Genomic DNA, 144,179 nt, shown 5'->3' with positions numbered 1-144,179 from the left:
CTGCTCCATTGGTTTTAGCAGGCGCAGCGGAAGCCGAATGCACAATTGGGCCAGCCCCTTTCTTCTGAGAGATCTTTTGAGCAGGGCTCGGCGCAAGTGCCGTCGCTGCTGTGGGGGGAGTGCCGTGCACCTGAACTACGTGAGTGGAATCACTCGGCATTGCCTGCTTCGCACTGGCTAGAGGGGCTGGGGTAGGAGCTTTCCCTGTAGCCAGTGTTTTGGCCGGCAGTGACGACTGGGCTCTGGTTGTTTGGCTTACTGGGACCTCTTTAGCAACATTCCTATCTGGGTTGATCTCACTAGGCTTAGGATGCACTTTCAGCAGGGTTTTCAGGGAGAAAAAGTTGTCCCTAGTGGCCTGTTCAAAATTGTCCAGTCTGACCCCCAGGCTCTTAACTTGGTCGAGTAGTGGATTAAACAGAGACTTTACCAGTTTCTCGAGAGACTCGAGAGAGGTACCCTGTTTTGTTAGGGCCGGTGTTGCTGGAGGCAGGGGGGACGGTGTCTGGGACTCAGCTGCGTGCTGGGGGGAGCTAGAAATCCTGAGGAGTTCCAGCTCTCCAGCGTCTGGGTATGAGGTGCCCCTATGGAGCTGTGTCCTAGAGCGCTTGTAGAGCATGGAGTAATTTCCCCTCCGAATGTTAATCCCCCTTTTCCTTTTCCTGTGTACCCGTGAAGGTCTAGTCTGGGGAAATGGTTGTGGGTCAGGTGAGGGGACTTATTTGGATATGATCCTGAATGCACATTTACAAGCTATTTGGCAAAATTGATTTACATTCTAATGGCCTTTGCTAGATCTTTATTGCTTCAGAATTGGTTTTCAACAAATGTTCAGACGTTTCAAGAATGGTTTGAAAAAATGAAAAGGGTTAGGAAAAGTGAACAATTATATGCTAAAAGAATCAGGGGTACAAAAAAATTCGATCAAATTTGGGGATGTTATTTTGAGTAAATTGCTACATACTGTGTTAAATTGAAAATGAATGTAATTATAAGCTTTTGTGAAATTTTTACTTTGTGATATATACTGTATAATACTGAATACACAAATAAAAAAAGCTTTAGAAAAAAAGTATAAAATGCTTATCGTCAATGGTCACAGTACACCGGGACCTGGGCGTATTTGAGCCCAATTCTTTGCTGGCAGAAGTACAAGAGCAAATCCAAATGGGCATCTAGAGGCATCAGGGAGAGGGAAAAGCAACTTCTAGGTTTTCCTTAATACTTGTCAATAATTTGACCTCACCATTGAATTGGACTTTTAATACCTGTTAAAACAATGGTTTTTATTTCTTCAAGTATTTTCTAACCAGAATTTGTTACGTTATGCAGATTTGTAGAGTGCACTATAACCCGGGAGGGTATCCTGGTGCAGAGCAGTTGAGACTAAGTTTTCCAAGTAGTCCCAGTAGGCCCTAGTAATGCTTAGTGTTCAGCTTCTTCGCAATTGAATGAGAGAAGGAGGCTCTTATGTGTAGCAGCAGCCGGCTGTTCTAAGCTTTTAAATTAATGTATGAGAAAGCTAGACTTCCAGATCTGGATTTCCGTATGCATAGGAACTGTGAAAGTAGGAGTCTGGCTGAGTCGAGGAGTCTGGAAGCTTTGTGAAACCAGATGCAACTGTGGACCTATGCTGGATCAGAGCTATTTAGTTGCCTTGTACGTGTGGGTGAAGAGTCTGAATTGTGCTAGTTAGTGAATGGGGAGCCAGTAGAGCTTCTTCAGATGTGGTGTGATGCAAGTGTGCTGTGGGAGGTTGAGAGTGGTTCTGGCCACTGAGTTCTAAATGGTCTTAAGCCTTCTGGAAAGCGTTTTTGCTGATCATAACATAGGGTAGTCCAGCTTGATTGTGACCATGGCATGAATGGTTTGCCATGTGCTGAATGGGAGTAATTCGAAAATCTAATTCTGCATATTCAGGGTGTAGAAACATGAGGCTTGTACTCGGCCAGTCATGTCAAGTTTACGGTCGATGATTGTCTCAAGCTTTTTGATGTGGTTTGTGGTGGGGTGGGGGTTGGAGTCAGTCCTAGCTCTGATGGCCACCAGATGGAGTCCCACGGGGACTTGCTTTTCCCAAAATCACAATTTCAGTCTTCAGCTTTAGACAGTTGGTCTTCAACCCGTAAGTGATTTTAGCCTTGCGGACACTGAAATTGATCCGGGTACTGGGCGTCTTGTGAGGGAAAGAATGAGTTGTGTGTCATTTTAAAGTATCTGTGGCAAGATGACTCTCTGCTGCCAGGTAGGGAACTTGATGGAGCTTGGGGTCTAGGCCAGTTTTTGACCCCCCTTGCTGAAGCGGTTTTGAGATAACTGTCTCAGGGCTGCGCTCAGTAGCAGGCTTGGCAGGTTTCAAAGACTGTAAGGAGTTTTGAGCATTATGTGAGCTGCCCAGTAGGCAATCCTGCAGCTCCTGCGCTCGCTCATTCCCATTGTGCCTTTTTTGAGCGTCATGAGAACCACTGCCATGTTCTGCATCTTTGCCTGACCCGTTAGTATCGTCAACTTTTAACATTACTTTGAAGTTTTGTCAAGTAGCAGTAGAGTCTGTGCTGTTATTTCCGCTGATATTGTTGCAGAGTTTTCCATTTGAGTGGATTAGTGAGTTAGTTGGTTTAGTTGGGGGCTGTAAGATTAGATTAAATCTCCCTGGTTGAAGTGGAGTTTGCAGCCCTTTTATAGTTCCGCTTTTAGAAAATATTGCTGTTCCGGGGTTTTTCAAGAAGGAACATTTTGTGTACATTTTGGACTGAAAGGAGCTTGGATTTCTCCTTGGGATGACCCCAAATATTTATTAGGTCTTGTCCTTCTAAGCCCGGCTTCGAGTGAGCTACAGATCCAACTGCTGTTTCTGTTGGTGTTTTTGTCCCCCAGGCATGGTGCTCCATTATGAATTGTGCCATTGAGAGGCACACTGCTGGAGGGGTAAGAGGTCTTGTTGACCATCAGTATGTTGCTCATTCTTTTGAGTTTCTCACGTTTTTTTAGGTGAATATCCGGGTCAAGGCCAGGAGGGCTGTTACCCCTGCTCTCACTCATTTTTAGGTCTCACGCGCTGCATAGGAGGGCCTTCAGCCGTCGCTCTGCTCATTTTCAAGTACTGCACTTGTGCTTGTGGCGGCATCCACCTGGCGGGAGCGAGCAGCGGTGCACCACAAGCACGAGTGGAGTGCTTGAAAAGTAAGGACTGCCCTCCCGAGCGCGCGCGCGCACCACTCCTGGGTTTGTTGTAGTCCAGGAAGTTTGCATCGTTGCGATGCTCTGGCCAGCTCATATCCGCTCTATATGTGTGTGCAGGCAGTTGTAATGAATATTCACGTTACCCCTGCAGCTGTTTGTTCTTTGCTGAATGCATGTTGTTTATTGCTTCCTGAGTTTGATGGTCTGCTTTTACGTGTATTCCGCCTTTGCAGTCCCATGCAGGGAGTGGATTTCCTTCCACTGCTTGTGAGAATGGAGACTGGTCCGATCCTAATCCTAGAAGGGTTGGTTTTTTTACAGCGCGGTTTGGTGAAGCTAGTAACCAATTTCCATTAATACCTTTTTGTGAACCAGTCCCTGCTACTCGCTCATATCTGCATTCTTAGAGGTCTTTCACCCATCTTCTTTGTCTCCACCTCGATCTTCTACACCTCCTTCTCCAGAAGTCAATGTCCACCCTCCTCCTTCACGTATAGCCCCTACCCCGCCAGCATCATCCCGAGACCTAGCGGCACAGATGCCGCTAGGAAGTACCGACGGACAGAGCGGTGCTTCACCAGTCCTGAGCCGCAGCCAGGCGGGGTGAGGTGTATACTTCTTACTAATCAGCCCACCGCTGAGTGTATGAAGAGATCTGGAACAGACACAACCTGGAGGTTCAGGTGACTTTTCTGTGTCGTTCCTACACTACATTTTACTGTTTACTTATCTATCACGTTGGGTTTCTTTGTTTGCAGTAGCTGTATTTAATAGGTCCTGAAGAAAGCAAGGCTAGTGGCCAGTTTTGCTGAAACATGTCGACCACGTTACACCACTAGACAGGTTATAAATTCGCCCTTTCTGAGCTATTTTTTAATATTGGTGCTAGGAGTTATACCTCATTAAATTAATTTTTGCTCCTTAAACCAATTTTATTCACCCTTATATTTCTCCTGGTTTTTTCTTGCACTGCACACTACACCTTTTTCCAACCCTGTCAGTTACTTCACCAACACATATGGTCTCAACCATAACACCAACACTTACTGACTAACAGGAAGATCACCCCTTTCTGTTAATATACCAAGATCTGGTACAGTGTTGGTCCTCGGAGCCCCAAATGATGAAGGGCGGTTCCGAGTGGTGACTGATGGGAGCCAGAGACCAGATACTGATCTTGATCTGGCATATTTTATAGCCTTTGCCCCTTAATCATATGGCTAGTGGGAGCGCTACACCTGTTCTGTCTTTTACAACTAGCCTGTCTCACTTTTGACCCTCTGATACTCTCTTGTGATTAATGTCCACCCTCCTCCTTCACGTATAGCCCCTACCCCGCCAGCATCATCCCGAGAGTCTTGCTGACATACCCTGAAATTATAACAGGGCACTGTACTGAAGTATTGTGTAACAATCAAGGCACTAAATATGCTCGGGACAAACATCTCACAAACCATTTTGGCGATCACAGACACGCCAGCCGTGCTGTCTGCGTCTATTTGATAGCAAAGACACTTCTTAAGATAGAGCTGCGGTCGTTCAGCTCTAGTTCAAGCCCTCGTAAATGTTATTTTTCAATGCAATATATCTGTTCCAAAACAAGCAGGGCCCTCTGCCTATCCTTGCTGCTGCACACAGGCCCACTTGTGCCAGCCGCAGTGAATCGCTCTTCCTGCATGCTGCTGAGACAGGCCCCCTCTCCTGGGGTTGGCGGGCGGCCAGGGCGGGCTGCAACTGGGCCCTTACTGTCTGTTTTTCATGCCTGGGGGGCAGGATGGGTTGGCAGGGTGTGTCCGCGTGCACTTGCTATTATGGATGTTGCCTGTGCCCAATTTTCTCTTGTTCCACGCCTGTACCCTGACCCCATCTTCTGCCTCTGGAGCTCTTCTCTCCGTTTCCACCTCGCCCCCCCCACCCCCCCCCCCCCACCCACCTCCAGCAGCGGCCTCATTTAGTACCCCCTCCAACCATACACCCTTTTCACTTCATGTCCAATGAACTGTGTTTCCGACGCTGCTCTCTCTCCCGGCCAATTTCGCCTTTCTCCCCCAATACCCACTGTCTCTGGCCCTTCTCCAATGGCTGTCTCTTCTTCTCTCCTGTCACCTCTGCAAGCGTCTCCTTTTTTTCATGCCAGGCCCGGTTCTAGAGGGTGGGCCGGGTGGGCCGGGCCCACCCAAACTTTGGCCTGGCCCACCCAAACATAACCCTTGGCCCTGGCAGTGACGTCAGCAAGGCCAGCAGAATATAGCCACTGCAAGTTAAAACGTTCTTCGAACGTTATCTTTCTTTAGGAGTTGCGTGATTGGGCCTGGGCTCGCACCCCCAATCACGCATCTCCTATTAGGCAGGTGGGCTGTGTCCCCGCCGACTCGTGCAGGCACATTGGGGGCACTGCGAAGGGGACAAAGCCTTTCGTTGGAACTGGATTTGTGGATAATCAATTCTTTTCTGCTGGTAAAGAGAAGTTTGTTTTGCCGTTTCGTTTTCCTGACCTTCCTGACCCCTTGAGCTGTTTGTTTACCCGATCCGGCTGTGACAGAGTTCATAAGGAGCAGGTAAGAGAATGTGTGGCTATTGTGTTTTTTAAATCTGTGAGAAAGACATACTTAGAACGCCGGGTTTATTTCATTTTCATTTACATCGTGTGTTTAAATCGTTGGTATCATTCATGAGTGTTTCTGCAAGGATGCACGACAACTAAATGTCCAAATAACCTTGGGGATTGTTGATCTTGCTGGAGAGCGTTCTTTTTTTTGGTTTGTAGTATTTAAATGCAATAGAACTGTAGTTAACGTGAATAGCTCAGTGGGTTACTGCCTTTGTCAAAGAGATCCTTTGATACATAGGACAGTGTGATCAAAGACGTGTATGCAAACCAGTATGGTATAATTAGATTTTTTTTTTGTATTGCTAGTTCGTTCAAATTTTCCCAGTATTTCATTATTCTAATGTTGCAATACAGAGTTTGGGCAGATATAATTTCTAATCAGTACAGCCAACCACTGGGGTATGCTTTAAATCCTGTGTTTGTGGTTCTCCAGACCCAACCCTCTTAATACATATTGCCACCAGCAGCATGGATGAGATGTGATTCCTACACCTGGTAATCTTCATTAGTTTATGTGACATTCCCTATAGGCTGATTTGGATACTTTTATGGATCATTGTATCTGCATAATGTGTGTGTGATGTACAGTACTGTGATACCCTACACTACGAGTAGCGCTATACAAGAAATAAAATGCATATGAGAGAGGGGCTATGGAGTGATGATGGGCTCTGTTGGAGGGTGGCAATGAGGGAATCCGAGGGGGCATCATGAGGGGTGGAGATACGGAGAGATGGAAGGCACTGGTGGAGGTTGTTTGTGAGGGAGTCTGAAGAGGAGGTCATGGGGGAGGGGCTTTGGAGTGATGAGAGGCACTGGTGGAGGGTGGTAGGAAGGGATTCTGAGGAGGAGGTCATAAGGGGGAGTTGCTTTGGAGTGATGAGGGGCACTGGTGGAGGGGTAGGAAGGGAGTCTGGGGAGGAGATCATGAGGGGGTGTTGCTTGGAGTGATGATGGGCACTGGTGGAGGGTGGTAGGGAGGGACTCTGAGGAGGCGGTCATGAGGGGGGGTTGCTTTTGAGGGATGGGCACTGGTGGAGGGTGGTAGGGAGGGAGTCTGAGGAGGAGGGCATGAGGGGCACTGGTGGAGGGTGGTAGTGGGGGAGTCTGAGGAGGCGGTCATGAGGGGATTGCTTTGGAGTGATGGGCACTGGTGGAGGGTGGTAGGAAGGGATTCTGAGGAGGAGGTCATAAGGGGGAGTTGCTTTGGAGTGATGAGGGGCACTGGTGGAGGGGTAGGAAGAGAGTCTGAGGAGGCGGTCATGAGGGGGGGTTGCTTTTGAGGGATGGGCACTGGTGGTAGGGAGGGAGTCTGAGGAGGAGGGCATGAGGGGCACTGGTGGAGGGTGGTAGTGGGGGAGTCTGAGGAGGCGGTCATGAGGGGATTGCTTTGGAGTGATGGGCACTGGTGGAGGGTGGTAGCTAGGGAGTCTGAGGAAGAGGTCATGAGGCAGAGGGGCTTTGGAGTGATGAGGGGCACTGGTGAAGGGTGGTAGGGAGGGAGTCTGAGGAGGAGGTAATGGAGAGGGGCTATGGAGCGCTGAGGGGCACTGGTGGAGGGTAGTAGGGAGGGAGTCTGAGGAGGAGGTCATGAGGGGAAGAGGCTACGGAGAGATGAAGGCCAGTGTTGGAGGATGGCAATGAGGGAATCCGAGGAGGGGGAGGTCATGGGGAGGAGCTACGGAGTGATGAGGGGCACTGGTGGAGGGTGGTAGTGGGGGAGTCTGGGAGGAGGTCATGAGGGGCACTGGTGGAGGGTGGTAGGGAGGGAGTCTGAGGAGGCGGTCATGAGGGGGGTTGCTTTGGAGTGATGGGCACTGGTGGATGGTGGTAGGGAGGGAGTCTTAGGAGGAGGTCATGAGGCAGAGGAGCTTTGGAGTGATGAGGGGCACTGGTGGAGGCAGGTAGTGGGGGAGTCTGGGAGGAGGGTGGCAATGAGGGAATCCGATGAGGTCATGGGGGAGGTGCTTTGGAGCAATGAGGGACACTGGTGGAGGGTGGCAGTGAGGGACTCAGGAGGAGGTCAATGGGGGAGGGGTTATGGAGCGATGAGGGGCACTGGTGGAGGGTATTTGTGTGGGAGTCTGAGGAGGTGGTCATGGGGAGGGGCTTTGGAGTGATGAGGGACACTGGTGGGGGGCAGGTAGGGAGGGAGTCTGATGAGGAGGTCATGACTGAAAGGGGCTAAGGAGAGATGAAGTGCACTGTTGGAGGGTGGTAGTAAAGTTGTCTATCGAGTAAGAGGTCAGTGGAGGGACACCAATAAATACTTTTGCACCGGCGGTATAATAGACCCTGTAATGTTTTTGCTTATTTAATTAGCAATTGGGTCATTAGGGCCACTGTGTAACATATTTCAAAGTGTGTGCTAATTATATTTACTCTTATATTCAGGGTTTTCAGTTTGAAGGTGATTTTACAAATCTTTTTAGTGGGATTATGGAGAATGAAACCAGGTGGTGCCTGATATGGGGCTGGGGATCAAGGTTAGCTGTGAGTTAAGGTGCACGGTAGAGAGATTGTAGAAAATTGATGATCAGGCCTGGAAGGGAGTGTACTGCAGAGTCTGGGGTCAGATGGAGGTAATAATGAAGAGAGATTCTCTCTGAAGGCTGGCAACGAGGCAGGCTGAGTAGTGTTACTTGCCTGATACTCCCACCTCAGAAACCTCCTCTGCCCATCAAAAGGACCTTACATGGGATCAAAACACTTTTTGAGAGTGTTAACGATTAGAAAGAGATTTGGAAAATAATGGAGGGCCCTGAATCTCCTGTTATCCCCTTCTATCACACGCAGGAGTACCGTTTTTTTTATTTGTAGGCTACCTCCAGAAGCGACACATTGAGCCCGCAGTGGCCCACCCAAATGCGCCCTTGGCCCACCCAAACAAAAATTCCTGGAGCCGGGCCTGTTTCATGCCCTCCCATCCTTTGCTGACAGTGTCACTCTCTGCTATCCTGAACTGTCTGTAATCGCGGCCGTTTCTCCCTCCTATCACGTCTCTCTCCCCTTCCCTCGCTCTCTGAAGCGTCACTGCTTCTGCTGCCCCTGCCAGCCGGCAGCTCCTCCCACTCTCTCGCTGTTCGTCTGACAACCTCTCTCCTTTCCTGCCATCTCTCTCTCGCTCTCTCCCATCCTGCCATCTCCCTCACGCTCTCTCCCATCCTGCCATCTCCCTCACGCTCTCTCCCATCCTACCATCTCCCTCACGCTCTCTCCCATCCTACCATCTTCCTCACGCTCTCTCCAATCCTGCCATCTCCCTCATGCTCACGCCCATCCTGCCATCTCCCTTATGCTCTCTCCCATCCTGCCATTTGCCTCACTCTCTCTCACATCCTCCCATCTCTCTCCCATCCTGCCATCTCTCACCTCTCCTATCCTGCCATCTCTCACGCTCTCTCCCATCCTGCCACCTCTCATTCTCTCTCCCATCCTGCTATTTCTCTAACATCCTGCCATCTCCCTCATCCTCACGCACCCTCTCGCCTGAAGTGTCTGTAATCGCGGACGTTTCTCCCTCCCATCACGTCTCTCTCTCCTTCCCTCGCTCTCTAAAGCGTCACTGCTTCTCCCGCTCCTGCCCGTCAGCGGCTCCTCCCACTCTCTCCCTGTTCATCTGACAACCTCTCTCCTATCCTGCCATCTCGCTCGCTCTCTCCCATCCTGCCATCTCCCTCACGCTCTCTCCCATCCTGCCATCTCCCTCACACTCTCTTCCATCCTGCCATTTACCTCACGCTCTCTCCCATCCTGCCATTTCCCTCACGCTCTCTCCCATCCTGCCATTTCCCTCACGCTCTCCCATCCTGCCATTTCTCTCACCCTCTCTCCCATCCTGCCATCTCTCACGCTCTCTCTCATCCTGCCACCTCTCTCATTCTCTCTTCCATCCTGCTATTTCTCTAATATCCTGCCATTTCTCACCAATCCTGCCATCTCCCTCATCCTCTCTCCCATCCTCACGCGCCCTCTCGCCTGAAGTGTCTGTAATCGCGGCCGTTTCTCCCTCCCATCACGTCTCTCCCTCCTTCGCTCGCACTCTAAAGCGTCACTGCTTCTCCCACTCCTGCGGCTCCTCCCACCTTTTCGCTGTTCGTTTGACAACCTCTCTCCTATCCTGCTATCTCTCTCGCTCTCTCCCATCTCCCTTACGCTCTCTCCCATCCTGCCATCTCTCACGCTCTCTCTGTTCCTGCCATCTCCCTCATCCTCTCTCCGATCCAGCCATCTCCCTCATCTTCTCTCCGATCCTGCCATCTCTCACGTTATTTCCCATCCTGCCATTTCACTTACCCTATCTGCCATCTCTCACATTATCTGCCATCTCTCACATTCTCTGCCATCCTGCCATCTCTCACATGCTCTCCCTGTAGGAAGGTGGATATCTGACTATATGGTTACCCCACCTTTTTGCCTAGTGTTTAGCTGGTTTTCGACTTAGTTGGCCTGGGATCCTGCTAATCAGGGCCCCAGGCTATCTGCTCTCACTGTAAAATGGACTCCATGTACTTTAGGTGCATCTCCAATTGGGTGTTGGGTCACCTTTGTGAGCCCCTGTATAGTGTACCTTAGGTAGCCAGGGCATAGGTGCACCCAAGGCCTACCAGAGGCTGCAGCATGTTTTATGCCACCCCTGGCTGGCCATCCACATTGACACAACTGGCTGATCACTCAGCTGAGGCAAGGTCGTGTAATCACCCCTTGCTTAGATATAGTATTCCTATATCTAACCTTATATATAGACACATATGCACCTATAAGTCACTCCTATGGCAGGCCTTAACAATCCTGAAGGCAGAGTGCTTGTTTTTATGTGAGATGAGGCTCTAGCATGAACTGAGTCTGTCTGCAGCTTTCGGGTAACTATTGATAAGATCACTGACTTTGATTCCAAACTTAAGCCACAAATCTATATTATTTTCCAATATGTTCATTGATTTAAAGCCTATTGTCCCTAGCCTCTCTCACTGTAAATGTTCATCAAGGTGAAGTCTTTTTCATGGGCGAGATAGATTGACTTCAGAGTGTTATGATTGTTGGTGACTAGCCCATCCATAGATTCTCATTTGTTTGCCCCCTTTGCTCCAACCAAGGACCAAACCCCTGCTATTATCCCCACCATGGATAGTGTGCTGGGGAGTAGCCCACATATTTCAATGGGCAATCTGGCACCATTGAGATTCTGTGGTGTTATGTCCATCGCGGACCCGTAGGACCACTTGCCCAATGCTGGCTTCTCAGTAGTGAAACCCACATACTTTGACCCTCTCACCACCACCAATGTATTCCTGAGGCACCAACCATGATTTCAGTATTCTCATGGAATCTGGCTGGGGTGAAGTTTAAACTATCGCTGCCACACTGGAACGACTTCATAGAAATCTTCGTATTCTGCATTGTGTAGCAAACCTTGTGTGTCGATCCAGTCTACTGCTCTGGGTATTTAAGCTTCCAGCTTCCCTCTACTAGTAATAAACCAGGTCGTCCTGCCGGGGACTTGTTGATCCGGGTCAGGCTTGCTCTTCATTGTTCAGTATCCCAGCTGAACATTGACAGCTGGGATATTCTGGGAATTCGAGTTAAGGGGTAAATATGCCCTACTATTGACATTTACAATGTCTGTGACAGAGAAACCTTGGGGTGGTGTTCCAGAGGGACCAGGAGTGGTAGGTCATCTGATACCCTGCTAAAGCTTGAGGTGCTTTTGGAAGAAAGATACCCTAACCTTTGATTCTAGCTGGAGACTTTAACATCACCTTTTGATAGGGACGATGTGTAGGAAGTAGTAGCTCCTCCCTTGTCTAGTGTGTACCTAATTTCATCTGCTGCTTTGATAAGCGCTGTTTCGGTTCCATGTGTACTCCTGAAGCCGAATTGGGTGTCATCCAATAGGTTATGAGTATCAACAAAATCGGAAAGTTGTTGATTCATAAGGCTTTCAAAAATTTTGGATGGAAAAGGTAACCATGCAATTGGTCTGAAACTAGCAGGGTCTGTAGGATCAAGGGAGGGTAGGTCTTTCTTGTATGAATAATGAAAAATGTTCTTTGAATCAAGATGTTCTTTTGATTATAATGTATTATGTAAAGAAATGAACTGTTTTTAATTACTGGGAAAAAAAGGGTATGAAAACAACCATCCTATATTTAAAAAAAGAGGGAAAAAACTTTCAATAAAAAAGAAATGAGAAAGTCAAATGGACGTATGATTATTGGTTGGTTATGCCCATGTAATTGAAGGTAAATCTCGTGAAAATAATAAGAGGTCATGGGGGAGTTGTTTTTTGTATGTTGGGCCGTCACCCCAATGCTCCACCACTCACTTCAGGTCCGCTGAAAGATGGGGGCAAATCAATACCGGTCGGGCAGACAGGCAGCCCGGCCGCGAAGCACCAAACCAGCCACAACCCACAGCTCCGAAATCCTGCCGCAGAAACCGGGACAGCAGCGGAGCAGGCAGCGGGACAAGAGTCAGGCACCACCGCTGTGGGCAGTGGCTCGGCAAGTCTCCAGGCGCTGGCAATCACTGCGACCAATGCAGTCCATCCGTGGGGGCAGCCACAGTCAGTCCGCCTCTTCTTACTCAGCTTTGCTCCAGTCCCCGTCACCACAGCGGGACCGGAGATATTGACCCCCAGTCTGGGCGCGACCATCGGGCAGTGGTCCTCTGGGTGTCCAAAAGTCCTTTATCGCCACTCGCGGGCCGGCCTGGGCACTTCCGGTCGCCGGTGCAGCTGTTGTCTCACTGGACACCCGCACCTGTGGCACTCGAGTCTCGGGGCTTATCAGCCCGGCAGGCCGCAACTTACAGCACCAGCCCCCGGCACCCCTGCGGGACCGGAGAAGCAGTCGGGGGGTCAGCGGCACCCTCCAGAATCAGGATAGCTATCAGGATCTGTGAGCTGGGGGTTTGCAACGCGGAGATGAGGTCCTAAGCGGCCATCATGCTCAACAAGTAGCTTCTCCTTCCTCGGCAGCCTTTTTAAAGATAGAAGTAAGTAGTCTTTTGCTCTTTGAAGTACCGGGTTTTTAAGAACCCAGCGGTGCCAGGGAGAACACCTGAAAACTTCGAGTCCTTCCTGTTTCAGACTACAGAAACACAGAGTCTTCTTGGTGAAGTCAAAGATCGTATTTACTGGCTGCAACCAGTAACCGGTATCCTAGAAGTACAACAGCATGTATGTTCTCAGGAGACTGCTCCAACTTACAAAATCAGCTTTCTCTTTTATACACGATATCGCGCTTCAGGCAAACATTCCGTCTTTTACAGTTGACCATTCACATATTTTCAATACAAAGAGAAAGCAGAGTCATGATGACAAGCCCACATTTCAGTTCGTCCAGCCCGTAATAAAATACCCGGCAAGGCCCAGTATTTTCATCAGATATCGACGGACTCCCAATAAAATCGGGCACCTCCTCCTCATAAAACAAGTCATAAAGAAGGGAACAAAGACAGGTGTGTGTGTAAGATCTAAACATGGTATGTGTGCGATGGAAGGTCTCTGATTGTTGTGCCTTGATACTGATCTCGCTCGGCCACTGGGAAAGGAACTGGCCGGACAGGTTTTGGCTTCAGGCAGAGGAGTCAGCTTGCCCAGGTCATGGCGGAGTCAGCAAAGGTGTACATGTCCATCGGACTCGTCCTGGCTTTAGTCATTACCTTATGTGAGGGCAATCACAAAATGGATGTTGTTCACAAAATGGAACCCGAGGGTTCGGGACGGGAATGCTGGTTTCAGGGTGATTTTGTCGCTCGGTCATGACGAAAATGCTTGTGTGTACCGCACTCGCCATTTGCGGTTCGCTGATACCAAAATTGTCATGAATCGACGATGTTTATAACTCGGGTCCAGAATTTTCAGTACCACAGACCCTCCTTTTGCCCTTACATAGGCAATAACCTATACTCAATTTAATCTGAGTCCAGGTCTATATTCACAAAGTCATTGAGATGTTGCTGTAGCATCATCCTATTACTTAGCTCGTTTCTCGATACAGGTTTCCATACACACGATGTAGCACAGACGCCACATATTGCAGGAGCACACTGTACACATAAACAGAACAGGAAAAGAATGGCTAAGACCATCCCCAGGCGGATATCAGTCCCCAGAACCACCCTATCATTGACCAATCTTCTTTATCCGTGTGGATAGATTCGGAGATTTTATGCAGTTTGGAGATGGCCTGGTAGACTGTCGGGGCGTTATCTGGGATGAAGATGCAGCAACTTGATTGGATCACTTTACATACCCCACCTCGGTCTGCAAGTATGACGTCAAGTGCGACCCTGTTTTGAAGAATCATAAGGCGATCCGACTGGAGCTCGGCAGTCAAATTGCTAAGGGCAACGGCTGTTTCAATGACAGTGGATTCAACCACCCTTGTCAATTGCCTTATGTTCCTGCTGTTCACCATAGGCCCCCAAAAAGGCAGAAAACCCCTTAAGAAATCTCCAAATTCTTGTCCGGCAGTGTCATCTTTACTCATGACACCTCTAACTATCCTAGTCCTATGGTAATCTGCCGCGGCCGTGTAGGTGGGAGGCAACAGGAACAAAACAAAACATGTGCCAGAGAAGTCAGGGGGGCAACCATGTATAGGCTCTAAGATGGCAGATGAAATAGGTACCCTTAGCTGCCAGGAACGAAGGGGAAGTCTGAGATGCAAAAACATACGTCTCAGTGCAGACACTTCTCCCTAACTGAGCTCTGGGATTTTTACCATTACCTTGCAGACACAGGCGACCCTGATGGGGTACTATCCATATTGGGGGGATCTCTTTGCTCGCTGGTTCTCACCCAAAGTGACTCTATACCCGGTTATGTTCCATCTATCATAAGCCTGCAACTCATCTCTCGGAATCATTGTATACGAATCAATGTTCCTGCTCATGTTAGTTATTCCCACTACCAATGCTTTGTTGCTCAGGTTACTTCTCGTGGAACGTGTGGGATACGGTTTGATGGCGTATATGAACATTGTTTGAAATGCCCACAAAGAACCATTGTAGCTAAATGGTAAGACCAAGTACGGGATACCCTTATCTGTCGTATGTGGCATAAGACCACACACCCAACAATTAGTTGTGTTAACTACTAGCTGGTGTTGGTGCAGGAGCTGAACAAAGGAATTATTGATAAATTCGGATCTCCTAGCGGACTCGTGTTCAGGCAGAGGGTGAAAAGAATGCGAGGAGGCAGTAGAAGGAGGTGTAGGTTGCACAGTAGGCATAAACGTTACTTGAAAAGAGAATGTCACATAACCAATTAAAAACATCATTAGGCTCAATAGCAAAAACAAGCATATTATTAAAAAACGTTTCGTCGTAGTTAATTTACATAATTTCTGTCTGAAGGTCATTGTCCGTGCAGGTCTCTCCAACTCAAGGAAATCCATCCTCTCTGATTGCTGCCCGCGGTGGTAGGCTGATTCTGCTAAAGAATGCTTCTGTCAGTCCAGGGCAACTCCCTTAGACCAACCAGAACCGTCGACCTTATGTCTCAGGCTGCACTCAAAAGACTTTAAGCAACCGCAGCCTTAGCAGCTGAACCTGGATGGTGGTTCAAAAAACAAAAATGAGTAGATCCTCGGTGAAGAGTTAACCTGCAAGCTGAAAAATCAAAAACTGTATATATATTTATATTTTATTAGTCCATGACTCTCGGTCGTAGATTATAACGGCTCTTTCCTGGTACTGTCTGGTTATGAAACAAGAGTTCAGGCTCTGCAGTGTTCAATCGACTTGACGGCGGCACAGCTTCTTGTAAAACATTATCGTTTTTCAGTTCAGAAGTTGTTCCTTTGACACGTGCGTCGCTGAAGGGTAGGAAACGTGACACAGTCTCTGCTTCAGAGTCAGCAATCCCCTCCTGGGCCCACCGGTCGTACGGCAGGGGCAACGGGACCCGTTTGCAATGGTTCCCGTGCACCCAATTCTTCTTGCCCTGCACACATACAGCAGAGCGGGTAGCCAGCAACACTAGGAAAGGTCCGGTCCAGCGGGGTTGCTCGTTCTTGGTTCGCTGGAAGTTGCGCACCAGGACCCAGGTGCCAGGTTCAATAGAGTGGCCTGGATCGTCAGAAGCTGGCGGTAAGGAGCCGTGGACCTGTTGGTGTAAAACACGCAATTTAGCCGTCAATTCGTACAAATAATCAAGCAGTACAGGGTGTTCTACCTCGCTAAACTTGGTGGGCCTTGGTACTCCCCAAATGTTGGCCGGACGGCCGAACACTCTCATATACGGACTAAGTCCCAGTCTCGAATGCGCAGTCATTCTTGTTGATAGGAGTGCTAAGGGCAGGGCGTCAGGCCATTTAAGACCAGAGCTTGATTGAATCTTGGCCAATTTCAGTTTTAATGTGCCATTATAGCATTCTACTAATCCAGCTGATGGGGGTGATTTGCAGCGTGGAACTTCTGATGGATGCCTAGCCCTTCACATACCCTCTTCATCACTCGACCCACAAATTCACTTCCGTTATCACTCCAGACCATTCTCTGCATTCCAAATCTAGGGAAGAACTCTTTGACAAGGGCTTTAGCTGTGGACAAGGCAGTATTGTCCTTTAAGAGATATGCTTCTACCCATCTTGAAAAGGGACAAACAACAACGAGTACGTATTTCAAATTGTTGCACCTTTCCATGTGGATGAAATCTAGGTGCAAAACCTCGAACGGATACGTTGGAGGTGCAAAATGACCAGCTGGAGTCGGGGTTCCCCTACCAGGATGTTTTATCAAACACCATGCAATTCTTGATCACATTCTCCGCACATTTAGGTATGCCAGCATTTTGCCATACTGGAGCCAACAACTTACAAATCCCTTTCACACTGATATGAGCCATACCATGGGCCATTGTCACCACTGCAAGCACATACGCATCGGGTAACAACCATCACTGATGTTCTGACAATTCGATCCAACAACCATTCGCATTCAATCTACCCTTGCTTTCTCTCCATTCATTCAACTCTTTCTCTGAAGCTTCAGCTTGAAAGGACTTCACACTCTCAACCGTATCTTCACACATTCCAACATAGCCAATCCATCTTGCAGGACCTGCAACATACATTGAACTCATCATATTTCTTGCAGTTTCTTTCGCGACTTCGTCGGCAAATGCATTACCACGACCAACATCATCCGTGACCTTTTTGCGTGCACTGCACTTCACAATCGCAACTTGTAACGGCAAGGTCAGTGACTCAAGGAGCTCATTCACCAACTGACCATGCTGGATCTTAGCACCATGTGAAGTTAGGAAACCACGTTCACGCCACAAACGTCCAAAACAATGAGCCACTCCAAACGCATACTGACTGTCAGTGTACACATTCACTCGTTTTCCTTTCGCCAACACACATGCTCTCGTAAGCGCAATTAACTCTGCAGCTTGCGCTGAGTCATGTGGGATTCGTGCAGCTTCGACAATCGTATGCAAAGTCGTGACAGCATATGCCGCAGTCGTATCACCATTCGGAAGCTTAAAGCACGAACCATCAACCCACAAAGTACCATCACATTCAGTAAGAGGAGTGTCCCTAAGATCTACTCTCCCTTTAGTTTCTTCTTCTGTCCTAAAGAAACAGTTGTGCTGCTTTTCAGCATTCTCTGTCTCAACTGGAAGCGGCAACAACGTGGCTGGGTTTAATGCGTTGCATCTTTTAATGTGGACATGGCTTGCTAACAAGGTTAACTCATAACCTGACAATCGAGCACTAGTTAAGTGCTGTGTCTTGGTTCTATTTAACAAAGTGTCCACCGCATGTGGAACCATCACAATCAATATGTTATTCATCACTAACCCAGCGGACTGTCGAATAGAAACAGCTGCTGTGGCCCTCAAACAACTCGGCAACGCTCTAGCTACCGGATCTAAAGTCGACGAGAAATACGCGCATGGATGTTGCTTGTCCCCAAAAGGCTGTGTCAACACTGACAATGCGCATCCTTCCTTCTCATGGACATACAGTGTAAAGGGCTTACTGTAGTCAGGAGAACCCAACACAGGAGCCAAACATAATGCATCACGCAATTCGGAAAAACTTTTCTGACACTCTTCAGACCAAGGAATGGGATTCGGTGTATCCTTACACATTAATGCCACCAAAGGTTTGGCCAACAGGGAACAATTCGGTATCCATTGCCTACAATATGATGTGATACCCAAGAAAGCACGCACTTCTCTCTGTGTCCTTGGCACACTCAATTTTGAAATTGCCTGAATTCTTTCTGGGGTCAGTTTCCTTCCCTCCTTCGATAAGAGGTGACCTAAGTAGGTCACTTCTTGTCGACAATATAGTAATTTCGATAGAGACACTTTGTGATGCAAATCAGACAAATGACGTAACAACGACAAGGTGGCTTCCTTACAAATCTCCTCTGTATCTGCAGCGACTAGTAAATCGTCGACGTACTGCATAAGCGTAGCGCCATCAGGTAAAACAATCGTGTCAAGCTGTGTTTTCAAAGCCTGACTGTATATCGATGGACTTTCACAGTAGCCATGAGGAGCGCGCTTAAAGCGGAAACTTCGCCCTCCTAAACTGAAGCCGAAAATATCCCTGCTCTCCTCGGCAATCGGGATGCTGAAGAAAGCATTCTTCAAGTCAATCACCGAAAACCAAGTTGCGGAAGCTGGAATCATAGTCAATAGGTCAGTAATATCAGGGACAACCGGAAACTGTGGCACAACTACCTTATTCACCTCTCTAAGATCAATCACAAACCTGTAAACAGGTGGTTGGGAAGGATCAGTACGCTTCAAAACAGGCAGAACAGGACTATTACAAACATTGCCTCTCGTCTCTTCAATCACATCCTTTTCGATCAAATCCTAAATGATCGCTAACAACGCCTTTTCACCTTCGCTAGAGATCTTGTATTGGGGAATGCGCTGCATTCTAACATTGGCTTTCAATGTCACAACATATGGCGGTATTTCCAAAAGACCCACATCATTAGGACCTTTAGCCCAAAGAATATCCGGGAGAGAAGACAATTCTGTCGGGAACGTATCTTTCGACAAATACATCGGAGAAACTACTTTCTTTCCTAGTGTAAGTCATACTCCCGAAGGAGAACAGTACAAAGTCGCATACAATCTTTTCAATAGGTCCAATCCTAACAAGTTTTCGCCGCAACCTGTTGTAAGAATAAGGGGTGCTTCGAGTTCACAAGGTCCAACAGAAAGAGACATAGGACTAGAAATCAGGTTCCAAACCGGGGCGCCAGAAAAACCTACTGAAACATTCATTTCGCCAGACAAAGGTGCGCCAGGGAGTTTTGAGTGCATAATAGAACTCTTTGTAGCACCAGTATCCAACAGAAAAGGTTCTGACACACCTGATGTAATTACCTCAACATAGGGTCCACTCTGATCTACTGGAACTGAAACAACTCCCTCTCTTTGTCCATGGCTGTCCTAGCAATCACTACCGTTCATATTCTCATCTTCTGCGTAGTAGTCGTCGGCATAGTACTGAGCCGTCCTAGCAGATGCGTTATTCTGCTGATCAAAACTATTCATTGAATTCTGAGGCGGAAAAGAACGTGCATTTTGCGGGAACGAACCGCGTCCCCTTCCTCTAGGAGCCTGTTGAATACCTCGACCTCTTGCACCAGGAGCACCGTTCGTACGTTGTAATAAAACCGGACAACTACTCTTAAAGTGACCTTCTTCCTTGCAATACGCGCACTGATTGGGTCCATACTGTAAACGTTGTTGAGGAAACTCGTTTCTTTGAGAGTTCCTCGAATACTGCTGAGTTTGTTTATAATCGCGCTGATTATTAGTACGGGGTGGATAAGCTTGCTGTAGGAGAACCTTAGTTTTTAATTCTTTGGTCTTCTTATCCGCTTTCTCTAACTCATCTTTGCATCTATTTTCATAGTACTGAGCCGTAGCTAAAATCTTTTTTTTTTTTTTTTTTTTAACCTTTTTATTAGTGGCATTCAACATAGAGTCATGACAGTCACAGCATCAATAATCCAATACAATAACATTCATGGTACATACAGTGGATAAAGATAATCTTCTCAAGGACTGGTACAATGCATATACTACATTTAACGTCCCGGAATGAGAGGCATCATCCCATGAAGCCCCCCCCCCCCCATCAGGGGCAGAGGTAGCGGAGACAATATCCCACTCTCATATATAGGCATCCCGGCAGGCAGGGTGGGGAATCATCGCCGGTCACATCAACCCATGTTCGTCTTGGTATGAATTAGTCAGCTAGCTACATCACCCTGTACAGTAGTGTGTCATATGTGCATCAAGTGAGCGTGGTTCCGTCAAGTACCCCGAAGGTAGTCAGCGTGAGAGCAATCAGAATAGAGTGTAGCTTAAATCAGTGCGCAGCGCTCATCAGCACAGAAGCCATCTTTAACGACTTGCGTCTGCAGGGTCCAGCGCATCTGACCGTTCTCATTGGCCCATTACGTCAGAGTATCAGAAGGTGGAGAAAGTCCTGTCTTCTAAGCGATGCTATGTGAACCGCACACATTCCGGACCTCCCATCGCCACCCCAGCGACAATCGTCCCATCCTTCCCCGGACAGGGCAGGTCAAGACCCATTCTAACGTGTGATATATAGTGTGGTGGGTGTGGTGTGAGGCATCTATACACGCTCATGGGTCCGGCACCGACTCGTCATCTCCAGAGGAGTCGCTGTGAGTCGCCTGAGACATCCAGTATACCTGTAAGGGGGACGAAAAGTCGCTGGGTCTACAGCGGGCAGGTAACAGTTCTGCATAAACGCCATGCTGATCCTGGCAATACGTGAGATCGTCCAACCATTCCTTAAATTTCGGCGCTCTTCCCCATCCCCACCTGCAAGCAATCCTTCTCTTTGCAAGTAGCAACGCAACATCAACATATCGACGGTCAGACTTGGGCACATTCCTGGTGTAACCCAGTAGCATCACCACCGGGTCCATGGGAAGAGGGCCAGCAATCATAACTTGGAGCGCAGCATGTACCTGCTCCCAGTATGCCTGAATCGCTCCACACTCCCAGGCCAAGTGGAGGAAATCCGCGCCTTCCGCCCGGCATCTAGCACATCTATCGTCCTCCGATAGGTGAAATCGCAGCTTCCTAACTGGAGTATAGTAATATCTCTGTACGAACTTGTAGTGAATAATTTTTAGTCTGCAGCTGGAGGAGATTTTGGCCGTGACTGAGCAGCAATACTTCCACTGTTCGTCGGTGAGTGCAGTAGGGAGGTCTGAGTCCCAGGCAGCTCGCGCCTTGGCCAGAACCAGAGGGCGTTGCTCCCGAATGGCAGCATACAGTTTCGACACCAAATGTCTGCCGTCCGACACAAGCAAGATGTGCAATGGCAGAACTGTGCCCGGTTCCTCCGGAAAGCTGGGGAGTATATCCCTCATACCCTGACTAAGCCGAATATAGTAGAACACCTCCATTGGCGTTGGCGGAGCGTTCAGGAATATCTGGTCCTTGGTACGGAACCGTCCATCCTGAAATAAATCGCCCCAGGTGTTAAGATGTACGCGGGTGCACATGGATCGGAATCCACGTTCCGTTAAAAGCGATAGCTTTGGGTGGTATGCAAGGGGCATTGCCGGTGAATAGAGCATAGGGGCTCCAAGTAGTTTCGTCACTCTCCGCCACGAGTCTATGGTGCAGGTGACAGTGGTAGCCGGTGTCTCGATATCTCCAACCAAACCCATCAGCATGCCCTTGAGTGGCAGTGGGTGCACGATCCAGTCCTCAGCAGCAACTTGGGGCATAAAGGGAGCGGGGCTAACCCAGTGGTAAGCATGCTGAGCCTGAGCACTGAGGTAGTACACCTCCAGGTCAGGTATGTCAAATCCTCCCCTGTTATATGGCTGCGTTAGGACACTCCAACTGAGGCGCGGCTGCTTACCTCCCCAGAATAGTCGCAGCAACTCAGATCGGAGCCGTTTAAAAAAGTAGGCACCCGGGTAGTAGGGTATGTTCTGGAAGAGGTATAGGAACCGTGGGAGAACAACCATTTTTATCAGGGAGGCTCTACCTGCCATCGACAGCGGGAGGGCCATCCAGCGAGTCACATTGTCGGTCAATTGTGAAATGGCCACCCCATAGTTCAATCGGATTGTGTCTTCCCTGTTGAGCGACACTTCGATGCCTAAGTATTTTAAGTCAGAGTCGCACCACTCCAAGGGGTAATCTAGCGGGAAGCGGGTTACGGATGCTGTGAGGGGGAAGAATTGTGACTTTTTCCAATTGATGTGCACTCCAGAAATGCCACCGAACAGCACAAATTCTCTCAGCAGTGGGTTGAGATGGTCCTGTGGGTGTCACACATACAAAGTGACGTCATCCGCATAGAGGGATATGCCAATCTGCCGTTGATTACAATTAAAGGCGCTGGCCTTATGTAGTTGCCGGATCCTGCAGGCTAGCGGCTCGATTGACAGGGCAAAGAGCAGGGGTGACAGGGGGCATCCCTGCCTAGTTCCCCTCGTGATCGGCATCTGTGCCGACAGCACACCGTTCACGACAACCCTGGCGACTGGAGAAGTGTAGAGTAGCGTTACCCAGGCGATGAATATCCGGGGGAACCCCATTCTGCCCAGTATGGCCAAGAGATATCCCCACTCCACCGAGTCGAACGCCTTGGTGGCGTCTAAAAACACAGCAGCGACCGGAAGCTCGGGCGATATGGTGGGTACGAGGGAGAACAGTGTGCGGAGGTTATGGGATGTAGCTCTCCCTGGGATGAATCCAGATTGATCTGGCAGAACCAGGGTATTCATAAGAAGGGATAGCCTAGTCGCAAGTACTTTCGCTAAGATCTTCGCATCACAGTTTAGCAAGGACAGGGGTCTATAGGCATCGGTGTCCACTGGATTCTTCCCTGGTTTCAGCAGCGAGGTGATCGCCACCTCCCTCATAGAGCCCGGCAGTATACCCTCCTCTAGCGACTCTTCGAATACCTCCTTCAGTACTGGTGCCATGATGTCGATATAGCATTTATAAAATTCGGCCGGAAGGCCGTCAAGCCCTGCAGCTTTGCCATTACTGAGTGACATGATCGCTTCCCGGATTTCGTCCAGCTCAAAGGGGTATCCCAAGAACGCCCTGTCGCCATCACTTAGCCAGCAGAGTGCTATATCATCTAGGAAATTTCCAAACTCCACCTCACCTGTCTGGTGAGTGGAGTATAGCCGTTTGTAATGCTGTAGGAAGGTGTCTTGTATCCCTTTAGTATCCCGGTAGGACCTACCCTCTCCATCAGAGATTTCCAAGATATGCGTGGCGAACCGTTGATGCCTCGTGAGTGCTGCTAGAACTTTTCCCGGTCGATCTCCCTCGCAATACCGCCTGGCTGTCCAATATTTGCCACGGAAGTTCACTTCTCTGGCAGCTTCTTCTTCGTAAGACGACAGTTTGGCTCTAAACGCCATCTCTAAGTCAGGGCAAGGATTCCCGACCATCTCCGCCTCTAGTGTCTTAAGTTCCGCTTCGAGAGTAGTCAATGTGCGCACGATTTCCCTTAGCACGCCACAGCTCTTGGAGATTGTGACGCCTCTCACGGTAACTTTAAAAGCCTCCCATATCGTTTCGACCTTGTCAACAGACCCCTTGTTCCTAGGAAAGAAGGCTTCAATTTCCTCGCCGAGTTCCTGTTTAAAGACAGGATCAAGCAGGGCCGAAGGGAAGAGCCTCCACGGGGGCCGCATTCTTGCATAGCCAGGCATCTCCACAACAGTCAGTACAGGGCAATGGTCCGAGTATGTACGAGGCAGATGTTTTACCTGGACGACTCCCCCAGCTAGGCCCCGTGAGATAAAGCAGTAGTCGATCCTTGCCCACGAGCGTGCGTGTGTAGTAAAGTGGGTACCTTCCCTAGTTACCGGGTGTAAGTGTCTCCAGCTATCCAGTAAACCCACCTCTGTCAGTATCCCTTACTTTCGTGTTATATTGTCCACTACCGTCCGATCTATCCATCCCCGGATGCAGTGAAAGGTTGAAATCCCCTCCCCAGACTATGCGTGTGGCTTCGACCTCCAGCACATGACCCCAAAGCGTCAAGAAAAATCCAGGTGTGTCGATATTAGGTGCATAGCAATTTACAAGCATTATCACATCGGTGCCCAGCCGCCCCCACAGAATCACATACCTCCCCTAATTATCTGCCCGAACCCCCAACTTCTGGAACATCAACCGTGTATTGATCAGAATGACCGCTCCCCTGGAGTAGGTGGAATAGGAAGAAAACTCTCACATTTGCCCATCTGCTTGCGAACCGGGGGATGCAGCGTGGGCTCAGGTGGGTTTCCTGGAGCATCGCTATCTGCACCTGGTGCCTATCTAGATATGCAATTACATTTCTACATTTCCGGGGGTTATTAAGACCTCGAACATTCCAGGACAATATGGAAACAGTAGTCAAAGCTTGATCACCCGCGCTTGTCACCACAATCATGAAACATGCAAATTTTCAACTCTCCAACCCTCCGTAGGAGTGTAACAAGTACCAGCCTCTCTGTCGTCAAGAACAGTCGTTGTGCTCGATCATCCACACTGACACATTCCGCATCTCCAGCCCTAGCACACATGCCTTGTACTTCGTCCTCAAGAACTCTGCTACTCTCAACAACACCCATCCCAACAGTCAAACTCCCCCCCCCTCCACGCACACCCCCACAACTCCCGTATCTCTATTCCTCCCCCAACCCACTGAAGCAACCAAAACTTGCCAGTACCAGGAACCCTCCCTCCACCCCAATCCCCATGCTCAAGAACCATAGCCAAACCATGTGGGGAATCCCCTCCTGGGGGCATTAGAGGTACGCACCCATACACCCCTACACTCCCCTCCCGCCCCGCATACGCCATACGGGGAAGACAGAGAAGAAGGGGTGGTGCCTGGCATACATAACCCCTGTAGGTTTAAGCCTATATATCACACCATCATATCTCGTCATCGCCTCCCATTAGGCTAAGTCACCAATGGGGACAGGGGGGATCAGCCATAGTTCAGCCGACGCCCCCCCTGTCTCCTGTATTGCCACCAGCTTACGCAATCCACGAGCCCTCCCAGCAGCTCATATTGGACAAACTCAGTCATCTCTCAGCAGCGAGACTATATGGCAAGCGAGCAGCCACTCATGTCGCCACTGGTAGGTAGGGCTGCCCCATCGAAAGCAGGGCATATGCTCCAAAATAAGCTCTATTAGTTCAACAGTGGGCCAGTAAGCAAGCGGTCGTGAGGGCTTCATCCCTCCGACGCCCCTCCCAGCAGATAATGTACTGTGCAATGTAAACAGGCCGCCCAAATATCCTCCGCTGCCCATACTTTCTTCCGCTACGCCATAAATCTGCGAGATCTCAGCACCATACCAGCAGCGGGACATAATGCTCAAAACCAGTTATTGTTCAGCAGCTTGTCTAAAATGCAAGGAAGCAGCTATCCATGACTCCGCAGGTAGTGCAGGGCCGCTCTAGAATCCAAAGGATATAGTCTCCGAAGCAAGCACCAGTAGTTCCACAAGCAGCCAGCGATCAAACTAACATTAGCACACTATCATGACTCATCTTGCTCGGCTGGATGTCCTCCTGCCTCGTCCTCCTCATCATTACGCCTGTCCCTCCGAGTAGCGCAGAATTTTTTAACGTAGTCCTCAGCTTGCTGCGGGTTCGTAAAGAAATGTTGTTTGCCCTGATGGGTCACCCTGAGGCGTGCCGGGTACAGAAGAGCATAGTCCACCTGCATGTCCCTCAGTTTCTTTTTCACGTCCAAGAATTTTCTCCGCTGGTCCTGTACCATGGGCGTGAAATCTGGGTATAGGGAGAACTGTACACCATCGCAGGCCAGGTTTCGGCATGTACGGGCTGCTCGTAACGCCACATCCCGATCGCGGTAGTTGAGCAACCGGGCGATAATGGGACGCGGTTGCGCCCCCGGCTTGGGGACCGGGCCCAGAGAGCGGTGCGCCCGTTCAACAATAAACTGATTAGAGAAGGCCTCTTTACCTACTGCGGTGATTAGTATGCGTTCTACGTAGTCCTCCATCCGTCCGGTGTTGGTGGATTCCGGAACCCCCGTGACGCGGATGTTATTGCGTCTACTCCTCGCCTCCAACTCCTCAATCTTAGCTGCGATCACTCTGAGGATATTATCCATACGGGTTAGGCGTGTTTCGTGAGTAGTGGAGGTGTCCTCTGCAGTGGAGATGCGCCGTTCCGCCTCCGTGAGCCGCTCCTCGTGGACCTCTATCTTTTGCGCAATGCCATCCATCCTGGAAGACAGGCGGTCAACCTTATCCACGATTGTGGCGAAGCCCTGTCGCATCTCGTCGATAAGCAATCTCAGTTCTGGAGCCACAGGTGCAGGGGATGATTCGGTGTTCGACGGTCCTGGGGCACCTCCGGTCCCCGTGGTGCCTCGCGATGGTTTTTTGGCGGTTGTGGGTTCGAAGGAAAGTTTGGGCTGTTTGGCGTCGTTCTTGCCCATAGTGCCTAGTCCGTTGGCACCGATCGCGACCGGTGAGTGGCGAGCAGTCGCAAGTTTTCCCTCCACCAGGCTAGAGCGCTCGAGCCGATAGTCCCCAACGTGGTGATCACTCCCGAAGCAGTATCAGCAGAGTGGGCAAGCTGATCGGCAATTCCCAATGATCCTCTCTCCCCCTTCGCACCACAATTCCAATGACCAGGGCGCCTCGGGAGCACACGTGTTGGCAGGCGGGCCGCAGATCGTCGGGGTGTTACCAAGCAAGCCTCGGCGACGGGAGCACCCAGGAGGTGGAGGGCAGTGGGGCAAGGGAGGCCCAGCGCGCCCCTATAAAGTTCGCAAATCTGACCTCTCAAATGGTCCAAAGCGGCCGTCCGCCGTCACTCCAGCCGCTATGTCCGGTGGCAGCAGTGTCACTCATGTATCCCAGGGGGGTCGGCAGGGAGGCGTGCAGCAGGGCTGGGTGTTCGGCTATCTCCTTCAGCAGGCCCAGGCGGAGTAAGCCGTTTCTATCGGTAGCGCCAGTCGGACCTAGGCGCAGTGTTCCGGCTCTCCCCTCGCTGCAGCGCCCTCAGAGGGGGCGAGACTCACCTCCGCTTGCCTCCGGTGATCTGTCCGCTGGCCGCCCGCCCATCAGGCCGTCCGCTGCGTCTTCGAGGCCTAGCCGCCTCGTGGAAAGCCGCGGCCTCGCGTAGGTCAGCGTCCAGTGCGCCGCAGTAGCTCTCCGTAGTGCCTTCTCCCGGGGGAAGTTCACAGCGCCGTATCTTAGGCGCCGGATCTCGGATCTTCGTCAAACTTGGGCAGGCACTGCAGCATAGGTAGGTCCACCCTCGGTGTGAATTTCAGGCGTCCACCCGCAGGTTAAGCATATAAATGTAGGATGTTTCTGGCCAGGCAGCCAGAGCCTCACAGAAGTGCGGCCATTAGCTCGTGCGCCCTCTAGCGCCCCCAACCAGCCGTAGCTAAAATCTGTGCTGACGTGGAAACAGCCCAATCACTCTCAGAATCCTTCAACTTATTGCACAATTCAGGAAGTAAATTATGTACAAATTTGTCGACGAACAATCTCTGGCCACCCTCGGTAGCCATATCCTGACAACTATGATCTGCAAAAGTCTCTTCAAACCGCGTGAAAAAAGTCAGACACATTCTCGTCGTTCTTCTGCTTACATGCAGACAACTTGTCCCAGTTAACGCGCAATTCTGGCATTAGAGTTTTCATATAAGTAATAATTTTACCAGGGAGTTCAGCAATTAAAGGCTCGGGTTTAGCACCACCAACTTGTCTGTTATCTACAGCCGCAATATTAACCCATGTATCACCTAACTCCTGATCGTGATCCGTATGACGAATCTTTCCCCATAAAGGCTGTGGGACAACATTTCCAAACAACATGTCTATATCAGCTAAATTCATAATGCATGAGCTTACAGTTTGCGACAACTCCTTATAATACCCTGCTGGATTTTTACGCGGGTCAGGTAATGTCTGTTTGAGAGCCAAAACTTCAGATCTCTTCCAAGGGACATGTACCCGTACACGCTGAAAATGTGGCGGAATAGCTGGATTACCATTTGCATCCCCTTCCCTCCAAACCGGGGGGGGGACCTATCTCATGGGGTACTGTCGCGCCTTTTTCCCACCGGGGGAGTCATGCTCAGATGATGACCGGGAAGTGCCTCCCTTACTCCGATACGACAACAGTATCGCAACCGCTCTCTCAACATCAGTGCCTACGGTCATGCCCTCCGAGAACTCGAACCGCACACGCCACAATTCAGGCAGGTCGTGTTCCGGATCATTTCCCTCCAAATCTTCAAAAAGAAATACACACATTTGTTCAAAAACATATCTCTGCTTCGACACTTCCCATTGATGGAAGACTTCCATGATAGACTGTACATCATATCTCGCAGTATCGACAACCCATTTACGCGCTAACCTATTCAGTAATTCTCTCTCTTGATAGTCGGGCAGTTGGCTCCGCAACTGTCTTCGTTCTGCGATAAGGGTCGTATTAGGCGACCCAAAGAAAGGCGAGAAAAGACCACTAACAGTGTTGGCCATTCTCTGCCGAACAGAAGGAGAAACTGACGGAAGGACAGAAACACCAGGAAAGATATGCAGAGGTAAAGCAGAGGTGGGGGCAATAGCAGAGGGAGTATTAGGATGAACAGTCGGAGCAGTAGGCAAAGTATTAGGGAACACAGATGGAGTAGGTAGCAAAAGCGGCGGCCCTTGAGGGGGCTGCGCCGGAGTGGGAACCAGCTGAAGAGGAGCTGGTGGTTGCGGTAGAACCTGTGGCCCAACGATCGGAGGTTGCACAACCAAAGGTTGCTGAGGTGCAGTAGCACTCTGCGCATAAGGAGGTAGTGAACTCAATAAATGAGACATTAAAGGATCTTTATCAAGTTAACCTTTTGATTCTTGTACTTTACGCGGCAAAACTGGGTAGCATTTATCTACCACTAATTTTCTAATTCTATGCATTTATTCGCTCTCTTGTTCTTCCTCATTATCCCTAAACGCAACAGCGGCTTGTACCATTGACATACCACTTTTATTTTTCTTTGCTAGTTTAATTTCTATTTGTTTGGCTTCCTTGCGCCATAGGCGAAAGGAGTTAAACATTGCCAGCCGGGCTTTCTTCTTAAGTTTAACCTCGAGATTATCTAAAATCTCTGTGTCAAAACTACCATATTGGAGCCATTTTAAAACACCATCTTTTGTGGTGTATCGGATCCAAGCTTCATTATATATGATCGGGCCTACGCCATGCTTCACATAGAGTTCATATGTTGGAATTCCAATCGGAGGAACCGGACACGAGTCCTCCAATCGGGAATCCCTATTACAACCAAGACAAACAAATGTCCAAGTCTGCTAAGACCAGGCATCTTCACTCTCTAGTCTAGCTTCAAACTTCAAAGGATTATCGAATACGATATTCTCGTGAAAACACGAGTCCTTCGGTTTTAGCACTTGCGAGTTCCAAACAAAAACCCAAAAACTAAGAATCAAACTAAGGACTGTGAGACGCTCCACTTATACTTAACTGAGGTATCGATGATCAATGACGTCACCAGAAGACTCGTCTATCGTTTCGCTCTACCAAGGATCAAGGGTCCAAAACAGGGCGATAGTCAGGGCAGCAGTCCTTCGTAGCCGTCGGGACGCGGGGAACCTCGCAGCAAAGACTTTCGGACCACGTCGACATACAGGGGTCGATGAAGTGGATGGCCTTCCTCCAGAATTTTCACACTAAGCTCCTCACGAACCTCTGGCTTGGACCGGTACAGCCGATACCGCCCCACGTTGGACGCCAATTTAAGTACCGGGTTTTTAAGAACCCAGCGGTGCCAGGGAGAACACCTGAAAACTTCGAGTCCTTCCTGTTTCAGACTACAGAAACACAGAGTTTTCTTGGTTAAGTCAAAGATCGTATTTATTGGCTGCAACCAGTAACAGGTATCCTAGAAGTACAACAGCATGTATGTTCTCAGGAGACTGCTCCAACTTACAAAATCAGCTTTCTCTTTTATACACGATATCGCGCTTCAGGCAAACATTACTTCTTTTACAGTTGACCATTCACATATTTTCAATACAAAGAGAAAGCAGAGTCATGATGACAAGCCCACATTTCAGTTCGTCCAGCCCGTAATAAAATACCCGGCAAGGCCCAGTATTTTCATCAGATATCGACGGACCCCCAATAGAATCGGGCACCTCCTCCTCGTAAAACAAGTCATAAAGAAGGGAACAAAGACAGGTGTATGCAAGATCTAAACATGGTATGTGTGCGATGGAAGGTCTCTGATTGTTGTGCCTTGATACTGATCTCGCTCAGCCACTGGGAAAGGAACTGGCCGGACAGGTTTTGGCTTCAGGCAGAAGAGTCCGCTTGCCCAGGTCATGGCGGAGTCAGCAAAGGTGTACGTGTCCTTCAGACTCGTCCTGGCTTTAGTCATTGCCTTATGTGAGGGCAATCACAAAATGGATGCCGTTCACAAAACGGAACCCGAGGGTTCGGGACGGGAAGGCTGGTTTCAGGGTGATTTCGTCGCTCGGTCATGACAAAAATGCTTGTGTGTACCGCACTCGCCATTTGCGGTTCGCTGATACCAAAATCGTCATGAATCGACGATGTTTATAACTCGGGTCCAGAATATTCAGTACCACATCTTTAACAGCTTTCCCCTCTGCTTGAGCCCTAAACTTTGTGTCACAGCGCCTAAAGACTGCCCTTTTCTGTGAGGGGACCTAGAAATCCTGACAAGAAGCCTAGTGTTAGAGCCCTGTCCAAGTCTGACAAGCATCTCAATTCTCTCCCTATGATTAACAAGGCACTCACAGGACTTTGCTTCTTTCAATCCAGTATCCATTTCCTGCACTTGTCCCTTGAGGTCTTGCACCTTTTCCTCCAGTTCTCTCCGCTTTTTGTTGCACTGGCAGGGACTTCAAAGTAACATTGTCTAACTTCTTTTGCACACTTTTAATTGCTACTTTTCTGTACTAGTCTCTCTCACTTCACTGCACTGTGCATTAATAGAGCTCACCTCAACACAGTCCTTTCACCCTGTGGCAGGCCCCCACTTCAGGTGGCTGAGGGACCAGGAAGGGGACAGGAGTGAAAATTATTTTCTGTTGGTTTTCAAAGGCACCCCTTGCATAACAAAAATAAGCCTTACTTACCCTTGAGCAACTGCTGGCCACAACAGTATGCCTCTACAAGGGTTTACTTGTTAGGGTGATTCCCAGGTGCATAACGAGGTAAAAACTGCAGCCCCACTAGAAGGTGGTTCTCAGCCACTAGTGGAGGAATTTGCCAAATTCTTCAGACTCCCCGCAGAGCCCCTGCCCAGAGACTCTTCCTAATTACATCAAAGAAATAAGTGGCGAGACATGCCGGATTTCAAGTCAGACATCCACAGAGTCACCCCTTCCTTTTCACCTAGGAAATGGGTGCACATGGGAACAGCACCATTCAGACCTCTGACATCTACCCAAGTAAGCTACAAATGGCATTCAAGGAGGAGCATAACTGGCATCAGAATAACCCCCTCTCCCCCAACCACAGTCAGACTCCCAGTACGACTAAAGTAGGAGTAATGTTATGCTACAGCTGCGCACTGGCAGTTGTGGCTTCAAGGCCCTGGTGTTGCCAGGCTGAGAAAAAAAAAAGCATGGCAGAAGCGTTATTTCAAGGGATAAGTTATAAAAGTGACAAGAAACTGATCATTAAAATGACTGACTTCTGGCGGATGGTTGCTTTCGCAACCTAGGTAAAAAATGTGAACATGTAAAAGATGTGATCCAGGAGCTAAAATGGTTACATAATGTAAACACACAAGGAAAGAACCACTCACCCACCTCAAGAAAAATCACAACTTACGTCATCAGATGACACTCCAGATGTTCCTGTGCATAGCTGCCATCTTCCAATTTTATTTTACTTATTTTTGGATTTCTTCCTGGTCGTTCTGTCCTTCCTGTTCCCTCCTGGCTGCATCATCTCCCATTTCTTTGGAGGTTGGTGGGTAGCACGTGAATCCATGAACCTACAAGCTGCAAAACTACGCCTAATGGTAAGTAACCATATTCTTTAGCAGCATGAATCCTTTTTCTGGATTCACATCCTGTGCATTAGATTATGTAGCAGTATCGCTTCCTTAGGGTAGGGTGGGATAAAATTAGTAAGTTTGCAAATGAGTGCTGTAGTTCTTTATGTACCACCTGTACTTCCTTGTTCATTTGAACGTCCAGAGTAATGTTTTGCAAATGTGTGTGGGGATGCCCAATTTACTGCTGCGCAGACTGAGTAAGTTTGTTCGTAATGCCAGGGTAGCACCCTTCTTGCTCAGAGGGCTTTAGGATATGCAGGTAGTGTCATTCCTGTTCCTGGGTAGCAAGTCTGTATTGTTTCTACAATACATCTTAACAGTGTTCCCTTTCTTACTTTAGACCCCTTGCTCGCGTTAGGGAAGGAGACAAAACAGAGTTCCCTTATGAAACTCTTGTTTCTTGTAAATCGTGTATTAGAGCTCCCCCTACATCAGACGTAAGTAGGGATCTTTCAATTTGTGTTTGTGGTTCCTTGAAGAATACTAGTAGCTGTATGCTTTGATTGATGTGAAAGTTGCTCACTACCTTAGGTAGGAACTGTGGGTTGGTACTGCGAACAACCGTGTCCTTGTGAATTTGCAGATATGGTTCCTGAAGTTCACGCACTCTCTGCAGTGAAGTGATCGCAATCAGGAATGCTGTTTTGAGTGCGGGTGATTTGAGATCTCCTTTGAGCAAACGCTCAAATGGTTTCGTCATTAATTGTGTTAACACGGTCTTTAAGTTCCACATTGGTGCTGGGACAGATCTTGGAGATGCAATTCTTTTTGATCCCTTTAAGAATCTCTTCACCACTAGTGAAGTGAAGAAACAGACACACGAATTGCCCCTGTGTTAGGCTACTATAACTGCCAGGAGTACCTTTAATAATGAGTAGGTTAGCCCGCTATCCAACAGGTGAGTGAGGTATGCTGGAAAAATTTGCTGTCCTGTTCTGGTCTCCATTCTCTTGATATGTGTGCACCAGTGGCTGCATCGTCTCCACTTTGCAGCATAGCATTTCCTTGTGGCAAGTTTTATTGCCTCCTTAAAGATTTCCATTGTTCTGGGCAGGAGTTGCAAATCCACAAACTATGTATTCAGGAGCCAGGCTGCTAGGCGGACTGTTGCTAGCTTAGAGTTGTACACTTCCCCCTACAGCAGTGTTAGCAAGTCCAGTTCTGCCTTGACCAGGATTTGTCTCCTGGACATCTCTAGTAGGTTCGAGTACCGGATCTGTCTGGCCTATTAGGGGATATAAGGAGGAGGTTAGTCCCTGGGTGTCTGGCTTTCTCCAGCACCTTGGGTATGAAGAGAATCAGTGGAACAGTGTAAGCAAATCTCCCTGACCAGTTTAGTAACTGGGAATTCCTTTTGGACGAGTGGTATACAAACCTTGAGGCGAAGTGTTGGGATGGAAAATGCTACTTACCAGTATGCATCTGTTTTTGGCATGTAGAGCTGCAGAATCCTGTGAGCAGATCTACTGTCTGACCTCCTGAGGCCTGAAAGATAGTCTCCAATGTTTAAGGTCTCATTTGTGGGAGTTGCTTTCTTGTCTGCTTAGTCAGTCCACCTCAGTGTTTTCTTTCCCTGGTAGGTGGATAGTTGGCAGAATTATATTTTTTGTTATTGCCCACTGCCATATTTTCTGGGCTTGTATGCTCAAGGTAAACATGGTTGTTGTGTTTTCTTATTGTATTACTACAGTACTTGCTGTGATGGGTGCACCTGGAAAGCTTTTAGGGCTAGGAACACTGTCTTGATGTCCAGGAAGTTTGTGCTTCCGTGCATCTTTTGATCCATTGTCCCCTTACTTTCAAGTTGCCTGTGTGCGCTCCCCAACTCTTGAGAGATGCATCCGTTCTGATGGTCACTTTTGGAATTGGAGTCTTGAATGGTGTCCCTAGGGTCACGTGTTTGGTTTCCCACCATTATATCTCCCTTTTTACCCTTGTTGTGAAAACCACTAGATCCTCCCAACTCTGTGGCTTGTGACCATTTGTTGCAGATCCACTCCTGGAAAGGTTGTATGTGCAGTCTTGCACGTGGTATGCATGACATCATGCCCATTAGTTTCCTGACTAACCTCACTGTTAGAGACTGCCTCTTCTAGTCTCAGTGAACCTCCTTTGTCATCGCCTTTACCCTCTTTGGGACAGAGTAAGTTTTTCTTGTGGTGGCAATTTCCTGGGTTTTAATGGAAAAACCCAGATGCTCAGTAGTTGCGATTACTGTTTGAATGTCCCTTTGGCATTTCTGTTTTGATTTCACATTTACTAGTCAGCTGTCTAGGTATACATGTCCTCCCTTCCTTCTTATGTATGCTGCAACTGCAGCAAGGCACTTTGTAGACATGTGGTGCTAATTTTATGCCACATGGTAGTACTGTGAACTGGTAATGCACTCTGTCTAGTACAGAGCTATCTTGTGTCTTTGAATCATAGGGATGTGTAGGTAGGCGTCCTTTAGATAAAAGGTAGGCATATAATCTCCTTGTCTTCAGAGTGGGATAACTCCTTGGAGTGATATTCTTTAATGTTGGGTACAAGTGAATTTAAGGTCTAGGACTGTCATCAGAGTTAGATCCAGTTTTAGGGCCAGGACACAAGGAGAATAGTTTCCCTTGTTGGTATCCTTTCGATGGCTTTCTTTTGTAAGAGTTGTTGCACTTCTTTTCTTAGATACATCATCTCCGCCCTTAAATATCCTTTTGATTTTGGGGGTAATTGGGGTCGTTCTATGGTTAGTTCTATGCAGTATCCATGACGCATCACATTTAAAATCTATTTGTCCGATGTGATTATTCCAACTCTTTTGGGAAATGTCCTTTTCGGACTCCCACTAGTGTTATGTGGGGGCCTGGGTTGTTGGGCAAGTCACTTGCCTACCGCTCGTGGTGGTTTAACTCTTCCCCTTCCTCCTGCCCGAAAGCTCTGCCTGGTAGGGTGTTGCCAATGCACTTTGATTGTTGTATGGCTTGTCGCGAACTGCCATGTGGCTGTTGCTGCCCTGGTGTGAAAGGCGCTCTGCCTGTGAGCCTTTAGGTTGTGTTTCCTCCCCTTCTAAATGAGCCTCTGAATTGTACAGACCCCACCGTTCATTGTCCTTTATTTGTTGTAATGATTTGTCTACTGCCTGGACAAAAAGGGCATCCCTGATGTTGATTATGGAAGCTTGAACCTCTGGCTTAAAATCAGACACTTTTAACCAGGTATGTTTCCTAAGTGTCATGCCGGTGCACATCTGCCTGCTGCCAGTGTCCACAGCATCCAAGGCTGATTTCAGGCATGTGCTGGCTATGTTACACCCCTTCTGCATGACTGCTTTGGCCCTCTTTGTACTTCTCTGGGAGGTGCAGCATGAGTGACTCCATCTCGACCCATTGTTGATGGCTGGATCTGTTCAACAGTGCGTTTGAGTTGGCGATTTGCCACTGTTTTGCAGCCTTCCCCTCTACCTTCCTTCCCACCATGCTGAGCCTTGTGCTCTCCTTTTCAGGTGGTGGACCTGCGGAGGTGTGGACTTTGTTGCACCTTTTTGCTCAGGCTATAACAATTCAGTCAGCTGGTATAATTCCGGGTATATACTTCGGTCTTGAGTTGCAGGTTCATACTTTTTTCCAACTCTTGGCATTACTGCCTTTGCAGTGGCAGGATCTCAAAACTCCTCCTTCCCTTGGTCCAATATGCTGAGCAGCACCGATAGTTTCAGGTTACCCATATTGGCTGGAATTTGTGTTTCCGGGAGGAAACCAGAGTCTCCCTTTCCTTCCTCCAGCTGTACTTCATAGGTTTCAGAAGCCCTCTTGAGGTTGTTGTACATGGAGATGTAATCTGGTGGTGATGACCTTGAAGGGAAGTGGATCAATCCTTCGGGCAAATTTGGTGTCTAGAACATTCCATGACTAACACTGTTGCCCCTATGACCTCCTCTGCTTCGTGAGACTCCTAGAGTTCTTCTTGGGGCGCTGCTGTTGCTGAAGCCTCCAAGGCAGACTGGTCGTCTTCCTTGTCGAAGGCAATCGAAAGTTCCGCTGGGATGCAAAATTCCCATGAGTCAAACTCTTTACTTTGCAGGAGTGATACCATTTCAGCCTGGAACCTTCTCTTCTTTTCAACCTGTTGCGCCTTCTTTTCGGTGTCAAGTGCCAGTGAAGGTCTTTTCTTGGGTGTTGACGGTTCTGCCATCGTCGTTAGCTGCATTTTTTCTTTCGCTCCCTCTCAAGTGGATTGGATAGTTAAGGGCTTATACAGTGTTTGCATGCATCAGTATCCCCCCGGTCTGGATCCAAGGGCCACTTTGGATTTCAGCTGATCTTTGGTCGACATTTGCCACGGTGCCAAGGCTGCCTTCTGCAACTTTGTCAGAGGGTTTAGGCTTAGAGCCTTTTAACTGCATGATTACCTTATGGGTGTTCTTCGACATCTTTTGCAGACTTCTTCGCCACCAGTTCTCTCTTCATTAGTTTTGTATGTTTTGACATCCGACTCTGCGCCATGGACTATTTCAGCAGCCGCAACATCCGTTGTCGCTGGACAGGCAGAGTTGCTTCTATGATACCTGTGATCTCTGGATGACCATGGTGTAGTGCTCTAGCTTCCGTCTTTGGCATACCCTTAAGGTCTTTGGTACAAACGCGGTGCAGGCCTCGCATAGGTCTAGATGGTCCTTCAGGAGACAGAGGTCTCTCTGCACAAACTTGTGGTGGCAGAATTTAAAGGTGGTATTTTCCATATCCCCTACCTGCCTTCATTCTTCGACCAGTGATTGTTTCCAGCATGATCCAGAGTCGGGGGAAAGAGAAGGGCCCCTTTCCCTCGCTTGTCATCCATTTATCGTGGTCTTAGGCGATTCAGTTGGTTTTCTTAAAATCCAAGTTTTTTTCCCAAAAATTTCAGAGTTCTTCTGTTACATCCAGACCAACAAAGGAAAAAAGAACCTGAAGAAGACTAGGCAAAGGAACATTCGGGGCACTGTCTCATGTCGTACAAGGTTCAGGCATACCACTAAATAATGGTAGACTACCATGGCGGGGGGTGGAGACAATTCGGACGTATGCACTAGATGGCAGAATAATGCGTAGCATCTGATTCCATAAAGGGATTCACGCTGCAAAATGTATTATATAAGCCAGAGTTCAATCCCCTGGTAGTTAGGGCACAGCGAAGACAGGCTTCACTTAGAGGCAATGTATAAAGTGCTTAGGCAGTACCAAAACAGCGATAAAGCTGAAATACAAAACAAATAACCCAAACCAAACTCAAAAATTGTTAAATTTAATTAACAAAACAGCAATATGGGGAACGAGAGATTCATTTTCTTTTTTTTTTTTTTTTTGAGTTTTCAAGCAAGAAAAGCACCAAGTATAAAATGCCTAGCCAGCTATGGTGGAGTTCCACGCCTCCTCCTAGCACCTGTGCTCCCCTCACCTGACCCACCGGATCCATGCCCCTCCCATCCTGAGAGCGAGAGCCATGGCGGAATACGAGCGGCGTGTGGAAGGCGTCTTTGGATTTCCAGGCTGATGCGGGCTCCGGCGTTTTTCCGCTTGACAGACTGTGATTAGGGACTTGGGGCAGTGGTTGTGCGGCGGCAGGGCACTGAGGAGGACGGTCATTTCCGCTTGTTTGGCAGACCCTGAACAGCGGCGGGGACGAGTGCGGGAGCTGGTGCAAGCATTCCGAGTACAGAGCACGGTGAGCGTTTGTTCCCTGCGCTGCATGATAAAAACAGAAACTCTTTCTACAGAGACTTCAGCATTGTATCATTGGGCTCTGTGCTACTCCCTGGAATTTTCGGCTAAGATGGACTGAAAGGAGGTGGAGGTGTGTACTCGGCAACTAGTTAGTGGTGCGCTAATTGCTCGGCACTGGAGCTTGTGTGTAATTACGTGCTGTAAACTGACACTGTTACATATATCCTCTTATAGGTGGCTCCTTCTGGGAAAGTAAAGATTCCAAGTTTGCGCGGCACAGCGATAGAGGCGTTGCTGTTAGAAATGTGAAGACTCCGCACCAAAAAAAAAAATAGAAAATCGACCAAAAGCTGGGGAAATAAAGTAGATTATATTTCCTATTTCCCACCGACATTTCTTCTTTTTTTTGGGGAATACGTAACTGAATAGAATAGCACCGCCTTAATGGGCAAACTTACTGGAGTTCGAGCCAGAGCCAGTCGCCTCCAAGCGAAAGAAGCAGCAGCAGCAGCCAGATTAGCGGCTGAAGAAGGCAAGGAGGAGGATTCCTTCGTGACCTCTGAGGAAGAGACATTTGGGAACACTAGTACCCTGGAAGTACACCAAGAGACTTCGGAAGCTAATCTACATCTAAGAAGTACAATGACTACCAATAAGCCATTGAAACAGTTTCCTCTTTTTGATGCCAAGCTCAACTCATTAGCTGCTAATAACTCTGCTATAACTATTTCTGATCCAGACCCCGGCCCTGGCCTAGCAATTGCAGTCTCAGATACAGAGCCCTCACAGACTGATGTTTTATCTCTTAATGCCGATGCACCACCGTCTTATCCTTCAAATCTAAGGGCAGTACCTTCTCTTACAGGGGTGGTAACCCCTTCAATGCATAATACAGATAATCCAGCAGGCTCAGCCGTTACTTATACGACAACCTGCTCAACTGAAGGGGCGGGAGTACTAAGCCCTATTCTAGACATGGATTCAGAAACCACCCAGACGGTCGGGTCACTGCAACTATCAGTTAAAGACATGCTAAATATGATATTAGATGAGATACGCGAAGTCAAGCAATTTCAAAGGGCTGAATTGGTTGGGATCCAGAATCGTTTGGATAAAATTGAGGACCTTGTATCCACTCTTCCCCACCGCCTTCAGGAAACCGAAGCTAGGATTTCAGTCCTAGAGGATGAGATGTCTCAGGTTAAAAAGGATGGTCAAAGTACTTCTAAATCCTCTAAAGCCTTAGAAGTCAAGCTTGATGAACTTGAAAACTTTAATCGTCAATCAAACCTCAGAATAGTCGGGGTTCCCGAGAAAATTGAGGGGACTGATATGGTCAAATGGGTGTCCTCTTTTTTGCTACATGAAGTCATACCGGAGTTCAAAGGTCACCTGACGATTACCCGAGCTCATCGGGTACCTGCCCAACCTTTTCCCAATTCTGCTCTCCCTCGTACGATCCTGCTGAATTTTGCGGATATCCTAATAAAAGAGACCATTCTATCAAGGGCCATTAAACAAGGTCAATTCGTAGTCAGTGCTACAGCAAAATGCAGGATATTTTCAGACATGTCTGCGGCTACGGCTCGCCGCAGAAAAGAGTTCGTTAAACTACTTAATTTGTTCAAGGCTAAGGGAGCTCAGGCCGCAATTGCACAACAGTCTAAACTTAGGGTGTTGATCAAAGGCAAATTTCATTTATTAACTGATGTTGCAGAGGCTCAAGAGCTGCTTAGTAAAATGTCGCCTGGTTAAAGATAACTGACGGAATTTTGGAGGGCACGGTTGGGTGGTCAGGGAGGGGATGCTGGGAGGCTATGGGGTGTTATACCAAGACACCTCTAGGATAGGGGAAAAGCACCGGTGGCCAGCGTGGGAGAGTACAGGAAGAAGACCACAGGTGAAGGCGGGGTGGGGATTGGGACTATGGGGGGAAAATTTGGAAAAATTGAGGTTGATTGCAGTAGAACAATTTTTTGTAAAAATTCACTTGCTAGGCACTTTGGTGAAATAAGGTATTCTGTGATTACATTTTTGTATTATTTTCTGCAGTAAATCATGTATCATGCCGCTCAATAAGGGGTTGAAATTGGTATCATTTAATGTGAATGGTTTGAATAACGGTAGAAAAATGCAAGCAATAGAATCTTGGATTAGGACTGAAAATCCCGCAGTGGTAATGTTATAGGAGACTCCTATTACTGCTTCTAAAAAAAGAGGATTTTAATATGTTTAAAACCTGGGCTATGTTCCGGGGTTTCTCATGTGCAATGGGTTCACAACGTGGAGTTGCTCTTTTTTTTAATAAAAATTTAGAGACAGATTGTCCAGACAGAAAGCGATCCTCTTGGTCGCTGGTGCTGGGCTTCATGTAAATTCAAATCTCATCGTACTCAATTACTTTTGTTTGATTTTACGCCTCTATAGAGGACAGTCCCCAGATATATGAAACTCTGTTTCAATCTCTGTTATTGGTAGGTGGAGACATTATAGGTGGTAATTTTAATATACTTATGAACTCTAATTTAGATTCCACTTCATCCCTTAAAAGACAGTCTGAGCCTAGATCTTTTAGGACTATGCTAAATTACATATCTATATTAGGATTGTGTGACCCGTGGCGCCTGAGAAATCCACGGAAAATGGAGTTTACCTGCTGGTCTGGTAGGTTTAAATCCTCATCCCGCATAGATTTTTTTATGGCCTCCATACAGCTCAAATTTCGTTCTCAGAAATTCTACTACAATGGTTTTTCAGATCATGACATGCTGGTGATCAATTTTGACTATGAAGAGAACATTAAAGCTGCGAAAAGATGGATGTTTAACAAAATGTATTTAAAGGATTTGAATTGGGTATCTGCGTTAAAGTTAGAGATTGTAGAATATATTGATCGAAATACAGGTACAGCCCCTCTTCATATAATCTGGGGTTCTTTAAAGGCCTTTATACGGGGTATACTTATTAGCAAAGATGCGGCTGAGTGGTCTGCTGTGAAAATCTCTAGGAATTCTCTACTACAAAAGATGCAGGAGCTCACATTATGTCAACATAGCAAACCAAATTGTGATGTTTTAAATCAACTGAGAGAAGCCAAACATGAGCTTAGTGCCCATTACTATGAACAAAGCAAAAAGGTCTTCCGAAAACAATCACAAAAAGTATACAAAGAGAGTAACTTTACAGGAAAATTTCTAGCCTGGCAAGTAAAAGAGCAGGCGGCCTCCAATATGATTAATTCCTTAAAAGATCCTGTTACTCACATTGAAACATTCGTTCAGTCCGAAATAAATTCTATTATGCTTCAACACTGACAGAATTTATACAATAAATCACATTATTGATCACCAAAAGCTATCTGATGTCTTAGGGCGACATGAAATTCCAAGTTTATCCCTAAAAGATCAAATACATATGCAAAAACCATTTTCTAAAGCAGAATTGGAAGCAGTGGTAAAAGACCTTCCATTAGGTAAAGCTTGCGGCCCCGACGGCCTCCCTTGAGAGTCTTTTAATGTTTTCCTTAGCTCCTTTAGTGATTTATGTCTGCTATTAAACTCAATGCTTGAAGGAGGGCAAATTCCTGAATCCTTCCATGAAGGTACAGTCATTAGTTTTTTGAAAAAGTGGAAGGAACCCAAAGATCCGAACTCATATAGGCCAATTACCCACCTAAACTCAGATTATAAAATAACCACCAAATTGCTTTCACTTTGTTTCAATAATTTTACGGTGGAGTTGATCCATCCCGATCAAAACGGTTTTATCACAGGCAGACAATTATTTACAAACCTACATTTTTTAGTTGAGGCATTAGACTACTTTGATTCACGGGGGATCAAGGCCGTGGTTCTTTTGTTGGACGCAGAGAAAGCTTTTGATTTGGTGGTTTGGGACACTTCTTTATTTTAAGAAAGTTTGCTATTTCACAACATATATCACAATTTAATACAGAATCTGTACACAGGTGCTAGAGCAAACATAATTATAAATAAATCATCAGCAGGCTCAATAGCAGTACAACGTGGCACCAGGCAAGGCTGCCCCTTGTCACCTATTCTTTTTGCTTTTTTTATCGAACCACTAGCAGTTGCAATTAGGAATGGTCTTCAGATCACTCCAGCAGTCACTGCCATGGCCAAGATCAAACTCTACGCAGATGATATCATGTTACTAATTAAACCCGATCTTACATCACAGACTCATTCTCAAAATTTTTGAAGAGTTTGAATTCCCTAGGAGGCTATCGAATTAATTAAAAAAAAAAAACAAATATTGGTTTGTGGGGGGACAGACCCAGTCCTCCGCATAGATTTACAAGGCTGCATTAATATCCTCGACTTATATTCACTCAATTTTGTTCCCTTAATTAAAAAAGTTCAATTAACGTTTGCCCGTTGGGACCCTTTGATGTTATCTATTCTTGGCCGTACTGCTTTGCTTAAAATGTCAATCCTTCCACTTTTTAATTTTTTATTTTCATCAATTCCAGTTTATTTGCCTGGGACATTTTTTTTCGAAAATAGATCTATGTTTTCCAGATTTATTTGGGCAAATAAAAACGCCTAGAATAGACTTACGGACTTTAACTGCAGAAACTGAATATGGAGGTCTTTCTTTACCAAATTTGAAAGATTATTATTACGCATACTTTGAGCAGTACCTAGAGAGATTCAAAAACAAACCCAGGTACCGGGTTTTTTATAAAAAAAAATTGGGATTTAATATGTTTAGAAATTCAAATTCCATTCCCTTTGCTTGTGCCGAAATCACCCAAATTTGTTCGTTACAAGACCCTAAATTGGTTCTTTAGAAGGCGCGATGCTATGCATAAGAGATATTCGCTTCCTCCTATTCATTTAACAACTCCTTTAATCTGCGCCTTTTCTTTTTTAAGAATCAAAATTGATCCTATTGTTATAGAAAACTGTGGGCAGGCAGGGTTTAAAACATTACCTGATTTCTTGGGGAATGGGACCTGGCTCTCTGTCAACGATATATGTCTGATTTCCAGTAATTTTTTGTTAATCGGGTCCTACACTAACTTGATCTACCCTACTTTGATGCAGTTAGACCCCAGTATTATTACTAATAATTCCTCTCCATTAGCTTTAGAACTTTTTGTTAACGATCAGGTGAAGAAACCTGGGGCAGTGAAACAATGCCCGCTACAGGGTCGGGAGGATGAGTTAACTTTTAAAGTTATCCATAAATGGCTTACACAGGAAAACCTAGTATTATCAACTGAAGTATGGAAAACTATTAATCAATTTAATTTCTATGTCTTGCCCGGCGCCAATTGGCGTCAAATTCTTTATTTTAGCAAATGGCTATTATACCGCACACCAGTAATCATTGCCAAAATGTATAACAATGCATCTGCCAGTTGTTTTAGACATTGTAATTGCGTGAAGGCCACTTGGTCTCATATTATGGTGTATTGTTCCAAAATTATTTTTTTTCTGGGAAGAAATCTTTGCTTTTCTAAAAACTTATATGTTATTAATTCCATGTAATGCAAAAAATCTTATTTGGATATGATCCTGAATGCACATTTACAAGCTATTTGGCAAAATTTATTTACATTCTAATGGCCTTTGCTAGATCTTTATTGCTTCAGAATTGGTTTTCAACAAATGTTCAGACGTTTCAAGAATGGTTTGAAAAAATGAAAAGGGTTAGGAAAAGTGAACAATTATATGCTAAAAGAATCAGGGGTACAAAAAAATTCGATCAAATTTGGGGATGTTATTTTGAGTAAATTGCTACATACTGCGTTAAATTGAAAATGAATGTAATTATAAGCTTTTGAGACATTTTTACTTTGTGATATATACTGTATAATACTGAATACACAAATAAAAAAAGCTTTAAAAAAAAAAAAGTATAAAATGCTTATCGTCAATGGTCACAGTACACCGGGACCTAGGCGTATTTGAGCCCAATTCTTTGCTGGCAGAAGTGCAAGAGCAAATCCAAATGGGCATCTAGAGGCATCAGGGAGAGGGAAAAGCAACTTCTAAGTTTTCCTTAATACTTGTCAATAATTTGACCTCACTATTGAATTGGACTTTTAATACCTGTTAAAACAATGGTTTTTATTTCTTCAAGTATTTTCTAACCAAAATTTGTTACGTTATGCAGATTTGTAGAGTGCACTATAACCCGGGAGGGTATCCTGGTGCAGAGCAGTTGAGACTAGGTTTTCCAAGTAGTCCCAGTAGGCCCTAGTAATGCTTAGTGTTCAGCTTCTTCGCAATTGAATGAGAGAAGGAGGCTCTTATGTGTAGCAGCAGCCGGCTGTTTTAAGCTTTTAAATTAATGTATGAGAAAGCTAGACTTCCAGATCTGGATTTCCGTATGCATAGGAACTGTGAAAGTAGGAGTCTGGCTGAGTGGAGGAGTCTGGAAGCTTTGTGAAACCAGATGCAACTGTGGAGCTATGCTGGACCAGAGCTATTTAGTTGCCTTGTACGTGTGGGTGAAGAGTCTGAATTGTGCTAGTTAGTGAATGGGGAGCCAGTAGAGCTTCTTCAGATGTGGTGTGATGCAAGTGTGCTGTGGGAGGTTGAGAGTGGTTCTGGCCACTGAGTTCTAAATGATCTTAAGCCTTCTGGAAAGCGTTTTTGCTGATCATAACATAGGGTAGTCCAGCTTGATTGTGACCATGGCATGAATGGTTTGCAACGGGAGTAATTCGAAAATCTAATTCTGCATATTCAGGGTGTAGAAACATGAGGCTTGTACTCGGCCAGTCATATAGAGTTTACGGTCGATGATTGTCTCAAGCTTTTTGATGTGGTTTGTGGTGGGGTGGGGGTTGGAGTCAGTCCTAGCTCTGATGGCCACCAGATGGAGTCCCATGGGGACTTGCTTTTCCCAAAATCACAATTTCAGTCTTCAGCTTTAGACAGTTGGTCTTCAACCCGTGAGTGATTTTAGCCTTGCGGACACTGAAATTGATCCGGGTACTGGGCGTCTTGTGAGGGAAAGAATGAGTTGTGTGTCATTTTAAAGTATCTGTGGCAAGATGACTCTCTGCTGCCAGGTAGGGAACTTGATGGAGCTTGGGGTCTAGGCCAGTTTTTGACCCCCCTTGCTGAAGCGGTTTTGAGATAACTGTCTCAGGGCTGCGCTCAGTAGCAGGCTTGGCAGGTTTCAAAGACTGTAAGGAGTTTTGAGCATTATGTGAGCTGCCCAGTAGGCAATCCTGCAGCTCCTGCGCTCGCTCATTCCCATTGTGCCTTTTTTGAGCGTCATGAGAACCACTGCCATGTTCTGCATCTTTGCCTGACCCGTTAGTATCGTCAACTTTTAACATTACTTTGAAGTTTTGTCAAGTAGCAGTAGAGTCTGTGCTGTTATTTCCGCTGATATTGTTGCAGAGTTTTCCATTTGAGTGGATTAGTGAGTTAGTTGGTTTAGTTGGGGGCTGTAAGATTAGATTAAATCTCCCTGGTTGAAGTGGAGTTTGCAGCCCTTTTATAGTTCCGCTTTTAGAAAATATTGCTGTTCCGGGGTTTTTCAAGAAGGAACATTGTGTACATTTTGGACTGAAAGGAGCTTGGATTTCTCCTTGGGGTGACCCCAAATATTTATTAGGTCTTGTCCTTCTAAGCCCGGCTTCGAGTGAGCTACAGATCCAACTGCTGTTTCTGTTGGTGTTTTTGTCCCCCAGGCATGGTGCTCCATTATGAATTGTGCCATTGAGAGGCACACTGCTGGAGGGGTAAGAGGTCTTGTTGACCATCAGTATGTTGCTCATTCTTTTGAGTTTCTCACGTTTTTTTTAGGTGAATATCCGGGTCAAGGCCAGGAGGGCTGTTACCCCTGCTCTCACTCATTTTTAGGTCTCATGCGCTGCATAGGAGGGCCTTCAGCCGTCGCTCTGCTCATTTTCAAGTACTGCACTTGTGCTTGTGGCGGCATCCACCTGGCGGGAGCGAGCAGCGGCGCACCACAAGCACGAGTGGAGTGCTTGAAAAGTAAGGACTGCCCTCCCAAGCGCGCGCGCGCACCACTCCTGGGTTTGTTGTAGTCCAGGAAGTTTGGATCGTTGCGATGCTCTGGCCAGCTCATATCCGCTCTATATGTGTGTGCAGGCAGTTGTAATGAATATTCATGTTACCCCTGCAGCTGTTTGTTCTTTGCTGAATGCATGTTGTTTATTGCTTCCTGAGTTTGATGGTCTGCTTTTACGTGTATTCCGCCTTTGCAGCCCCATGCAGGGAGTGGATTTCCTTCCACTGCTTGTGAGAATGGAGACTGGTCCGATCCTAATCCTAGAAGGGTTGGTTTTATTACAGCGCGGTTTGGTGAAGCTAGTAACCAATTTCCATTAATACCTTTTTGTGAACCAGTCCCGGCTACTCGCTCATATCTGCATTCTTAGAGGTCTTTCACCCATCTTCTTTGTCTCCACCTCGATCTTCTACACCTCCTTCTCCAGCAGTCAATGTCCACCCTCCTCCTTCACGTATAGCCCCTACCCCGCCAGCATCATCCCGAGAGTCTTGCTGACATACCCTGAAATTATAACAGGGCACTGTACTGAAGTATTGTGTAACAATCAAGGCACTAAATATGCTCGGGACAAACATCTCACAAACCATTTTGGCGATCACAGACACGCCAGCCGTGCTGTCTGCGTCTATTTGATAGCAAAGACACTTCTTAAGATAGAGCTGCTGTCGTTCAGCTCTAGTTCAAGCCCTCGTAAATGTTATTTTTCAATGCAATACATCTGTTCCAAAATAAGCAGGGCCCTCTGCCTATCCTTGCTGCTGCACACAGGCCCACTTGTTCCAGCCGCAGTGAATCGCTCTTCCTGCATGCTGCTGAGACAGGCCCCCTCTCCTGGGGTTGGCGGGCGGCCAGGGCGGGCTGCAACTGGGCCCTTACTGTCTGTTTTTCATGCCTGGGGGGCAGGATGGGTTGGCAGGGTTTGTCCGCGTGCACTTGCTATTATGGATGTTGCCTGTGCCCAATTTCCTCTTGTTCCACGCCTGTACCCTGACCCCATCTTCTGCCTCTGGAGCTTTTCTCTCCGTTTCCACCTCGCCCACCCCCACCTCCAGCAGCGGCCGCCTTTAGTACCCCCTCCAACCATACACCCTTTTCACTTCATGTCCAATTAACTGTGTTTCCGACGCTGCTCTCTCTCCCGGCCAATTTCGCCTTTCTCCCCCAATACCCACTGTCTCTGGCCCTTCTCCAATGGCTGTCTCTTCTTCTCTCCCGTCACCTCTGCAAGCGTCTCCTTTTTTTTCATGCCCTACAATCCTTTGCTGACAGTGTCACTCTCTGCTATCCTCACGCCTGAACTGTCTGTAATTGCGGCCGTTTCTCCCTCCCATCACGTCTCTCTCCCCTTCCGTCGCTCTCTGAAGAGTCACTGCTTCTGCTGCCCCTGCCCGCCGGCAGCTCCTCCCACTCTCTCGCTGTTCGCCTGACAACCTCTCTCCTTTCCTGCCATCTCTCTCTCGCTCTCTCCCATCCTGCCATCTCCCTCACGCTCTCTCCCATCCTACCATCTCCCTCACGCTCTCTCCCATCCTGCCATTTGCCTCACGCTCTCTCCCATCCTGCCATCTCTCACCTCTCCTATCCTGCCATCTCTCACGCTCTCTCCCATCCTGCCACCTCTCATTCTCTCTCCCATCCTGCTATTTCTCTAACATCCTGCCATCTCCCTCATCCTCTCTCCCATCCTCACGCACCCTCTCGCCTGAAGTGTCTGTAATCACGGACGTTTCTCCCTCCCATCACGTCTCTCTCTCCTTCCCTCGCTCTCTAAAGCGTCACTGCTTCTCCCGCTCCTGCCAGTCAGCGGCTCCTCCCACTCTCTCCCGGTTCATCTGACAACCTCTCTCCTATCCTGCCATCTTGCTCGCTCTCTCCCTTCCTGCCATCTCCCTCACACTCTCTCCCATCCTGCCATCTCCCTCACGCTCTCTTCCATTCTGCCATTTACCTCACGCTCTCCCATCCTGCCATTTACCTCACGCTCTCTCCCATCCTTCCATTTCCCTCACGCTCTCTCCCATCCTTCCATTTCCCTCACGCTCTCTCCCATCCTGCCATTTCCCTCACGCTCTCTCCCATCCTGCCATTTCTCTCACCCTCTCTCCCATCCTGCCATCTCTCACGCTCTCTCCCATCCTGCCACCTCTCTCATTCTCTCTTCCATCCTGCTATTTCTCTAATATCCTGCCATCTCTCGCCAATCCTGCCATCTCCCTCATCCTCTCTCCCATCCTCACGCGCCCTCTCGCCTGAAGTGTCTGTAATCGCAGCCGTTTCTCCCTCCCATCACGTCTCTCCCTCCTTCGCTCGCACTCTAAAGCGTCACTGCTTCTCCCACTCCTGCGGCTCCTCCCACTCTCTCGCTGTTCGTTTGACAACCTCTCTCCTATCCTGCCATCTCTCTCGCTCTCCCATCTCCCTTACGCTCTCTCCCATCCTGCCATCTCTCACACTCTCTCTGTTCCTGCCATCTCCCTCATCCTCTCTCCGATCCAGCCATCTCCCTCATCCTCTCTCCGATCCTGCCATCTCTCTCACGTTATTTCCCATCCTGCCATTTCACTTACCCTATCTGCCATCTCTCACATTATCTGCCATCTCTCACATTATCTGCCATCTCTCACATTATCTGCCATCTCTCACATTATCTGCCATCTCTCACATTATCTGCCATCTCTCACATTATCTGCCATCTCTCACATTATCTGCCATCTCTCACATTATCTGCCATCTCTCACATGCTCTCCCTGTAGGAAGGTGGATATCTGACTATATGGTTACCCCAACTTTTTGCCTAGTGTTTAGCTGGTTTTCGACTTAGTTGGCCTGGGATCCTGCTAATCAGGGCCCCAGGCTATCTGCTCTCACTGTAAAATGGATTCCATGTACTTTAGGTACATCTCCAATTGGGTGTTGGGTCACCTTTGTGAGCCCCTGTATAGTGTACCTTAGGTAGCCAGGGCATAGGTGCACCCAAGGCCTACCAGAGGCTGCAGCATGTTTTATGCCAACCATGACTGGCCATCCACATTGACACAACTGGCTGATCACTCAGCTGAGGCAAGGTCGTGTAATCACCCCTTGCTTAGATATAGTATTCCTATATCTAACCTTATATATAGACACATATGCACCTATAAGTCACTCCTATGGCAGGCCTTAACAATCCTGAAGGCAGAGTGCTTGGTTTTATGTGAGATGAGGCTCTAGCATGAGCTGAGTGTCTGCAGCTTTCGGATAACTATTGATAAGATCACTGACTTTGATTCCAAACTTAAGCCACAAATCTATATTATTTTCCAATATGTTCATTGATTTAAAGCCTATTGTCCCTGGCCTCTCTCACTGTAAATGTTCATCAAGGTGAAGTCTTTTTCATGGGCGAGATAGATTGACTTCAGAGTGTTATGATTGTTGGTGACTAGCCCATCCATAGATTCTCATTTGTTTGCCCCCTTTGCTCCAACCAAGGACCAAACCCCTGCTATTATCCCCACCATGGATAGTGTGCTGGGGAGTAGCCCACATGCTTCAATGGGCAATCTGGCACCATTGGGATTCTGTGGTGTGAAACCCACATACTTTGACCCTCTCAACACCACCAATGTATTCCTGAGGCACCACCCATGATTTCAGTATTCTCATGGAATCTGGCTGGGGTGAAGTCTAAACTGTCGCTGCCACACTGGAACGACTTCATAGAAATCTTTGTATTCTGCATTGTGTAGCAAACCTGGTGTGTCGATCCAGTCTACTGCTCTGGGTATTTAAGCTTCCAGCTTCCCTCTACTAGTAATAAACCAGGTCGTCCTGCCGGGGACTTGTTGATCCGGGTCAGGCTTGCTCTTCATTGTTCAGTATCCCAGCTGAACATTGACAGCTGGGATATTCTGGGAATTCGAGTTAAGGGGTAAATATGCCCTACTATTGACATTTACGATGTCTGTGACAGAGAAACCTTGGTGTGGTGTTCCAGAGGGACCAGGAGTGGTAGGTCATCTGATACCCTGCTAAAGCTTGAGGTGCTTTTGGAAGAAAGATACCCTAACCTTTGATTCTAGCTGGAGACTTTAACATCACCTTTTGATAGGGACGATGTGTGGGAAGTAGTAGTAGAAGAAGAACCTTGGTCAATCCCCTGTCTGGACCTACCCCCATCAAAAATGGTCTCGGGTAGTACTTCAACTAAGGCCCTCACTCTAGAATTCGGATTGAGGCCAGCAAACTGTGGAGCTAAATTGGACAGAAAGAGAGCAGATGCGTTCAATAACTTCAATCATGTGAGTCGTATTGACTACATCCTGATAGACCCGAGTGGTTGGCACATTGTTGCTAATATGGTTGTGTGGGCAAGATTAGAAAGTGATCATAACCCACTTTGCCTCAGCTTGTTGTCACCATGGAGTGGGTTGCACAGCTTGTCCAGAGTATGCCATGCAACCCAGGATGTGATAACATCTAATTTTAAGAGCTGCATGGAGTGACACAAACTTGCTCCTAACAAAGAAAAGCTCCAGTTCATTAACCAGGACCTCCTATCATGTATGTTAGAGACAGCTGCTCTGAACATGGATCCAGGAGGGTTGAATACATTTTCAGATGCACAGTCCTACTTTTTTGCAGTGTTTAAACAATTGGCTTCTAAATTTACAGTGTCTGTGGTTAACCATTAAAAGGGAATACAACTCTTGGTTCAAGCAGGAGTGCAGACAGCTAAAAACTCAAGTAAACTGGGCTATTCAATCTAGAACTATGGCGCTCATAAGAACTCATAGGAGCTCTTATAAGCACGCCCAGGTAAAGTCAAAATGGCAATGGTGTAGGTGGCAGCTAATTAAGGAAGCTTGTGACTTCATAGGCTGTGGTTTTCGCTTTGATGCTTGCAGTGAGTGAGCAGGGCGTTGCCGATACGGCTGCGATTGAGCTCGTGACTCACGGCTCTAGCCTCCGTTTTGTCATCTGGGCCCAGCATTGGGATCCCTTACCGGGGTGGCCGACTGATCACAGTTTACAGTTCTACTTGGCTCCGTTTTGGCCTCGGCCCTCCCTGAAGCCCTCACCTGAAACCTTCGCCTCCTTGAAGCTCTTCCGGCTCTAACGGCAATGGCCTTCCCCCCGCAAGGGGACGTGCAGCATCCCTCCATCATCTGTGCGACCACCTGTGGCAGACAGGAGCCAAGGCAGGACTGAGCCCCTTCTACAAACAGTATGCAGTGAGCAATTACCATTTAGTCAGCCAGCCAGCCTCAGGGACACAGGTGAGCGTGTTTATGCGAGCAAGTGTGAGTGCAGACTTTCACTAGGGAGGCTGCCAAGTGTGCGCTCAGTGATCCCCCGGAGGTTACCCGACTAGGTCTGGGTGAGGCTTGCGGATTGCTCCATAGCCCGCTCTACTTCTCGCGCCTCTCACGGTTTCCCTACTTCCAACTCACAACAACTTTTAATTGCAGTTTTCAACTTTATGGCTTGTCGGCACCCACTAGTGTAATTATATCTTCACTTGCGATATTTCACAAAACATGCAATTCGGTTCTTAAAATAGCATGATGGTGGAATCGTACTTCTAGCTTTAAAATTTCAAAACAAAGTTAGAGTGCAATTTATATGGACAGAACCGGTTTTACACTCCTCAATATTTTGCCTTCCCATAAAATTAGTTGTAGCCACTATTTCGTGTAGTTTTATTGCATCAAATATCAATTCCAATAACATTAAGAGCAAACATCTTAAATGACAGAAGACCCATTTTCAAAAGTAAATTTTCAATGTTCATTTAATGTCGTAGAAATGCTGTCAATTCACAAAATAAATCAGATTTATGAATTCAGCTATAAACTGATGGATGACTAGACACTGCAAATAAACCATATTGCAATTAAAGATGTTAACCATTCAGAGGAGCCGCAGATGAAAAAGAGGTAGTGTTTCATTTCAATATGGTGTCTTCATTGGCTGTAAAGATAAAACAATACATGCTTTAATACACAAAAAGCACATTTAACAACTAAAGAAAAACACTTTCAGAAAATATTTAAACCCGAATATAAAATAAATATGCAGCAATAAAACATGCATTTGCATAAAAGGAAGACTTGATAGTGTCTATGGGAAAACAATTCACACAGAAAATGGAAAGGGGAACTAGGTCAAACATATATGTAAACAATATGGACATATACACTTCCCTGTAATTAATAGTATACAGGTTAAAAATAAGACTTTAATATTCTAGGGATCTCAAAGCTCTGCATCACGATGTTAAAAGGCAAAGGAAAAATACACTAAATACTCGTAAGCAGTTTAATAACAAATGTAACGTTGCAAACGTCGTATCAAATTTCTAACCAAGACAGAAATAATCAAAGAATAGCAGGCCAATTTTCATTTATAATATTTGTAAAGCGCACACACAGCCACAAGGGGATATCCCAGCGCAAGACCAAGTACTGACTCAGGACAAGGGCAAGGCAAGAGAAGGCATAGCACCCTTTCAAAACAACAATTATACAGTCAACAACCGGGTTATCAATCATTTCCAAAATGCTGCTAAATCAGAGGGTCGGCGAGGTTTAAGCAAGAGATCATTTCAATGAGTAACCAGCAAGTAGGTAAAGGTGCATCCACCCATACGAAATCTGGTGATGTGTCCCAAAAGAATGATTGTCTGGTTTGATGATTTAAGAGCTCTAGAGGGTGTGTAAATTTGGATTCTCAGAGCCACAGGTCAATAAACAAGCATTGGCATAGCCAAAAGGTCTTGCCTTTGGGACCTTTCAAGTGTTTAGTTATCCAACACAATATCCTTGGTGCAACAACATCAACTGTTGCATGGCTAAACACTTATAAGGTCTTAAAGACGAGACCTATTGGCTATGCCATTGCTGGTCTTTCTTTGGGCCTCAGTGACCGGAAGTGGCCCCTTGGGAGACCAGAACCTCTGTACTCACACAATGGTAAGGATAGCACATGACACATTCATTTTTATCCAATATTATATAATATTATATAAACTATGACCATTATTTTTAATCACATACCTTATATCCTGACCACCTCACGACTTCTCTATGCCATCCACTGCACATACTATAACATTATGCCCCAAGTATACACATTTCAAAATAGCCAGATAAGCTGTACATTGTCAGCTTTCCCACTGGTGATCAGGTCAATGGCAGTTAGAATTGTGCCATCTCCTGGATTAGAACACCCCCCCCCCCCCCCCCCCCCCCCACCAGGAGTGCATAACGTGGCGACGACTATGGAAATTATGTTCTCCACTCGTTAGCTACCCAACTGCAAGGAGGAGGAAAATCAAAGTAATTTGCTTTATCCATCCACCAATAGATTGGCTTCAAACTCCCTCTTGGAACTTATTTTAGCTATGGTCTGATAAAAATTACAATAATTAGTAGCCATTTTGCATAATTTGCACACCTTGCTCAAGTCACACTTTGGACCTTTTGCCCATGCCAACCTATATTTGTGTTATTGATGGGTCTGCCATTGCAGGAAACAAACTTTCAAAAGCAGGTGTAACATATGGAGAGGATGTGCCTCCAAGCAGAAGGGCCTATTTTGGCTACACCTAGTTGTGAAATAAAGAAGGCTGCAAATGAGCAGATGTAGGACTGGGTGGTGCACTGGTAATCCACCACCGATTAAGTGAAAAAGGTTTAAAATGAGCTATACTGCACCGCCCATAAGGATGTGAAGCCTTCTTCCAAGTAGAGTCCGAAGGTACATGTGAGCCCATCCTGTCAGTGCACACTCGGCTGCACTGATGGTATTCGTGCAGGGCACTTTCTAATTTGACGCTTATAAATTGGTCTGGGGACTCCAATGACGGTGAGGGCAACTGGTGGTTGCAGGAGGTTTCAGGCACCTTTAAGATGTTGTGGAACAAACAGAATGCAACTGTGGGCCGTAATTAGCTGCGTGGAGTTGGTATGCAGCCCCGCTGGCCTGTGCACGTGCAGCGCGAACTGGCACCTTGTGTGGGCCACGAGAACAGGAGTATAATTTCTCAGTACCTTAGGCACTCTTGTAAATACAGTAATTAAATATTAGCACAGTCTTAAAAATGTTTGAAAATATTAATGTGGCTCGAGACGCTTTTCCATCCACATGACTACAGCTCTTACAATATAAGGCGGGCGGCCAGCGCGAAATTACAGGCCCCCAAAATTGAGAGTCCTGATGAAGTTTTACTGATAATGTAGGTTAAAGACTTGAATGTGTTGCCTAATGCAGCAACAGAAATGTGTATACTGTGCTACACTCTGCTTCCAGTACTAGGGGAGGGCGTGGGGTGGGGAATGTTGAGGTTCCAGGCCAATTTCTTTTAATCACAAATTGATTATTTTCTTAGATAATCAATTAGTTTGTTTTAAGAATTGATTGCTTTTGTAACATATGGATTTTTTTAAGAACCAGTTCATTATGTAATAAAAAAGATTTATGTTTGACATTTTAAAGGTGTTTTTTGGAACAAAATTAGCCTCTTAGATAAAATAGATTGGCCAAAATATACCCGATTTGCTTTTGGGCAGTTTAATTCGTTGAGCTCTGCCTCGTTATTCGGTGGCATTTTGCAAAAAGCAATCCCCTCTTCCAGTCCAGGACTTTAGTTAAAATAAGTTTTATTTTAACTAATTTTAACTAAAATCTGCACCTTTAACAATATTCTTGTTGCCATCATTCTCGGGATCTCCACGGAAATCCCAAGGCGGGTGTAGGAGGTATCATTTTGCGTTCCACCACTGCCTGTATTTGCTCTAGGTCTAGCACCTTTAGTCGTAGAGTTATAGTGAAATGTGCAAAACCACAAGTACCAAACTGCTAAGAAAATACTTACACCGCGATGAGCTACTGAACTTGACAGGAGGGCTGTGTGGCCTTCATCTGTTATGTTTGTAGCCCACGGATCTACCCAGATCAATTCAACGCAGTAGACCTTAAGAAATGGCCTTCAAATGAAAGTGTCACTTGCAGCTTCTACATCCAAGTTCTTGACGTCGTGTTTTGCAAGCGAACCACTTGTCCCCTTAAATAACAGTACTGACAAAGAATCCATCACCGCACGCGTTGCCCCCTCGCCTGCCCGTGTTGGGGGGCCTTCGCCACACACAGGAGCTATTGTTATTATACTGTATTAAACATGCCGCATCACAAGCCGCTTCCAGGGCAGCGTTGAATGGTGGCTGTGGTGTAACCACATTAAGCCAGATGTGCTACAATAGGAGCCAAGCACCCCTAAAGCATCCCGGGCGCTCCATATGTACATCGGGCGCCGTGCCTCCCCGTGCACCGCGTGCCCCTAGAAAAGACCTAATTTGAATGCTCACCTAGGAGGAAAGGAGCCCATTCCAAAGCATTATTCAAACTTCATGTTTTGTATGTTTGCAAGCAGTAGGGGCCTGCGTCTGCGTGCCCGGGCATACCTGCACTAAGCTCCTAATTGTGTATGATAGTCCACTCGGGCTTTAATGGCGTTGTAATTACATTAACACCGATTATATACCCACAGATCCTGAATAGATTAAAGATCTGATTAGGGACTAATGACGGTAAACATCCCCACCTTTGACAAGTCCTCTCACTCCCTCTTGTAGGAAATATGCCTTTGAATGAAAGGGGGCAATCAATAGCAATATGGTTAATGATGCAGTTAATGAGGCGTCCAGGGGAGGAGGAAGGGTGTAAGCTCTACTGCTAGTTGAGACATATGGGCGGTGTCCTGAGGTGCGTGTAAACTCCCAGGGGGGGCAGCTTTCACCATTTTCACAGTAACTGTGAGTGGTCCCTGGGAGGGAGGCACAGTACCCCCTCCCCCCCGCACCCCTGGCCAGTGGAAGATGGTGGATGAGTAACTGGCGGGTGTGTGCTGTGTTTTTATTGATATCCCTACCAGAAACAGGATCCAGTCAGGAAGCGTGCAGACCATCTGCCGCCATTCCGCCCTCATCTGCGCGCCACAATTACAACAATCACAAGGACAGTGAGGAGACGGTGGGCCGTGCCCCGAACAGACCATCAAAGAACGGCTTGCTCCTTCAGCAGCAGAAAATTCGAAAACTGAGGTACAAAATTAGGGTCTCTGATTCAGTTCTGCATATTCCTAAAAGATGTAAATATGGTGACTTTAGTGCAGTAAAACGTTTGTGGATGTCATTCTTGGGAAGCAAAACAAACTTATGTAAAGCACTATTTCCCTATTTGTTTTTTTTAAACTCAAGATTTGATATATTTTGCCTATTTTCTTGGTCCCCTCCGGGGGAACCCACACAGCCTAGGTACCTTTCAAATCATAGTTTTTTTTTTGCGGGGGAGATAAGGACACATATTTGGGGTGAATACCTTTTGTGGAAAAAAAATAAAGTAATGAGCCATAATCACAAAATACCCCAAATAGCCGGCTCATCAGCGGAACACATACAGGGGGGGGGGGGGTCTGCACCAGTTAAGGTGTTGACAGTACCACTGGCGGCTTTGCTGTATGCAGTTAATGCGTTATTGAAATCATGAACACTTAATGCCTTTCACTCGATAGTCAATGCATTCGTAGAATATATGTCCAGTTAAGATCTCATGACGAATTTTGATAAGTCACACAATCAGGTTTGCGGCCCCGAACATCAGAGTCCCAGCTATTAGTTATGGAGGCAGCCGTTAAACTTTTGTCAATATTATTTCATATCTAGGCATTGGTTTTGGCTCATGGGCTACTCATGTTACTAACGCTCAGCTTAGGTTCACTAGATCTATATGCATGTAAGGATAAGTTACTTACCTGTAATCCTAGTTCTCTTCCAGGGGTATACTCAAAGACCTAAGCACTGAATTATCTCTGCCCATAAGCGGGAACCCAGAACATATAGCCTAATACATATATAGGTGTAAAATATGTAGAGTGCATAGTACTAAGAAATTATACACATATACATGTATAACAAATAATATGCAGCCCTAAACATAACCAATAGGATAAGCAAGCCACAATTACATGCCTTTCTGTAGTATGAAAATAACTCAAAATATACAGTGCGAAAAACACATGAACATTAGTTACATTCTGCAGAAGGAAAATGCTACTAACCATCATCATCATCATCATAATAAAAACTTTATTGCTGCCATTTATAGCCATAACAGCACATTTAAAATGGACATCATTTATAAATCCAAGCTGAATTATGGTTAATAAATCAGATCATACATCCACGTCTAGGCAATAATGAAGAGTAATACATTTTCGTAAAAATATAAAATTATGGGAATTTCAGAATTTAAAACAGACCATAACAATATAAATTAGAGATGAAATAATCATAAAATTCAAAATCCAGTCCCAAGGTCAACATCCAAACCCAGATAATACTGCTGAATCCCAAACAACTATCCCCCAAACCACCTCAAGCTAAAAGTAAGAGTTCCTGGGTTGATCATAAAACCATAGAGAAAGGGGTGTTATAAATTGCTTGTAGTCTGCTCCACTTTTAACAAGTTCCCTCGTATTGACCACATAGCAAAGAAAAATTAAGATATTACAACCACATGAACCGGGTCGGTGTCTGATTTTAGGATCCTAAAACAGTCAAGGTAACTCCTAATACCCAGGTTCCTGCAAAGTTGAATAATCCACTTCTGCCTGGGTTGTTTATATGCCCTGCAGAAGAGCATTACGTGGACCATAGTTCCTTCCTCCACATGGCAGCCAGGACAGGGGCGACTAGATACTCCCGCCCACTTATTTGTAATAGAAAATAGCAGTAGGGTTCTGTATCTAAATCGTAGAAACAACTTCTTTGCTAGTGTCGGTTGGATAGAATCCAACGCCGGCTCAAACTCATAATGGCACTTAAAATCCAGGAACACAAGATAAACTCGCGGATTTTGCTGTCCGCATAATTTTGGTCAGTTTAGACTCTTTTAGTGCACTAGCCAAGGTTTTCTTAGAAATAGCAGGGCAGGAGACTTCTGAATGCAACCAAAGATTCTCCTTACCAATTGCCCTAATGGAGTCCCTTATAAATGAAAGCCAAGGTATACTAGCAGCACCTAGTGCTGACATAACTGCTTTTAATTCTTCCCTATAGCATTCCAACTCCATAGTACTCCACAGCCGCCGCCAATATTGCAACGGGCGTGATTCTATAAGATTCGCGATGGGAAGGATATTCAAGTCCATCCTCAGAGGGACTAATGGTGTCCTTTTTGGTAGAGTCAGAATTTGTCTGATGAAATTATTTTTGTTTTTTGTGAGGGGATTGGAGGGCCTATGCCCCCACAATTCCGCCTCATATAGGGAAGATGACCTAACTTAAACCTTATAAATTTCAAGAGGTGGGCTTATAGTCTTTAAAACACAATTTTTCTGGACTTTTAAAATCTCCCCAGCAGCCTGTATCAATTTTAAATTAGCCTTATCGATTTGTGGGTCCCACCCCATTTTATCATTCAGAGTTAACCTAAATAATCAAATGTGGGTACCCTTTCAAGGGGTCTACCCTCCATTACAGGGTGCGGGCAGTTAGTAGAATTGGCATTAAAAACCATATACTTGGTTTTACTAATATGGACCACAAGATTCCGCTTTTTGCAGAACTCACTAAAAACATTTAGCACACGCTGCATACCCATTGCAGACTTTGAAAGCAGCAGGGTATTGTCCGCAAACATCAGTGCAGGAAATCTACGGAGGGCCAATTTCGGGGAGTCTATATCCTTAGTGGCAGATGACTCCTGAATTAGGCAGTTTAGGAAGAGGGTCGGCGCAAGCACGCATCCCTGTCTCACCCCCTTACCCACGGGAAATGGAGCCGTCAGTTGGCCATTCTTACCATTCCGGATTCTAGCAAAAGTCTCTTTGTGGAGTTGTTTAAACTGATAGCATAGATATGGATGAGCTCCCATAGCCAACAGAATACTCCATAATTGGTTGCGATCCACCATATCAAATACAGATTTCAGATCCACGAAGGTAAGGTATAAACTCCCTCCATCCAATACTACATGCTTCCAGTGAATAAGCTGGAGCCTAAATAGCTGATCTATAGTGGAAGTTTTGGCCCCAACCCCTGCTTGCAATGGGGTCAAAATATCGTGGTCCCGAATCCATTCCTGCAATCTTTCTAACAGCACCCTTGCATATATTTTTTGAGATACGTCGATTAGGCTAATAGGCCTATAGTTGGCTGGCTCCATGGGAGATCCCTTTTTATGAATTGGAATTATCTCGGCCCCTGCCCATGTGCTAGGGGCCTGAAGGCCTTGAAGAATTGCATTAAAAAGTAATTGAAGATAAGATACCCACATTAGCTGTTCATTTTTATAAAAGGTCTCCCGGTATCCTGACAAGTCCTGGAGCTTTATTCCATTGAAGCTTATCCAGAGCTAGTTTAACCTCGGCTTGGGTGCAAGGTGGTTCCCACGATAGATCAGAAGTTTGGAGGCAGACCGGCGTCTCACTTACTTCAATTGCCGTAATTGAATATAATTCCTTAAAATAGAGGCGCCAGGCTTTCTCAGCAATATTTGGTTCGATAGAAATCTTGCCCTCAGGCTTCTCTGTATGAACCAAATTCCAAAAGGACCGTGGATCTTTTGCATCTAGGGCGGTCTTAATTGACTGCCATCTATCTGCTTCCCATTCTGATTTACTATTAAAAACAATTTTCTTAAAATTTAGCCTAGCATCCTTTATACGTAGTCGATCACCCCCCTTTAGGGCGGATAGAAGGGTTAGCTTTGACAGTCTATGAGTAATTAAATGAGAGAGACCCCGTACCGGCCAAGGGATTAGGGTAATAGTAAGTAGAAGAGAGAAAGGGATCCCTTGGTGAATCTAATTAGCACAACCCGATAGTATGTGGTTGTCTGTGTTCTAGCCCATATATTAGAAGTGAATGTCACAAACAAATCAGATTCTAAAATTCTTCTTTTATTTTTAGTTATAGAAAAGGATTTTTATATATTTTGCAAAGAAATTTTAAAAACAATACATAATCATTACATTCAAATATACAAAAAAAAATTGCACCTCATGATTAAAAAAGGTTGACATTAAAACAAAATTATGTTGAAAAGAAGGGGTTGCTACACCACTTCTGTTCATAAAGGAGTGAAAGACAAAGGAGAACAAATAACAGACAATCCTATTTGTCATATTAATACATATCAGGGAACTCAAATGTAAGAGACTGATCCAGGACACGTTCTACTTATGATGTCTATGGAAATGGCTCTATCCCTTGATTATGTAATTCCAGGTGTCGACGCGTTTCGATGGTTAGTTTTAAATTTTGACCATCTTTTTCAAGACAAAAGTGGATATGTCTCTATGGCAATGGCACTGGTTGGTTGCCAAATTCAAAGGAATCCTTATATCATGTTCGCCTCAGTATTTGTCCAACTACCAGTTTTTATTTTGCAATTCATAGGAAAAATAAATTGTATATTTGAATGTAATGATTATGTATTGTTTTTAAAATTTCTTTGCAAAATATAGAAAAATCTTTTTCTATAACTAAAAATAAAAGAAGAATTTTTGAATCTACTGATTTGTTTGTGACATTCACTTCTAATATATTGGCTAGAACACAGACAACCACATACTATCGGGTTGTGCTAATTAGATTCACCAAGGGATCCCTTTCTCTCTACTAATTAGCTTTGACAGTCTCCAGCCCTTACTAAACCAGGGTTTTTTTCCCCGATACTGTTTGTGTTTTGTTTAGGAAAAAAAGTACTCAGCCAGGGTTACAACCAATTCCTGGTGTATTGTACCTAGGACATCATGGTGGCCAGTATTAGTGAGTTTTCCAGAAACAATCCTTGCCCTTTCTAAAATGGGAATAATACTATTATACATACTTTTTATTGTCTCCGGAGTTTTAATAATTGTGGCCCAACGGATGCGCCTCCCTCCCTCCACTATTCTAAAATTGCTACTAAGGGCGGTTACGATTCCTTGATCTGCTTCCATCATACCAAGATACAGTAAAATGACCAAAGGATTATGGTCGCTTTCAGTGCGCTGTTCGACACTAAAGTCAACTACTTTGTGCCAAATTTGAAGACTTATTAAAAAGTAATTTGACAGAAGCCTGGCCTACCCTCTCAAAGGTTGGATGCCCAGGGTTATCACTCGGGAATCGCCCATTACAGGCTCTGAGGGAAAAGCTAAGTGTAAGCGTGGTCATTTGGAGAACTAATGGAGTCCACATATTTATCGGATATGTATTTGGGGGTGGAATTAATCAGAGTTCATCCTCGTCACTTGTGATAGAATTTGTGAGGCCACTCAGGGGTTCATAATGGCAGTTAAAGTCCCCACCAATCAAGTAGGTTACATCGCCTTGGAGAGAATTTAGAATGTTCACCAGGGAGTCTGAAGTCGGAGATATCCCACCATACTGAACTGGCCAGGAATAGATATTAATAAGTGCCAGTTTTTTTACTTTTCTGAGGATTATGAGGATACAGATTATATTAGGAGAGTGAGTATCCACTCTTCTCACCTCGCACCCAAGGTGAGACCTCACCCATATACATAGACCCCCTGATGGTCTGCCTCTGGGGCCCTTCACTGCCAGCTCGCAATAGGACACAAACCCAACTCTATGAATAGGGCTTAAGGCCCAAGTCTCTTGAAAGAGGCAAATCCCATGCAAATCTATAAAATCTCCCCAACTTGGCTGGTCAAGTTTAGCTGCAATGTTCCATGATAACATTTTTGTGCCGCCTTTGGAACCTTCCACATTGCTCCAAACATTTCCCACCGGGCTTGGGCTATGTAATGCATCAGACAGAATAATATGCATGCCCGGGGTAGATACAACTTCAATCGATGGCAGGGATTCACTGGGCAAAATATATGCATCCATCATTATAGTCTGCTTCCCATCTATCAAATCTGAGGCGACTGATTACTTGGTTAGTGTCGCCAGGTCATGATACCTCCCCAGTCAAAGAAACCCAATTGTACCCAATAGGGGTCCCTCCTATATTTATTGCCCTATTCCTCTTCAATGGTCTATCTGTAGGTGTGATAGTAGATGGTGGTCAATCAACCAGATGAAGTATACTGAATCTATTGCTCGCTGAAAGATCTAAGAATTGCTGATTTCCTCCCACTACCTCACCAAGACTCGAGGTAGCAAATTGAGCTCGCCACCCTCTTTTAATTCCATAGTGATCTTGATTAGTACTATAATTAGGTGGAGGATAAAAGTAACTTAAATCAAAGGATTGAATTGATGTTTGTACGTTTTGCGGAGGCCCCCTACAGACATATTCAACCACTCTACTGTCCTTAAAATTGATAACAATGCAGTCCCCCTCCTTTTTGTAATCCTCACTGATGGCTCAATTGGGGCAGAGTGACTCTAGATCATATTTAAATTAAGCAATGTCTTCCAATGCATTATTAGGTGACCAACCTACATACTTGTTCAAAATCTGTATTAGACGTTCAACGTTCCACCAATTATTGGCATCACACACAAGTATAAAACACAAGGTCAGACTGATACATATGGTTTTAAAAAAAGCAGCACACTTGAAGCGGACGTTTCTGATTCACAGTCATCCCTACAATTCAATATTGTACCCATGGAACTTGGGTCCTTTCACATCTTTAACAAGCACTGGCAAAGCCAATAGGACTGGATTTTATATAGTGCCAATACTTAGAAAAAAGGGATTGTGTTATGTACAGTATGCATGAGAGATTTAATTACATTGAAATAAGTTTATTTTTCAGATGTAAATAAATCTCCCCTGCATTTTGAAGTACTGGGTTTCTTCAGAACCCAGCGGTGCCAGGGACACACCCTATGACCTCGAGTCCTTCCTGTTTTAGACTACAGAAACACAGAGTCTTCTAGGTGAAGCCGAATTTATTGGCTGCAGCCAGTAACAGGTATCCTAGAAGTACAACACGGTGTATATTCTCAGGAGACTGCTCGATCTTACAAAGCCAGCCTTCTCTTTTTATACAAAATATTATGCTTTAGGCAAACATTCCTTATTTTACAGTTGACCATTCACATATTTTCACTACAAAGGAAAAGCAGAGTCATGGTGACAAACCCATATTTCAGTTTGTCCAGCCCACAATCAATTACCCAGTATTTTCATCAGATATCGACAGACCCCCAATAAAAACGGGCACCCCTCCTCGTAAAGCTAGTCATAAAGAAAAAAAACAGGTACAGGTGTGTGTAAGATTAGGCATGGTTTGTGTGCGATGATAGGTTTATGATATGTTGTGCCTTGATACTAATCTCATTCGGACACTGGGAAAGGAACTGGCCGAACAGGTTTGGCTTCAGGCGGTGGAGTCAGCAAAGGTGTATGTGTCCTTCCGACTCATTTTTGGCCTTAGTCATTGGCCTGTGTGAGGGCAATCACAAAATGGCTGCCGTTCACAAAATGGAACCCGAGGGTTCAGGAGGAAATGCTGATTTCAGGGTGATTTCGTCACTCGAATATGACGAAAATGCTTGTGCATAGTATTCTAATCATTCTCGGTCTGCTGATACAAAAATCGTCATGATACGACGATGTTTATAACATGGGTCCAGAATTTTCAGTACCACAATTTCAGTTAAGCACTTCCAGATGTCAAAATGATACACCCAAACGTCAAATCGCATTAGGGATGTGGAATTCCTATAGCCGGACACCCAGGACATATTGCTTGTAGTCAAGGGCAACATTTTTCAGGTGTATTTTGTCCTTGGGACAAGTAGGCCCAACACCTAGCTGCCAGTTTACAGTATTACATTATGGAGCAGGGAAAGCCATTGCCTGCAGTTAAGGTAGTATTTGTGTCCCTGTTGTAATGTTGTTAAAGCTTGTATTTATGGTTCATTAAAGCGCAGCCTTTTTTATTATTAGGGTGAGCGCTCTAAGTGAATGTTGTAAGCTCAGACTGCACTGCTGACAGTGGTTCCAGTATGAAAATGTGTGCACACGTTTTCAATGTTTAGCAATATGAGGCTATGTACACTGCTCCCAGAATGCCGTCTAATTGGTTGCAAAATATTTGCAGAAGCTTGAAAGTAAGATTGAGGATTCCTTGCTTTCAAAATAAAATGTTCACAAAAAAATGCAAAAACATTTTGTTAAACTGCTGTAAAATGTTTGGTACCATTTCTTTGCAACATCATTTAGTAAAATGTGTTGACGTATGCTAGTATTTTCCCAAAATATTCATAATGGAAAGTCAGTGTGACCAGTTTATAATAAGATTATGGGAAACAAAAATGAACAAGCATTGGCAAAAACAGTAGGTCTGAAATTGTTGGTCAGTCTGTTTTGTAAAACCTTACTGGTGTGGGAGCTGCTGGGCCCTCTACATTATAACAAACATTGGCAAAAGCGAGAATTGTGTTGGTCTCAAAAACACACATTGCCACAGTACTTCCTGGCAGTGAAAACAAGCATTTGCAATGCAGTATGTCTCACATTAGGAACGTTTGAGCTATTGGTATTGTAAACGACAATTTTTTTATTTATATGTTGGTTTTGAAAATAGCGAAATAGCTTTGTCATTTACAATGCCAATACTTTTAACTTTCGCAAATGTGACACCTATAGCATTTGTAATGCAATGTGTTGTATTTACGTGACTTAGATGTATTGATATTACAAATAACAATTGCTTTTAAATTAATAATTAAAGTTATTGTACTGTATAATGACAATAGCTTAAATCTTTGTAAATAAGTTTGTGAAGATTATGTTCAGTGTATTTTATTGTGACTAAAATCCAAGAACAGAAGTGAAATAACATCTTTTTTGTGACATTTGTAATAAAGCTTGAAACATTGAGAGAACATATTTGAACCAGTTGTTGTTGAATGATTGAACAGATTGATGCTGTGGTGGTGCGGAGTGATGTGTGGCGTTCAGTGATGCTGTGGTAGCACATAGTGATGTTGTGGTGCCCCTGAGTGATGCTGTGGTGGTGCTGAGTGATGCTGTGGTAGTGCGATAGATAGAGTGTAATTATGTGGAGTCTAATTATGTAGCACTGAGTGGTATGTGGAGTGTATGTTGCGTTGAGCGCAGTCTAAATATGTAGCATATACTTATGTGGCACAGAGTGGTATTTGGAGTGTATGTTGCGTTGAGAGCAGTATAAATACGTAGCATATACTTATGTGGCACGGAGTGGTATTTGGAGTGTATGTTGCATTGAGTGCAGGGTAATTATGTGGCGTGTAATTATGTGGCACTGAGTGGTATTGTTTGGAGTGTATGTTGTATTCAGTAGAGTTTAATTGTGTGTGAGGGCGCAGAGTGTGCGAGGGCGCAGAGTGTGCGAGGGCGCAGAGTGTGCGAGGGCGCAGAGTGTGCGAGGGCGCAGAGTGTGCGAGGGCGCAGAGTGTGCGAGGGCGCAGAGTGTGCGAGGGCGCAGAGTGTGCGAGGCCTAAGGTAGTGTGAGGACGCAGTGTGTGTGGGCTAAAGTAGTGTGAGGGGGCAGTGTGGGTGGGCTAAAGTAGTGTGAGGGCGCAGTGCGTTACCTAAAGTAGTGTGAGGGCGCATGTAGGAAGGTGGATGCCTGACTATGGTTACCCCAGATTTTTTGCCTAGTGTTTAGCTGGTTTTCGACTTTGTTGGCCTGGGATCCTGCTAATCAGGGCCCCAGGCTACCTGCTCTCACCGTAAAATAGACTCCATGTACTTTAGGTACATCTCCAATTGGATGTTGGGTCACCTTACGAGCCCCTGTACAGTGTACTATAGGTACCCAGGACATAGGTGCACCCAAGGCCTAACAGGGGCTGCAGCATGTATTATGCCACCCCTGGCTGGCCATCCAAATTGACACAACTGGCTGATCACTCAGCTGGGGCAAGTTGGTGTAATCACCCTTTGCTTTAGATATAGTATACCTATATCTAACCTTATAGACACATATACACCTATAAGTCACTTCTATGGCAGGCCTTAACAATCCTGGAGGCAAAGTGCTTGGTTTTATGTGAGATGAGGCTCTAGCATGAGCTGAGCATGTCTGCAGCTTTCGGAACCAAGTCCTTATAGCTGTTCTATGATATAGCCATACCATATACTCTTACGTGCATTATCATCCTCGTGGTTGAATGCTAACTTTGGTTTGGCTTTATCAAAACATGTCGTGTAAGGTGTCATACGCTTTGGAATACTACCCCCTTGCCAGTTCTGGCGACGGGGGTAGCATTCCACCCTTCTAGAGGGAGAAGACATGTTGTTCCTGTTAATCTCGGTTAAAGTTAACCAGAGCCTCAGCATCACAAAATGGATGCTGCTGCCACAGACACAAGTCTGACCACCTACTGCTGAGAGTCCTTTCCGCGAAGGAGACTTGGACAATATGTTTCCTGTCTTGGGAGTTGCTAGCACCACCCCAGACAGGCCATAGTGTATTGGGGCAGGGAGGGCTGAATGAAATGAGACACTGCCTGGAGCACACAAGGTGCTCCATGCATAGTCTGGTTGAAACCAGTTGCTGGGGCACTCCAGCCCCAGCTCTGGCGCGACACCGCACAAAGGGGAAAAAGGTGTAACCACCCCCTTTCCTGGTACCACCCATAGGAGGAACCGAGCAGGTAATCCAGCCCCTCAGATTAGTATATAGGTAGGAGCTGAGTCAAGAGACTTTAAATTAATCCTGAACTGAAACTTGAAACGAAACTCTGACCTTCGACATTCTACTGCAACTAGAAGACTGATCTCCCTTGTGGTCAAGGAGTGACCACCCTGTGCAAACAGGCACCATCCAGCGATCTGCAGTTTGCTTTGTCGACGCACCCGCCGGAGCCAGAGCCTGACAAGAACCAGACTTCCAGACTTCCTTGAGCGCGATCCACAGCCACAGCAAAGCCGAGACCCGTGGGGGCGAGGAGAGACGTGGGACCAGCCATCTTGAAAAACCTGCACCTTGCTACTTGTGCAGCTTCCGAGGCTACTTGTGCAGCTTCCGAGGCACCCTCGAAGTTGTGCATTGGGGATTGAGAAGCCCGAGCACCTTCTACACCGACGCACAGCCCTCCACACTCCTGCTAGTGTTTTTGTGCTCGATGAGTCTGTCCGGTCACTTGCCCGTTGGCTAGTGGCCTCTGACGACGAACTTTTGAATGTACACCGCTGGCCTGGTTGCTCCAGGCTGGCCCCTGCTTCCCTGAAAAGGAGAAGCCCCTCAGACCTTGCTGGTCTGCAACAGAAGCCATCTTCAATTCCTGCATGGGTTGCCTTTGCCAAGGCTTGTTGACTCCAATCCGGAAGCCAACACCGCCGACAGCGAGATCCTTCGTGGGACAGTCTGTGTCCAGCTCCTGGTCGTCGTCGACACCTCCTGGTCCACGTGGCTGCCGAGACAAGCTTCACAACATCACCGGATTGTTTCACGACATCGCCCGGTTCCTTCCTGGTCACTGGCTAGTGACCCAGACTCTGTCCCCTCTACTTTCAGGTACTCTTCATCTTCGATCCGCCCTTGGATCCAACCGGACACTTCTCTGCTTGTCGCCTGCAGCATCTTTTCACAGGTCTCCATAGGATTCAGCGACGAAACCCGACACACTTTGACACCTATGCACCCGGCTCCTGTGAGTGAGGTAACGAGAGTACTCCGGTGCTCCTGTGGGTATTGACTATCCTAGTGTCCTAGTTTTCAGTAGCTTTTTCCTAGTCCATCCGAAGTGTCCTAAAAGAACTAGTTTCCAATTCTTTCGTTCCCATTGTATCCCCAAGGTAACTCGTGTGTGTGTTTAGACACTGCATACGCCTCCCGTGGGCCTCCTGCTTCCTAACCTTTGGTAGTACAGCGTAGCCCCAGCGATTCCCAAGGCCTATTCCTTGTTCGTGACGTGGTTCTTATACCACTATTTTAGTATATGGTTTCCCGTGCCCCTGGGGCCCTACTGTATATTGTGCAACTTATTGTATGATAATTAGGTATCTTGTTATGTGCTTGTGCCTCTGACCTCATGAAGAGTTCAGAGGGGTTGTGTTAGTAATAAATACATATATATTTTATATATAACCTGTGTGGTGTCCTTTCATTTGGGATTAAAGGGGTTACATATGGTAAAACAGCTGGCTTCATATGCTCTCTGAAGTTTTAGCCTAAGACGACTTTGTCAATGCTACCACTAGGATAGCTGGTCTAGAAGGTTGACTTTACAACCATCACCATAATGGTTGTTTGGACCGATACAGGGTGCCCACTAGAATAGTGGACATCACATATCAGGCCAACTTCTCACAGTGCAGTGTGTGTGGACTAAAGTAGTGTCACGCATACACACATTCAAATACACATACACTTGTGAAGGCTCGCAGACACACAAACAATATGTACATGCTCTCAGACATGCACATCAGGTGAAACTTCCCCAAGGCAGTCCTTGACATGCCCTTGTATGTGAGGTTTTGTTGGTGTTTGGTTGCGCCTAGTTCTGTGAGGTAGTTGTAGGAGAACAGAAAACAGAATAGGGGCGCTGGGGCAGAATGAAGAGGCAGGACAAAATGGACGGGGTGAAAGTGAAGAGAGGGCAAAGAAGGGAGAATGGATTGAGATGCAAATAGAGTGCAGAATAAGGAGGGGAAAAGGAGTGAAGTAATCTGAATAGGTAGAGGGGAAGAATAAGAGAAAGAGATAGGATGTGTGGAGGAGATTCAATAGAAAACCCGGGAGAACAAAGAGGGCAGAGTTAGGGGAGAAGGCAACAATGAAACAGGAAGCGTAACCGAATGGGAGAAGAATTAAGGTTACTAAACTAAAATTATTCCCATTGCGATTTCCAAGATATCTTTCCATCTTCTTTTTATTAGAATAATAAAAAAAGACTGCAGTTCACTTGGGAATCTTGATTTTCTTGGAAGCCAGTCGAGCGGCTGGAACGCGACAAAAAAAATTGTAGGAAAAGAGTAGTGGGGGAGAGGTGTTGTGGCTGCCTGCTGTCCATATGGCATCGCTGGTATTTCCTGTGATGCTTTGTGACAACTACTTGTTAATTTATGTTAGTAGGAGCGCCAGAGCGGATTCCTTTGAAGTGTTTGAAGTCTGATGCTGGCTGCAAGCAAACCAAATGGTGTGCGATGTGCACGAGCCCACACACATGCAATGTAAGCAATTCACCTTTGGGAGCATTTCTGAGACCCCTACTTAATATCTCGGCCAAAGCATTGCTAAAGCAATGCCTTAGACGAGACCTAAAAAAGACTGTCTATATACTCCTTGTGAAAGAACAAAATGCTGTCACTCACAGTGAAGCTAGCCCATAGAGAGAGAGAGACAATCCTATACATAAAAGGTCATGGTTAACACCAAACCTAATTAGGGGGCCAATTATTAAAAAAGCACCCTAAGTGCACCCATGTCCTTGTATTAGGTGAAGATGTACGACTTTTGTGAATACACAAGACTTTAGAAAAGTAAGCCAAGAAATAGTATGACTAAAAAATATTTGAGAACTGCATTTTAGCCTATCCTCAGACTCAAGGGGCAAGATGGCCGCAGACGGATTGTGCTGAGAGGTCGCATTCAGACCTCTCTCCCTTCATCACAAGATGATTGCTTTGTGATCGGTGAAATGACTCCCCAAGGCTTCTGAATGCTGGTGGCAAGCACGTTTTACACCTTTTGTCGGTGTAGCCTTAAGAAACAACTATCAGCGGAGCTGCTCTGGCTAAAAAGAAGGCTTTGTGATATTATGAGCTCCCTCGGCTCTAAAAGAATGCAGCAACAGCCGGCTAAAATGCCCCCGCGCTCTGCAAAAAACGATAAAGGTAAAGAAAAAGAGAAGTCAAAAGAGCAAGCAGACACAGGGGGGAAAAAAGTCTCTTCTGAACAGGCTACGCTCCCAGCAAAGAATCCAGGGGCAATAAAGAAAACGGTGGCCCCGCAGCAGAAAAAGAAGACAGAGCTACGGGGGAAGCCCAGCGCGGTCTCCGGCGCCGATACGAGCAGCCCTGCTGAGACGCATTCTGCGCTTCCGGGGAAATTTGCCGAAAGGTCAGAAAAGAGTAAAGTAAAAGAAACCTCTTTCAGGCAGCCTACCTTATCGGAGGTTTTTACCACCGCACGATCAGCAGGGCAAAACAACGGAACTTCAAACAAGCTCAGTCCTGGAGGATGCAGCGATGGTGGAAACGCCTTCGAGGACGCTGTGGACATACAGAACGCTTCCCCAATCGTTGCTAGGCAACTGCCTAGCCAGAGCGCTGCTGCTGGTCATGGAAGCGTGGTTTCTGGCCCCAGGAGGCAGAAAGACAGCAACAGCACAAGGACGTAGCCGTAGATTCATCTTTGGGAGACGCGATGCCGGAGATGGCAGGGAGCGCGTTCAAAGGAGAGACTGGGAGTGCTGACATGAGGAGTGCGATTAGGTCATTAGAGGAAGAGCTGTGTGCCTCAAAGAATGCTAAGGCCACATGGGGGAGCTCAGTTAGTCTTCTCAATAAAGAACTGTACTCCGCTGGGAGCTCTGGAACTCAGGAATCTTACACAAAAAAAGGCGATATGGGCTCAGTGGAAGGGGAGCATTTGTATTCTTTAAATGAAGATTCTGACTCAGCCCAGCCCAGTGAGGAGACTTCAGAAGAAGAGGGCGAAGCAGACGAGGATTTATTGTCAGGCTCTAGTTCTTCGGGGACTGACATGGGTAATGATACTACTAAAAAAAAACCGACATTTAAATCCGAGTAGATGGTTGGCAGCTTCCCCAGGGGGTACGGAGAAACGGCTTCTGTGGGATTTCTCAGCAACCTCCCAAACCTATCAGGAAGAGGAGCCAGCTGGGTCTTCAAAGCACAGCGCCCCGTTCGATCTCCTGTTCAACATGTTAAAGCAAATGCAAGCCGAGGCTAGATCAGGGAGCCTGAAAGCAAGGCAGGATTCTAAAAAAATTCAATTGACTCTGAAGAACACGAATAAACTTTATGATGATCTTGTCGGTAGAGTTACGGAGGTGGAAGAACGAACGGGCAAGCTTGAAGATGATCTTGGAAATTGGCAATCTTTTAAAACAACACAGGAAAGGATGTCTGAAGACCTCCAGAGGAAAATGGAGGATTTTGAAAATAGACATAGACGTAACAACATTAGACTCTTGGGAGTGGCAGAGGGGCTGGAAGGGCAGGATACCAGGCGCTATGTGATTAACTTACTTGAAGGTGCTTTCCCAGAGTCCCAGTGGCAGTGGGACAGGGAGATTTAGAGGGCCCATAGGTTTCCTTTCACTCAGAAGAAAACGCACGGCGCAGAAGGAGGAGGCCAGTCGCCCTTCCCAAGAGCTATCTTAGTTTACGTAGGGAACTTTTTGTTACGGCAAGAAATTGAAAAGGCGAGACCTGATAAGAGATCTTTTGAGGGTACCACATTCTTTGTCATGTGACGGTTGAAAGAAGGTGGAGGCGGAGGCAGATTTCACAATTTCAGGCTCTGGGTTCAGAGGCATATCTGCTGTTTCCTGCCAAGTTGAAAGTTGTCAAGAATGGGTCAGAATGTTTCTATCAGAAAATAAAGTTCAGCAGTACATGGATGAGCTGAAAAAATAAGAGGCATAAGGAATAAAATGTATCAAATTGAATGATGGTTGGGTAGTTAAGTAGAAACACTAAGTTTAAAAAGAGCATAGGGATACGAGGGGTGTTTTCTTTTTGTGGGGGCTGTCAGCAAGAGTGGTGTTGGGGGAGGGGTGCGCCTGACGCAATCCAAAAACGGTCACGTATAGGTCATACATGACTTATTTGCCTGTAGCAGGGGGGGGGGGGGGGGTTAGCAGGGGAGGGAAGGCAAGGGAGGGGGCTGGGGGGGTTTAAAAACGGTTAGAATTACTGGTTTTTCTGGTGCAATAACACATTTTGATTGGGTGTCAGGTACAGTACAGGCAGTACAGACAGCACATAAAGATTGTAAGATGTTTTCATAGATTTGCTTCATTTTTTCCTGCAGCAGGACAGTTTATGAGCAGAGACTTGTTTGATTTCTTTTAATGTCTTGTAAGATTGTCTCAATTAATGTATGTGGCCTCAACGATTCCAATAAGAGATTGAAAGTAGCAGTTTTACTGAGAGCTCTTCATCTAGACTTGGTATGTCTTCAGGAGACCCATATAGAAGCAACGCAAGTATATCTATAGGGCCAGTTGGGGTTCGCAGTATTAGCAGCTACGAACCAAGGAACCAGGACTAGAGGGGTGGCAATTCTGGGGAGGAATAGGGATGTGGTGGTTCGTAGGAAAAAGGAAGATCAATGGGGTAGGTGGGTTATAGTGGAAATAGTCTTTAAAGGAGTAAGCTTTACTCTGGTCACAATATATGGCTCCACTGATGATCCTGATGTCTGGCAGTTTATGGATACAGAGCTTGCCTTGTGGTTAGAGCCCATTGTATGTTGAGGGGACTTCGGGACTTCAACATCCATGACCCAGAAAGCTCGTTTACAGAACCGGGCGGGAGTTATGCAGGGAGAAAGAAAAAGACATACAGTGCATTAGCCAATATGGCTCAGCATAACTCTTTAGTTGACCCATGGGTGAAGCGACATCCTTTTCTGGATGGTAGTACTTCCCCCCCCCTCCCCCCGCCCCCCACCCCCCACAGAATTCTGGTCAGACTGGACTACTTTTTAATCTCTAAATCCTTAATCCCTGGTGTCCAAGTGGAAAAACAACCTAGGATTATTTCAGATCACAGCCCCCTGGTGTTAACATTTAATATACCTATGGTCCAGAGCAGGAATACGCAGTGGACTTTCGAACGTATTCTATTAAAGGATGGGGCTTATCAGAAACATATGGAAGCCTGGATAAAATACTTTTGGGATATTAATAGAGCTTCAGCATCCCCAGGGGTAGTTTGGGATTGTTTTAAAGCTGGCATTAGAGGGGAGACGATGAGCTATGTGTTGGCAAGACGAAAAAGGGAAAGAACTAAAATAGAAGAAATTCGCCAAAGATTAATTCTAGAAGAAGAAAATCTTGCTACAGCTATAAGACAGAATATCTCACTGGAGCCCTTTTTGCTTAAAATTATAACACTCAAAGGAGAGGCTACAGAAGGTCTTAGCAGGAAAGCAACTGAGAACTATTTGGTTAAAAAACAGGATGCGTACGAACTGAGTGAGAGAGTTGGACATATTCTAGCTGTCCGAACCAGGCAACGCACTGCTGCAGCCGATATTAGGGAGATTCTGGACTCACAGGGAGCCTCAGTTACAGATCCAGACTTGATGAGAAGTTTTTAGGAATTTCTATGCTGAATTATATGCCCTGGGTGATATAAGGAGCCAGGATGAGATGGATAGTTACCTTAGCGATATTCCTTCCCCTTCTTTGTCTCTTGAGGAGAAGGAGATATTAGATGCTCCACTGGGTTTGGATGAGCTTATTGGGGCCTTGGGTAGTCTTCCCTCCGGGAAAGCGGCTGGGCCAGACCAAATTCCTGTTGAATTTTATAAAGTATTCCAGAACGGGTTGTTGGTTGACATGTTTGATATTATGTTACACACACAACGTGGTGATTCACCCCCGGAGTCCTGGGGAGGAGCGGATATTGTTGTTATCGCAAAAAAAGGGAAGCCTCCAACACTCCCTGGCTCCTATAGACCATTCAGACGTTAAAGTGTACTCAAAAATGTGGGCAAAAAGGCTCGCAGGGAGTATTGAAAAACTGGTAAGCACATCACAACATGGCTTCATACCTGGTAAGAGCACGACTCAGCATGTTAGAACAGTAATTACTATGTTTGATGCTGCAGGGGTCTAGGGCGATCCTATTGCCGTACTTCTTTGGATGCCGAGAAGGCATTTGATAGGGTCGCCTGGGAATTCCTATGGGCAGTAATGAAGTGGAGTGGAATAGGTAAAGGTTTTATAACAGCCATACAAGCCTTGTATAAGAATCCATCTACAAAGATTAGAGTAAATAGGGGGCATTCAGAGGCAGTTAATATTTTAGGGGGCACGAGGCAAGGGTGTACATCTTCCCCGCTCCTTTTTGCATTATTTTTTGAGCTACTATTACGTAGATTAGAAAGAAACGAAGGGATTCCAACCAATGAAATTGAATGGCTGTACAGTTAAATCTTTAGCTTATGCTGACGATGTGGCTATTTTAACTCCAGACCCATATGCAGCTATCAGGTGGGTGGAAACAGAGGCTCATATGTTTGGCCATCTGTCGGTCTATAGTTTAAATAAGTCTAAGACGCAAATAGTTAGGAACCAATTCACTAGATGTATTGACACTAGGGCGGTCAGCTCAGCAACATATCTGGGGATTGTAATATCTGCGAACCTGGATACTATGGTTGAGATCAACATGGATCCGCTACTGACTAAGGTTAAAAAAGACTTCGAGAGGATGAATAATTTGCATCTTTCTTTGGTTGGGTGCACTAATGTAGTGAAAATGGTCATCCTACCTAAATTTTTGTATTTAGATCGATTCCCCCTTTTTTTTAAATTCAAATGGTTTAATACGCTGGAAGGCATTTTAAATAGGTTTATATGGGCCCACGGAAAAACCCGGAGGGCATATAGATTTATGTCTTTGCCAAGAGAAAGAGGAGGTTGGGGCGCGCCAGATTTTAGGTTGTACTATATGGCGGCTGCTCTACAATATATGCAGGGATTGATTGGAGGGGGTGGTATTCTGCAGAAAATAACTATGTCCACAGAAGTATATGCAGCAGTATTAGGGCCAGAGGCAGAAAATTGTTTCCTGTACCATGCTGACTTAGGATACTTTAGAAGGAAACCGGCTAAAACTATTGGTGCAGCCTTTAAAATATGGACCACCTTCCTGAAAAAGTCTGGTCTGGGTAGATATAACAGATATGTTAAATTGTATAACAATAAATCCTTTCCTCCAGAAATTTTTTCTGACTCAGTGATGTCTGTTTGGGAGGATAAAGGCATCATGCAGATTGGTGATTTAAGGAATCCTGAGGGAGTAGCACAGTTCGAGGACTTAGTAAGAAGATATAATATAGACAGAAGAGATTTCTTTAAGTATCTACAGGTGAGGAGCTTCCTGAGTAGTAAACAAGGGGGACCAGCAGGATACAATTGCAATGAGCTTATGGAGAATATAATTACCGGTGGAGAGACCACGATTAGATCAGCTTATGCGTTCTTAGTAAGGGGTAAACTGGATGACATAGATAAATACAGGAGTAAGTGGGTAGAGAAACTAGGGATTGAACCTGAAGCTTTCCAAGACTCATTGGATCTGGGTCGCACTATCCTGTGTTCAGCTCCCCTTCAATCTCAGCACTATAAGACCTTATACTCACTCTACCATACGCCAGCTAGGATTGCTAAATGGGGGGGCTCTGAGGGGACAACCTGTTCAAGATGTAACTTCCCTGAGGCAGATATTGTCCATATGTTTGCTACCTGTCCCCAACTACATACTCTAATTAAAGATATCGAGGGCTTCTTGGATAGGTCATTAGGGATACAGATAACTTTAACCCCCAGTTGGATTTTGTTGGGAATTGGAACAGAGGGAAATAACGTTCTTCAGTCTGATTTTATGTTTTTGGCAATGGCAGTCTTTAGACTAACCTTAGCAAGGGCTTGGTTAGATACGACGTCCCCGCATATGCAAATTTGGTTGGCAAACTTAATAGCTGCATATAATTTGGAAAAACCTATATATGCTAGGAAGGGAAGGGTAGAAAGAGCTTGGGGTGTAAGAATATGGGAACCCTTAGCTAAATGGAGGTATGGGATAGAGTAATGTGATTATGACTATGATTTCGTTCAAATTTGTTACTTTTATGTTCTTATATAGGGGGATGTCTGAATAATCAAAGTATAATGTTGTGGCTGTAATTTTTTGAAAATGTGACTGTTCTGTAAGATCATAATGATTTAGGTTTGTGAAGAAAACAAACTGCCGAATGTATAATGTATAATGTGTGTGATGAAAAGTATAATAAAAACAAGGTTTTTTTTTAAAAAAAAGAGAGAACTGCATTTCAGCATGGGCAAATCTGCAAGTGTAGATTTGCAGGTTCACTTTTTCTCCTACCATTTTCTTCCCAACCCTGGAAGAAGTTTTATGTCAGCTATTGTCAGGAGTACATTTTCAACCGCTCTCAGTATGGGAAAGCAGGAGTTGGGAACACCCTTAAAGCAAGCAAGTTAGTAGGTTTGCACAGACACATAAGGGCATTCAAACTCTGAAACTGTAGCTCATTGTTATCTTCAGCCCCAGTATGCAAATCTGTGGAAATGTGGCAACAAAGGAATTGCTAGTCCAAACCCTACTATAGTATGAGCCCCGGCATAATCAGAGAGGTTATAGCCAAGCTCTTTTATAATGAGCTTGCTGCCATAATTTGTCGCTGCAATACATGGCACCAAAGGGACAAGTGCATTTTGTTGCAGGACAAATAGATTTATGAAGCAACCTGCCCGATGCACAAGCAGATATTTTATTAAATTCCACACCCCTGTAGCAGGATGAGAAAGAAATACTCATGCATATAGCAAAAGTGCACTCTAGTAGGCAATTGAAAAAATAAAAATGGTAACTGACACCCACACTCAAGCCAGACCTAAAAATTGCAGGTTTTTTGAATCGCCTACATACTTTTTATTTTATTGTAAGCTATATTCCAAAAGAACGGCTTGCTAAGGAAATGTACAAATAAAAATAAAGAAGTTTATATTTTTAGAAAAGTTTCAGAATGCGCTTTGGAAAGTTTTTGTTAAGGTTACGGAAATTCAAGCTAAACCTGTAATTCACATGACAATATAAATTAAAAAGTTCAATAATGATACTGTTTTTCTAATGGTAATGATACTCTTTCTAATGGTTGTTCAAAGCATTTGGCCGGTAACCTGTTTGACAAAAAAGAAATACAGAGGTAGGAAATTTCATTCCTTCCTACTGGTCTTGGATGCTATAAATAATGGGGAGAATTTACCAATATTTCATTCAATGCAACTTGCTGTGTAGCGTTACAGTGAGAGCAGAAATCTACCATATCTACTAAGATATTGCGCAGGGTTAAGCTGCAAGGGTTTCTGCATTACAGACAGGATTGTTTTTGTGCAGGAAGAGGCCATATCCATGTTCTACATGTGATGCCAAATGCATTACACACAGAGGCTGCAACAACGAAATTAAGATATTTCACCTAGTTATGCCTGCGATAGGCGCACCTTTTGGCGCTATACCAGGTTTGCTGCCTTGAAATCTGGAATTGCATGAAATTCCATGGGTGTTTGCCTGAGATCGCCAATGCTCTACCTCTAGCATGCTCACCACAGAGAAATGTACCTTAACACCAAGCAAGCTGATGCACTGTGTTTCATTTCTTTACAAAGGCACACAAGGCAGAGAAAATAGTCCCTTGTGTGGCTTTGTAAATTCTATTTTAGGACTTGCGTTGTATTGAGATTACTTAAGTCATGCAAAGACAACATAAAACCTTAGCAAATCCACCCTCAAATATTTAACTTGGGTCCCAAATCCCACTGTTCATTCAAAATATTTCATTGAACATAGGCCTTCCCAGTTGACATCAATTACCAGCTGCAATTTCTTTTGCAATTCGCTCTGCCTCCTCATGCTTTGCTTTCTCCTCCGCTTCTATTCTTTTTTCCTCTGCTGCAATAGGCTGAAGATAATCTGATGAAGAAAAGAAGAGCAACATGATTTTTTTAAAAACACTACAATAGTAAAGCAATACATCTTAGAACTTAAATACAAAGCATTGTGATCATTTACAAGGACGATTTTATGGCAAGTTGTTGGAAATGGCCATATTTGACATTCCCCGAAATGTTTGCCTTCTGTAGTAACCCAATTTTGTTGCCATGAAGACACTGCACTTTCACCAGAAAAGAGTAGTAAATTGTCTGCGTCTCTTTCAAACCTTTGTTAAATGGGTATTCCAGGAACTGGCACATTACATTTACGTCTGCAACTGAAAAGTGACCAGTTAACCATGGCAAATCGCCTGCCACCGTGCGCATCAGGTGTGGCTGCAGATTTGCATTCTTCATGTATTCTGAATAAATGGTGGTACTGCATTAAAAAAAAAGTAAACCATAAGGGATTTTCACCCCTGGTCATATGAATCCTGGTGCTGAATAGACACAGAAAACATGCAGATGAAAGCATCTGGAAATTACTGTAGTAAGGTAGCCATGGTTATCTTGCTCATTCCATTTACAGACTCTACTTTGCCAATAGAAATTGGAAAAAAGTCAGGCTGACCAGTGAAATACTTCTGAAAGACGTTCTTAATTAGATGAATTGGTGTAGGTCTTCCTCTTGCCCTCAAGGAGAAGATTAGAAAAACATTTTCAAGTCACTTTCAAACTGTGGTAAATTGTAAAACTGAGCCAAATCGTCTCAATAAACCACAGTCTCCAAGCGTTTTTAAACATTCCGGTGGGGTGTGAAATCTAAATCAATCTATTTTTCAAAATGCGTCAGGTAATGAAAGTATATTTTTTTATGCTTTGGTTCACAGCAAACAGCAACAATAAACATTCAAAAAAACTTACCCTGCTCTCTACCAGGCTGTCGATTGGACCTGGAGGGTCATCAAGACAAAACAAGCATTGGCGTTGCCAATAGGTCTCGCAGTAGGAAAGTTGGAGCTATTGGTTTTGTAAATGACAAAGCCCTTTGTGTTTTTAAAATGAAAACAAAAATAAAAGGCATTGTTATTTGCAATTGTAATAGCTCCAACTTTCCTACTGCAAGACCTATTGGCAACGCCAGTGCTTGTTCTAGTAGAATGGGCTTGCGCCCCCTCTGATAGTTCTTGCCCTGCCTGCTTGTGGCAGAATTGTATCGTTAGAGCGATCCATAGTGCGATGGTGTCCTTTGTTACTGGTCTACCCAGGAAACTGGTTGCGAAGGACACAAAGAACTGCTTTGTTCTCCTGTGCTCCATTGTTCTTTCAATGTACTGCATCACTGCCCTTCTAGCGTCTAGAGAGTGCACTGCCCTCTCTGCGCTTGTGGATGGTTTCTGAAAAAAGCTTGGTATTTGTATGGTTTGGTTCATGTGGAACCTTGACACCACCTTAGGCATGAAATGTGGGACCCTTCTCATTACCACCCTCTCGTGTATTTGGATGTAAGGCTCTTGCAGCGTTAGAGCTTGCAGCTCGCTTACCCTGTGCAGCGGGGTGATGGTGCAATCTTTTTTGCCCCTTCCAGGAATCTCTTTACTACTTGTGATGTAAAGAAGCTCTTTCCTGTCTCTCCTCTTGTGTAGGCTACTATCGCTGCTAGGTGTACCCTCAGCGAGGATGAGCTTAGTTTTGCTTTCAGCAGGTGTGCGAGGTATCTCAGCACTGTTGATTCCCTGGTCATCTTTTTGTTCAGTTTTTTCTTGCTGCACCATTGTGTGAACCTTTTCCATTTTGCCACATAGCATTTACGTGTGGTAGGTTTCCTTGGCTTTCGTAGCAGGGAGTCTTAGATGTGCAAACTATGTCCTCAGGAGCCGTGCCGCTAGGTTGAAGCTCTCCGGCTCTGGGTGCAGTACCTCTGTTTTGCATGGAGAGTAAATCTTTCCTTTTCCCGAACTTGTGGGGTGGTCCCTGTACCATTTCCATTATTTGTGAGTACCAGGTCTGCCTTGCCCACTGTGGTGCACCAGGACCAGTGCCATGTTAGTGGTCCTGTACTTGTTGAGTACCCTGGGTATCAAAGGTATCGGGGGGGGGGGGGGGGGAGGGGGGGGAAGGGTAAGCAAATGTTTTCGACCAGCTTATCCATAGGGCATATCCCTGGGATCGTCCCGCTGGTTGCGAAGTCTCGGCATTTTGCATTCTGGTGCGTTGCAAATAGGTCTATCGTCTGTGTTCTCCACCTCCTGAATAGCCTTTGTGTTTCCTGTGCGTCGAGTTCCCACTCGTGGGATGCTGATGTCTGTCTGCTGAGCCGGTCCGCTTCCACATTGTCCATGCTTGGTAGGTGTATGGATAGCGGGTTTATTTTGAGCGGGATGGCCCATCTTTATTTCTCCTGTGCTAGGTTGGATAGTGGGGCTGACTGTGTTCCTCACTGCTTGTTGATGTAGAACATTGTTGTGTTGTCTGTTTGTACAATCAGAGAGTGTTGATACAGTCTTTTATGGAAGGCCTTCAGGGCGAACAACACAGTCTTCAGTTCCAGGTAGTTGATGAATCTGACCGCATCTGCTGGAGTCCATAGACCCCTCACCCTGAGCTTGCTCATATATGCTCCCCATCCCATCTGGGATGCGTCTGAGGTGATGGTCACCCTTAGGGTTTGAGGAAATATAAATTTTATGGTCAAGAAATGTTCCCTAACGTGTACCCCACCGTCTCCATGTACAAGCTTAAAGTGCATGTAACTTCCCTCCTGTGCCAGCTATGAAGATGCAAATACATTTGCGTCCAACGTTAACATGTCCTCTTTCAGATCCACCCTGAATGGGTTGAATATTCCGTTTCTAAGTATGCCTTGCCAACGTCTTTATGTGGTGTACCTTACACGTTTTCCAGCCCAGGCGAAGTAGGCCCTGAATTCTGCCATCGAGCCTTTTCCTGCCTTCCTGCCTTCTGACTCTGAATGCCTCAGCCTGGGCCTGCCTCTGTATCTGTGACCTCTACCTTACTCCCTGCGCGGCTAACGGCGCTTAGCTCAGCCTGTTGCCTGCCAAGACTGTATTCAACCTTCGAATTATCTGCTCCGCTCCTCAAAAATACATTCCTGCCTACTAGTTCAAGTAAACATCCTTCCAGCTGCAGAGCAAAGGGCCCGGCCTCACTGTCTCCATGCAAGTAATTCATAGCTCCTGTTACCATGGTAGGCCCATGCCCCCTCGCATCTCATGCAGACACGTAGACGCTTATACACGCACTCACAGTCAGTATAGAATAGCCTCTGCCCAAGAGACCTTTCCCTCTAGATAATATGGTTCCCAAACATCAGATATCAGATATGATATAGGAACGAGTTGATCTGACATGCCAGACTTCTGTCTCTTTCCTCTAGTGTAAATGTCAAGTCCCCTGCACCCTCTAGCTTCACGTCAATCACACGTCATGCAGCTGCGCGCGCATCCAAATCTCAGATTTCTGCTGACATTGCAAGATTCTGCTATGTACCCACCTACTTGTGACACTTTCATGTGACGTTTCTAGCACACACCCCTATGTTCACGCCTAGTTCACGCCTTTTGATTACGTATTGCTAACACGTGTATGCTTTTATCTTGTTTCTCTCAGCTGTTACGCCTACTGTATTGGTTTCCATATGATTTAAGTATAAAAGTTATGTCTTGTCAATAAAGTATGCTCTATCCCTTCCTGAACCCCAGTGGTGTCAGGAACCCGATATCCGGTTCAAGAACCATTCCTTTTTAAGGAATAAAACCCCTAAGAACTCTAACACCACGGACTCTGCGTCTTTCTTTCCAATTGAGTTATTCTATCTTTAGTACTTACCTGCATAGAAATTAAGACGGTAATTAAATATTTACCACAGGTTGCTGGTGTTAAAGGCTTCCCCTTTGTGATGTTCTCCTTGTTCAACCATGTTATCTCCTCCTGCACTGCGTGTGTTACAACCACTAGATCTTCCCAGCTTACTGTAGCTTGTGACCATTATTGTTGCAGCCATTCCTGGAATGGTCTCATGTGGAGCCGTATATTGGGGACCAGGTGTATGCAGGGCGCCATCATCCCCATGATCTTGCTCTCTGTACTCACCGTCAGAGCTCGCCCCTTCTAGTAGAGGTGTGTCTCCATCAGCAGGGCCAGTGTTCCCTTTTCACTGGGGAACACTGTGCTCTCTATGGTGTTGATCTGTGCCCCCAGGAAGATCTTCACTTGCTCTGGTACCATTGAGGATTTTCCCCAGTCTATGGAGAATCCTAGATCCATTAGCGTTTTTGTGACCCGCTGTGCGTGCTCTTTGCAGGTCTTGTGGGAGCTTGCTTTTAGGAGCCAGTCGTCGAGGTAAGGGTATACATAAATCCCTTCCCTCCGCAGGTACGCCACCACGGCTGCGAGGCATTTGGTGAAGACCCTTGGTGAGGATTTTAATCTGAAGGCCAGGGCTGTGAACTGGTAGTGTTCTTTGTTGATGGTAAATCTTAGTAGATGCTGGTGTTGCCTGTTCATGGGAATGTGCAGGTAGGCATCTTTGAGGTCTATGGTGGACATGAAGTCTCTGTCCCTTATCTGAGGAATGACCTCCTGTAGGGACATCATTTTGAATTTTTGCGTCCTTATGTACTTGTTCAGGAACCTTAGGTCCAGGATGGGTCTTAGCGTTTCGTCCACTTTTGGTACCAGGAAATAGTTGGAGTATACTCCCTTGTTCCCTTCTCTGAATGGGACAGGTTTGATGGCCTCCTTTTGGAGGAGTTCTTGTGCTTCTTCTAGAAGTAGAGCTCGCTCTTTTCCTGAGTGCGCCCTTCTTTTTGGTTTCCCGTTCAGCGGTCTCTTTTCCAACTCTATGCAGTATCCAAACTGTATGATGTTGAGTATCCATTTGTCTGTAGTTATTTTCTTCCACTCCTGGAAGAAATGTTTTAGCCTGCCTCCTACTGGTGTTACATGTTCGTTGACGTTTGGCTTGTGTAACCCTCTCCTTTTGGTCTTGTGGTGCACCACCCTCTGAGGAGTTACGTGGGTGGACACGCTTCGCGTAGCGGAGTCACTTTGAGGTGGGTTGTTGGCCCCCTCTTCTCGTCTGTCCAAGTCCATTCGCCCTCCCGCAAAAGGACTGTCTCAAGGCTGGTACTGTCAATTCTGTTTTTGCGGTCCTTGCTGGGCTTGACTGTCGCCGTAGTGGGTTTGCTGGAATGTCTGGTGTGACGTTCCGGGCTGGTTTCCCCCTCGTCCGTTCGGTCTCCATGTCTGGGTACCCCTTCTCATCCCTCTGAATTGCAAGGCCTCCATGGACCTTGCAGTTTCGTTTCCTTTCTTGAGCTGGGTGAGTTTTTCATCCACCGGCGCCCCAAACAATGTCTCTCCATTGAAGGGAGTGCTCAGAATGTTGTTCTGTACTTCTGAGTTGAAGCCTGAGATCCTGAGCCAGGCATTCCTTCTCTCTGTGACTCCTATCATCATCAGCCTGCTGGATGTGTCAGCCCCATTCAAGGCAAGAATTTGCAAATTTCTTTCCTTCCTCCACCAGGTGTGAAGCTCTTTGCTGATATTGCTCGGGGAGGAGCTTGAGCAGCTGTCCGACCTCGTCCCAGTGTTGGTACTGGTGCCTGTTCAGTAGGGCATTTGAGTTCGCCATGCACCAGTGTACCGCTGCGTTCCTCTCCATCTTTCTCCCAGTTAGCTCCATCCTCCTGCTTTCTTTGTCTGGTGGTGGACCTGATGTTGGGACGTTTGCCCTCTTCTTGGCCGTTGCCGCAATAATGGAGTCCGCTGTGACGGATCTGAGTGCTTATACTTCTTCTCCGTCCTAGGTGGGACTGACCTGCATGTCACTGGGTCTTTGTACGCCTCCCTCCCTTGGTCCATGACACTCTGAAGCATGGGGAGGAACTGGCTCCTTGTTCGAGTGGGGAGCAGGGACTCCAAGAGGAAGTCAGCCTTTGGTTTTTCCTCATCCAGCTCGACTCCAAAAGCTGTTGTCTCGTTCCTGATGACCATGTTATAGGCCCCAATGCCATCCAGTGGCGAAGGCCACGAAGGATACGCCTCCACAGGCTCTTCCGGGTTTTCGGCGTCGAGGTCCTGCCACTCCAGGTCCTGTGTCATCGAGGATGCCGAGCCGAAGCTCGTTCCCTTGTCATCGTCGCCCTCTTCCTCATAGTAGAGGCCCTCTTCCTCTGGTTGTTCCTGGGGTTCGGGTGTTTTCGGCAGCTCTTCGGCATCAAACTCCTCTTCTCCCTTTATTTCAACGACGGCCGTTGGCGGCTTCGACGAATCGTGAATCTTTTCATTTTCTCGTCCAACTCTCTTTTGCAGGATGTTCTCCATTTCGGCCTTGAGCCTTCTCTTCTTTCTCTCCAGCTCGGCGTCGAGCGTTTCGGCCGATCTCTTAGACGTAGTCGTCGAAGCCACCTTCGAATCTCTATTTCGAAGTCGAGTGGTCCTTTCCGGGGACGTGCTTCGACGACCTTGCCTTTTCGCCGATCTTCGCCGCCTGGGAGTCCTTTTTGAAGGATCCGCTGGGCTCCTTGTCCTTGGATGCAGCTGCGGCCACCGGAATTTTCGGTGCCTGTGCTCCCTTCGAGGACTTAGACTCTGTTTTTTGAGAGTCTTGTTCAGGCCCTCTTTAGACGTTTTCTTATCGGTCTCTACGACCGTGTAGTCATCTGGTCCCTTGGCGAGGTTGTCCTCGGAGCGACGGAGGTTGACCCTTGCCTTGCATGTTGTAGTTGGCTCTCCTCTGTCTCTCTCTAACCCGGAGTGTTTTCGTGGTGAAGGCGGAGCAGGCGTTGCAATCCTTCCTCTCATGGAAGACCAGCAGGCAGAGGTTGCAGACCGGGTGTTTGTCCTTCTGCGCGTATTTGTGGTGGCAGTTACAGCAGAATTTAAAAAGGTGTCTTGTCCATTCCTGCGCTCAGGGAGCCCCCTGCGTGCGCATTCTCTGTCGGACGTCGAAGATATCTAGGTTCTCGGGCGGAAAAAAGAATGTGAAGATGGCGCCCAAAGGTGGGAGATTCCGCAGGAAGCATGCCAACGTCACAGGAAGTACACCAACAGGTGGGACATCGACGCCCATCCGGGCTACGAAAAAAAAAAAAAGGCTATGTTTCCGGACCCAACCACTAGACCGCGGAAAAATGCACAGCATAGTGACTCCAGAAAGATTCACGCTGCAAAACTTCAGCTTGGGAGCAGACCGAAATACTGCCCCCACTCATTTCAACTGTATTTCGAAATCCTCTTTAAATAACAAAGTAAAATTTTAAAATTGCTGGTCTGACTTTATCACTTCTTGAAAGTTGGCATTTTTCTGCCTACACCAAATGTGCCTTTTCCTTCATGTTGTAGGATTTAGAATGGCTCTCCTGTGGTGTGATGTGTTCAGAAAGGAGAAAAAGGGCCCTGGACGGGCGGGGTTGCTCTCCTGAGCAGGATGGGGGAGACAGGGGTTGTACTCCGCCCTTCCAGAGCTTTAACAGGTAGCTCAAGGGCTGTGACCTCTCTCTCTCACTTCTGAAGCTTCCCACCCTGTCACTAGCAAATGCAAAGCAAACACAAGGAGATGATGAGCTGAGCGCCCAAACTTTTCATACACCCACCCCCCGTCACAGCTCTGGGTTCAATCCACCATAGTTCTTTAGCTCACTTTGCCACCCAAGTTCAGACCCAGTCATATTCTTCTTCTTCTCCAACCTGTTTAACTAGACTCTGAAAATACAGGTTTTTAAAAGCTGCACCCTGCTGTTGAATGCGTGTTCAAGAGCCATACAGGCAGAGAAAAGCTTTGCAATCAGATGTGACCCGCCTGGGTTCACTAAGAGTGAGGAAGAAAGTCCTACGGTACAAGGGGGTAGGAGGGAATGTGGGAACGTAACGTCGTGTGAAATCTACGAAAAATAATCATGCCCATATAAGTGGTATCGGTATCAATAGAGTGAGATCTCGCATGTCCATCTGAAAACAAATTACCAAGTCTATGAAGGTTATGTCTAGTCAAGGTACGATGTTCACGTTTTTCAATCCCCAGCCCCGGGGGTGTTGGTCCCCGGGGCGGAGATTTGAGATGTCATTAGTGATGTCATCAGTGATGTCACTGACCATGTCATGAATGATGTAATGTGACATCACCAGTGGATTGCGAGCGCGAGAATTACAGTTAGTACAACTAACTATAACAGAGGAATTTCAATGGTTTTTTTATGAGAGAAATGTCCAGCTACCTAAAACACCCCTGAAACCTATGGTTTTTTCATTATAACCTGCTTGAAACCTATGTTTTTTTCAGTGAACTTCAAAGGTTTTATAAATGACAATTCCTAATTATAATGTGGACTACTTCCCCATATCTTCAACAAGAAACCAAATCTGCAATGCTACCTAAAAAAAACAGGCAATAGTTCCACTTACCACTAACAAATTAACTTTAACATTTAACTAGTGTAAGGACTTCAACGATGTACTGCCTGAATTACATCCAACTCACACCCATATTTAAAGAGCAATATGTTGTAGAGGTACTAATTATACACTTCATACACCCAACAAATTCACAATACCCAGCGCCACCACCACTACAACCACCCCTCCTGATCCCTCCCCCTCTACTACCTCAGAGGCAGCGCAAAACAGGACAACGGACCTTCCCAAAACAATATATCCCCTCAACAGCACACTAGCTCAATGTTCAGAGATGTGGAAACCAACTATGTATAAGGGAAGGAACTCGCACATCAAAAATTTAAACACTGCCAAGACTACCGGTGAAATGCTATACACAAATCACTATAGAAACCAAAAACTTTTCCGTGTGTAGATATACCATTGATATGTATGTACTGCACAGTGGAAGCAACCATATTATCTCAGACTCTGGGGAATATCTTCGTCATGTTGCTGTGTGGTCTGCCCCCTTGAAGCAGAACTGAAGTGGCTGATCCAAAGTACGCAACTCCAGCGTAAGACTATAAATAATTAGCCTACGCCTTGGGCGTGGTTCACTTCAGCAAAGAGAAAAGACTTTGCCACAGCGAAGGTCCTCACCCTGCCATGTGGCTGCCGCCATTACCACGTGCCTCCTCGATACAGGCCCATTGCGAACTCAGCGCCACAGTACCGCAGACATTTCTGTATCAACTACTGCCTTTGATGTACACTGCGGACAGCAGGGTTCACAACTTTAATTCAGCTATGGATCTACACTACACACAGCATTGAAGTTAGCCTTCATATGTAAGACACAGACAATTCTACTCTATGTCCTCAGACTTTGTTAAAAGGGATACAAATTATTTGTCGATATCTGTGCTGACTATTGCCTTCGATCTACAGTGCGGTCAGTAGTCTACAACTTGGTACCAGTGGCGCATCAGCACTATAGAGAACATTGAATTCAGTCTTGATTTATTTATAGCAGACAATTATACTATGTCCTCAGATTTTGTTAAAGTAGGAAATTCAGCCTTCATTAATTTAATGCAGATACATTTCTACCACATGTCTTCAGCTTTTGTTTAAATAAGTGACAAAAAGCATTCCTCCATGTCTGTGTCAACTACTGCCTTCGATCTACACTGCGGACAGCAGGGTTCACAACTTCAATTCACCTTTCCATCTACACTACGAACAGCATTCAAGTTAGCCTTCATTTATGTAAGGAAGAGACAAGTTTGTTAAATGATGCGACAAAAAACAATCCTCAATGTCTGTAGGGAGTACTGCCTTCAAATGTACTCTGCGATCAACACAGTTCACTACTTGATACCAGAAGCGCATCAGCTCTACAGACAATATTAAATTAATTCTCGATTTATTTAAGGCAGAGACAATTGTACTGTGTCCTCAGATTTTGTTAACTGTGACAAAAAAACATTCATGGATGTTTGTGTCGACTACTGCCTTCGATGTACGCTGCGGACAGCAGGGTTCACAACTTGAATTCAACTTTGCATCTACACTAAGGACAGTAGGGAATTCACCCTTCATTTAATTCAGAGACAATTGTGCTGTATGTGTTCAGCTTTTGTTAAAATAAGTGACAGAAATCATCCGTCGATATCTCTGCTGACTACTGCCATCAATCTATAGTGCAGCCAACAGGGTTCACATCTTGAATTCAGCTTTGAATCTATACTACGAACAGCGTTGAAGTTGGCCTTGATTTATGCAAGGCAGAGGTAATTCTACTCAATGTCCTCAGACTTTTTTAAAATAAGTGCCAAAAATTCTTTGTCGATATCTGTGGTCACTACTGCCTTCGATTATATCTGTACTTGGTACCAGTGGCACATCAGCACTGCAGACAACATTGAATTCAGTCTCGATTTATTTAAGGCAGAGAAAATTGTACTGTGTCCTGAGATTTTGTTAACTGTGACAAAAAAGCATTCCTTGATGTCTGTGTCAACTACTGCCTTCGATGTACACTGCGGACAGAAGGGTTCACAACTTGAATACAGCTTTGCATCTACACTACAGACAGTAGGAAAATCAGCGTTGATTTATTTAAGGCAGAGACAATTGTACTGTATGTATTTAGATTGTTAAAATAAGGGACAATCATTCGTCGATATCTGTGCGCACTACTGCTTTCCATCTACAGTGCGAACAGCAGGGTTCACAACTTGAATTCAGCTTTGACCGTACACTACGGACAGTAGGTAATTCAACCTTGATTTCTTCAATGCAGAGACAATTGTACTGTATGTGTTCTGATTTTGTTAAAATAAGTGACAAAAATAATTTGTCGATCTCTCTGCTGACTACTGCCTTCGATCTACAATGCGGACAGCAGGATTCACAACTTCAATTCAGCTTTGAATCTATACTACGGACAGCATGAAATTTACCCTTGATTTTTTTACGGTAGAGATAATTGTACTATGTCCTTAGATTTTGTTAAAGGATACGACAAAAATAATTTATTGAGGTTTGTGATGACTACTGCTTCCGATCTACATTGTGAGGGCTCACGATTCAGGAGGAATGGCGATAGCACATGATGCATTCCAGTAGGCAAGAGACATTGTACCACTGCGATCCGCCCGAACCACAAATCATCGGAGGGTGCACACACGCAGAGTTCTTCAGGTACCACTAACTCACTGCACCACAAGTCCTCTCCCTGTGGCCTTATTAAGGCAGAATTCACTAGACAAAAAACATTGCCCCCAGTGTGGCCTGCCCGTACCATCCATCATCGCAGGTTACGTACAAGCTCAATACCAAAGGTACTACTTACTCAGTGCACCATAATTCATCGCCACATGGCAGTATTCAGGCATATTTCAAAAGACATTGGTCCAAATGCGTCCCCCCCTGCACCACACATTATCGCAGGATATGTACAAGCTCAGCGCCAAAGATACTATCTCAATGCACCATAAATCATCGCAAAGAAGAGTGAACAGTTTTATGTTACAGTGAGACATACTGTTCCTTTTAAATGGAATTCATACACAATTCAATGGACAAAAGACATTACTCCAATTACTGTGCCCCCCCCCCCACCCGACCACACATCATCACAGGATACGTACACACTAAGGGCCAAAGGTACTAGTAACTCAGTGCACCAAAAAATCATCATCACGTGGCGTTACTAAGGCAGAATTCACAAGATAAAAAACATAATTATCAGTACGGCCTGCCCGGACCACGCATCATCGCAGGCTCCACAGAACCTTGTTGTTTCAGGTGCCACTAACTCAGTGCAAACTAAACTAAGTATAACACCAATCAAACCTATACCATATCCCTTTAGTATGCTTTCTTCAAAAACTTGTTATATCACTTATAGATTTTTTTTAATAATAAAATTCACGCTGCAAGTGCAAAGACACACTTAATGTTAGTCTACACTGCGGACAGCACAGGACACAATTTGAACTATAATGTCCCTGAAACAAATATTTCGACAATGTATTCCATACATGTTCTATGTTTCATTTCAATCGTGATTACAGATAATGCAGTCCAGCCTAAGATCTACACTGTGAACAGCAGGGTTTACAACTTTAATTCAGCTTTGCATCTACACTATAGACAGTAAGGAATTCAGCCTTGATTTACTTAATGCAGAGACAATTATACTGTATGTATTCAGATTTTGTTAAAATAAGTGAAAAAAGCATTCTTCTACAACTGTGCTGACTACTGCCTTCGATGTACACTGCAGACAATAGGGTTCATAACTTGAATTCAGCTTTGGATCTACACTACAGACAGCATTAAATTCAGCCTCGATTTATTTACGGCAGAGACCAAAAAATACTGCTGTGGCACTGCTAGTATGCGCAAAGACCTTCAATCCCTGCATCTTGTGAACTATGCTCACAAAGAATGTAGAAGACTGCGCCAAAATGTACCTCTACCACTGGCAATACCAAGTACCTCTGGGGCATCACCTTCAACATCGCCACCAGATATACGCCCCCCAATATGGGAATGTTCGAATGCACTGCGTGAAGTGCAATTGTTTAATTTGTTATTGGGAGCAATCAGTAGACCTAGTTTGCACAGCAATTAATAACCATCGATGCTAGTTTATTTTTTTCCCCTCAAAGTTCATGCAGTCCAGTACGCAACAGTCAATGCTTTGAGTACAGCCCGTTCAGACCACGCATCATCGCAGGGTGAGCACACGCTAAACACCAGATGTACCACTAACTCAGTACACCATAAATAATCGTCACATGCCCTTAAGGCAAATTCAATTGTCAAAACACATTTTTACCAGTGCGGTCTGCCTGAACCACGCATCATCGCAGGCTCCACACAAACCGCCCCTACCTCAGTGCAGCACAACTCATGAACCCTTTACGATAGAATCTTCTGTGTATTATAGTGCTCCTACCTTTGTACAGCAGAAGTCCTAAACCGTTTACGATTGAATATCTGTGTATGATATCATGATTACTATTCTACTTATTACCAATAGCAACGTAATAAAATAGAGTCGAGCACACATGCCCGTACCCACTTCAACTATCTGTGTGTATTTATTATGTTTGTAAAATGCTGCTCCTGTGCCCTACCACATTATATTGTGCTATAAATAGCGTATGCAACCATCTTACCTCTGCCAGTAACAAAAACTTTGATTATATAACTTTTTCTCGCTCATTCTACAAATACAAACTTACAAACTGGATCATTACAATACTGCAAACAAAGTGTATAGTAAATTTATACGTGTGGGCTATTCGTTTTTTAAATTTATTTTTTTAGCATATTTATATAGCGCAAAGTAAATCCAAAACTATATTAGCAATTTACATGAGCACCGTATTGACTGTACATTTTCAGGCACGCGTAGATTACGTCATTTCTCTACAAAAAACACTTATTTCAAGCGCCAAGTTAGACAGTATACCCGAATAACCATATAAGTATACATATTAGCTGCCCTTCATGTGCCAAAAACTACATCCTAAACCCTTTCAAAGCCCTCTATTACTACAGTTACAACACTCCACTGAATGTACAACAAACATTCATGTTCGCAGAAATGCGTCATGTCCACCATCTTTTATGTGTGCAACTATGAATGAATATAGGGTCGGTGATATTTATTTATTTATTTATTTGGCACATTTGTAGAGCGCTCTGTTAACCGGAGGTGTCCTGGCGCTGGTAGGATAGACTGGTGTGAGGGAGCGTGCTTACTGAGTGAAGAGCCATGTTTTGAGTCCTCTTCTGAAGGCCATCAGACCCTGAGTTTGTCTGAGCACAAGTGGGAGTTTGTTCCAGGCCTCAGCCGCCCCAAGAGAAAAGCTCCTGCCTCCCCAGCGAGCTCTTTTGGTTCTGGGGACCATGACCAGGGCCAGTTGTCCTGACCTCAGGGTTCTTGCTGGTTTATGCCAGCAGAAAAGTGATTTCAATTGCCTAGGGCCAGTATCATGAAGGGCTTTGAAGACCATGCATAGTGCCTTGAAAGTAATTCTCTTACGGATAGGTAGCCAGTGTAACGTCACCAGATCCTGAGATACCGAGGCAAATTTGGGCGTGTCAGTGATTAGGCGGGCGGCTGCATTTTGAAGAAGTTGAAGTTTATTGAGTACACTCTGTTGGGCGTTTAGCATCAGGCTGTTGCAGTAGTCTAGGCGTGAGAGCACTAGACCAGTGACAATCGTTTTCCTGTGTTTCTTCTCCAGATACAGAAGGATTTTTCTGATGGTTTTGAGTGTGAAATGGAGAGAGGAAGAGATAGCGTTCACCTGGGATTTGAAGGTCAGGGTGGTATCCACCAGTATACCGAGATTTTTCACTTTGTCAACCGGCACGGGGAGAGGTCCCATTTCGTCTGGCCACCATCTCGGGGACCAGAAGTTGTCTCTGGCACCAAAGAGCAGAACCTCTGTCTTCGAGGAGTTTAGTTTAAGGCAGCTTTGTGCCATCCAGCAGCCTACTTCGAGCATACAGTTTCTGAATCTGTCAGCGGTGTTTTCAGTGTTGCCGGGAAGGAGGGACACCACAATCTGTGTGTCGTCGGCATATGCCGTGAGTTGAAAGCCGAACGATCGGATCACCGGGGCGAGGGTAGACACATAAACGTTAAAAAGGGTGGGGCTTAACGAAGACCCCTGGGGGACTCCACAAGGTAGTACAAAGGAGTGTGATTCGTGACTGCCCAGTGCCACTGTCTGGGTTCTATCAGATAGGAAGGCTTGTAGGATTTTTAGTGCCTTTCCCTGGATTCCACAGGCCCTCAACCGGTCCACCAATAAGTTGTGGTGGACCGTGTCGAAGGCCGCAGAGAGGTCCAATAGGATCAGGGCTGCTCTGCCTCCTGCATCCATCACCTGCCTAATGTCTTCCATAGATTTAATCAGGGCGGATTCCGTGCTGTGTTCCTCCCGAAAGCCGCATTGGGAGGAATCAAGTACATCCGCTGATTTTAGAAAGGCGCTTAGTTGTGCGTTCAGGCTACCTTCTATTATTTTGGCAGGGAGGGGGAGTCTAGCGATCGGGCGATAATTGTTCATCTCTGTGATGACTAAGTTGGCAGGGGTAGGATGGAGGCTTGCTTCCACCTTGAGGGATATTCCCCTTTCTCCAGCATCTGATTGAGGAGGGGGGTGAGACCCCTGGCAATGGCATCTGGGGCCAGTTTGGTTATTGCAGTGGGGCAGGGATCGTGAGGGGAGCCTGATTTGAATTTTAGTAGGCGACTCCTCACTTCCTTTTCCGTGATGGGCTGGAAATATTGAAGCGTAGTCCCGGGTCTAACGGGATCAGGGATCTCACTCGGTGAGGAAGTCTTCACTAGCCTGTCTAGGGGGAAGAAGATGTTCTCCACCTTTTCACGAAAGAAGGTTGCCAAGCTTTCGCAGAGTGAAAGACTCGCTGGAATTTCTATGGGTTTGGGATTGGCTAGGGAAGAGACGGTAAGGAAAAGTTCTTTGGGGGTGTTACTAGCGTCTATTTGTCTCGTGAGAAAGGCTTTTTTAGCTTGTAGGATTCTTTCCTTGTAGCGTCTTTGCTCCGAGTTGAGCGTTTTTTTATCCGATTCCCTGTAGTTCGTTCGCCAGCTTTTTTCAAGCTTTTTGCACCTTGTTTTGTGTTCCCTTATTTGATCTGTGAACCACGGGGCGGCGGGCGTAGCCCGGGTGGAGTGGGTAGTTTTGGGGGTGGGGGGGGGCTAAGAGTAGGCAGGCCTGGTCCAGCCAGGTTGTATAGGTCTTAGCTGCTTCCTCCACGTTATTAGGAAGAGGGGTCAGTGAGTTGTTTAATATGTTGTCTAAAGAGTCCCCTGTGATATTTTTCCATTTTCTCACTAGTCTCGGGACGTTTTTCTTGCTAAATGGTTTTTCAGGAGTGGTGAGAGGAATAGCAAAGTAGATTGCTGAATGGTCGAACCAGTAGACAGGTAGAACCGAGGTGACTTTCAAATTGGGCTGATTGGAGAAAATCCCGTCTAGGGTATGTCCTGCTCTGTGTGTGGGATCAGTTACTAGTTGCAGCATATCAATCCCCGCCAATAGGTCGGTTACTTCATGGGTGTCTGAGGATGTCTTGCATTCCAAATGAAAATTAAAGTCGCCCAAAAGAGTGAATCTTTAGGGGCATGCTGCTGCTTCTAGTAGTTTGCTCAAAGCTGCTAGAAATCTAGTTCTCTCACCTGGGGGCCTGTAAACCAGGCATCCTGTGAAGGACTGGTGGTTAGAGAGGGTGAAGTTAAAAAGCAGAGATTCGTCAAGGTCAGAGGGGCCGGGTTGAAAAGAGCCTCTGATGTCTTTATGGTAAATACTGGCTAAGCCGCCCCCTCTCCTCTTGTCCCTGTTTTGGGTGTAGCAGATAAAGTCCTGGGGGGTGGCTTTAACTATGTCTGGGCCTGATGCTGCATCAGTCCAGGATTCCGTGATGAATGCAATTTTTAGGTCTTCATCCTGGATGAGCTCGGCAATTTCCGAGCTGTGCTTGACTAGAGACCTCGTATTGAGAAGGAGGCACTTCGCCAGGGGGTCGTTAGTTCTAGAACAGGTGGTCTGGTCTCTTAGCTGTGCAATGGGTAGCCAGAGGGGTTTAGGCAGCAATAGCGAACAATTGGCGCAGTGGGAAGATGTAGGTGGGTATTTTGTCCCGAGTTCCCAAGATTTACATTCCTTACTGGAATATTTGCTGTTTATGGCTAAAAGCGTGTCTCTGTTGTAGACCAGTTTGGGCAATTGGTTTGGAGTGGGAGAGACAAGGGGTATGGCCCTGGGCGCGGGTCCGGCGCGGACGGGCTTGCCTTTGGCAAGCCTTCAGCGCGCCGCCGGCGCGCACGCTGCGCTTCCTCGTGAGGGGGGCCATTTAAAGAAGAAAGGGCGGAGCACTGCACTGCTCTGCCGGCTCCCGACCCAAAATGGCGGGACCCACCGGAGCGGATCGCCTCCACAGAAGGGTTCGAGTCCCCAGTGCCACAATAGTAAAACAAGTTTAAAAATAAAGACACACGCTGACACTAGTGTGCTTTAGCTGGTGAAAAATACAATTAATATACAATTAAAAACAGCGCATCAATCGCAGCGTTTTCTCAGAATGTATTTGTCCCGGCTTCCGCCTCAGGACGCTTACTTCAGACACCAAGACTATCAAGTCGTACCTTCCATGTTGGCTATGTTGTGGGACTCTACAGATACAATGACATTTGCGATTAAGATCCGGGTGATGGCAGCACTACAACACAGACACCCGAATCAGTTGATTTCTCATGCACGCCCATAGTTCCGGAGTCATCGTTCACAGCCTTGCGCAGCACTGGCATACGTCAGTCCAGCCCACACAAAAATGCTACATGGCCCAGATTTCCATGGTAGTGATTTCTTACTTCCAGGTCTAGTGGTCAGAACGGCACACACACTCCCTCATGGCTGGTATACACCCACACCACACCCATCCAGCACATGCGTCACTACAAACGTGACCCAACCAATAAAAAAGACGGGCCGCACATGCTCTACGCCATTTTAGAGTTGCTCCCATCGCAAGCACGGTGATGGCCCGTCCTAGTGGTTTGGGCGCCTCATGTAGGCCCGAACCACAGAGCAGGGGGGCCCACCACTACGTGCGTAGCTTCTTTGGTCACTGAGTAAGTGGTACCACAAGTCCTGAGCGTGTGAGCAACCTGCGATGATTATGGGAGCACGAGTATGTCCTTAGCCATAGTGATATCACAACTCAGCACAATACGTGAGACTTCTTGGTGGCAGAGCGGGACTGCATGATGTAGAAGGTACCCTGTCCACGAAAAGGTGAGATGTGAGGCCTGGGTGACAACGATTTAGGCGTACGCAGTTGTATATACCCTATCTTATTGCATTTGTATTTTTTTACCAATAGCAGGAAAGCTTTTATGATCGGTCAAAAGTCTGTTGCTTATGATGATCGAAAGCACGTGTATCACTGCGCACCACTTGCTTTCACAACCGGATAAAAAAACATTACTACTATAGTAATTTTATAAAAATCGAAGCCTATTAAACAAGTTGGAACTGTATAAATAGTTGTTTTTTAATGAGGGAGGGAAGGTTGTGAAAGAGCAATTTAATTCTACTCCACATGAAGATTACAATTACCAATCAGAACACCTTTCTTTTACTATATTTTAGATGTACAACTTCAGGGTGCATTATGCCCTGGCACGTGGTCAAGGACACACCGGTGACAGAAAGGTGAGCTGCGAATATTCTTTTCAGTCACTCTCTCACTTCCTCTCTCCTTTGATAAAGAAATGACGCACAATTTTAACTTCCTTTTTATCTTACAGGTTGCATTTCACAAATTGACGCCCCCCCCCCCTCAAACACCTCCAAAGCTCAACATTCGAGGATTCTGTGATGATGCGTGGCCATTGTAACAACGTCTGAGAAGGCTGCTTTGACACGTGGTGCACACTCTTTGAATCACGCCAATGGCACAAGGTGAACAAAGAAGCTTGTTTCCGAAGCAACTACAAGTCACCTGTGGGCCTATTGGTACTCTAGGCTGAACAGTGTTTTTTTTGGTGGAGGAACAGGAAACTACCTTCATAGATGAATATCTTCAACCAGATTGTCACCTTCTTGCTCCATATAGGCCCCCTTGCTCAATATGCAGCACATGAGAAAAATCTACTGGTGGGTTAGTTATTTTATTTGCCCTAAGTAAATAATAAGACTGTGGTACAAAATGCTGGTAGGAATGGGTAATACCAGATGCTTCCTGGATTTTGTACTCTGTATGTATTCACAACAAACATATTACAATAGCAATGGCCGGCAGAGCCTTACTGTTATGTGGTATATTAAAGAACAGCTATATACAATATATTTGGTCCATTAAGAAACCTCTATCAACAATGTGATTGGTGCACCCAGAAGAATGTTATTGAAATCGGTGCAAGGGTATTAAAAGGAACAATCTGCGCAACATTGTATCAGACATACATGTAATGTCCTACATCCAGTATGTAATGACTGCGGGATGTAAGTTGGGTCATTTCATTGAATTCAGTCGACTTCAAGGAATATAATTCAGGCCTGGAGTGTACGTTCTTAATCACAAAGTGTGGCTTGTGTACCAAAAACATCTTGTAATGTTGGTAATTGTTATTATTTGGTCTCTTACCGTTCAGCGCAGATTGTTCTCAGTATAAATGGCTTTAGTAGTTAGTCTGATTCGTTTGTTTCCAGGGTGTTTTAATGGCCCAGGTGTACGCTTTTGCTCTATCAGGTAAAAGAGCATACTAAGAACTGTCCACATGGATCTCTCATCTACTTTTGTAAATTTTTTCTAACCACCTCTGGTGACAAAGGTAAATTCTTAAATTAAATATATCAAACATATACTTAACCTGCCATCAACTTTGACCCCAAGACAAGCCGCCATGATGAATGGAGCGGTATTGGTGAGTGCTCCCCTCTACCACGAAAAACCCTCCTAATCCTGCCGTCATGGTGTCTATCTTGCCCGCCAGAGAGTTGGCATCTGACGTCCAGGGCAAAATCAGAGCCGCACTTGTGTCCCGATCAGGAACAGTGCTGTCGCTGAAATAAGTTGGTGGTCCGGCCGCGCTGGCGAGTGCAAACCAAGATGGTGGCCACCTCGAGGAGTGGGACTGGTGGGTGTGGCTCAATGAATGGGAACTGAGCTTGCGGCACCACTAGGGCAAAGGACTACTTGGTGGGGACCTAAATAAATCCTTATGGCACACGCAAAAATAAAAGCTCAGTCTTCCAACGTTGTCCTCTACCTTTGATTTTATGAGTCGCCTTATTCAGAGACCACTTTAATCCAATTTAGCACACACAGGTTTAGTTGTAATCATGACTTTGCCAGGTCTATAATACCAAAAACAATAAAACATTTTCTTATCAATGCACAATTCTCATAGGCATATACAATACATATTATCAACCAGTGACTTCGAAGGTGACATCCAGATTGTACACGCGCACAGTGAGCGTTGTGAGTAACTACCCCAAACAAGGGCAAGCAAATCCTCAGCCGTCCATGCAATTTTTTACATGCACCAAAGTTCAAGAACTCTGTTAAATCAAGGGTAAACTGAAGAAACTACAAGAAATCAAGCGTGACCTCTTGTCTTCTGCGCACTGTTGCTATTCCACAATGGGAAAATGTTGACTGTTTTCATCAAGTTCTAACATACATATAACAATTGATTTATGAAAAAACACTGCTATTTATTATGTTTGTCAACTTCAAATCTTTACTGGCATTTCTTATTTTAGCCACATGATGTGCATCTCATATACATGAATACAACTAATACATTGATAATCCTGAAAAACTTTCTTTCAACATAAATGTTTGTATTGCAAAAAAAATTTCATAGTTTATCCTGCCCAATGCATTTCGGGCCGCCTGGCCCTTCGTCAGGGGCGGTACCTAAAAAAGAAAAAATAATCTCTATCATCCACGTGAAATGAGGTGCTTCAAGAATACATGGTTCATAGCATATCAACATGTGCGTTTTGTTATAGACGCTAACTATTGATTTTTTAAAGAGGAAAAAAATTCATCTGAATTGGTCAGATTTGGTCGGATAAAGGCGGCGCTATAGTTGTGATGGATCAGACATTCTATGAGACTAAAGTCAATGAACATATATCTGACATTCATACCTACTTGAAACTTGATAAAGATCCCATCAAAGAACTGAGAATAACACTTGACAAAATTTTGGATGTGGCAGAGGAGATGAAATGGATTACCACCAAAACAAGACAATTCCTTACAGTCCTTTTTCCAAAACAACCAGGTCTTTACATGCTGCCTAAAGTCCATAAAAGTCTTTCCAACCCACCGTTTCGTCCTTTTGTAACTGGGTGTGGCACCATTTTCGAACCTCTGGGGCAGTTCATTGATCGTTTTTTGCAACCTTTTGTTCAGGACTGGTACTCCTATACCAAAGATACCACACATTTCTTACAAAAACTCACAAAAGTTGTCATCAAGCCAGGGATGTTACTATGTACCTTGGATGTTAAAGCCCTCTACACCTCCATTCCACATTCCGAGGGAATAGAGGCAGTTGAATGGGCTTTACTAAAACAAGAAAACCTACCAGTGAACAAAGTTTTTCTATTGGAACTCTTGCACTTTAGCCTTCACCATAGCTATTTCAAATGGAACAATGTATTTTACTTGCAGAACAAAAGGTACCTCAATGGGCTTTTCTGGGGCCCCCGCCTATGCAAATACCTATATGGCAAGGTTTGAAGACCAATTCTTGAAGACTGACACAGACTGGACTGCCAACACGGTTCTCTATTGCCGTTACATAGACGACATCTTTTTAATCTGGCAGAATTCCAGAGCATTGTTGGAACGAAAGATATCGGAGCTGAACACACATGACGAGAATATCCAATTCACGCATACCATTGACAACAAGGTTGTGAGAAGTTGGCCCGATATGCAACGTTTCTCTATTCTAGCGACCGCTATGTATCGTTCCAACGACCCTTATGGTGTTTGGTTGTAAGTCAACCTATAGACCAGCTATCCTAGTAGCGTGGATACGAGCAGTCTAAGGCTAAAGACTCGAGAGGGCGCGTTAAGCCAGCTGTTTACCACACATGTACCCCTTGAACACCCAGTGAAAGGACACCACACAAGTGTTATGAAAATAAACAGTATATTTATTAAGAATCACAACAGCCCTGTACTCTTTATGAGGACAGGGTACTAAGCACAAACCAAATCTCTTCAGTAAATACTTCAAGTGCACAGTTTAAAACAAGTGTCCGGGGACACGGAAAGTAAAGGCAAGTTGGAAGCGAGGGACTCGGGACCCTAGAGTAAGGAGGCTATGCAGGCACTGAAATGCCGAGTTACCTAGCCACGAGGGCTGCGGCTGCAAGTCTTACAGGCGTCGGGGTCTTCGCTGACGAGCCAGGAGCCGGAAGAAAAGGAGTTGCTGGCCGGCGACCAGTGATGAATAGTTCGTAGAGATCCAAGCCTGGATCGGAGATTGATGAAACCTGAAAGCAGAGGGGACCAAGTTCGTACTACTAGCCAGTAGTCAGAGGGTACCAGGAAGGCACCGGTTGGCCGTCACCTCGACCAGGTGAGTGGGCGACGCTAGGCTCTGCAGTCTCACGGACCAGGAGGCGTTGTCGGCGACCACGGTGGAGGTGCGAGCTGTCCCACGACGGATGTCGCTGTCGGCGTCTTGAGTGGACCAGGAGGGTCCGGAGTGCTTCTCGAAAAGATGGAAGCAAGGGCCAGTCTGGAGCAACCAGACCGGCAGTGTTGATTTTCAGATGTCGTCACAGAAGGACACGAGCCAGCGGCTAGTGACCAGACAACGTGCTGAGCAGCGAGCAGAAGGGCCCCACGCAGATCGTGGAGATGCTGGGAGGCTGCACTTCGGTGCTGGAGCGGCTCAGGGTCGGGGCTTCTCGGACCCCAGAGCACTCACCAGAGAGTTACCTCGATGGTCGTGCTGGTTTTTAAGAGCGTGCAGGTTCTGATGATGGCCGGTCCCTCGAGGTCTCGTCGCACCCACAGATCACAGCTGAGCTGATGACGTGGGTAGAGGTCAGAGGTGCCAGGGAAGCCGGTTCTCGTCGAGCTGGGCCGTCGGATTCCTTGAGGAAGGACTTACAGCAAACCGCAGAGTTCTTAGATGGTGCCCGCTGATGCAGGGTGACTACTCCTTAGCCACAAGGGAGAAATCTTGAGAAGAGTCTTGAAGTCCTTTCGTAGAAAGTATTCTTGATTCAAAGATGATCTGATTTGGAAGGGTCCCCGCTCCGGCCTTTATCTTAAAGAAAGGGGTGGGTACATGACTAGGTCCTGCCCTAAGGGTGGGACCAGGAAGGGGGGTAGTTACGCCCCTCTCCCCTGCCGGACTTTCCCCAGGCCAGGGCTGTCGCCCCTGGAACTGGTTCTAACCGGCAGATGCGTAGTGAGCACCGGGGTGCCACTCCGCAGTCACCTTCTCGCAAAAGCCCTACCTACCCAGAATACACAAACCCTGTCTGGGACGGTGCGAACACCGCCCTCGACAGGAAACCCTTTGTCCAAGTGCTCCTCGCTGGAAGGACTCCCAGCAGCAGGAGGTCAGACTTGTGTCTGTGGTGGCAGCATCCATTTTGTGGAGCTGAGGCTTTCGTTAACTTTAACCGGGGTTCACAGTTACGTACATGTCGTCCCTCTAGAAGGGTGGAATGCTAACCTCATCGCCAGAATTGGTGAGAGGGCAGCACCCCGATTCGTATGACACCTTACTCGACATGTCTTGATAACGCGACACCGAAGTTACCGATGTGGTACGCGTTATCATGGAACAGCCATTGGGTCTTTTCTCCGCAAGCTGCAACCGGGCTCGGCTCGGGCCAGACCCTAGTTCACGCGAGCCCATGCACTCTGCCTTCAGGATTGTCAAGGCCTGCCGTAGGAGTGACTGATAGGAACTCGGGTGTCCATTGTATGGTTAGATATAGAGCTACTATACCTAAAGCAAAGGGTGATTACACGACTTCGCCCCAGCTGTCATGCAGCCAGTTGTGTCAAATTTAGGAGGCCAGCCAGGGGTGGCATAATACATGCTGCAGCCCCTGGCGGCCCTGGGTACACCTATGCCCTGCGTTACGGGGTCTGATAAGGTGGCCCAGTACCAATTGGTAAATGCACCTAGGGTACATCTCGTAATTTAGAAAGAGAACAGCCAGGCTGTGGGTCTGATTGGCAGGCCCACAGCCAGAGAAAGTCGTAAACCAGTGAAACAAAAGCAAAAAATCTGGGTGATCATAGGATTGCAGACCCTACTCTCCTACAAAGGTTATCCCATATCTTGATGTATTGGTGAAATTGAGCAATGACACTCTGGAAACTGAGGTATACCACAAGGCCACCGACAAAAACACTGCTCTGGCATATAACAGTTTTCATTCTAAGAATCTGATTGACAATCTACCATTTTCTTTAATGTTAAGAGCCAAAAGAATTTGTTCTCAAGAGGAAACCCTTCAGACCAACATCAACATTATTCACAGTAAATATGCATCTAAAAAGTACCCGGCCACGGTATTACAGACAGCCAAGGAAAAAGTTGACAAGCTACCAAGGGAAACGTTGTTGCTTAAAAAAACGAAAGATCAGCTACACCGCCAGGTTTTTGTGTCCAAATATTCAACTTGTTCGCAAGAAATTAAGAAGAGTATTAACAATCACTGGGAACTGCTAAGTAATGAGACTGACTTCAGGGAGTTGTTTATACACAAACCAATTTTTGCTTACAGAAGGTCCCGCAATATAAAAGAATTGCTGAAATCCAGTACCACAAAAACCAAAGGCAACTTTAAAGGAATGAAAAAATGCCAAAATTGCACGCATTGTAACAACGTGATAGTCACTGACACGGTAAAACACCCACATACTGGGGAAACCATCCCCATCAAGATTAATGCAGACTGCAATTCAATGAACGTGATATACGCAATCAAATGTCCCTGCGGATTATTGTATGTGGGGAAAACAGAGAGAAAAATAAAAATACGAATATCAGAGCATAAGAGTACTATTCGTAACAAAAATGCAAACAGCAGTTTGGCAGTACATTGGGATGTGAACAGACATACCATCGCCCAACTAAAATTCCAGATATTGGAAATGGTGACTCCAACACCTGGGAAGTGTCTCACCAAGACTTTATTACAGAGAGAAATCCATTGGATCAGGAAGTTGCAAACCCAAGACCCCAAAGGGATTAATGATAGAGTTGACTTTAATTGTTTTCTCTGATATTAGCACAAATGTTGAGCGCTCGAGGCCAATTGTCATCGCAATCTAATCGTTCATGTAAATATTCTGAATTGACAGTATCATATTGCATTATGCTCTCCTAAGACTACGTTAAACGTAGATTTTGTTTGACCATTCCACCACACCAACATGGCGTTCACATATGTATTCACGCATTGACATATCTTGTCTAAAAGTCCTTTGTTGATCTTTACATCCGTCGCGCTCAGTAATCTGTCATCAAAAAGAGCGGGCGTATGTGACGAGGCGTTCCGATTTGTTTGTGATCCGAGCGTTTTGGTTCCGCGAGGAAGGAGAGAGGGTCGACCGGTGAATTTAAAGTATTGCCGTGGACAGAGTAAGGTAAATACCCTTAGAGATACGACTTACCAACATCGTTTGTATACACGATGCTTAGAGAGATTGATGCCGCTTTTTGTCATTTTCAGTTTTCCACACTATCAAGTTTGGTACAGTCACGCCCTGACTTTGTTAGTCGCTACGGCTTGCAGCAGCATTTCAAGAGGTGCGTTACGTATCCAGTCTATTTTTAGGTATATTCTTATTTAGTCCGGTGTTATGACAGCACCTAGAGCCTAACAGCAGTTCCGGTGATATGGACATCAGAGTAGATTTAAGTTTGCGTCTTTTTCGTTTGTTGTTCTAGATGGGTTTCCCCTAAGCGGATTCGCCGGTCACGAGGAAGTATCCATCAGGCTCCGTGTTAGCAAATATCTGCAGTTGTTTACATCAAGACTGCACCTTCTAGCGGTGTTTTCACGATTTCAGTAAGTCGGGAAGGTTAAACGTGTTGTTTGGTTTTTTCGCCATGATAGTGTTTCAGACAAAACTTAGATACATTATTCTTTGTTATAGGGCGACGGATCCAAGTTTCCCACATTGACAGTCTTGAACACCATTATTTTTTGTGTTGTTAAAGTGAGTATGATACTATTACTAAGGTGACCAATTCAGATGAATTTTTTTCCTCTTTAAAAAATCAATAGTTAGCGTCTATAACAAAACGTACATGTTGATATGCTATGAACCATGTATTCTTGAAGCACCTCATTTCACGTGAGTGATAGAGATTATTTTTTCTTTTTTAGGTACCGCCCCGGACGAAGGGCCAGGCGGCCCGAAATGCATTGGGCAGGATAAACTATGAACATTTTTTTGCAATACAAACATTTATGTTGAAAGAAAGTTTTTCAGGATTATCAATGTATTAGTTGTATTCATGTATATGAGATGCACATCATGTGGCTAAAATAAGAAATGCCAGTAAAGATTTGAAGTTGACAAACATAATAAATAGCAGTGTTTTTTCATAAATCAATTGTTATATGTATGTTAGAACTTGATGAAAACAGCCAACATTTTCCCATTGTGGAATAGCAACAGTGCGCAGAAGACAAGCGGTCACGCTTGATTTCTTGTATATTCATTTCATTGATGCAGTTAGGACACAGCATCTTCTTCTGCAGCACGCGTAGTAGATTGTGTGTAAAAGAATATTTGTTGAGTATGGTTTAAATTTAGGAGTGCCTTTCCCACCACTAACTGTTAAACTGAAGAAACTGCCAAACAACGCAACCTGGACTCTCATAACACTCATAAAATAGAAGCAGATCATGAAACTCTATGCGCACACCTCCTGATCTCTATATCAGACATCACAAGGACATTTATAATTTAGATAAATAACACCAAGAGTCCAAGTGCGAAGGGAATCAACCGGTCATTCCTCTTCACAGACAAAGCGAAATCTGTGAACAAACCCGGCTTCAGCAAGGTAGTTTGCTGAAAAGAAACCTGGTGGGGACCCTCAGAGTTCACCGGGCTTTGCTGCTTTGGCTCTCTGATATCTGGCTCCCCACGCTGGTCTTGTGGTTGGTGAGGTTGAGAGGGCGTTCCATGGCTCAATGCCTAGAGGCCAGCCATGGTAAAGCCCTTAAAGGAAGCCTTATTTAAGCTCCCTCAACCTGTACCCATATCTTGTCTTCATTGGTGTTAAAAATATCCAAATGTCAGACCCATGTAGCCTGAAAGTATGAAATTCAATGTGGAAAAGATAGGTCACATTCACATACACACTAGAATAAGATTTTATTTCATGAACCCAAGCGGCCATGCCCTTCCATGGGAATGCCAAAAGCTTATATTGCATATATTTTATTACTCTAGAGGGAAATGTTAACGAGAGAGTAATTGAGGGAGAACATTTTTTATGGCTGCTCTACATCCGAACCATGAAATCACCAGCATGCGGTATAGATCCAACAATATAGATACTAAAGGAGCACATCCAAACTAGAAGGCAAGTTGCCTTCATATAGTTCGTCCAAAAAGGCTGTGATCCACAGCCCAAGATAGCAGAAAGAGGCTGACGGCAACTGCAACCTCTGAGATTTAATGGTTGACAAGCAATCCTTTTAAATATTAATGTCACCACAAAACTCAACTGGAGATTCTCATACTAAATGTTTTAGCGGTGAAGGAGACTTCAGTCCAGATCCTGCAGCAATGTCCCAAATCAGAGCAATATCCAATTGTAGTGTAAACACATTTATATAGCACTTACTATCCCGGACGAGACGCTGAAGAGCTTTTTGGGGGGGGGGGGGGGAGTAGCATGCTACTCCAGAACCCATAAAGGATTAGTGGGAAATTAGTATAGTGAAATATGAAAGTAAATTGAGTTGTGGACATGTTAGTCTGTTATTTGGATTGAAAAGGGTAGTGGAGGGATAGAAAAGGGAAGGATTTAGAATTGTTATTGTTGTTTTGGAGCTCATAGCAGTAGGAGGCGGCTTGGGATGAGTAAAAGGGAGGTGGAGGGGGACGACTGGTTTGGGGGGGGGGAATCAGAATAGTAAGAGGTATGAAATGATGCAAGGAGAGGTAGAGTAGGGAAAAGTCTAGAAAGAGTTATTTTGGGGATTGTGGAATGGGTTTGGGATGAAAGAGTGGAGGTACAGGATAGAGGTATAGGGTGAGAAATAGGGTAGTGAATTGGATAGGCTGAATTAGAAGAAAATTAATAAATATATACATCAATAAGTACGTTAGGTCTATAGATGCATAAAGCAAGGTAGTATATGTAGATTAAAAGGTGAATTAAACAAACTTCGCCTTTCAAGTGGTGTTGTACTTTAAATTAATTATATTTATATATTTTTGTAATTCAATAGTGAAGCGATTGTAGATAGTTATGATAAGAATGACTTACTTATGCAGTCAGTCACTTAGTTATATTATTCTATGTTTTTAACATGTATACAACAAAGTTGATTATGCTAAATCCCCACAAATTCTTTAAAGGTAACCTGGTCCTTGATAATGTTCCGCTCAAACGAGCGAGTTCCTTTGAATACCTGGGAATCAAGCTGTCCAATGGAATGGCATGGAAGAAACACCTAGAGAGGGCGTCCTTGAAATTTACCCAGTTAACTGGGGCCTTGCGACAGGAGCACTGCCTTTCTTACACCAGGCCTGCAGCCCCGTACTTAAGCTGTATAGCTGCAAGGTAGTGAGTAGTGTGCTCTATGGGGCAGAACTCTGTGCCATTTCTTCTCTAGTTTGGGTTTCTTCAGCAGGCGAGGGTATTGGCGCAGTCCTCAATCCAGCATCGGAGGCTGTGGGTAGCATCAGTGCAGGAGGGTTCAGTAGGTGGCCTGAGAGCGAGGTTTGCGTGTAGTTGGCCTTCGGTGATTTTGCTCCAGCAGCGGCGGGGGATCTGTTGGGTGCGGTGGTGTGTGGGTTTCTGGAAGGCGAAGTGGATGCAGCGGTGGTAGGTCCAAAGGAGTCCGGTGGTGTGGCTGACGGAGACATGCAGGCTTGAGCGGGTGGCCGGCGGAGTGTGTGGGCGTTGTGACAATTTGCTTCAGTCAGAGGTTGGCGAGGTTATCGATCAGGGTTGTAAGTTGTTGTTATCAAGGTGAAAGTTCAGGTCTCCGAGGAGGATGTAGTTGGTGGAGGTCAGGTGGACGAGGGTGCCTCGGAGGGTGGAGTTAGGGTCTGTGTGGATCTGGAAATGCATGTGTTCGGTGGTGCTGAGCACGTCGCTGGTGCTAGTCGAGACCCTGATGCTGTTCTTGTGGACAAAGGCGATGCCTACTCAGTTTGCGCTGTCTCTGCGGGTGATCTTGTAGCCGTCTGGGATGGCTATGGCGATGTCTGGTGCGGGGGAGTCGTTAAACCAGGTCTCTGTCAGGAAGGCGACATCCGGGGATGTTGTGTCGAGCAGGTCCCAGAGCTTGACGGCATGCTTGCGTGCTGAGCGGGTGTTCATATGCATCGAAGTTGGTTGCTTGCGTGCTGAGCGGGTGTTCATATGCATCGGAGTTGGTTGGGGTCTTTCTTGGCGGGTGGTTCGTCAGCTCCGAGGCTGGTGTAGCTGCAGTTCCGGCAGGTGATGGGGCCGTGTGTGCTTTTCGGGGCAGCCTTAAAGTAGGTGTGGCTCCGTCCGGAGTTGAGAGCGTGCAGAGTGCTGGCATCGTAGTGGCGGCGGTCGTCGTGGCAGGTTCGGGGGCCAGGGGTTCTGGCACAGGGCGCGGTCCAGGCGCGCCGGCGGCGCGGCCACACAGCAGCCGGCATATATGGGGAGGAGGGAGGAGCAGCTGGGAGGCGGGGCAGAGAGTGGGCAGTCAGGGGCCGCAGCGGTGAGGGACAATGAAGGTAACAGAAGGAACAAGCATTTGCAATGTAATAGGTCTCGCATTAGTAAAGTTTGAGCTATTGGTCTTGTAAATGACAATTTTTTTTATTTATGTGTTGGTTTTGAAAATAGCCAAATTAATACCTTTGTCATTTATAATGCCAATAGTTAACTTTGGCAAATGTGACACCTATAGCATTTGTCATGCAATATGTGTTGTTTTTACGTGACTTAGATGTATTGATATTACAAATAACAATGGCTTTTAGTTTTTTTAAAAAAATTAATACTTAAAAGTTGTTGTAATTTATAATGGCAATAGCTTAAACTTTTGTAAATAACTTTTGTGAAGATTATGTTCAGTGTATTTTATTGTGACGAAAATACAAGAACAGAAGTGAAATATTAACATCTTTTTGTGACATTTGTAATAAAGCTTGAAACATTGAGAGAACATATTTGTACCAGTTGTTGAATCGTTGTACAGATTGATTCTGTGGTAGCGCTGAGTGATGTGGTGGCGACGAGTGATGCTGTGGTAGAGCATAGTGATGTTGTGGTGCCTCAGTGATGTTGTGTTGCCTCAGTGATGCTGTGGTGGTGCTGAGTGATGCGACAGATAGAGGGAGGGCGATAGATAGTGTGTGTGGTTGCACTGTAAGGCATTCAAGAGCATGGCAGTGCTAGAGGTCACACCTTTCAATAAGAGGCTTTGGGGTAGAGGTGTGCCAGAAAAAAAACATGAAACGCCAGATTGCAGTGATATATAGATATATATATAGCCTGTATAGTGTGTTAAGTTAGCATGAGCTTTTTAGGAGTTTAAACGCCATTTTAGCTTTCTGCTGCTATTGCACACGACACATAGTTGTTGATTTAACTTCGAGCCTAGTAGAATGTTTTCGATTCACACGAGAATAATATGTTCTTCCACTGATATCAGCCTTGCTTGGAGAACTGTGTCTGTACAGTGAGTGCTGAAACTTTCAAGGATATCTCAACACAGTAGTTGTTGTGAGCACTGATCTTCACACGTTCCTAGACATAACATACATGCAGCTGCAGCAAAGTTCTGGCTTTAGGCGCGTTTTATATTGCTTTGCACAAGAGCATACAAACACACTTGATGGTTCTTCGCATGCAGAGAGCTGGTGGCTGATGATGTGATCCCTTACCACTAGGATCTTGGAGGTATGGGGCCGCCCTGCTAAAACCCAAAAGAGACCTTCTTAGATATAATATAATATACTAGCTAGGGAGGGTGAGAATTAGGTTTTGTTAAACCCTATTCATTTTAGCATAATAACATGCTTTCACCGTTTGTGTTCTATGGACTAGTGACTATGCTGATAACTTTGTTTCTTATAATATCTTTGCTTGTATTAGCTAAGATACTGCGCATGAGAACACTGCATTAGTGAATAAACATTTCAAATAGGCACATGGCCTCTTTTACTCCTTGTTCTGGATTGAAATGATTGTATAACGAAAGAGTGTTCATGTGTTCCACGATTACCTGAGGTGTACTAAGTCCATGTTCTGGTTTGTCTAAGCATTGGGAGTTTATGATTACCAATGAGACACTGTAGCTAGTCTGGTAGGGGATTTTTGGGTACTAAGGTGAGTTTTGGCACACCCTAATTCACTGATGTTCCAAGCCTTTATGCACAGTTCTGTCTGAGCACGAAATCCCTGCGACAGCAGCATAATGTGTACTAAAATAGATCAGCCTGATAAAAGAATGTAAAAGACAATACATAAAAAATTGTTGTCTAACAATTAGGTGGGTCGGATGGTGGTGTGTCTGCCTGCTAGAAGCGTGCACTGATGGCTAGTGGTGTGTGCATGCAAATATAGCTGGTGTTGTGTATGCCTGGTGAAAGCGTGCAATGACAGCTGGAGGAGTGTGTCTGCCTGGTGAAAGCGTGCACTGATGGCTGGTGGTGTGAGTCTGATGGAAGCGTGCACAGACAGCTAGTAGTGTGTGTGCATGATGGAAGCATGCACTGACTGGTGATGATGCCATTTGGACCTTCTGAAGTATTTAGCCATGCAGCACATTATCCTGGGTGCTACACCATCTACTGTTACTTCAGGTGCATTGGTTAACGACCACATACCCATGGATGGGCTTCCGTGCTTTTTTATGAAAATATGAAAAAGTTGTGTACGTGTGTCATGTGAAAAAAACAGTGGAAGTGAGAGACAGGTAACAGGTAAAGGGACGTCGCTACCAGTGGTGCAGCAGGTGGCGCCAGGTCAACTGCAACCAAATTGCACATGAAAAACGATATTAGATGTTCGTGACCGACCTCATGCTATATGTGGAGCACATGCGGCTTGATTCCCATATGACTGTAGGTAAAAACTCACATGGACAAGGAATTAGTGCATCAGAAGTTCAATGTAATGAATCAAAAAGTTCCACAGTCAGAAAGGACAACATGCGTTAACTGTTTCTGTTGTATCTTTAGCCAAGAATAAAGAAAGAATATAGAAATCAGTCTTTGTGGACTTTATTGTGCATTGATTACATTGAAAGTTTGCTCTTCCTCGACCGGGATTCAGGAATAAAGTTTTGATGTTTTTTACTTTAAAACTAAGGGATAGTTGGGCCGTTTTCCGTCCTTGCACATGCGCACATTACGGTGTCTGAAAGCCCTCAGTGCTCCGTACGGGAAAGTCACATACCCAGCTTCAGGTAGGAAAGCACCTAGGGTGATTCATTCTTTAGGGCTGGTGTCTACTTTCGGAGCGCGCTGTGAAACGACCACCTGCCCCTGCTGGCTGGACGAAATGTCGAAGAAAAAGCTAATTTCCGATAAGCCTACTACAAGGTGTGTCAGCTTGAAGGCAGAGCCATGCTCTGTGAGAGGATGTGTGGGCAAAGAGGGTGGGGGCGCTGCGGTGACTGTCTGTGGGCAGAAGAGAGGCAAGGCCTCTGCCCAAAATCCTGCCCTGAAGCGATATCCCGGGACTGAGAACGAGAAAAGGCCTGTTCAGGGGTTGGGGATCCCCGGAATGAGAGAATACAAGGCGAAAGGGGAAGGAGAAGCGTGCAACGAAAGAGGGAGTAAAGGTCTACTGAGAGAGCAAATATTGAGAGGCAGAGATAGGGAGGACATGAAAATAAAGGAGAAACAAGGGGTAGATAGTTCGCGCGATCTGAATATGCAAAGGAGATGGGGTGATGTGAAGGGAATGGACAGTCCAAAGATATAGAAAAGGAGAGCTGGAACATATGAAAACAGAGCAGGGAACGGGCAAATAATAAAAAGGGAACGCAGAGAATATGAAGTGAGCAGAGGGAAGAGTAAACAAAAAAAAAGGGAAGTAGTACAGAAAAAAAGCTAGAAAAGAGATTGGGGGAAGTGAGTAAATAGGGTAGAGAAAGTAAGGGAGAAAGAGGGGACTGAAGAAGAGTTTGAGAAGGATGAGATAAAGTGTGTCTGAAGAGAGAAGAGAGCGGGGAGAATGAAAAGGCGAGTGGAGAGGGAAGACAAACAAAGAATGGGGTAGATGAAAAGAGCAGAGTAAAGGAAAAATAAACAGACATGGAAGTTTACATAGAGGACACAAGAAAAATTAGAGTGAGGAACGTGCAAGTGAGTGAAAGTATCTAAATGGGAAAAGAAGAAAGATGAATAAAAACAAAGTATGGAAAGGTGAATACATGGAATGCAGGGAGTACACCCATACTCTTGGGGTGAGAGGAAAGACTGGATCCTAAGCTCGAGGGGAGAGGACAATAAAGGGAGAGAAGGGAAAGTACAGTGGTATGGAGAGCACATGGGTGGGAGAGCAGGTTGTGGAGGGTGGAAAGATCGGTCAGTGTGTCTGGAGAGAATCGGATTTGGGAGTGGGCAGAGGAAGATTCTCAGAGGTGAGAAATAGAATGGTAGAGAGCATAGCTGGGTAAAGTTCTGTGCAAGGAGGCATACGAGACTGAGTGCTCACAGTTCAGGCAGACACAAGAAAACAGGGTTAATTCAGGTGGGAAAGTGATTTGTCCAGTATCACAAGAGGAGCCTAGTGATAAAGCCAAGATCTCCAGAGTCTACAATTAGGTCACTGAGAAAAGTATGTTGCTCAGATGAGGGGATAGGAAGGAATACGTGATATAGAGGGGAATAGATATATCAAAATGTAAAGAAAAGGAGGACTAGATGTGAGGTGGGGGGGGGGGAAGGGGACTGAGTGGGCTTACCAATTAGTTGAGTGGGTGTCTGTGGCACAGCAGTTTGGAAGAGAGTCGGAGTAGAACAGTGGAGCATTATTGAAAGACGAGAGCAAATGGGCAGGGGAGGATAGAGTCGCCCGGTTAAAGGTGGAGGTAGGGAGAGAGGAGGGGAAGACAGCAGCGACTAAAAATCAACGAAGGGAAGTGGATGAGGCGCTGAGAGACTGGAAACAGAGAGAAGAGCAGTGACGTAAATAAAGGTGTACAGAGATCGTGGGCGATGGAGAAAGAGGAGGGGAAAGGGTGCAAATGTGGAAAGTGTGTTGGTAGTGGAAGAAAAGGGAAGAGGCAAATGGGAGAAACAAGGAGGGTGGTGGGGAGGGAACAAGGATGTGGACGCGTTAGTGCAAAGGGGACAGCACACAGAGCGTATGTTTGCCTCAGAAAGCCCACAAACAGCATTCCAAGAACACGAGCAGAGGCAAAGAAAACAGTGCACAGAACGAACTGAAATGAACATTAGCAAAATGAGAAATGTAACAGGGGAAGTCTCCATGTGAGGTTCCAAAACACCAAAAGGAGGGGCTAATAAGCATAGTCACTAAACAAAAGAAGGCATTTATGAAGGGCAATAACAGGAACCAACGAAAACAAGCTCTCTGCATTGCTGGGGCGGGAGCGCATTCCTTTGAAGTCTGATGCCGAGGCACAGACAAATGGTGGTGAGCGAGCAGCTTCCTTTCAAGTCTGATAGGGTTGAATTATCGGGATCGAGACTGTATCCTGCGAGCAGCAAGGGAGAACCCGGACCTGGCCATTGAAAATAGTCGGATTTCGATATACCCGGACTATACCCACTTGCTGGAATTACAATGTGGTACAAAAAAATAAAATAAAAAATAAAGACATAGGTGACTTCAAACTTACCATATCTTGTTTTTCCATAGAGCATCCCAACCAGCAATGCAGAGTACCTGGCAAACTAAAGAAAATCAAATAAATAATTAATAAAAAAACGCACAATAAACAAAAAACATTTATAATTATCACAGCTAGGGTCACTTTGTAACAGATTTACAGAGGCCCCAACTACTATCTTACGTTCAGCTCGAAAAATATAGACATATGTGAGAAGTTGGCCTGGTATATGATGACCACTAATTCTAGTGAGCACCTTGTACCAGTCCAAACAACTCTCATGGTGATTGGTTGCAAGTCAACCTTATAGACCAGCTATCTTAATGGTAGCATGGACAAAGCAGTCTTAAGCTAAACTCAAGAGGGCATGTGAAGCCAGCTGTTTTACCATATGCAATCCCTTTTAATACCAAATAAAAGGACACCCCACAAGTTATATATTATAAAATATATGTATTTATTTCTAGAATAATTCCCTTAACTCTTTAGGAGCACAGGAGCACCAGCGTTAAACAAAGGACACAGTATAACATACAATAAGCTGCACAATTATGGATAGGCCGGGTGGCCACTCAAACCATATATTAAGAAAGTGGTATAAGTACCACGTCACGAACAATGAACAGGCCTAGGGAATCGCTGGGCCTACACTGGACTAACGAAGGTCAGGTCGGGAGAGGCCCACAGGATACGGGTGCAGAGTCTATAGGCAACCGCGATACCATACAAGTCAATGGTGCGTAAAAATCAGAAAGTTATAGGTTTCGGAGGCTTACGACTGGACTAGAACTTAGCCACTTACAACTAGGACACTAGAGGTGTAATCCCCTATGGGAGCACCGGAGTTAGCTCGTTACCTCACCCACAGGAAGCGGGTGCATAGGTGCCAAAGTGTGTCGGGTTTCGTCGTGGAGTTCTATGGAGCCTGGAGATGAAGATGCTGCAGGCGACCAGGAGAGAAGAGTCCGGTTGGATCCAAGGGTGGATCGAAGATGTAGAGTACCTGAAAGCAGAGGAGACAGAGTTCAGGTCACTAGCCAGTGACCAGCGAGGAACTAGGAAGGAACCAGGCGATGTTGGGTTGCAATCAGGTGATGTCGAGGTGTTTGTCTCTACTGCCACGTGGACCAGGAAGGAACGAGGATGACCAGCTGGTGAACACGAGCTGTCCCACGAAGGCTCTTGCTGTCGGTGTCGGTACTCGATTCGGAGTCACCAAGCCTTGGCAAAGGCAACCCACGCAGGATTTGAAGATGTCTTCTTGATCGGACCGGGACAGTCAGATCGATGGCTCCTTTTCAGGGGAGCTGGGGCCAGTCTGGAGCAACCAGACCAGCAGTGTAGTTTGGGTGATTCGTCGTCACAGAGGCCACTAGCCAACAGGCAAGCGACGGACAACGCGCCGAGCAGGAAAATGCAAAAGGGCCCCACGCAGCACTCAGCGAGTGTGGGGGGTGATCTTTGGTGCAAGAGCTGCTCTGGGCTGGGGCTTCTCAAACCCCAATGCACAGCTTCGAGGAGACCTCAGGAGCTGCACGGGACGCACTTCGTCGACTTTTCAAGATGGCCGGTCCCATGTCTCACGTCGCCTCCACGGGTCTCAGCTTTGCGGTGGCTGTGGATCGGGCTGTTGGAAGTCTGGGAGTCCAGGTCTTGTCGGCCTCTGTCGTTCGAGCTCCGGTGGGAGCAACGGCAAAGGAAGTCTCGTTGCGCTGATGGTGCCTGTTTGCACAGGGTGGCCACTCCTTGACCACAAGGGAGATTCTTCAGTCTTCTAAGTTGAGTAGGATGTCGAAGGGTTCGTTTCAAAGTTTCAGTCAGGATGATCTAAATTGCATTGGCACAGCTCCTACCTTTATTCCAAATCAAGGGTCTGGATCACCTGCTAGGTCCCTCCTATGGGTAACATGTCTTCTCCCTCTAGAAGGGTGGAATGCTACCCCCGTCGCCGGGACTGGCGAGGGGGTAGTATTCAAAAGCGTATGACACCTTACACGACATGTTTTGATAAAGACAAACCAAAGTTAGCAAGTAACCGCAAGGATTATAATGCACTTAAGAGTATATGGTATGGCTATCCCAGAACAGCTAAGGGACATGGTTCCGAAAGCTGCAGACAGGCTTAGCTCATGCTAGAGCACCATCTCAAATAAAACCAAGCACTCTGCCTCCAGGATTGTTAAGGCCTGCCATAGGAGTGACTTATAGGTGTATATGTGTCCAGATATAGGTATACTATATCTAAGCAAGGGGTGATTACACCACCTTGCCCCAGCTGAGTGATCAGCCAGTTGTGTCATTTTGGATGGCCAGCCAGGGGTGGCAAAAGATATGCTGCAGCCCCTGGTAGGCCTTGGATGCACCTATGCCCTGGGTACCTATAGTATACTGTACAGGGGCTGATAAGGTGACCCAATATCCAATTGGAGATGGAGATGTACCTAGGGTACATGGAGTCCATTTTAAAGAGAGCAGATAGCCTGGGCCCCTGATTAGCAGGATCCCAGGCCAACTAAGTCGAAAACCAGCTAAACACTAGGCAAACAATATGGGGTAACCATAGTCAGGTATCCACCTTCCTACGTACATACTTGTAAAACTGGACCCCATCCCCCAAAAATTAGTGTCTTACATCTTAATATGCAGTGTAGAAGTGAAACTGAATTAACAAGGCAGGGATGTGGAATTTCTATAGCACGACCCCAGGACATATTGTTTGGGTGCAGGGCAACACGTTTTCAAGTGTATTTTGTCCTTGGGACAAGTAGGCAGAACAAACCCTTCGGTTGCCTGTTTGCAATATCACATTATGGATCAGGAAAGGGCACTGTCTGAAGTTAAGGTAATATTTTGTCCATATGTTAATGCTGTTCAAACTTGTATTTATGGTTCATTCATTAAGAGCCTTTATTATTAGGATGAGCGCTCTAAGTAAATGTTGTAAGCTCTGACTGCACCACTGACAGTGGTTCCAGTATAAAAATGTGTAGACACGTTTCCAAAGTTTAGAAATATGGGGCTATATTTAATGCTCCCAGAATGCTCTCTGATTTGATGAAACTATTTGCAGAAGCTTAAAAGCAGGATTGATAATTCTTTGCTTTCAAAATAAAAAATTAAAGAATGAAAGCAGGAAAAAAACATTTCGCTAAACTACTTTAAAATTTCAGTTACTATTTGTTTGCTTCATCATTTAGTAACATGTGTTGCATGATAGTATTTCCCAAAAATATTCTTAATGGAAAATCAGTGTAACGCCGTGGTTCCCAAACAGTGCGCCCTGGTGCGCCGTTATGACTTGCCAGGGGCGCCGCGGCACGATGTGGGCAACATGCAGAGTGGAGCTGCAGGGGCTCTTAGACAGGGTGAAAAAACAGCAAGGCCTCATTAGCACGCAAATGGTCTTTTAAAGACCTGGAAGCTTTCGGTGCGGCTGTGTGTGCACCCGGGATGCTGTCTCATCCTGGGCTGCCACACACGAAGGGGAGGCGGAGGGCGGGGGGGTGGGCAGGGGGGCAAGGGGCCTTGTTGCTCCTCGCCAATGTCACAGTGATTGTTCCTTTCTTGTGCAACAGCACACAAACCAGCATGCCAACCCCACCAGCTCAGCGACAAAATGCGGGTTTTAGTCCAAGTTATCCTTCCTGTTTCTTTTCCCAGGTCATCTTAAAGCCCCTCATCTGAATTTTTTTTAATGCGTATTTCACACCAGGTTTTGGGCTTTCATCCCACCCCAGTATTAACGTAACTCAGCTTTTCTAACCTCCAACACGTCCCTCTCTCCTTTGTGTGGCCAACGTTGAAGTCCCTTCTGGGTACACCTGCCAGGTACCTCTTTCCTTGGCATCGCAGTTACCCTTCCCACCCCATCTGATACTGCAGTTGCTCCTCTCATCCCAGGGTCATTTCCCCCCTGTGCCGGTAGGTCTCCGTTCTCCACAACCTCTATATTAGCTTAACTGGTGCCTCTCACCTGTCTGCTCCTATATCAGAATCACAGACCACAGCGGGGTGCCCTCAAACACTGTTAAAGCAGTGACATTGAAATATCCTTGGAGTGGACGGACTGGACTGCAGGGGTGCAGGAGGCACCGTACACCCTTGCTGAACTGAATCACACCTATTTCAGGGATCAAATTCGAAAAGGACATAGTCTCCTGGGGTTCGTCTGATCGCATCCCTTCCTGCTGAATAGCAGACATGATGTCAACCCCATTCAAACACGCCGAATCTGTAAAACACAGCCTCGACACTAAATGCCTTCTGTCATAGCTCCCTCCTCTTCCCACCCAAATGGATCCCAGCCCCATGAAAAACTTGGCACAGTCCATATCCAGTTTCTAAGCTGCCAGCTTCACAGATTGACACCCGGGGAAGGGGGGACGATGTCGGGGGCTGAAGCCCTGCGAGTCCAATGGGTGTTGCGCGTCTGAGGGCACAAAGACAACAGGCATGGAATAATGGATAGAGGGCACAAACACGAAGGGAGCAGACCTGGAGGAAAGGGGCAGTCTCAGGGCACGAAGGGAGCAGGCATGGAGGAAAGGGGCAGTCTCAGGGCACAAAGGGAGCAGGCATGGAGGAAAGGGGCAGTCTCAGGGCACAAAGGGAGCAGGCATGGAGGAAAGGGGCAGTCTCAGGGCACAAAGGGAGCAGGCATGGAGGAAAGGGGCAGTCTCAGGGCACAAAGGGAGCAGGCATGGAGGAAAGGGGCAGTCTCAGGGCACGAAGGGAGCAGGCATGGAGGAAAGGGGCAGTCTAAGGGCACAAAGGGAGCAGGCATGGAGGAAAGGGGCAGTCTGAGGGGACGAAGGGAGCAGACATGGAGGAAAGGGGCAGTCTTAGGGCACGAAGGGAGCAGGCATGGAGGAAAGGGGCAGTCTCAGGGCACAAAGGGAGCAGGCATGGAGGAAAGGGGCAGTCTCAGGGCATAAAGGGAGCAGGCATGGAGGAAAGGGGCAGTCTCAGTGCACGAAGGGAGCAGGCATGGAGGAAAGGGGCAGTCTCAACGCACGAAGGGATAAGGCATGGAGGAAAGGCATGGACATACGAGGTAGTCTGAGAGCACGAAGGGGTCTGGGATGGACAGAAGGGGAAGTCTGAAAGCACAGTGGGAGCAGGCATTGCCAGACGGGTCAATCAGGGGTACAAACGGAGCAGTCATGGATACAAGGAGCAGACTGAGTGCAGGAAGAAAGGAGGCATGGACAGAAGGGGCAGTCTGAGGGCGCGGAGGCTGGCATGGACAGAAGGATAGTCTGAGGGCACAACGGAAGCAGGCAAAACAACAGGAAGTACTCCTGAGGTCGGGCTTACATCCCCACCCACCCGTAAAAAAATGGGGGGGAGCCACGGCCAACTGCCAATTAGATCAAGGGAGCCACGGGTCAAAAAAGTTTGGGAACCACTGGTGTAACAAGTTTCAATAACACTGCAAAGCCAGTAGGTCGGAAATCAGTGGTCAGCTTTTTAGTTTTGTCAATGTGTGACTTGTATTTGCATGAGATACCGGACCCTCACCATTATAACAAACAATGGCAAAAGCAAAAATGGATTTTGGTCTCAAAAAGTACACACTGCCAAAGTAGCTACTGGCAGTGAACAAAACTACTTTTGTGCCGAAATGCTCCTTGTGAAATTACAGAATGCTGTCACTCACAGTGAAGCCAGCCGATATACAGGGGGAGAAAGAATTGTAATAAAACGCAAAAGGTCATGGTCAACGCCAGACCAAATTAGGGGCCCAATTATTAAAGAAAGTCTCAAAAGTGCACCAATGATATATGTCTGTGCCTTAACAGCAGCTAGACGACTTTTGTGAATTCCCAAGAATTTACAGAAGTATGAAAAGAAATATTACTCCAAGAAAATATTTGTAAACTGCATTTTGGCATGAGCAAATGTGCATGTGTAGATTTGCCCATGCAAAAATCTGTGTGTTTGCAAGTTCACTTTCCCTCCAATCACCCCCCCCCCCCCTTTTCTGGAAGAAGATTTACATCTGCCATTGTCAGGAGTACATTTCTCAGTATGTGAAAAGGTTGGAGAAGTGTAGTTGAAACACCATAAAACATGCAAGTTAGTAGGTTTGCACAGACTCAAAAGGGCATTCTAACCCTGGAACTATTGCTCACCACTACCTTCAGCCCCAGTATGTAGACCTGTGGAAACGTGGCAACATAAGGGGATTGCAATTATTCAAACACTACTATGGTATGAGCCCTGGCATATTCAGAGCAGCGGTCAGAGCTCTTATATAATGAGACTGCTACCATAAATTGTTGCCACACTACATGGTACCAAAAGGAACAAGTGGATTTTGCTACAGGACAAGTAGATTTATGAAGCAACCTGCCCCGTGGACTTGTAGATGTTTTATTGAATTCCACACCCCTGCAAGGATAACCACAACTGCATTCTCAAGAGTATAAAAATATTTATCAACAAGTCACTTTACTCACGATCATAAGTAACCATATAAAATATATATTTATGTACCATGTTAAACACATGTTCTACTTTTCTAATATGCTGCAGCCTGCCGTAGCACTTGGAAAGGCCTCCCATATGAGTTATAGTAGAAAATGAGATTGTCCTTACAGAGGAAGTCTAAAAGCCAAATTTACTGTCTCCAACTCAATGTGCAGGCAAGTGCTGCAGTCCCTGAAGGGACAATAACTTACAGGCCCTGGGTACCCTTGGTACCATATACTAGGGGGTTACAACTAAGTAAGTTAGGCTATGGCAAATGGGTAAAAGCAAATCAACCATGCACAAATTAAGGGAGCCAGTACATATGCACCAAGTCCCGTTTAGCAGGGCTCAGGGCATTTCAGCAGTACAAAGCAGTCAAAATGGGGCAAGAAGTGGGGTAAGCCTGAAAAAGCCAGTTTACACTACATGACATAGTTTTGGCAGTAAAAGACACCATCAGTGGGGAATTTGGTGGCCATGTCAATAGAAAATGTGCAGACTTAAAATAACAGTGCTCTACCACATCACGCCTTAGTATTTTTTTATATCAAAAGTGAGTTTTTAAGCATGAACTGACGAACATTCATGCCCCCGCCCGTATGACAATGCTGTTCATGAACTAAGAGGCAGGTCAGGGTTCATGTGTACACTATGTGGGTTTAATTCTGATTATTCAAGTCAAATCAAGTCATTAGACCGGCTGGTCTGGTAACCTTTTTTATGATTTTTCAAGGCCTGTGAGGTGCCCGAGCTCTCTATAATGAGGTGACATATCAAACTGCCCGGGCACTATATAATGCTGTACCACAATGCTAGCAGCACTGATCCAGAGTAGCAGGTAAGGCAGCGCTGGTCATTCTCCTCCTGGGCCTCAACACACTAGTTGCTGCCTTCCTGAAGTTCCAGATAGAGCTGGGCAGTAGAGGTGGGCTAGCCAACAACTGAACAGAGACAAATGTGCAAAGTGTGGGTTCCGACAGGGTCCCTGCACCAGATAAGCCCTGAAAATAGCTAGCATGTAAATCTATTACAGAAGGGGGAGGCGAATATGATAAGGGTCTACCACCACATCAAGATAGTCAAATGCATGGGACCACTAGAAGCTCCTGATCAACAGAACAAAAATTCCCGGAGGGATGATGGTGCTAAGGTTTATGACTTGAAGTGCTTAAACGGTCTTGTTGGTGCATTTTGATTTGTTTGGCTACAACACATTGTATATATATTGATAAACACATTGTAAGAAGTTGGCCTGGTATATGATGTCCACTAATTAAAGTGGGCACCTTGCACCAGTCCAAACGACCCTTATGATGTATGAGGTCAAAGATAACCTTTAGAAAGCTATCCTAGTGGTAGCTGTGGAGAGCAGCCTTCAGGTTTAATCTTGAAGAAATGTAAAGCAGCTTGTTTGACCAGAATATCACCTCCTGCATTAATTAAATGCACGGAGATCAATAGAACAGTTGTAAGTAGCACAATACACAGTGGGATCCAGGGAAGGGGGGGGGAGGGGAGAAGAGACCAAACCATATACTAAAATAGTGGTATAACAACCACGACTTGGGTCAAGACAAGGTCTGGAGCGCGTAGAATCGTTGGGACCTCAAGGAACCACCCAAAGTGAGTAGATGGGGACCCCACGGAGTACGGGTGCAGTGTGCTAACACAGCCGCAGACTCCGTACAATTCTGTGGGGAAGTTGTGGTTGCCCTTCTAGGAAAACCTTTGGAACTAGGAGGTTGGAGAGCCACCCCACCCATGGATACCTTAGTACCAGAGTGACCTATCCCAGAGGAGCTGGGTGCATATGCCTGGAGTGGTGTCTGAAACCCCTGTCGTTCTCAATGGAGGGCTGCGAAGAAGAGCTGCTGCTGTGCAAGCAAAAAGGGTGCAGTGGAATCCAAGGCTGAATGTTTGTAGGAAGGAACCTGAAAGCAGAGGGGACAGCGTCTGGGTCACTTCATAATGACGATGGGTTTGGGGGACGAATGCCCACCGATGTCTGGTGCTTCAGGTGCAAAGAAGGTATGCTTGACTCTGCAGCCACGAGGACCAGGAGATGTTGTCGACAACCAGGAGCCAGATGCGAGCTGTCCCACAAAGGATGTTGAGTGCTGAGGAGGTCGGTGTACGGCGGGAGCACCACAAACCTTGGCAAAAGCAACCCATGCAGGAAGTTCAAACAGGTTACGGTGTGGACCAGCAAGGTCCAGGAGACTCATCAGGCAATGGGGAGTCAGGATGTGAGAAGTTAGCTTGGCATATGATGTCCACTATTCTAGTGGGCACCTTGCACCACGCTAAACAACCCTTATTGATGGTGGTTGTAAAGTCAACCTTATAGACAAGCTATCCTAGTGGTAGCATGGACCAGCAGTCTTAGGCTAAAACTACAGAGAGCATGTGAAGCAAGATGTTTTACCAATTATAATCCTGTGGATACCAAATGAAAGGACACCACACAAGGTATATATCAAATATATATGTATGTATTTCAAACACAACCCCTCTGCACTCTTTATGAGGTCAAAGATCGAAGTACATCACAAGTTACTCAATTAGCATACTATAAGTTGCACAAATACAGTTATGCACTAGGGACCTCAAAAACCATATACTAAGTAAGTGGTATAAGAACCACTTCAGAAATAGAAACTAGGCCTAGTACATCGCTGGGGCTACACTAAACAACCAAAGGTTAGGAAGTAGGAGACCCACATGACGCGTGCAGTGTCTAAACACAGTTTAGAGTTACCATTGATTTACATCGGAGAACGAAGAAGTTACAAAGTTACTGTTTAAGGGCCCTTCCGGATGGGCAACGACAAAACCCCTTTAGACTAGGACACTTCGAGAGAGTCAAGACCCACGGGAGCACCGAAGTACTCGTGTTACCTCACCCAGGGAAGCCGGGTGCATGGGTGCATAGGTGCCTGGTTTCGTCGACGTTTTCTATGGAGGTCTGCAAAGAAGTGCTGCAGGCGACCAGTGTAAGAGTGTCCGGGAGGATCCAAGGGTGGATCGAAGATGTGAAGAACCTGAATGCAGAGGGGACAGATTCTGGGTCACTAGCCAGTGACCAGGAAGGAACCAGGCGATGTCGCGATTATCTCAGCGGAGAAGTGTGGCTAACTGGTTAGAAGCGGCAGACCCTGAAGCAGAGGTCGGCCTGGGACCAGGGTTCAATTCCAGACGCGGCAGGGTCTTGGGTCAACGTCCGCGGACTCGATAATTCTCGCTTAGGTGCCTACGCTAACCATGGGTCCCACTCTGCAACTCTGGGCAATAGCTTGCTTAATCTCCACAACGGCCCCAGCAGCGCCGGGGATGCCTGGCTTCACCTTGGGGGGTGCCCTCTCTCAGGGAAAGCCAGGACGGGTTCCCCAGCGGTATACAGCGTCAGGACGCCACGTAACGAGGTAACAGTGCGCTTTACAAGTATACATACATTACATCTCAGGTGAAGAAGTGAAGCTTGTCTCTGCAGCCACGAGGAACAGGAGGAGTCTACGACGACCAGGAGCTGGATTCGAGCTGTCCCACGAAGGATCTAGTTGACTGCAGTGCCGTTATCCGGACTGGACCCAACAAGCCTTGGCAAACGCAATCCACGCAGGAAGTGAAGATTGGCTTTGGAGCAGACCAGCAAGGTCTGACGAGCTTCACCTTTGCAGGGAAACTGGAGCAAACCTGGAGCAACCAGGAAAGCAGTTTAGTTTCAAAGGTTTGTCTTCAGGGGGCTCACTAGCCGGCGGGCTAGCAACCGGGAAGACGTGTTGAGCTGAAGTGGAGTGTGGAGGGCTGAGCTTCGGTGCAAATAGCACTCTGGTCTGGGACTTCTCGTACCCCAATGCACAACTGCGAGTTACCTCAGGAGTCGATGCAGTTAGCAAAATGCAGGATGTCCAGGGTGTCCGGCCCCGCGTCTCTCGTGTCCGTCACGGGTCTCAGCTTTGCTGTGGATGTGGGTCGGAGTCAGAGAAGTCTGAGAGTCCAGTTCCTGTGTCGATGAGTCTTCAGGTTCCAGCGGGAGAGTCGACAAAGCAGACCGGCAAGTTACTGGTGGTGCCTGTTTGCACAAGGTGGTCACTCCTTGACCACAAGGAAGATGTCTTCAGTCTTCTAGTCAAAATAAAACGTCGAAGGTCCAAGAGTTTCCTACCAGGATAATCTAAAGTTCTGGGGGCACAGCACTTATCTTTATACTAAGTAAATGGGCTGGATTACCTGCGAGGTCCCTCCCATTGGTGGACCTGGGAAGGGGGTGGTTACACCCCTTCCCCTTTGTCTAGTTTTACGCCAGAGCGAGCTGGAGTGCCCCAGCAACTGGTTTGAACCGGGCTATGCATGGAGCACCTGGTGTGCTCCAGGCAGTGTCTCAAAAAGCATCTGCTGATGCAGCCCTCCCTGTCCCAATACACATCAGCCTGTCTGGGGAGGTGCTGGCACCTCCCTGGACAGGAAATCTATTGTCCAGGCCTCCCCTGCCGGAGTTTCATCCAGCAGAGGAGACTTGTGTCTGTGGCAGCAGCATCCATTTTGTGATGCTGGGGCTCTGTTTAACTTTAACCGGGTAAAGCAGTAAGATACATGTATTTTCCCACTAGAAGGGTACAATGCTACCCCCACCACGAGAACTGGTGGGGGGTAGTATTCCAAAGTGTTTGACACCTTACATGACATGTTTTGATAAAGCTAAACCAAAGTTAGCATTAACCGTGAGGATTATAATGCACTTCAGAGTATATAGTATGGCTAGATCATAGAACAGCTATAAGGAGATGGTTCCGAAAGCTGCAGAGGGGCTCAGCTCATGCTAGGGCACCCTCTCACATAAAACCAAGCACTCTGCCTCCAGGATTGTCGAGGCCTACCATAGGAGTGACTTATAGGTGCATATGTGTATATTTAAGGTAGATATAGATATACTATATCTAAGTAAGGGGTGATTACACCACCTTACCCAAGGTGAGTGATCAGCCTGTGGTGTCAGTTTGGATGGCCAGCCAGGGTTGGCATAATACATGCTGCAGCCCCTGGTAGGCCTTGGATGCACCTATGCCCTGGGTACCTATGGTAACTTTACAGGGGCTCACAGAGGTGACCCAATCAGGTATGTACGTAAAGTACATGGTATCAATTTAGAGAATAATAATAATAATAATAATAATAATAGAGAGAGAACAGCTGGGCTGTGGGTCTAATTAGCAGGCACACAGCCACACTAAAGTCGAAAAACCAGAAAATTACAGCAAAAAGTGGGGGTGACCATAGGAAGCAGACCCTACTCTCCTACACAGGACACGCCTGGAGCAACCAGGAAAGTCCAACAGAATTCAAGATGACCCTCAGGACGACCCACAGGCCGAACGACCACAAGTCGCGGGTGACCTCGAGCAAGATCACAAAGTACCAGCCCATTGAGCACTCGGTACAAGGAGGCCGGAGTTCTTTGGTGGAAATACTGCTCAGGACTACAGGGAGTCCAATGCACAAGTGCAGGAATCGCCAACAAGCATATGCACTTGGAAATAGACGCGATGCACAGTGGTTCGGGTAATGCAGTCCACACGATGGATGGATAGGGCAGCTCAACCTCAGGGACCTTCGAAATCCACCTCCTATGCTGCTGGAGTCTTCAGAGTCTGCAGGAGCTCAGGAGCAGCAGACCGATCAGTTGCGTTGAGGTGCCTGCGAATTCAGGGGAGTGACTCCTTCACCCAAAGGGAGAGACTTCGATTGTCCATAGTGCACCACAGGTCCTGCACGGAGCCTCTATAGAGCAAGTGCAAAAACAACAATTGATGGGCGGAATGTTGTACAATGGCAAAACATTCACCCCAGTCACAGATCTGGGTTTAATCCATCGTTATTTTGCTCACCACACCACCCCGGTTCAGACATGGCCATATGCAAATCAGTATTGGCCCTGTGCCTCATGGGAACAGTCCAGCCCGAACTGCCAAGCCATGTCTTCCCTGGACCGGAATCAAGCATCCTAGGACCAGTTTCTGGCTATCAGCCGTCATCAGCCAGGATAGCTTGATTCCAGTGGCATGGAGAGCACAGGACTCACGTCTGACAATACCCGCCCCACTCGGGGTGACAAATGCAAAAACAACAATTGATGGGCGGAATGTTGCACAATGGCAAAACATTCACCCCCAGTCACAGATCTGGGTTTAATCCATCGTTTTTTGCTCACTCCTGGAGTCAACATACACACGGTTCAAGATGGCCCAATGTAAGACGCACAGCCCTCATAATTACTTCAACAAATCATTGTGTTGTGGTAACATAGTTCAGATATGTTTGGCTGATAAAAGTAAAAACAAGACGCGTGGCTGTGGTGGGGGAGGAGCGTTGAAGCAAGGTAAAGGCAAACAAGACCCGGGGAGGGCGAGGAGCGTTGAAGCAAGGTAAAGGCATTCAGAGCAACCATAAAGGGTGTGCAAAGAGCAGGCATCCCTCTTTCAAGCACTGCACTTGTGCTTGTGGTGCGCCGCTGCGCGCTCCCGCAAGGTGGATGCCGCCACGAGTGCAGTGTTCGAAAAAGCGAAGAACGACGGCTAAAGGCACTCCTAAGCATCGCATGCAAGACCTAAAAACAGTAACATCAAGCAAAAAGTAGGGCTAACCATAAGAAGCAGATCCTACTTTCCTACACAGATACCACCCACCAATCTGATGGCTGTACTCATGAGCAACTATCCCACCCAGTGAACTAAGGAAGGTGCCCAGGACCAGTTATCCCACCATGTCCGTTGTGAGCTGCTCCCAGGGGCAGCAAACCCATTAACTGCACATGGGAGCCATACCAGTAAGCCAAGAATGTGTAGTACCCAGTTATTCCATCTAGCATAGTGATAAGTTTCGACTTGATGCATCTATCCTGTCAAAGTATTGAGACAGTCCAGTGCTATCCGTTATCCGAGTTGGCTGGAGTGATGATCAGAGACTGCTGATCCTAGGTCATTTCCAGGCCCAAACAGGCAATGACACGTAAATTGAAAACCCCTACATGGCCCCGCTAAGGGTCGGTTAAATAGAGGAAAAAGCTTAGCATTCATGTGATTATGTCAAATCAGTGCCCTCTGTGTCAACAGGGCGGGTTCTCTGCAACAGAAGAAAATTGGTAGTAACCAAAAATACCTTCTGTACAATGCTTCTACAATTGAATACTGACACAAAAATAAATCAAACAGGGGTGGAAAATTGAGTTAACACTGCAATAATAGGGATGTCATCCAACACAGCAGGTGGTCGAACGGGCACAATTTTGGTTCATCTGGAGGCAAGTGTTAATTGTAAAACCTTTGAAATGTTGCTTATGGATGATGCGAAGAGAATGCACTCTGGGGCAAAAGGCGGGTATCGCATCATTACAGCCACCTGCCTTCGTGTTACTTCAGATCAACATTTATTTGCCAAGCAGGCCTGGCCTTCCTAGCAACTTAGACACTACTTTAAACATTTATTACTACAACATGCAAAACCATTAATCTCCGAGCTTCACTCTCACATTCCTAAAAACAATATACCATATCGATAATATTTCCAAAACCTTTAAGCTCAATGTCGGTTTATCAGGAAATAAAAAATCAATTAGAACGCAGACTCACCATGACAAAAGACAAATATTAAGATGCTGTCTAAAGGACATACTATCCTCAATTGGTAATGCAAGAATAAGAGCTACACAAACCTCTTTAAAGTAACAATATAAAAGTGGGAACGATGGTAGTACATGACTATCCATATATGGTCGGGGCAATAAGTCATCCAACCATCTGGGCTTTGAAGAATCATGTAAAACGTTTAAAAGATTAATCAAAACGCCTAGTAGCTGAACGGAGAAGAATGGTTATGTCTCGAGAGAAGACAGTTTCTTACCCAACATCGGAGTGGTTCTATTTTCCGTGTTACTACGGTATAATTAACAGTAGGATTCAGTCATACCTTTACACAGAAAAGCAGGCATGTTTCAATAAACAAGGAGAATAAGTTAGGCATGGACACTGCTAGACGCCTGAGAAGACCTGGGGGCTCTGCCAAACCATGAGCCCTTCATTGTCAAACCAAGAGCAATGCGCCTTTTAAATTAAGATCCTGATCTACTCGAAATGAACCTTACCCACAAAAATTATACAGAAAAGAGTCTAGGAGGGAGCTGGGCACGGCAACGGGAGGAGCGGAATAAGATACAGCTGCCGACGGAAAGGTTCTTTAAAGTTGCCCTTCATGGTTTACAGCACGAGGCTCACGTTGATTTGGGTGTTATCCGTGGGTCTCTCCGAACTGCGGTCGTGGCCGTCCTATTAACACCGCCAGCAGTTAGCGATGACCGCGTGACCTCCGTGTGGGTGCACACCGTCACAGCGGACGAACCAAGGTCTTCCGCCACAACGTGTGCAACGTACCCCCAACCTCACCAAGGTGCATAGCAGTATACTCTCACCTTCATTAGATCGAAAATCTAGAGCGCGAATACACACTAGCCTCACCTTGATCAGAGGAGAAACAGGCACCGGGGGAACCATCTTGCTTCCAGAGCCAACAGCGATAGAGTAGGAAATGAGGTTACCTCCCCGACTGTGAGTGAGCTGTCTTCGCGTGTGCGCATGCGTGTCAAGCTCATCCTGCGCATGCGTACTATGCAATTTTCAAGAAACGTTTTTTTAAGCTGCCCGAAGCAGCAATTTCTTGTTTGCGCATGCGCATCCGCCGTTGCAGTAAACGTGCACTTTCATTCGTGAGTGCTGTTGTCATGGTGAGGAATTCCTTGTGCATTTGCCCCGAATCACAGGATGTGGACGTGAACCCGAGGCTCGAATCCTGGTTTCCAGCATTCAAAGTCGCAATCCAGCCTGGTTTCCAGCATTCAAAGTCGCAATCCAGCCGTCAGATCACATCCTCTCGCTAACGGCTTCGCTGCCAGGTCTCCCCCCACCACACTCCCAGCCTTTTTCAGGTCTCGCCTAAGTGAACGCGGTAGCGATGATTTGGCTAGATATTAAGCAGGGGCTTTCAAAAGTGCTCCAAAAGTCTGCAGGCGGTTCAGGGACAGTGTATGTGCGCCGGATGCGCGCACCATTTGTCCGCCTGCAGCCTTTTGGAGCACTTTCGCGGCCGCTTTGATGTTCTCAGTGAGCCGTGCGGCCATGGAGAACATCAAACCGTCCGCGAAAGTGATCACAAACAAAGTGTATCACCAAACGATGAGGGCAGCCTTCGCTAATCATTGTCCTGAATTATGCTTGCCATTCAAACACAGCATCCTCAAAATGGCTTGTTTTTTTTTCCGCCCGCCTCCCATTGTCCTTATTACCTTTGCTCCTGCCCATGTTGTCAGTGTTATCTTTCTTACACCATGCCTGTTCCTATACGGAAATGACTGCTAAAACCCCCATCGACCTCCCTTCGTAAAAAGCTTATGCCATCGTATCCTACTAACACTCGGTGTATTTGCACATTAAAATGTGGAGCCTGTCTTACCTGACTATTCACACAATCACACTCGGAATTCCTGACATCATCACGCAGGCACACATACGTTTGAAGTTTCTTCAGAATCGCTGCACCTTTGGAGGCTAAGCCCCTAGTCCTTAATGTGAATCAAGAGTTCTTTACTGGGACAACAAACACGTATGCTATTTTCCTTCAAAAGCACATCAATTAAATTATGAGTTGTATATATTAATTTGTGCATTACCCGCAGAAAAGGCAGAACACTTAACCAATTTTTGAAAGGGTTCTAGACTCCAGTGTGATCTGAGTAACGCAAGCATGCAATGCATTGTGTTCAAGTGAATGCAAGCACGTTTTGTCATGCAACAGTGGTACAATTAAAAATTTGCTAACATTCGTGCCAAGAATTTTCAATTCTATTAAGGACAGGAGGCGAGGATTATGCTTTCTCTATTTCTTTACTGAGAAACAACAGCAGCCAATCAGAACACAGTAAAGACGAAAACTACAATACCCATGAGTACTCTGATAATATAAATAGGGTCAAAAAAGGACTAGCTTAGTTGTGTTTTGGAAGACTCAGTGGATACGTATGTCGGCAAACCAATTGGTTTGATTGTGAAGCCCTCACCCACCAACCTAGTTGGTGGCATGCTTCATCATCGGGCCCACCACAAGCTAGTCCTTTTTGATACTACATATAAACCAGGGGATCCGGACTAGCCTATCTAGTCCTCTCTCTCCATTTTGATTTGCTGATTATAAATAGGGTCACAGAGGTCATAACTTCCTCTTTCTTGTCCAAAACAGTTAAGTCATAAATTCAAAAATGAAGAAGGAAAAACCAAGGATCCATAAAGAACATCCGGCCGCAGGACATCCAGAAGGCGAGCAAGCAGGAAAATCCAAGAACCAGGGGGACGAGCCACAGCAGTAGTTGCAGACGCCGGATCCAGAGATCATTTGAGATCGGAACCTGAAATGGTAAACAAAGTCGTAATACCTACACCCAAACTGAAGAAGGTCAAAATTTCAAGAGAGGGCGGGACACATTGCATTACATTTCATAACAGAGGCATATTTAAGTCAGCACAGAACAGCATATGAATGCATTAACAGTTAGAATAGCAAGGGTGGGATAATCCTCGCCTCCTGTCCTTAATAGAATTGAAAATTCTTGGCACGAATGTTAGCAAATTTTTAATTCTATGGCAGGACGGAGGCTCCGATTATGCTTGTTTAAAGCTGATCCACCACAATAGAAGCAACATCAACAATTGGTTTAAAATAAAAAGTTTTGAGCACAGATTCAGATGACCAATCCGCAGCCTTCATGATGTCATGAAGGCTAGCACCCATTGAAAAAGCCTTGGAAGCCATCGCTCCTCTAGCGGAATGAGCACCAAAAAAGCTAACATCAATGCCTGCCTCCTGCATGAGCCAACGAACCCAACGTGCCAAAGTTGCAGGAGTAACAGGTTTGAAAGGCTTCTGCAAACCAATAAGAAGTTGTCCTTGTAAATCATGTCGTAAAGATGCAGTGCTTACCTCATAATCCTTGAGACATTGGACTACACACAATTGAGGATTGTGGGGAAAAGAAGGATAAGAAACAGAAGAGGTGTTACACTTCGTCCGTCTGGAAAGAACAAAAGTGACACCCTCCGGTGAAAAAGTTCGACCGGCAAGATCTAAAGCTCGCACATCAGAAACCCCTTTACAAGATATCAAACATAGAAGCATAGTCAGCTTCGCAGAAAGTTGTTTACGGGTCAGGAACAAATTGGAGGGCCAAGACAACAGGAATCTCAGAACCACAGACACATCCCATAAGGCAACGTACTTGGGACAAGGAGGTTTTACCATCCTAATGCCTTTAAGTAATTTAGAAATCAAGGGATGTTCACCCGCAGGTTTGCCATCAATCGGAACATGACCTGCTGAAATGGCCGAACCGAAATTGTTGACAGTTCTATAAGCCAATCCCGAAGAGGCCAGAGAAGCCAAAAAATTACTAATCAGAGCGAGATCTGCTGATATGGGATCCACTGACCGTTGTGCGCACCAAGCACACCAGCGTTTCCAACTGGACGCATAACGCTTGCGTGTGTTGGGGGCCCAAGCTTCATTGATAAATCTGGTAGATTCTCCCGATAGTCCCGGGACTTGCCAGCGTTCCCCGAAATCCTCCAAGCCACCAACAGAAGTTGATCCGATAAAATTAGAGGGTGAGGATTGTGCAGAGGATCCAACAGGAGGTTCCACATTAGTGGAAGGATGAACGGTGTCGAGCAACTCATCTCCAGAAGAACTGGAAACCATGCTTGGGCCCTCCAAAGAGGGGTGATCAGAATGAGCTCCGAAGAGAACAGACGTACCCGGGCAAGAACCCGGGGAATATGAAAGGAGGGAAGGCATAGCATAGGGACGGAGGCCAAGGCTGGAGAAAGGCATCCGTCGCCGGGGCCTCCGGATCCAGGCGCCAGCTGAAGAATCAGAGAAGCTGGGCGTTCAGTCGAGATGCGAATAGGTCCAGTTGACAGGACTCCCAGAGGAGAGTCAATTTCCGAAAGACCCGAGGATGAAGCCTCCAGTCCCTGAAGTCTAGGGGTGACGAGAATTCCAGTCCGCAATCTGATTGCAAGAACCCGGCAGGTATTCTGCAATAACCGTGATCCTGCGTTGCAGACATAGGTGCCAAAAATCCTTCGCAATCTCTGAAAGCAGCTTGGACTTGGTCCCCCCCAGTTTGTTCACATACCGAACTGCAGAAATGTTGTCCATCCTGAGAAGAATGCAGCAATTCGCTTGCTGAGGGGAGAGGCACCGAATTGCAAAGGAACCCGCAAGAAGTTCCAGGCAATTGATGTGGAGAGACAGTTCCTTCTGCGACCAACGACCCCCCCGTCGACACAGAGCCGCATCGGGCTCCCCAAACCCAGAGGCTGGCATCGGACTCGATCACAACATCCGGGGTCCTCCCAAACAACGCCCTGCCGTTCCAGGATTCCATGTGGTCCAGCCACCACAACATCTCCGTGCGAGCATCCTCCGATAGAGGAACATGATCCGAGTAATGCATACCCTTCTGAAGATGCCGAATCTTGAGGCGCTGAAGCGCCCGATAGTGCAGAGGACCCGGAAAAATCGCCTGAATGGAGGAGGACAGAAGACCCACAATGCGGGCCACGGAACGCAAGGAAACAGTCTGTTTGGCAAGAAGGAGACGTAAGTCCCTCTTGATAGCCCTGATTTTCTGCCCGGGAAGAAGGAGTTGACAAGAGACAGAATCTATCCGAAAGCCCAGGAAATCCATCGACTGAGATGGAGTAAAGTCGGATTTTTGAGGATTCACCAGGAAACCCAAAGATTGTAACAGATCGATGGACCATTGCAAATGTGAACGAAGAAGAATGGGACATTGTGCCAAAAGAAGGACATCGTCCAAATAAACAATCAGACGGACTCCGCGAGACCTCAGAGACTCCATCACAGGACGGAGAAGCTTCGTGAAGCACCACGGAGCCGAGGAAAGACCGAAGGGGAGAACTTTGTACTCGTACCAAGTTCCCAGCCATTGAAATTGAAGATAGCGACGATGAGGGGCAAATATTGGCACTGAGAGATAAGCATCTTTGAGATCTAGACGAACCATCCAGTCGCCCTCTTGCAGTAAGTCTCACAGAAGATGAATGCCCTCCATTTTGAAATGGCGGTAGACTACTCTGCCGTTGAATTCCTTCAAGTTGAGGACCAAACGAGACCCTCCCCCTTTTTTCTGAACCAGAAAAACGTTGCTGACGAAACCCCTGGGATGAGGAGTCGTCGATGCAATGGCTCCCTTGGACAGAAGAGAGGCGATCTCTGCGGAGATAACTGAAGTAATCAGGTAATGAAGACGAACGCTGCACGTCGTAGGGTGATTTATGATAATTTATTTGGTATGCCGAGACAGGAAGAACAAGAGCCCACGCCAACCGCTGCACAGGCATACAAGGAATACCGACACATAGGATTCCAAGTTCCAGTGCATGCGGCGAGGCGAGCACGAGAAGATGCACGAGGATACAACACATCCTCCTTTCTAGAAAAGAAAAAGAAAATATAACAACATAAAATGCATACATGCAATACGATGAATAAAGTAACATAACAGTTTGATGTGATGAAAATTATTTTCCAACATTGTAGTCTTTGAGCCAAACAGGAGGTTTCCTTAGACGGGGAGTACACATTTTGCGGGAGGAAATGGGAACAGGCAGATGCGGATGAGAGGTAGTGGGAAGGTGACATGAATTGGAAGAATGAGAGGTTCCTGACTGGTTGGGAGAAGAAGAACCACTAGGGAGAGACGGCCTCATACATAGAGACGGAACTTTAACAACCTTGGAGAGGCTCCAAACATTACCGTCTGACAATTCCACAACTTGCCTACCCACTCTAACAACTAGCAAAGGGTCGGAGAAGTGCGACACACCAGATCTAATAAAACCAGACTTTCTCACACGTACCCAATCTCCAACCTTGCATGGATTGTTGGTATTATCACAATCCACAGGAGCATTACGTTTCCTGAATTTACCATCGACAAGATCCCTCATCCAGGGCTGGCTCATGTTACACACACCCTTTCTCCCCCGCATTTTTTCAAAAGGAGACAAATCACCATCGGACTTTGGAGTATTCCTATAACTCCACAAGAGTTTCCTAACAGCATCGTAGCAATTCTCACCGTTGCACACAGCAAGTTGTAAACCTTCCTTGAGCACCCTGATCCACCTCTCTACCATGCCGTTACCTTGAGGATAATACACAGAAGAGCGTTTGTGCAAAATACCATGGTTGCAACAAAAGGACTTCATCTCCGCAGAGGTGAACTGTGTGCCATTATCAGAAAGGATGGAAGTAGGGAAACCTTCTTTTTCAAAAATTGAATTTAGGAAGTCGATAACTACCCTAGAAGATACATGGGGAACAAATTTCACCTCAGGCCAACTGGAGAATTGGTCTATCAAGACAATGGCATAGACTGGACTACGACCTAAAGACATCGGACCAGCAATGTCTATAGAAACGCATTCCCAGGGTTTAGAAGGTCTCGAGATAGAATCATGTTGATATTTTATAGGTTTTTGCGATTTATCACTCACACAACATTCAACACAAGATCTTACCTTTTTCTCAATCAACTTGTCGACACCAGGCCACCAAAATTCACTCCTTATTCTCCTTTTCATACTGGACATGCCCGGGTGACCCTCATGAGCCTTGTCTAAAACGGTGTCTCTTAAACCGTGTGGTACAACCAAAAGCAAACCACTCAACAAAGTTTCCCCCTGGATGGAAAGCTCTTGTGCTACATGGAAGTAAGGCAAAATGTTAGGGGATAAACTGTTCTTGGAAGGCCAACCATTTTTGACAAAAGACAAAACATCCAAGTAATCACGATCATCACCACAAGCCAGTACCCAATCATCTTCACGGATGCAACCATTGGACACTTCACAGATTGACACAACTTTATCAGGATCATCATCAGGAGCAACATGATTATCATCTTCTACAGGTAACCTAGAAAGGAAGTCAGCTAGGACATTTTTCGCTCCAGGAATGTATTCGACTGAGAAATGAAAATCTTGTAACTTATACTGCCATCTTGCAATTCTGGAAGTGGCTTTACCACAACCTTTAGTCGTAAAAAGATCCACAAGGGGACGATGATCAGAGCGTACAACAAAATCTGTACCATAAACATATCTGCGAAAATATTCAATTCCCCACCAACAAGCCAAGGTTTCCTTTTCCAAAGTAGAATATTTTGTTTCCGCGCCATGTAACGGTCTCGATGCAAAAGCAATAGTGACAAAGCCACTTTTTTGCTTCTGCATCGGCACCGCACCAACGCCAACATTGCTTGCATCAGTGACAATAAATGATTTACAATTGGTATCAAACGGAGATAAGGCAGGAGCAGAAATAATGCATTTTTTTACAAAATTGAATTGATCTTTGCAATTGTCATCTCAAATGAATTGTTGTTGGTTTTTCATCAACTTCCGTAAGTGAGAAGTTTTATCAGAAAAGGAAGGAATGAACCTTGCATAATACTCGGCTAAACCGAGAAAGGATCTGAGCTGATCCTTGTTAACTGGTTCGGGAGCATTCTCAATAGCCTTAACTAAACTCAATTTGGGAGAAATGCCCTCTTTACTGATGGAATGGCCTAGGTAATCTACGGAATCTTTGTTAAATTTACACTTTTCCTTGGTAAGGGTAAGACCATTGTCTGGTCCTCAGGCTCAAGGCTTACTTTTCGGAGCACCTTTCCTCAAGGAATTGACGAAGTTCGTCTCTACCTTCAGTGGGCTGGACAAGGCCCAAGCCAATCTCCGACGTGCTTTTCGTCCACTTTTTAGCAGGGCCGGACGAAGGGGACGTTCGTCCGGCCGTGGAGCTGAGCAGGCCTCGCAGCGAGGCAATAAGTCCCAGCGTGGCAACCACTCCTATTCGGGCTCCAAGTCTTCTTTCTATCCTTCCAAAAAGGGTAGAGGCAACTTCGGAAAAGGTGGTTACAACGGTAACCAAGGAGGTCGTCCAGATTCCGCCTCAGGTGAGCTTGATTCTAGCTTCAGATGTGATTTTGGGGGGCAGAGTTCAATCTTTTCTCCACAATAGGCAATTGATCTCCAAAGATGCCTGGGTGCTGGAAACGGTGCAGGGGTTCAAGATCGAGTTTTACTCTCGCCCTCTCCAGCATTTTCGGCCGCGTCCTCTTGTTTTTTCCCTACAAGATCAGGAGGTTATTGTTGTATCCTCATGCATCTTCTCGTGCTCGCCTCGCCGCATGCACTGTGTTGGAATTGGGGGTTGCCCAAGTCTCAAAGGGGGTAGCATGGCATCAAGCGGGCAGGCCAAACTTGGAGGACATGTGAAGCACTCACGCAGTACCCTCAGTCAACACACCAGGCACACTACAAAAGAGGCAGGACACCAATTTGAGTTGGAAAATTAAGCAGTTTAGTATCTCCAACCTGCAAGGCAAAAAGGAAAAATACACTGGTAATCACAACAAGGCGCCAACTGGCGCCAGAGCCAAGTACATCCTGGGGAATTATTTACATGGGACAAAAAGGGTTGAGTCCAAAGTCCATGCTGTAATAAAAATGGTTGGTTAAAGGAACCTTAGACCTGGGGCCAATCTGGCGGGGCCAACTCAGGGTCTCATCCTTAGGGGTAGGCTGTAATTGCAAACTCTAATATTATGCATTAATACACTTTATGCGTTATTACGCCAAACCCCACCTCTGTAAGGGAAAACAGAACATCACAGAACCTTTAATATTAGACAGGAGTACCTGTAATAAAAGGCACAATCACCTGCACGGTGGCACAAAAGCATGCAATTAACCATTAGATAAGAAGGTGGCCTTACCATAAACGTATAAACAGTAGCCTAAGAGCCAGGCCTAACCTCAGGGACCATCTGGCTACAGGTAACAATGGCATTTCATTAGGCCTATCATCTGGCTAGGTGTATCAAACGTCAGGCGGAACATACCTCGCCTAGCATTAACATCAGGTAGGGCCCCCCTCATAGATAAGGAACACCTATACAGAACCGGGTAGGCTCCCTCTACCCTTAACCTAGGGCAACCCTCCTCGGGGCATACATATAGAGGTGGGATGTCAGGTCTACAACACTCCAGGGAAAATTAGGCAGCAAGCAAAAAGATGCATTCCAATGGGCCTCTCACTTGGCTGTATATGACAACCCTTTCCCTGGGGACCACTACAACCTTCTACCTCCCTCCTGTGATCCTTAGGGTGAGCAAGGGCTTCTAAAAGCAGTTCAGTACGCCTCCCTGGTATCCTGGGGCTCTGAGGCAGCAGTCACCAACAGCCTGTAGTTGGTTTCTAGGCACTTGGGCCCCACTTAGTCAATAGAGGCAGGGGGGGGGAGGCGGACACCGACCCTGTGTCCCGTTGCCCTCTCTACCCCCCACACTGTACATTATTGCCCACACTCACCGGGCTGTCCAGGGCCTCCTTTGCGCTGGGGGCAGGCACCGGCAATGTGCCTCGATGCCCCTGCTGCAACGTGCTCTCAATTGCAGGGCTTCCCTGACCAACTGGGAGCCCTGCGGGTCCTGCAGCACCTTCCTGCGTCTTCCGATTCTCCCAGGCCCCTCTTATCCTGTGGGGACCTGGACTGCAAGGCGTAGGGGCAGGCACCGGCAATGTGCCTCGAGGCCCCCTGGCGTAGCACACGCAGAGGGGAACTCTACTCCCCTCTGGGGGAGTCACCCGGCTCCTTCTCTTCCCTGGGTGGTCGGGGCGGCTCAATCGGGGCTCCCTCGACTGCACGGGAGCCTCGCAGCTGCTCTAGTCCGGGCGCCTCAGGTCGAGAGGCGGGGCTGGCACCGACAGTGTGCCCCGGCCCCGCCTGCCTCACCGGTCCCTCGCGTGGGGACACAGACCGGCGGGGTGGCCTCCCGCTCCGGTTGCTCCTCTCGGGGCCCCCTCCTTGGCATGGGGGCCCCGCAACGAAGCTTCACCCGGGTCCCCCTCCTACCTCACGGGGACCCGGGGCTTCGACTCCGCTTCTTCCTGTCTTCCCGGCCGCCCGGGCAGGCGACCAATCCCTGCGCGGCGTTGGCGGGGGCGGGCCAATGACGCGGCCGGGCGCCCCCGTCACATGGGCAGGTCGAGGCTGGCTTCTCGGGCCCAGCGCGGCCCTTTCTCTACTCCGGCGGCCCTCTCCTCACACCGGGGGCCGCCGCAACGGCATCCACGACGGTGGGGGTCCCTCTGGCGACACCGGGCTGCGGCGGTGATGACGGCACCAGTAAGGGGTAGGCTCCCTTCTTAATTAATTAATTATATGGCGGAAAGCGCCAAAACGAGGGTTGGCTCCTCCAACGCTATTTCTCCTCACAGCGCCAGGCCACGGCAGTGACTTTTGGCGGCAATAAAGGGGTAGGCTCCCTTAGCGCTATGTAGCGGCGAGAGCGCGCCTTCTCAACCGGCGCTATTCACAGGATTCCACCGTCTCCTCACGCAGAGCGCTCCACAATGAGGGGTAAGCTCCCTTAGCGCTATTCATAACGCACGGCACCTCCTCTGGCCACAACCTCAGCATCTTCCTTGTCAGGCTGAGGGGGCAGGAATTGAGCGCCTCACCACAAGGTGCTGGACAGGCAGTAACAGTCTTAGGCGGCCATTGTTCACTCCCCTGGGCAAACAGCACTCCAGGGGCCACAACAGCCACAGTCCCTCACAGGGGCCCAATCCTCCTCAGGCGGCTCCACACGGGCAAACTCCTCACCTCCTGGGGGGAAATCCAATTAGCTCCTTCCCTTCCCAGTGCTCTTTCAGCGCGGCGCTGGCAGGGTTCAAGATCCCAACTGTGACAGGGACCTAGTCAGAGGCCCTCCCTTGTCAGGGGCCCATGGGGACAGCATAGGAGGGGGTTCTAGGGGTGCAGGGCCCAGCTCACAGGCCCATGTGGCGGTAGCACCTCACAGCAGGTCCCCTCTCTTCCTTGTCCCTGCGCTGACTAAACCTCTGGTGACACTTTCCCCTCTTTATACCCTCCTCCCAGGCAGTGCCAGGACCTTCTAGAATGTTGGCACATCTAGCCTAAACTGGTTCTAGGGGAGGGGGTGAGCACCCTGGGTGCCAGGCTTTCCCTCCAAAACTAGGGGTAGCTGGGTAATATTATCTAGACCGCTGACCTATGTCAGTCCAGTGGCAGAACCCATGGCCATGGCATCCATTTTAAAAGCAATACATTTCAGTCAGGTGCAGTTTTAAAATGGGGGATTTTACAAGTGCTCACATTATGTCAGGTAATTACATTTTCACAAGGTGTCTCACACCACTCATGGCCTATACAGGTTTAATCCCATGGGGGAGACAATCCAGATAAGGGGGTCAAAAGCGAAAAATTTGGGGGAAAAAGGCCAAGTCCAACACGACTCCCCCCCAGCCAAAAGCCAGGGTAGACCGATCAATGCCTTGATGGGCTTCCCTGCTTGGGGCGGAAAAAGGTGGACGCAGGCCTGCAACTACAGGAGCACCTGCAGTCTCTCCTCCACTCTGGAACCCAATGGTTCTCTTTCGCAACCCTCCCTTCACCAACAGAACCACCCCACTGGTGTTCCCTAGTGGGATGTCTCTCCTTCCTAGAGTGGGAGGCTCTAGCCTCAGGCTTGTGATACTCTGGAACCACTCTCTTCTCTCCAAATTTCCACTGGTCCACCCACCTGGGGTCTACACCCTCAGAATGACCAGCCCTTAGGGGCGAGGCTCCCCTCCCCCTACTTCTCCTCCTTGGGTTCCTCCATCTCCTACGCCTGGGGACACCCTCACACAACTCTCTCCCCAACCTGGAGTCGAAACTCACAGGCTGAACCGGTGACAGGGGCGAGTCCTCCCTCTCCCTGCACCCCCTCCCAGAATTCTGCACCCTCCTACCCGGAGAAGTACCCCTGGGAGTCACTTCCGGGGGGACTCTGATTACAGATGTCCCTCCCACCAGGGCAGGCAACTCCTGTCCCTGGCCACCCAACCTGGGATCTGCGCCCTGTGGCTGAGCTGGTGACAGAGAAGAGACCTTCCTCCCTCTGCACCCCCTCCCAGAGTTCCGCACCCTCCCACTGGAAGTGGTACCCCTGGGAGTCAACTTGGTAGGGACCTGCTTTACAGGAACCCCACCTTCCAGGTCAGGCAACTCCTGAACCCGGAACCCCAGTCCAAGATCTAGACCCTGTGACTGGTCAGTCCCCCGAACCCCTGGAGCTCTGATTAATGATGCTCCGGGTTCTCCTGACATAAGGGGATCCCTCCCTCTGGATGACACATCGGGGCAGCCTAGCCTCCCAAGCTGGGGTTCTCTTAAAGAACACTCCAGGCCTGGTGGCCGCAGCTGGGGTACCTTGGGACACCTCCCCGTCTCACTCCCTTCGGGATCACTCCCCTCAGCCTTCCCAGACGCTCTGGCACTTACCCAGAGGTCTGCCTCCCGTGCAAGTTCCCTGGGGTCTGAGAACCCGCACTGCAACAGATGGTGACGCAGTCTTGGGAAACAACTCCTCAGCATGTGCTCCCGGATAACGGCATGGCACAGCCCTTCCCAATCCTCCACTGCTCTCCTCACCACCCAATCCTCCAGTACAGTCCAACACTCCTCCTCAAACTCTCCCCAGGACTGATGGGACAGCTTTCCCCTGCCCCTCAACACTAACCCGTCCTCCTCCTCCGGGGAATCAGGCACAGTCTCCTGGGCTTCGGGAGTGGGACTCCTTGCACTGGACCTACACTCGCTGCCACCACTGGATCCCACCCACCTCGGTGAATCCAGACTCCTGAAACCACTCTCAGGGGTCAAACTACCCACCTGAGCTGATCTCTCCCTGGCGAAGGCCCTCTCCGCCTCCGCCATCCTCTCCAGCGCTAGGACTCTTTCAGTCTCTAGGCGCTGCTCTTCTACCCTCAGCTGCGCTAAGCCCTCGGCATGCCTGAGCTTTGCCAGCGCCAGCTGATACTCCCTCTCTTCTCGCCTATCTACCCACTCTTCTGGGGACAGGGAAAGGGATGGGGCAGTGCCCCCGGGACTGGACCCAGTGCGAGACTCCCTATCTTCGGTGTCCTCCACAGCTACTGGCGTCCCCGCCCTCTCAAACTCTTCCTCCTCCTCATCGGAGTAACTACCTCCCAGGGTTCTGGATGGGGAGCCCTCTCTCTGGTCTCTAACCCGCTGACCCTTTAAAACCTCGGGGGGGTAGTCAGACAAGTCCCCATCAATCTCTAAGGGCTCTCCCCTCTTGAGGGCCTCATAGAGAAACAGGTTCCTCCTAATGTTCCCTACTGGGGGGATCCTTCTCTCCAGGAGGAAGTCTATCACCTCCTGTTCGGTGTATTCCATCAGTTCCACTTCCTGGTAAACCAACCCCATCGTGGCGAGGTACACCCGGGACACACCCTCCCAGTGGAACAAGGGGACACAATTCTGCTACAACACTTTTCAGGAGGAGGCAATCAAGAAAACACAATAATCCCCACAACAAGGCTCGGATTACATCCAAAGCTCTATTTGCAGTGTAACCTGTGGCCGCTGTGGTACTGCGCAAGCACAAGTCCTATCCCACCGCTCTGCCACCAAATGTTGGAATTGGGGGTTGCCCAAGTCTCAAAGGGGGTAGCATGGCATCAAGCGGGCAGGCCAAACTTGGAGGACATGTGAAGCACTCACGCAGTACCCTCAGTCAACACACCAGGCACACTACAAAAGAGGCAGGACACCAATTTGAGTTGGAAAATTAAGCAGTTTAGTATCTCCAACCTGCAAGGCAAAAAGGAAAAATACACTGGTAATCACAACAAGGCGCCAACTGGCGCCAGAGCCAAGTACATCCTGGGGAATTATTTACATGGGACAAAAAGGGTTGAGTCCAAAGTCCATGCTGTAATAAAAATGGTTGGTTAAAGGAACCTTAGACCTGGGGCCAATCTGGCGGGGCCAACTCAGGGTCTCATCCTTAGGGGTAGGCTGTAATTGCAAACTCTAATATTATGCATTAATACACTTTATGCGTTATTACGCCAAACCCCACCTCTGTAAGGGAAAACAGAACATCACAGAACCTTTAATATTAGACAGGAGTACCTGTAATAAAAGGCACAATCACCTGCACGGTGGCACAAAAGCATGCAATTAACCATTAGATAAGAAGGTGGCCTTACCATAAACGTATAAACAGTAGCCTAAGAGCCAGGCCTAACCTCAGGGACCATCTGGCTACAGGTAACAATGGCATTTCATTAGGCCTATCATCTGGCTAGGTGTATCAAACGTCAGGCGGAACATACCTCGCCTAGCATTAACATCAGGTAGGGCCCCCCTCATAGATAAGGAACACCTATACAGAACCGGGTAGGCTCCCTCTACCCTTAACCTAGGGCAACCCTCCTCGGGGCATACATATAGAGGTGGGATGTCAGGTCTACAACACTCCAGGGAAAATTAGGCAGCAAGCAAAAAGATGCATTCCAATGGGCCTCTCACTTGGCTGTATATGACAACCCTTTCCCTGGGGACCACTACAACCTTCTACCTCCCTCCTGTGATCCTTAGGGTGAGCAAGGGCTTCTAAAAGCAGTTCAGTACGCCTCCCTGGTATCCTGGGGCTCTGAGGCAGCAGTCACCAACAGCCTGTAGTTGGTTTCTAGGCACTTGGGCCCCACTTAGTCAATAGAGGCAGGGGGGGGGAGGCGGACACCGACCCTGTGTCCTGTTGCCCTCTCTACCCCCCACACTGTACATTATTGCCCACACTCACCGGGCTGTCCAGGGCCTCCTTTGCGGTGGGGGCAGACACCGGCAATGTGCCTCGATGCCCCTGCTGCAACGTGCTCTCAATTGCAGGGCTTCCCTGACCAACTGGGAGCCCTGCGGGTCCTGCAGCACCTTCCTGCGTCTTCCGATTCTCCCAGGCCCCTCTTATCCTGTGGGGACCTGGACTGCAAGGCGTAGGGGCAGGCACCGGCAATGTGCCTCGAGGCCCCCTGGCGTAGCACACGCAGAGGGGAACTCTACTCCCCTCTGGGGGAGTCACCCGGCTCCTTCTCTTCCCTGGGTGGTCGGGGCGGCTCAATCGGGGCTCCCTCGACTGCACGGGAGCCTCGCAGCTGCTCTAGTCCGGGCGCCTCAGGTCGAGAGGCGGGGCTGGCACCGACAGTGTGCCCCGGCCCCGCCTGCCTCACCGGTCCCTCGCGTGGGGACACAGACCGGCGGGGTGGCCTCCCGCTCCGGTTGCTCCTCTCGGGGCCCCCTCCTTGGCATGGGGGCCCCGCAACGAAGCTTCACCCGGGTCCCCCTCCTACCTCACGGGGACCCGGGGCTTCGACTCCGCTTCTTCCTGTCTTCCCGGTCGCCCGGGCAGGCGACCAATCCCTGCGCGGCGTTGGCGGGGGCGGGCCAATGACGCGGCCGGGCGCCCCCGTCACATGGGCAGGTCGAGGCTGGCTTCTCGGGCCCAGCGCGGCCCTTTCTCTACTCCGGCGGCCCTCTCCTCACACCGGGGGCCGCCGCAACGGCATCCACGACGGTGGGGGTCCCTCTGGCGACACCGGGCTGCGGCGGTGATGACGGCACCAGTAAGGGGTAGGCTCCCTTCTTAATTAATTAATTATATGGCGGAAAGCGCCAAAACGAGGGTTGGCTCCTCCAACGCTATTTCTCCTCACAGCGCCAGGCCACGGCAGTGACTTTTGGCGGCAATAAAGGGGTAGGCTCCCTTAGCGCTATGTAGCGGCGAGAGCGCGCCTTCTCAACCGGCGCTATTCACAGGAATCCACCGTCTCCTCACGCAGAGCGCTCCACAATGAGGGGTAAGCTCCCTTAGCGCTATTCATAACGCACGGCACCTCCTCTGGCCACAACCTCAGCATCTTCCTTGTCAGGCTGAGGGGGCAGGAATTGAGCGCCTCACCACAAGGTGCTGGACAGGCAGTAACAGTCTTAGGCGGCCATTGTTCACCCCCCTGGGCAAACAGCACTCCAGGGGCCACAACAGCCACAGTCCCTCACAGGGGCCCAATCCTCCTCAGGCGGCTCCACACGGGCAAACTCCTCACCTCCTGGGGGGAAATCCAATTAGCTCCTTCCCTTCCCAGTGCTCTTTCAGCGCGGCGCTGGCAGGGTTCAAGATCCCAACTGTGACAGGGACCTAGTCAGAGGCCCTCCCTTGTCAGGGGCCCATGGGGACAGCATAGGAGGGGGTTCTAGGGGTGCAGGGCCCAGCTCACAGGCCCATGTGGCGGTAGCACCTCACAGCAGGTCCCCTCTCTTCCTTGTCCCTGCGCTGACTAAACCTCTGGTGACACTTTCCCCTCTTTATACCCTCCTCCCAGGCAGTGCCAGGACCTTCTAGAATGTTGGCACATCTAGCCTAAACTGGTTCTAGGGGAGGGGGTGAGCACCCTGGGTGCCAGGCTTTCCCTCCAAAACTAGGGGTAGCTGGGTAATATTATCTAGACCGCTGACCTATGTCAGTCCAGTGGCAGAACCCATGGCCATGGCATCCATTTTAAAAGCAATACATTTCAGTCAGGTGCAGTTTTAAAATGGGGGATTTTACAAGTGCTCACATTATGTCAGGTAATTACATTTTCACAAGGTGTCTCACACCACTCATGGCCTATACAGGTTTAATCCCATGGGGGAGACAATCCAGATAAGGGGGTCAAAAGCGAAAAATTTGGGGGAAAAAGGCCAAGTCCAACACACTGGAACTTGGAATCCTATGTGTCGGTATTCCTTGTATGCCTGTGCAGCGGTTGGCGTGGGCTCTTGTTCTTCCTGTCTTGGCATACCAAATAAATTATCATAAATCACCCTACGACGTGCAGCGTTCGTCTTCATTACCTGATTACTTCACTGGCGACATCGGAGAAACGAACTCACGTAACTTAAGAGCCTACAGCCCCGGGACCCCCGGACAAGATTACCGTTGCTGAAGTCCTGTGCGCAATCCTCACAACGTACTTCGCCGAAGCTCTATTATCCTGGAATCGGAACCATCCTGAAAATCCCGCTCTTCCTGCTAAAGCGGTGAGACTTATATGCTTTTTCTTCGTTTTTCTTCCATTTCTCTGCCATTTGAATCAACGCATGCGCATTCTCACGCGCTAGGAACACTTCATCTCGAGCAAATAAGTGCATGCGCATAAGCTCGCGCTCCACCTCCTGTTTTACATCACAAAGGCAGCGTCAGCACAAGCATCACAAAGGCAGCGTCAGCACAAGCAAATTTCGTGCTCCACGTTCTATTTTACATCATAAAGGCAGCGTCAGCACTAGCGAACTTTACTTTTACAGATCTCTCGCCTTTATGACATCACAGAGCTTTTCTCCTAGTAAATCTTTTACTCTCCTCAATAAAGAACTACAATTACCTCACAATAATCTTCTTCTTCTTGATTCCAATTTAGACTATTTTCAAGGTTATTTATGACATCATTTTGTCTCTGAAAGTGTTACTTACAATGGAGAGTTTTAATGCCCCACCACCATTTCTAGCAAGTCCAGGCGAACCTCCATTGGAGTGGAAACAATGGCGTGAAGGTTTTGAAGCTTACCTAGAAGCCATTGGTGGAGAAAATTACACTGATAAACGCAAACTCGCTATTCTCAAACATTCTCTAGGTGCTGAAGGAAGACAAGCTCTTTCTCATCTTCCTCCCCTTGCTTTAGACAATTCCTCTGAGGAAGAAACTGATGTTTATGAAAATGCTATCATGCAACTGGATAAACAATTTATCAAGAAAGTCAACGAAGTTGTAGCACGTCACAAGTTTCTTAGCAGACAACAACTTCCCATTGAACCCATTGATTCTTTTGTCAAAGATTTAAGAATCCTGGCTGCCAAGTGTAACTACCAACAGTTCCATGATCAAATGGTAAGAGACCAGCTTGTGCATAACGTTTCTGATGTAAAACTCCAAGAAAAGTT

The 144,179-nt window shown here is 46.7% G+C and overlaps 1 long non-coding RNA gene across 1 annotated transcript; it reads right to left on the bottom strand.

Annotated features, from left to right (window-relative positions):
- Positions 1–51,263: 51,263 nt before the first annotated feature.
- LOC147727840 (uncharacterized) lies at positions 51,264–126,848 on the bottom strand. The gene is made up of 4 exons (XR_015309347.1): positions 126,702–126,848; positions 111,730–111,784; positions 77,151–77,249; positions 51,264–51,551 (listed from the first exon to the last, which is right to left on the bottom strand). It is a non-coding gene; the product is annotated as an uncharacterized LOC147727840 (long non-coding RNA).
- Between the last annotated feature and the right edge of the window lie 17,331 nt (positions 126,849–144,179).

Source organism: Lissotriton vulgaris, chromosome 3_1, assembly GCF_964263255.1.
Source record: "Lissotriton vulgaris chromosome 3_1, aLisVul1.2, whole genome shotgun sequence".
Lineage (NCBI taxonomy): Eukaryota > Metazoa > Chordata > Amphibia > Caudata > Salamandridae > Lissotriton > Lissotriton vulgaris.
The sequence above is the reverse complement of the archived record's forward strand: the minus strand, read 5'-3'. Positions and strand labels throughout refer to the sequence as shown.